Below are 128,530 nucleotides of genomic sequence, written 5' to 3' on the forward strand. Positions count from 1 at the left end.
ACAGGTTAAGGTGTATGTGCACTTATATTGGAATCAAAACCTCTACCAAACTCCAGATTCAACCCCATGCAAATCTCATAAGTCAGATTGATCTGCTAACAAGGATGGAGAGTTGCCTCCATTAACTTTGCCAGCTTTGGAATGGCTGATGGACAGTGTAAAAAGTCAATTATGGCATTTGTAGTGTCGGCAATGTTTTGCAACCCGGTGTCTATTAGTAAAATGGCATCTTCTATTGGATTTCCGGATCTTCTATTGGATTTCCGGAAGGCCACTCTACTACTAAACTCCCTTTCTTCAATGTGTCCAATTCTGGACATTGTAAGGCCCGTTCGATAGATATTGAGTTCGATAGATATTGATATTTGAATATAGTTAAAGTTGGGTATACCCCACCTTCCAAACCATTTGATGAATAGAATGTCGTGGAAAAGAGAAGCCACATTGAACTCTAAAGCTATAAATGCATTGTTTTGTGCGTTGTCTCCCGAGGACTTTAATCGGTCACACTTTGTGAATCCACCAAGGTTATTTAAAATACCCTTGAAGTTACCCTTGAGGTTACCCATGAGGGAACCAATCAAATTGAGGAATCCAAAATAAACTTGTTGGGTAGCAAGTATGAACTCTTTAAAATGGATTGAAATGAGAATATTTCGGAAACGACTACCTGATTTACTAAGATAATTAATGAATTGAAGTCTCTTGGTAAATCTTTTGCTAACAATGAGTTGGTAATCAAGTTGCTTAGGTCACTTCTCTCTAGTTGGGATCCCAAGGTGACCACCATTCATGAAGCTAGGGATCTCACCAAGTTCACATTGGAGGAGCTTGTTAGATCTCTTTCTACTCATAGATGCTCATCAATAGCCGGCAAGGAGGAGAAGAAGCCAAAAAAAAAGAAGGAAAACAAGACACTCACATTCAAGACCACACAATCATCAAGTGAAACAAATAGTGAAGAAGAAGAAGCTATCCAAAAATTCAAGAGTCTATGGAGAAAGAAAGAAGAAAGAAGTAGGAGGAAAAGGTAAGCGAGAAGGATGAAGACATTCGGTATTTCAAGTGAAAGAAGCTGAGTCACATTAGAATGGAATGTCCTCTCAATAAAACCTCCTCTTCAAAATTCGAAGGCAAGAAGAAAGATTGGAAGAAGAAGAAGGGGGTGGTCGCCTCTTGGGATCAAATGGGAAGCACAAGCACCTCAATAAGTCCAAGCTTAAGTGACAAAGAAGACGGGAACATAGCTTTCATGGCGCTTAGTCGCTTACCAAACAAGATGAGGTAAGTAGTTCTAGTAGTAGTAGTGTTAGTATGTCTTATGATGAATTATGTGACACTATACAAAATCAAATTTCGAAAAATAATGTTTTAAAGAAACCCCTTTCAAAAACTTCTAAAGAAATTGAAAATTTAAAGAAAAATCTTGATTTAACTTCTTCCAACAAAGATATTGTTGAGGAGCTTTACTTTTTTTGAGAAAGCGAAATAAAACCTTCAAGGAAGAAATTGAAGAAATAAACCTTGATTTCTCTCTCAAAACTAACGATTTGAAAGATGAAAGTTAAAGACTTAGAGAATATCAAGAAGAAATTAAGATCTTGAAAAAGGAAAAGGAAAAGTTTAGATTATGTCAAAACAAAGTTATTGACATAATTCTTGAAAGCTCAGGATGCACAAATATAAAAGGAGATCATTTTGCATCTTGTAGTCATTATTGCCCGTCCATTCAATGTTTTTACTGTGGCCAATGTGGACACTATAAATTTGAGTCTAAACTTAAAAAGATCAAAGATTGGTCACAAAGAAAAGAAGAAGAATTTGGAACTAGGGTTCCAAAAGCCCCAACTTGACAAATTTTATAAATTTTTTCTTAGATTAGGGGCTCGTGCTTTTTATAGGAAAACTCTTACGAAAATGTTAATTTAAGCCCAAGTTTCACCTTAAATATATCTTCTAGAACCCTTGGCAATTTAGTTTTAAAAATCCCTCTTAAATTGAATTGTTGAATAAAAAAGGGGGAGTTATGTCTTGAAAGATTTTTTGAAAGCTCTCACCTCTTCTTTTTGTTGATGACAAAGGGGGAGAGAAATGGTTGTTAGTAGTTTTAAAGTCTCACATTTAAATTATTATAATTTGCTTTAAAATTTAAATTTAGGGGGAGTTTACTTGCAATTCGCTTGTGTATTATCATCAACAAAAAAGGGGGAGAATGTAATCCCAAAAAGTTCAACAATGGGGCATTCTATCTTGTTTTAATTATTCCAAAGCACAAGTGATCTTTTGGTACTAATGATGTTTGTTGATTCCTAAGTTGTAGATTTATATTGAATCAAAGTCAAGGAATCTTGTAACAAAGCTTGGATCAAAGAAGCTACATTGGAGAATCACAAGGAAGCCAAAGAATCAAGGACATCCAAGAAAAGATGAGGCTTGAAGATATATTGTAAAGAAGATGACCCAAAGTCAAGGCTTAGACTATATTAGAGGCACTAAAGTAGGTTTAACTTGACCCTTTAAAAAAAAGCTTACATAACAAGGGTTTCAAGAGTACCAAGTCACCATTTTTATTAGGAAATTATATCAGCACTACCATGTTTTGATATTTCCACTAAATCATCTTCTATTTTAGTATTTAAAGGGCTGCAAAAGGTTATTAGAGTTTCCAAAAAGCTCTCACGAGCCAGGAAAAAAAAGAAAGAGGGTTGCTAGGAAAACGGGATCCCGTGGTGAGAAAAAGCACGAGATCCTCAATCGTGACACGTGCCCATACTAAAAAAAACAAAGAGAGAGGCGCGCTGCTCATCCTTTTACCGAAGAAGGGATCCCGTCTTAGACGTGTATTCCAAAAAGAAAAGACAAGCTGGGGCTGTACAACTATTAAAACATGGTTGTGCTGATATTATTTTTCTTTTTAACTATTCCATTTGTTTGAAGGGAAAGGATATATTCGCCCCTTTCCTTCCTAGGTCACACCCCTTGTACAATGATTGAAATTTCGGTTTAGACCTCAGCAATTTCGGTCTTGGTTAAAATCTTATAATTTCAGCTGAAAATTTTAGATTTCGGTATTTTGGCCGAAATTTAAAATCATGGTCATAAATACAATATACAGCGGTGGCCTGGGAAGAAAATGGGGGCGAACATATCACTTCCCTGTACGGCATTAGTGGCAAGAAGAGGGGGCCCCATGACGCGCTATTATTAGTCGGTTGCCACGCCGTTTGTTTCGACGTTAGTAACACGTGTAGAGTCAAAGCGTGACGCCGTGACGGGAATCTGACGGCTTGTGGGCATCGCACGTCAGTAAGCAGCTCCCGTTAGTTGACGACGTAACTCGCCGCCACGTTTCTCTTCACAGAAGTGGTCCCCACCATACCCAGCGAAAATAAATATTCTGCTTTCTCGTCCGTATACGGCGCGTCGGACGCCTCGGTTTCTTCCCCATTACGTCACAAAAACAAAATTACTAAAATACCCTTCAAGCATAAACTCACAATTAAGAATATTAAATATGATTATTATCCATTAATTTCGTACCTTATCTTTCTATTTCTACTTCCATCTAAGGAACGAGTCATCCGCGAGTGAGTCATTAACCATATTGACTCAGGTTATTTTAGTATAATAACAACAAAATCAACGCTAAATTCAGTAATTCACATGGGAATAAAGTAGTTTAAATAAAATGGAAACGTTTCATCTAATCATAAATTATCACTGTCTTTAAACTGTACATAAATAGAAAAATAAAAGAGCAAATACATCAACCAAAAAAAGGTAAATAAAAGAGAAAGCAGGGGCAAAATAGGAAACAAAAGCAGCAGGCAGATAGTTCAAAAACCATGCCGGATTTACGCCGGCAGGAAAAAGACGACAAAAGAGTTTAGAAAAAAAGAAAGAAAAAAAGATCTCGTGTAAGTATGCAGAGGTAGAGAAATCCAGACCGTCCGATCAGACAAGAGGAGCCGGGAGATTAAGATCAAAAGCGAAGGGCTTTTTCTCTCTCCTCATCTTCTTCTGCTGCTCGTTCCTCACCACAAACTCCACGTTATCAAACTTGTAACCTGAAAAATCAGACGATCCACCAGAGAATAGATCCCGACCGTCAGATCCATACCAGTGGTTATGAAAGGCATCATCGGACGGAGGGATCGCGAAGTTCGTCTTTGCCTTGGGCCCACGGAGATTACGCGCGGCCTCATCATAGGCTCTCGCTGCTTCCTCGGCCGTGTCAAAAGTCCCCAGCCATTTCCTCGTCTTTGTCCACGGATCACGAATCTCAGCCGCGAATCTTCCCCACGGACGCTTCCTTACGCCTCTAAAATGCGCCTCCTTAACCTGCGCCGGTACGGACACCGTCTCCTTCTCGCCTGAGGCTACTGCCATTATCCGGTGACTCGCCGGTAATATTGTACTGTTTTAGAAACAGTGAGAAGAGGTTTGTATAGAGAGAGAGAGAGAGGGAGAGGGTTTGAGAAGGGGAAGCGAGAGAGGGGAGCGGTATTTATAGTGAAATAGGCGGTCTTCGTTTTTCCCGACAGCAAATTATTTATTATTTCTTTTTTTTTTCCTTAGTTATGATTTTCACCGCTCCATGTCATAAATGCGTGGCTGTCGCATGCATGACTTTGGATGGATGTATGTATGCACATCAGGCTTCTTTTTTCTACATCAGTTTCGATTTCTCGTGGCATTTTTCTCGTCTTTGTACCACAGTTTGTTTTGGTAAACGCTTTTTGATATAGAAATTGATGTTGGCACTACCATGTTTTAATAATAGCACGAATTCATCTTCTCTTTAATTATTTTGACAGCTGTCAAAAGTTATTACAGTTCCCAAAAAAGTTTTGTCAACTCAACTTAACAAAGCCTTTGTCCCAAGCTACTTGCGTAGGTTAAATGAATCATCTAGAAAAATTTCATGAAGAACGTGAAAGGAATTGGGTTCTTATAAGTAGATCATTTTCTTCCGTTCTGTCCTACCTAATGTCATGTTCTTGTTAATAAAATATGGTATTGCCAAAATCAGCAGCCAAGATATATTCGCCCCAATTACTTTTGTGGGCCGTCCAATGTGGTCTAAATGAGTAGTCACAATACATTCAAGTAAGGTGGGTCAAGGAACAAAAAGTAGGTAAATTTGCTGATCTATTGGCGTCACTTTTGTGCCATTAGAGATCAAACACTCTCAAGGCCTATCACATTAACCAAATACTTAGGTGTGTCAATGGATGGATCCAATTTGGATCGGAGGATCCGAGATATGGTTCACAATCCGTTTGGATCCAAAATTGGTCACATCTTTATGTTCTTTGGATCTAGTTTTAGTGTTCGGGTCACAGTTCATATCAAATAGGACCGTCCATCGAGTATCTTACGTTTTTCTACATTGTATAGGATTTTGAAAAATGCTAGATTGTTCTAACAAAAATTACTCTGTCTTTATGCAACTTATACTGACGACTTACCTTTGACTAATCCAAACCAAGGTTTTAAATTTCAGTTTCGGAATGCGTTTCGTCCTTGCCAAAATTGAAATTTTTGCCGAAGTTTTGAAATTTCGTTTGAAATCCAACGAAATAAAAAAAAAAGTCGGTTTTTATCCCGCCTGAAATTTCGGGCGAAATTACCTAAATTTCGACCGAAATTTAACGTTTCGGGTTCACCCAGTCAAAATTTAAAACCTTAATCCAAACTCCTAAATAAGTAAAATAATTCTTGTAAACAAAGAAATTAATTTCAAGTACATACAAGCTTATAACCTGTAGGATTAGGTTAATGCCTAACTTTTTTGGGTTTGTTATTTTAGGCTAAGTGTTGAGAGGCAAGAAAGGAACTTGAGAGAGAGAGAGAGAGAGAGAGAGAGAGAGAGAGAGAGAGAGAGAGAGAGAGAGAGAGAGAGCTTGAGCTTGCTTTGTGAATGTTCGTTCAAGTAGGCTAAAATCTGATGGTCATAGATATCATGGATGAGTGTCTCATCTCAGATATCTCCAAATTGGTACAAAATTTGTTCCAATCCAACCATTAGATCAGTGATCACATAATAAATTTATGTCTTTCAAATCAAATATCTAATTAAATGAGTGTAACAAGTAGCCCCAAATCCATATATATATATATATATACTCCATAACAATCGGATTAAAATTTATGACGACTAGATGCTGCATCTATTTTATTTTCAAGGGTAGTGTCTATCTATCCCAAAATAGCATGTGTTGTTTCATGATAAAATTTCAAGATAGTTGGATGAAAAAGAAAGTTAAAGAGTTTTTTTTAGTTATTTTTCAGCCCGGAATTTAGGGTTCTTATGCAATTACGGTCATTTTATTTATGTGTTCGATTACAGGTCCCCCTTCTTTCGTCTTTGTAGACTTAATCTTTTCAATTAGGAGATGAATATAATTCAGAACCTCCACCGTATGACTCTATGGTAGCACGCATCAAACATTGTTTTGACAGTTCCGTATTCACCATAGATTATTTCTTAAGTCAGGTTCCATAAAAGTGAGCATACTTAGCCTAGCTGTTTTGTCGTCCTCCGAAAATTTCTCATAATATTCTTTTACAACAGAACTAGCATTTAAGGTTGGTTCATTTGGTGGATCAAAATCTAACAAATAGTCAATCCTATCTTGGCTGAGTATGAGTCGAATTCATCTGTATATCTTGAAAGTAATAGCAAGTAATCTTCGACCAACGGATGCCGCTGGGCTCTCTCTCTTTGCCCAACCAATATGGCGTTGGAGTAGAGTTCGGCCGGCAAAAGAGGGTTTTCCAGCTGGTATAAAATAGATCTAAAGTAGCGATGTATGTATTAGATAGGTTTGTAGATGGCCGGCATACCATTTTGTGAGCCGAACTTTTTTCTAACACCAAAGCGTTTATGACAGACATGTTGGATATTTTCAAAATATTTAATTTTTTAAAATAGAAAAATGAGGCCATTCAAAAAAATAAAGAGTGATGCGAAACTCACAGGAGCCCTTGTAGAAAATGGCTACAAGGGCCTTACCTTTGGATTCACGTCATTTGCATCTATCATTACAAGTGCTGTTGTTAATACGCGCAGAATGGCGTGGTTCCAATGGTGAGGCTCTACAAGGGCTCTTGTGAGTTTAGCATCCCTCTAAAAAAATGAGTTTTTTTCAAAGAGATGCTTCGTTCATGTCAGGATCTACCTATTTTTTGTTGGATAATATTCAATAGAAACAAAATAAAGGCTTTGAGGCGTGATTGATCACTATCTTAAAGAAGATATTGCTTGGGCAATTCTCCTCCAGGATACAACAAAGCACTCTCAACTCTCTGTATGAAACTACAAGAATAAGGAGAAGGAAGGAAAAGATATATTCCTACACTTAACAGTTTCCTATTTATATTAAACCAATGGTCATAATCCAACAGACATGACTTTTCAAATTATAAACCGGTTAGAAGAGTCATATCTTCTTGTAGAGACATAACTCTTCAAATTAGAATTAGGTGCATAGAAGAGGATAGCGAAAAAAATCCTAATAATCTTATTCAGAAGCATGACTCAGAAAGCCCATTTCCACTGCTTCTCCTTCTTGTGCAACTAATCAATGAGACTTCACGAAGCGACTCGAAGTTGATTCCACTAATTCCCATTAATATGCTTCTGTCCGATTCTACCGGTGGCATGGGCGGAGCCAGGAATTTACACTTGGGGGGTGGACTAATTTACACTTTGCCTGCAATGGTCATTTAATGGGCCGCGGCCACAAAATTCCTTTTCCTGCATTGGTCATTGGGCTAGGTAGTAGGGATGACAAAGGGATTTTGCAAGTCATTTGGGGGTCCGTGGCCACCCCACGCTATGTGTGCTTCCACCCCTGCCGGTGGGGTTGAGAAGCCTTTTCGAACACTCCCTTCATTTTATTGAAACAATATTTCTAATGAAGACACTTTTGTTGTGCTAAGGCATTTTCAATATGAGGAATGATAGAATGAAGGGCTCCCTTGCAAAAAAACAGCTCCAAGGGCGCCCCTATTGGTGGATTTTTGCAAAGTGAAGCGCTGAAAAAAGTGGAATGCGCCTAACAAAGTGGAAAACGTGTTGACTTTGCAAAAGTCAACAATAGGGGGGCCCTTGGAGCATATTTTTGCAAGGGCACCGTTCATTCTATCATTCCTCTTTGATTATTCAAAAAACTTGTTTAAAGAAAGGGTACGCGTGCTTTCATGTCTTTTATCTTCTATTAAAAGAAGGATTAGGTTCTCATTTTTAAATATACACCAATCTTTAACTCTTCACCTTTTTCTCTAAAAGTGCGGGCATCTGAACTTGGGCGGCAGCCATTGATTAAGGCATAGGCATTGTATCCTTAGGACTTATTTCCTTCCTGGTAGTCACATGCACAGGAGGGGAAATTAAAGTCCAACCTTACTTGCCCTGCCTATCTCCTATTTCTATTCCTCTTTCTTTTTTTTCGTCGGAAAGCTGGGATGAATCTCAGGTTAAGAAGCAAAGCCTCACCCATTGGGCTACAGGCCCAATCCATTCTATACCTCTTTCCATTTTCTCTTTTTTTGTGTTTTTACTTCGATTATTTACGTCTCCACCCTAAAAGTTAGCTTTAGTTGAGAACTGAGAAGGCATTTTATTTGAAAAACTAAACTTATAGGAAGGATATTTTGGTCATTATACACCAGTCTTTGGTTTTTACCATTATGAAAGTTAATATTTGGTGCAGCTATTTTCGTAGCTTTTTTCGTAAATGAAAATAAGGGCGGCTAGCTGTGGGATTTGGTTAATTAGACCTTAATCCTCGGTTAGCCAAAATTTTCACTAAAAAGATACCTCCAGCTGGACTGTCATTGGCATGTGTAACCCATTCATGCATGCATTCATCCATGGTCATACCACTGCATTATTAACCGCCCCTTATATCCATTTTCTCGCGATTCTCTCCGCCAGCCAATTTTTCGCCCCCTTTATTTAAGAGAAGATGCGCAATCTTCCGCGATAAATGATAAATTCCGGAAATTTTCAGAGCTTTGAGCTTCCCTACATCCATATAGACCTGGCAAAATGGGACCCGTACCCGCGGGTACACCCGGCCCGCAAGGGTACGGGTACCAGTTTCATTACCTGTGAAAAAAAAATACCCGCACGCAATCCGTACTCGTGACCTGCGAGTGGGGTCTGGGTCGGGCATTGGTGCCCGCGGGTTACTCGCCATTCAGTTTTTAACTTTTTATTCTAAGGCCTAAACACTAAACAGTAAAAAATAGACTATGTGAGTGGGCCAACAAAACAAGTCAAAGCAATCAGAGTATGTGACTGTTATCTTTGGTTGTACCAAAACAAACACTTATTAAAGTAAATAAAAAATTGTATGATGAATGGGCGTATAAACATGTATTCATCATCCCATCCTTGATATTTGATCCAACACCAGCTGACTTGTTAAGAAGCTGCTATTGGATTAAATATCAAAGCTTGTACATCCATCGTACCACCTTTATGCGTTCATACACCCATTCATCATATAATATCTTCTTTAAATTTGCAAGGTTACCCGTGGGTATACCCGTTCCCCCCCCCCGGGTGGATTCCGATGTTCATGTGTTTCAATCTCATGAAACAAAGTCATAAATTCGGCGCAATGACTGATATTCCCTTTTTTAATATAAGAATTACTGATTTAATTGCACGTTAAATTTCTGCCTTAATATAAGAATTACTCATTTAATTGCGCGTTTAATTTCTGGACAGTAGTGACAAATACACTTTGACCCGAGGGATATTTTCCTACTTGTCTCTTTATTGTTTTAAACGTGATTAATTTAGCTGTTCTTAGATTTCCGAAAACTGTCTTTGAATAATAAAAAAATATAAAAATTGAGGGGTGGAAATATCAAAACAAGGGCATGTCGTTGTGATCTGCCCCTCAAGATAATATAAATGGGTAAAAGATACGAAAGCTACGATATCCTCTATTTTGCTGTTACTGCAGTATCTATTTATAAACTTATGATGATTCAAGAAATATGAGGAATGATAGATACAAGGAGCCGTTGCATAAAGAACCACAAAAGGGCTCTTGATTGGATACACGTCATAAAATGTAACTGATTTTACATTTTCAACCATTTTAAAATATAACTGAAAGTGACGTGGATCCAATGAAGACCCTTCTGCGGCTCTTTATGCAAGGGCTCCCTTGTATCTATCATTGCTCAATATTATATATATATAAATATGGTCGTTTCAACTTTTTTTACACGTTCTATCGTTGTTGGGGGTAGTTAGGTCATTTGGCCACGAGGATGGCCGTGTTGTGGAGGTTACGTTAACGGCGAGGGTTCCGTCACTGAAAGAGACGTTAGTTGATAGCACGTGACAGGGAGAGGAAGCGTGTTTGGGTAATTGGGAAACGAGTCGAAGATTTCGGAGTGAGGTTGGACCCACACGCTCCGTCCGATTCGGACGCCCACGTAGTACAGATATAATGCATTCCCACGCTTTCTGTTACAAGTTAGAACTTAGAACAGAACTTGGCTCCATAACTGGGAAATGATATTTCCACCCCTCTTTTGCGTATGAGAGATCTGCAGAAATGCATTCGCTCGTGTTTAAAAAATGCATGCGAAATGATATTTCCACCCCTCTTTTGCGTATGACGAGATTTCACATGGGGTGTGCGTGTGGCGTGAAGTCCAGTATTTTCAAAAGTAGTGGGGCCCACTTCACAAGATGATCCAAACTGTTCATTTGATGGCCCACAACGTAAATAGGTTGTATCTCGCTGATTATATCTATAGGTTGATGCTAACCCTCCGATCTATAGAGGATTCTATAATGTTCATTCCCTAGGTCAATCGGATGGTTAGGATCATCCTACGGAGATGATTTACATGGTACATCCCATTTACATTGTGGCACAACAAATGAACTTCTTAGATCATCCTATGAAGTGGGCACCATTGAACATTTCATGAAAATACTGGAGTTCATGGGCAGACCATATAAAACCTTGTGTTTCACATGTATGACCGGCTAGGGCCATAGAGCTCCGGAAACTCCTTTTTAGGGCATGTATGGCAACCATTCCATGGAATATTTGTGGGGCCTGTTGTGATAGAGAGTGTACAAGGATGGGCTTGAGAGGGGTAGGAGTGGAGAGAGCATGTGAAATCCCAAAAAAGGGTAAAGAAAAATGAGCTACTTAAATTTGTGTTTTATCCTCTTTTTAGGGCCTTATCACGCTCTCCTTGCACCTACCCTATCAAATTATCAATGCTCTCCTCATCAGCACATCCATCACAAATGAACCCACAAATATTCCATGGAATATTGTTTTCATGGTTTCCAAACATGCCCTAAATGACCCAAAACGCACAATCCCATGGAATATTGTTTTCATGGTTTCCAAACATGCCCTAAATGACCCAAAACGCACAATCTCAATTCCCTAAAAATTCTCTGCTTACATTATCTAATGTCATGGGCTTGACTAAGGCTTGAAGTTGGCCCTAACTTTGGCTCAGCATTGGGAAGATCAAGGGTTAGTTAATCATGCCCATGTTTTAACTACTAACCTTAGGCGTTGACTCTTGGTCAATCCATGGTTAGGTGAAGGGTGTGAAGACACTTTTTACTCCCACTTGCAGCCATGCAATTCGATGACACCTCATCCATGACAACATGACTAGTGAGCAGTGACTGCCAAAAAGAATCCTACCTTCAACAATAAATAGACTCCTCCTTAATAGAGATTGAAAATTCCCTTGAAAGAAAAGACCTAACTCAGCTTAAGCCTAATCCCTAACTTAAGAAATACAGATATGATGTACGAGGAGATCTAGAGATATGTTCATAGGTAAGAAAATTTTAATGGGTAAAAAAGGGTATTTTCACCGCGATTTATTTGTCATTTTAGGTAATAAATTTTTGGAAATCATATTGCCATCCTCTCTTTATCTAGTTGCTCCATCCCCTATGTTTTGTAATTCATGATTTACTATATTAAAGCAATTTTTTACCCAACGGGTAAATTTTGGTAGAGATTTGGCTTTGGGTATGTTCCAGCAAGGGTAAATACAAGGGGCTAATCAAGGATAAATCATTTCAGATGTGAGAGGGACAACAAAGTCTCCTAAAGTCGTTTGATCACAGCACGTAGAGCCCCCTACTAAACGAGGGATGGGCATAAGGTGTTGCACACCTCATGGGTACGCCCTAAACTCAGTTGTCATGCCCCTTCTTGAGCCTGCGGGAGAGGTTCTGGCTCCCATAAGCCAACCACTAAGGAGGATGGCTGCCTGGCTGGCCCCCATAAGCCAACACTACGTATCCTGTGTTGGTTTACCCTTATTTCCAATGGGTAAACTAAGAGGGCATTTGATTTCGTTTTCCGGTGACAGCATATCACAGGGGTAAATGTATTACTTCTTTTAACCGTCTATTTTACACCCAAACAGATGAGTGTTGGCTAGAATCAGCACCTAAAGAAGTTTTGAGTACCATAACTTATCTACGATGGAGACCACTAGTGGTTTGATTGTCAAAATAAGTGAGCCCCACTACAGTATCCATTTTATAATAATATTTTAAGTCCACCTAAGATACAAAAATGAAGCTAATATTCTTCTGGGGATGAAAATCTCACTACAGTATCCATTTTATAATAACATGTAGAGGATTCCACAGCTTAGTCTTTACCAAAAATCAAGATTCTTTTGGCGATGAAAATCTCACACGACAGTTGAAGAGTACATTTTTGCTTAACTCCAAGCTTTCTCACCATATTGTAAACAATTTTGTAACCTTCATTTACTAATGCATTATTATGGCTGCAAGAAAATAAAATCACAAGAAAAAATACATCATCATTATGGATGCCTCTTCAACATTTCAAAAGGAAAAAAACAGAGCAGCTTCTCCACATCCATGTCTGCCAAGAGCAAATAAGCAGAATTCAGTTTTCACATTTGCAGATAATCTGCTCGAAAAGTCTCTGTTTCATCTAAATCCTCACATTTAGGATACAAATCCATTACAGCATTTACAAGAACTAAATTTGAAGACAAAACCCACCCCAACTATATTTGCATGAACTGATTTACCAAGTTTGATCACACCCAGTTGAGCATAAAAAGGCCGAACAATGTTTGTACTCACTTTATCTAATCTAATACATTCATACCTCAATAAACTACATATCTCCAATGAAGTATCCGGAAAACAGTCTCAACCCAACCCAAAACTGGAAATCATCTAATTCCAAGAAAACAAATTCCTTCGGTCATTTCATCAAAAAAACAAAAAAAAAGATAAGACGGCAATGACCCCAGCTATGAATGTATGTCTACAGGTGAATTTGCAATGAAAGTGAAGTTATCCAGTTTAGTGTCAAAACCAGAATGTAAGGAGAATATAATAGTGACTTTCAAGAGGCTCAATGAGATTAGACAATTCTCATGGAAAAATGGGGTCTTTCCTCATCAGATCTCAGATCCACTATCTAGAAATGAGCAATCAAAAGATCTAGAGCAAAATTCTCCCTTGAGAGGAATGAACCTTGACGAATGGGTGGCACCAATACCAGGCCTCCCATGCCTAACAAGCTTGTAGGAAATAGAGAACTCCGCCAGATAATGGCCGATTATCTCGGGCTTGATCTCAACCTGAATGAAGGTCTTGCTGTTGTCACGAAAGAAACGGAGGCGAAAAATTCCAAGTATTTTAGGAGTTAGGGAAACTCGCCTACTTTTGGCGAGCTATTTTGAGACCTACCTCTAATTTAACGACCACAACTCAATTCAACTCGGAATTCAGTGAAATTTGCGCCCAATCGAAGCGGTTGAAGTCTAGTTTGTAACGAAAAAAACGGATGTGAAAAAAATTCCAAGTATTTTAGGAGTTACGAGGGAAAAAATGAGACTTACCATCTTTTGGCGAGCTATTTTCAGACCTATCTCTGAATAAACGACCATAACTCACTCAATTCAACTCGGAATTCAGTAAAATTTGTGCCCAATTGAAGTTGTCGAAGTTTAGTTTGTAACGAAAGAAACAGTGGTAATAATTCCAAATATTTTGGGAGTTATGAGGGAAACAGTGAGACTCACCATATGTGGGCAAGCTGTTTTCAGACCTACCAATGATTAAACGACTATAACTCACTCAATTTAACTCGGAATTCACTCAAATTTGCGCCTAATCGAACTTGTCGACGTCTAATTTGCAACGAAAGAAACGGAGGTGACAAATTCTAAGTATTTTGGGATTTATGAGGGAAACAGTGAGACTTGTCTATTTCTGGCGAGTTGTTTCCAGACCTACCTCTGATTGAACGGCCATAACTCACTCAATTCAACTCAGAATTTAGTTAAGTTTACGCCCATTCTAAGCTGTTGAAGTGTAGTTTGCAACGAAAGAAACGATGGTGAAAAATTCTAAGTATTTTGAGAGTTATGGTGGAAACAGTGAGACTCGTCTGCTTAAGGCGAACTGTTTTAAGACCTACCTCAAATTGAACGGCAATAACTCACTTAATTCAACTCGAAATTCATTGAAATTTGCACCGAATCGAAGCTGTCGAAGTCTAATTTGCGACGAAAGAAATGGAGGTAAAAGAATTCCAAGTAATTTGCGAGTTATGAGGGAAGCAGTGGGACTCGACTGCTTGCGGCGAGCTGTTATCAGACCTATGATTGAACGACCATAACTTACTCAATTCAATTTAGAATTCAGTGAAAATTGTGTCCAATCGAAGCTGTCGAAGTCTAGCTTGCAAGGAAACAAACGGAGGTGAAAAATTCAAAGTATTCTAGAAGTTATGAGCGAAATAATGAGACTCATCTGCTAGAGGTGAGCTATTTTTAGACCTACCTCAGATTTAACGGCCATAACACACCCAATTTAACTCAAAATTCAGTGAAATTTAAGCTCAATCGAAGCTGTAGAAGTCTAGTTTGCAACGAAAGAAACGGAGGTGAAAAATTCCACGTATTCTGGGAGTTATGAGGGAAACAATGAGACACGGCTGCTTGCGGCGAGCTGTTTTCAGACCTACGTCTGATAGAACGGTTATAACTCACTCAATTCAACTCGGAATTCAATGAAATTTGCGTCCAATCGAAGCTGTCGAAGTCTAGTTTGCAACGAACGAAACGGAGCTGAAAAAGTCAAAGTATTCTAGGAGTTATGAGGCAAACAGTGAGACTCGACAATTTGCGGTGAGCTATTTTCAAACCTACCTCTGATTGAACGACCATAACTCGCTCAATTCAACTCGGAATTCAGTAAAATTTGCGCGCAATCGAAGCTGTAGAAGTCTAGTGTGAAACGAAAGAAACAGAGGTGAAAAGTTTTATGTATTTTAGGAGTTACAAGGGAAACAGTGAGCCTTGGCAGTTTGCGGCGAGCTGTTTTCAGACCTACCTCTGATTGAACGGCCTTAATTCACTCAATTCAACTCGGAATTCAGTGAAATTTGGGCCAAATCGAAGCTGACGAAGTCTAGTTTGCATCGAAAGAAACTGAGGTGAAAAACTTAAAGTATTCTAGGAGTTATGAGTGAAACAATGAGACTCGTTTGCTAGAGTCGAGCTGTTTTCAGACCTACCTCAGATTAAATGGCCATAACGCACTCAATTTAACTAAGAATTCAGTAAAATTTGCGTTCAATCGAAGCTGTAGAAGTCTAGTTTGCAACGAAAGAAACGGAGGTTAAAAATTCCATGTATTTTGGGAGTTATGAGGGAAACAGTGAGACGTGGCTACTTGCAGTAAGTTGTTTTCAGACCTACCTCTGATTGAACGGCTATAACTCACTCAATTCAACTCAGAATTCAGTGAAATTTCTGCCCAGTCGAAGCTACAAAATCTAGTTTGCAACGAACTAAACGGAGGTGAAAATTTCATAGTATTCAAGGAGTTATGAGGGAAATATAGAGACTCAGCAGTTTGTGGCGAGCTGTTTTCAGACCTAACTCTGATTGAACGGCCATAACTCACTCAATTCAACTCGAAATTCAGTGAAATTTGGACGCAATCGAAGCTGTCGAAGTCTAGTTTGCAACGAAAGAAACAGAGGTGAAAAATTCTAAGTATTTTAGGAGTTAAGAGGGAAACATCGAGACTCGTCTGCTTTCGGCAAGCTGTTTTCAGACCTACCTCTGATTGAACAGCCATAATTCACTCAATTCAACTCGGAATTCAATGAAATTTGCACCCAATCTAAAGCTGGCGAAGTCTAGTTTTCAACGAAAGAAACGGAGGTGAAAAATTCAAAGTATTTTGGGAGTTATGATGGAAACAGTGAGACCCGTCTGCTTGAGGAGAGATTTTTTCAGACCTACCTCAGATTGAACGGCTATAACTCACTCAATTCAAGTCAGAATTCAGTGAAATTTGAAACCTATCGAAGCCGTCGAGGTCTAGCTTGCAACGAACAAAACAGAGGTAAAAAATTCAAAGTATTTTAGGAGTTATGAGATAAATAATGAGACTCGTCTGCTTTCGACAAGCTGTTTTCAGACCTACCTCTGATTGAACGGCCATAACTCACTAAATTCAACTCGGAATTCAATGAAATTTGCACCGAATCAAAGCTGTCGAAGTGTAGTCTGCAACCAAAGAAAAGGAGGTGAAAAATTCTTAGTATTTTAGGAGTTAAACAGTGAGACTCGCCTGCTTGAGGCAAGTTGTTTTAAGACCTACCTCAGATTGAACAACCATAACTCACTCAATTCAAGTCTTAATTCAGTGAAATTTGTGCCCAATCGAAGTTGTCGAAGTTTAGTTTGCAACGATAGAAACAGAGGTGAAAAATTTAAAGTATTTGAGAGTTATGAGGGAAGCAGTGAGACTTAGTTGCTTGTGGCGAGCTATTTTTAGCATACATTTGATTGAACAGGTATAACTCACTCAATTCAACTCGGAATTCAATGAAATTTGTGCTCAAGCGAAGCTGTCGAAGTCTAGTTTGCAACGAAATAAACGGCTGAAAAAATTTAAAGTATTTTAGAAGTTATGAGCGAAACGGTGAGACTCGCAGTTGTCGGTGAGCTGTTTTCAGACCAACCTCTGATTGAACGGTCATAACTCACTCAATTCAACTCGGAATTCAGATAAATTTGCACCCAATCGAAGCTGTCAAAGTCTAGTTTGCAATGAACAAAACAGAAGTGAAAGATTCAAAGTATTTTGGGAGTTATGAGGGAAACAGTGAGATGCGACAGCTTGCGGCGAGCTGTTTTTAGACCAACCTCTAATTGAATGGCCACAACTCACTCAATTTAATTCGAAATTCTATAAAACATTTCGCCCAATTGAAGCTGTCGAAATCTACTTTGCAACGAAAGAAATGGAGCTGAAAAATTCCAAGTATTCTAAGAGTTATGTGGGAAACAGTGAGTTTCGGCTGCTTTCGGCGAGCTGTTTTCAGACCTACCTCTGATTGAACGGCCAAAACTCACTCAATTCAACTCGGAATTCAGTGAAATTTGCGCCCAATCGAAGCTGTCGAAGTCAATTTGCAACGAAAGAAACAGATGTGAAAAATTCTAAGTATTTTAGGAGTTATGAGGGAAACAGTGAGACCCGTGTTCTTTAGCCGAGCTGTTTTCAGACCTATCTCTGATTGAAAAGCTATAATTCACTCAATTCGACTTGGAATTCAGTGAAATTTGCTCCTAATTGAAGCTGTCGAAGTCTAGTTTGCAACGAAAGAAACAGAGGTAAAAAATGCAAAGTATTTTAGGAGTTATGATGAAAACAGTGAGACTCGTCTACTTGAGGCGAGCTGTTTTCAGTCCTACCTCAGATCGAACGGCCATAACTCACTCAATTCAACTCGGAATTCAGTGAAATTTGCGTCGAATCGAAGCTATCGAAGTCTAGTTTGTAACAATAGAAAAAAAGGTGAAAATTTGAAGTATTTTGGGAGTTATGAGGGAAGCAGTGAGACTCGTCTGCTTTCGACGAGCTGTTTTCAGACCTACCTCTGATTGAATGGTCATAACTCACTCAATCCAACTCGGAATTCAGTGAAATTTAGGCCCAATCGAAGCTGTCGAAGTCTAGTTTGTAACAAAAGAAACAGAGGTGAAAATTCAAAATATTCTAGGAGTTACGAGGGAAATAGTAAGACTCGTCAGCTATCAGTGAGCTGTTTTCAGACCTACCTCTAATTGGACGGTCATAACTCACTCAATTCAACTTAGAATTCAGTTAAATTTGCCCCCAATCGAAGCTGTCGAAGTCTAGTTTGTAACGAATGAAACGGAGGTGAAAATTTCAAGTATTTTAGGAGTTATGAGGGAAACAGTGAGACTTATCTGTTTTTGTCGAGTTGTTTTCAGACCTACCACTGATTGAACGGCCATGACTCACTCAATTCAACTCGGAATTCAATGAAATTTGTGTCCAATTGAAGCTGTCGAAGTCTACTTTGCAACGAAAGAAACACAGGTGAAGAATTCAAAGTATTCTAGGAGTTATGAGGGAAACAGTGAGACTCACCAGCTGTGTGCGAGCTGTTTTCAAACCTACCTCTAATTGAGCTGCTACAACTCACTCAATTCAACTCGGAATTCGGTGAAATTTAGACCCAATCGAAGCTGTCGAATTATAGTTTGCAGCGAAAGAAACGGAGGTGAAAAATTCAAAGTATTTTGGCAGTTATGATGGAAACAGTGAGACTCGTCTACTTGAGGTGAGCTGTTTTAAGACTTACCTCAGATTGAACGGCCATAACTCACACAATTCAACTCGAAATTCAGTGAAATTTGCACCGAATTGAAGCTGTCGAAGTCTAGTTTGCAACGATAGAAACGGAGGTGAAAAATTCTAAGTATTTTTGGAGTTATGAGGGAAGTAGTGAGACTCGTCTGCTTTCAGCAAGGTATTTTTAGACCTACCTCTGATTGAACGGTCATAACTCACTCAATTCAACTCGGAATTCAGTGAAATTTGGGTCCAATCGAAGCTGTCGAAGTCTAATTTGCAACGAAAGAAACGGAGGTGAAAAATTCACAGTATTCTAGGAGTTACAAGGGAAACAATGAAACTCGCCAGCTGTCGGCGAGTTGTTTTCAGACCTACCTCTGATTGAATGGCCATAACTCACTCAATTCAACTCGGAATTCAGGAAAATTTGTACCCAATTGAAGCTGTCAAAGTCTAGTTTGCAACAAATGAAACGGAGGTAAAAAATTCAAAGTATTTTGGGAGTTATGAGGGAAACAGTGAGACTCAACAGCTTGCGGCGAGCTGTTTTCAGCCCTACCTCTGATTGAATGGCCATAACTCACTCAATTCAACTCGGAATTTTATGAATTTTTTGCCGAATCGAAGTTGTCGAAGTCTAGTTTTCAACGAAAGAAACGGAGGTGAAAAATTCCAAGTATTCTAGGAGTTATGAGGGAACAGTGAGACTCGGTAGCTTGCGGTGAGCTGTTGTCAGACCTACCTCTGATTGAAATGCCACAACTCACTCAATTAAACTCGAAATTCAGTGAAATTTACGCCGAATTGAAGCTGTCGAAGTCTAGTTTGCAACGAAAGAAATAGAGGTGAAGAATTCCAAGTATTTTAGGAGTTACGAGGGAAACAATGAGACTCTTTTACTTTCGGCGAGCTGTTTTCAGGCTTACCTCTTATTGAACTGCCATAACTCACTCAATTCAACTTAGAATTCATTGAAATTTGTGCCCAATCGAAGCTGTCGAAGTCTAGTTTGCAACAAACAAAATGGAGGTGAAAATTTCAATGTATTTTGGGAGTTATGAGGGAAACAGTGTGACTCGGCAGCTTGCGGCGAGTTATTGTCAGACCTACCTCTGATTGAACAACCATAACTCACTCAATTCAACTCGAAAATTCAGTGAAATTTGCACCCAATCGAAGCTGTCGAAGTCTAGTTTGCAACAAAAAAAACGGAGGTGAAAAATTCAAACTATTCAGGGAGTTATGAGGGAAACAGGGAGATTCGGCTGCTTGCGGCGAGCTGTTTTCAGACCTACCTCAGATTGAACGACCATGACTCCCTCAATTCAACTCGGAATTCTGTGAAATTTGCACCCAACCGAAGCTATCGAAGTCTAGTTTGCAACAAAAGAAACGAAGGTGAAAAGGATAGAATCAAGCGAGAGAGAGCCCAAAAGGCAAAGTACCGTTCTAGGAAGAAAGCTGCATGCCTCGTCATCCAAAAGACATGGCGAATGTACCGAGCTAGAAGAGAATATAAAAGTTACTTTGGTTTCGTCTTTCTGATTCAGAGTTTGCTTAGTTCGAAGATTGCCCTAGATAGTTACATACGCGTCAAGTGTGCCACTAACATCATCCAACGCACCTGGAGAGCCCGAATCATTCAACGTAGCTCCTGTTCGCCTAAAGAAGAATTTTCCCAAGAAGAAAGTGGAAGATGACATATGGCGATCATGAGCTCGATCTTCAGTGAGATGATCAAGATCTATTTTCCTTCGAGTTCTTGTACATGTCGACACGAAAGGAAGATCCTCAACAACCATATGAAGCTTTCAAGTCCGTGAACAATAAGAATCTTTCGCTACGAAACCATATTACTTTTAAAAATTATTATCAAGACGAATGTTTATACGATGTTGTGGACATGGATACTGGTCATACAATGTGCACTAAGTTACGGGTATACGACATCAACTTGCTTCAGGAAGGAGTGATCAGAGCTAAACTCGAGGACGAGTTTCTTTCAAGGGGGGAGGATATGATGTAGGACAATGTTTGTGTTCTCTCTAGATTTTTCTTTTTCTATTAGTTTTATGAGCAATGATAGATACAAGGGAGCCCTTGCATAAAGAGCGGCAAAAGGGCTATTCATTGGATCCACGTCATTTTCAGTTACATTTTAAAATTGCTTGAAAAAGAAAAATCAGTTACATTTGATGATGTGGATCCAATCACGAGCCCTTTTGCGGCTCTTTATGCAAGGGCTCCCTTGGATCTATCATTCCTCTAGTTTTATTGTATTTATCTCTTTAGTTAGTTTGTTGAGGTATCTTTAATAGTTAGCATCAGATAAAGATTGACTAGGGATAGGATTTAGACGGTGTTCTTCTTCTATAGGCTCGAAGACGGTGTTCTTCGCCTATTCCGCATGCCTACGCCTACGCCACACAGCCATCCCCCACCCCCAACTTGGGGCCAACAATAACATTCTTTTCAGCAATAAACAACGCACCTCCAGAAGAGTCCGCAGATGGAAAGAAGGGAGGTATAATTTCCTCTTATTAAACTCAGAACCAGTGAAAAGAAATCAACACCATCTTTCAGTTACATGGAGCTCCACAAAATAAAAGTAGATCAAACAAAAAAAAACCCAAATTATAAATAATTTCAGCTTTAATAATTAAACCATTCAACAACTGACTTCTCTTTTTTTTTCTGAAACGTGCAGCTTATAGACCCATCACACCGAAACATGCAATAGATGCAGATTAGGAAAGCAAGTAGCAAGAAAGAAATTCGGTAACTATTGAAGTATAAATGATTAAATAACGCCAACTCTAACAGCTTAAGCCTCCGGAGTAATTGCTTGTTTCACATGGTATCAGAGCAATTGGCTCACGGCAGGTCTTGAGTTCAAAACCCAACAACTCATTGCCATGAGCACGGGCAACCCAAAAAAGATGGGTCACACTTGAGGGGAGTGTGAAAGTGTAAATGATTAAATAACACCAACTCTAACAGCTTAAGCTTTTGGAGTAATTGGTTGTTTCTTGGTAACCAAGCTAACTGGCAGTAATAAAAAATTGAGTAAAAATTAGAAGACAATGATGATGAAAAAATACTATCTCTTACCTTGTTGAAACCTACCACGTGAAATGAAAAAAAAAAAAAAGGCTACTAATATTGGCACTACTATGTTTTAATGATTGCACAAAAGTCAGCTTGTCTTTTCTTTTTTAATTGGCTTCAGAGAATTTTTGGGAATTGCATGATGAGTTAGTGCAATTATCACAACATGGTAGTGCCAATATCAATAGGAAAAAAACCAGACAAAATCTAAAAGATAAAGAGAGAGGGGGAGAATAAAAAGAGAGATTTGGGACTATTTGTTACCTTCTGCGAGCTAAACCGGGAAAGAGTTTGACGAGCTCATCTGAAGACATGTCGAGTAGGGCATCCAAATCAATGTTTCATTAGGGGTAGTATGAGCATTTTCCATTGTCATGGACTAGTCTATATAAAGCTCCTTCATGTCATATTCTTTAGTTTTTGATGTTTGAATTTGAAGGTTATAGAGATCCCTTAGGGGGTGTAGACATCCCATTTTGACCGGACCCGAGTTCGCGTTGCTTGGGCGAAGCTCCGTCAAATCGGTGAGTTGGGGTCCCAAATTGAACCCTAAAGTAGCTTATGGTCCCACCGAGGTCCCCGTAAAGTTTCGACAAAATCCAACTTGATTTGGCAAATATGACGAGCCGAGAAGGAGGCGTAGTAGAAGTGCATAAAGGGGGGTGAATTATCTGTGGAAGGGAATGTCCGAGTGAGAAGGGGGGTGAGTTAACCTGTGATGAGCGCGCCCAAGCCGAATAGGACAAAAATGGCGGGCGCACCTCATCAATTTCCGCGCGCCTCATCAAGTGGGAGTGCGAATATCAGCATTTTTTTTTTATATAAACAAAAAATCAAAAAGAGGGATCACTGTTCATTTTCATTTAAAAAACAAAGAAAAGAGAGCGAGAGCAGAGAGAGATAGAGAGAGAGATCTGAGAAAAGGGAAATCCCAAATCTCAATCTCAGGTTCCTCTTCTCCGATTGGAATCTCACCGGATTCCGGCCAAGTCCTAGTCGGAATTTTCGTTTTGATTCCCCTATTTTCTTTCCTTATAAGCTTCTCCGATCGTATCTCATCACCGATGCCTTCTTCTCCGTCATTACCTCAGTGATTTCTAACCCTAACTCATTACTTCTCTATCGATATCTCTATTTCTTAGATCTATTATAAATTTTTGAAAAATCTCTTAGATCTAAAGTATTAAAGGAATTTCTGAGATTTGTGAAGACGAGCGAGAGAAATCTGGGAAATCTCAAGATCTGAGATCTCATATCTGAGAAGAGATCTCGGTTTTTCTTATCCTCCGATCGATCTCGCCTAGGATCCGACATCCTCTTTCTCCAAGTGCCATTTCAAAGTTTCTTCTCCGGCAAGTCATTGTTCTCCGGCGAGATCTGTCGTCATTTCAGGCCAAGATCCTTTTGATATTTTACCCTAGCTTCCTTTTGTTCTCTCCTTTCTTAATCTGACCAAATTTCTATCAATTTTGGTGGAATTTTCTATTGCAAACCCAAAAAAGCCTTCGAAAATTTCAGATCTGAACTTCTATTGTTTAGATCTGATCTTTTCCTTTTAGTATATTTGCAAAGGAAAGTCGGATTGTTGCATCTTAAAGGATCTGCAATATTTGTGGATCTCCGGTGTGGAATTCATCCGAAGAGGAAGGTAGACATTCATCGATAACAGGTAAAATCTTCATCATTACCCTGTGTATTTTTATTTTTATTTTTTTAGATCTGATGGATTTCTCTTCTTAAAATTACATCTATAATTGTATAATATCTGATTTGAATGATGTGCCTTTGATTTTGGATTATCTGATGAATTTGATTTTTCAAATTAAATTTAGCAACTGTTATGTCTGAATTTTATTGTTGATTTGTAAAAGACACTTCCTTGTTGCTATTTTCTTATGTTGATAATCATTGAATCAAAATAATATGTTCCGGCCATTTATCCTTATCTTGATCAGATTATATGAAGGTAGTGGGTTTTGAGAATTAGAGTTTTGTATCAGAAATATATTTCATGCTAATTTGATTATATGATTCGTGTTTTGAGCAAAGGGAATTACATAAGGTTCTAAGGATTTATTGAATATGTCGATGTTTTACAGCCACATTTCATACCAAGCTTGCATGGCTCATTAATGATGGGGCTAGATAGTGTTCATATCAGTTTCTTCAATTTTTTTAGTTATGACAGTTTCTAAGAGTCTGTCTTCAAGTGCAATAGTGAATTCACCCTACACTGATATTATCTTTTGTGTTGAATCTGTGGTGGACTTAGATCGCTGGTCGATTTTATTCAGCCCAACCATACCTAGATGGTAGTGTGTTCCTCATCTCATTACCCTGGTCATCTAAAATGATATTAGATGGGTTATGATTTAATATGCATGCAGTATAATTAGTTTATTTCTTGGCAATATATGTGAACCCAAGCTATTTGGAATATTCCCATGTGCTGAACATTTGGTCTAGAACAGGGTAAACATTAAAATAATTCCTTGACATCCTTAGGTTCATGCATGTTGTGAAGCATTTAGCTGAATTGGAGACTGTAATTAGAATTACTCACGAGAAATCCAAGAAAAATAATACGCAAGAGGGAAATGGTACTTGGTCATTCCAGATTCAAGATGTTTTTACCCTGGAAAATGATGGTTCTGATGATACGACAACCTTGATGGATAGAAAGGATAATGTATTCATTATGTCCAATCGGAAATCGAATGTATCCGGTGCTTCAAGTAGATTTGAGGTTCATTTCAGATTGAGCGGTTGTAATTGTCTCTGCGGCAATTGGTGGAATTGCATTTTCCTATTTGGGACAACCTGTTATTGTGGACCTGGTGGTTTGAATTTCATCAGTGAATTGGTACGGGTTGAGACTGTCGCGCAGTTTGGTGTTGTCTTCCTCCTTTTTGCTTTGGGATTTGAGTTTTCTTTGACAAAGTTAAAAGCTGTTGGGACAGTTGCTGTTCTTGGAGGGCTTCTTCAGATTGTTATTTTTATGTTTCTGTGTGGCATCACTGCCATGCTGTGTGGTGAAAAGTTGTTAGAGGGCATATTTGTTGACTCTTTCTTATCAATGTCATCAACGGCAGTGGTTTCTAATTTTTTGGTGGAAAGGAGTAATACGAATGCTCTTCATGGACAAGTCATCATTGGGACCCTCATTCTTCATGATTGTGCCGTTGGTTTTTTATTTGCTCTGATTCCAGTATTGGGTGGCAATAGTAGAATTTTTCTAGGAATAATGTCCTTGGCAAAGTTGTTGCTGGTGTTGTCCATGTTCCTTACTGTGGCATCTATATTATCTTGGTCTTTCGTTCCTCGGTTCTTGAAGCTAATGATACAATTATCGTCTCAAACGAATGAACTTTATCAACTAGCTTCAGTGGCTTTCTGCTTATTATTGGCTTGGTGCAGTGATAAGCTAGGCTTAAGTCTTGAGCTAGGATCATTTGCTGCTGGAGTTATGATATCAACCACTAACTTTGCTCAACATACCTTAGAGCAGGTGGAACCAATCCATAACTTATTTGCAGCACTCTACCATCCTTGCAACAGATATGTTTAAGACAAAAGACGTTGCAGAAACTCTAGAAACTGAGAATATTGAACTGTTCTCCCTTGTTGAGAGCACCCAATGAGTGAAAGTGGAAAAATTGTTGGCTACATCTGGGGTTTCTCACGGGTTTTGAACTCATCCAAGAATTTTTCCTGGAGGATATCCAAATCTGTTTTGGTATTTGTTCCCTTGCTACAGAGTAGCCCAGGTCTGTAATCTGATAGTAATGGAGTGTGGTGACCCTTGAAGCCAGGATTGTGCCTACTCATTCACACGACAGAGACAGAATAATTGGTACAGGATGAAGAAACTCCTCTGTGATCTGTGTCTAGATCTATGGGATTCGATACCGTATAGTCAGTTTTAGGATATTCAATAGGGCTGCTGTACTTGAAATTTTTTATTTTCTCCAGGAATCAGATTCATTTTTGCTTTGAAGCATAGCTACTGTCCCTTAAGTTTATGCATTTTATAATTGAGAGTTTGGTTTAATCAAATAACCATAGCAGCCCTCTATTGTTTTTGAACATAATAGCCCATTCCAATGGCCATTTTACTGTCACAGAGCCAACCCTGTTTTATGCACATGATTAAGCATATTTCAGCCCCTGTTTGAGGTGCAAATCTGTCCATCTTTTGTTCCCTGTTTAACACAGTGCACGCACACAGGTCTGTCTCTGTTTGACACAGGTTATGCATTCGTATTTGGGATTTTTACTTGGTTTAAAATTCATATTTGCTATCCTTTGGAATATAACTGCTGTCCTATAGGTTTATGCCTTATAAATGTGATTTGATTGAGGTCAAAATTCATATCTGTTGTCCTTTGGAAGGTAACTGCTGTCCTATAGGTTTATGCCTTATAAATGTGTTTTGATTGAGTTAAAAATCATATTGTTGTATTAGTTATCCTTTGACATTGTTATGTCATTCTCTGGTTTGGCCTCTTTGGGGCGCTGTTACCTCATATTCATAATGGTACTGAAAGAGTATTTTTTACTTTGATTGTGTTAATGTTTGTCTAACATTAAATCTTCATTTGAGTGTGAGCCAGGTCAGTGTTTTCTCATTTGTAGGAAGGTTCCTTAGATGAGAATCTTTCTCCTTTAGTCTAGCTGCTTATTTTTAATTACTCTTAGAGATTAGTAGAGCCTTTCTTGTTTATGAGGGCGATGAAGGCGCTAGCCCAAGCCCATTATTTTAGGGGACTTGCTCAGTCTTAGTAGAGCTTCCCCTCTTTTATTTATTAAACTTCTCTAGTCTTATAGAAACCTTTAAGTGATAGTTTCTCTTCCTCATTTAGGAGACCATTGTGGTCTTATTAACGAGTTTCGTGCTAGGAGACACACTCTGTTTCGTTGAGGTAATTCTCATTTGGAGACAAGCCTCATTTTCGACCTCCCCTTAGGGAGGTCGCTTTAGTTTGGTAGGGAGTATACCCATAGGAGGCATGCCTTGTCTCATTTATAGAGCCCCTATTTGGAGACAAGCCTTGTCTCATTTAGAGGGTTTCCATTTTTAGAAGGCTTACCCAGCCTTATATTGGAGCAGCTTCTTTTAGAGAGTCTTTGCCTCATTCCTCCTTTAAGTTGTAGCATTAGAGAGCCTTTGGCTCATTTGTCTTTTTTAGTGATTTTTGCTAGAGAGTCTTTGACTCACTCATCCTTTAGATAGTGTTATTAGAGAGTCTTTGACTCAATTATCTTTAATGGTCTTGCTAGAGAGTCTTTGACTCATTTGTCTTCTTTAGTGGTTTTTATTAGAGAGTCTTTGACTCATTCGTCCTTTGGATGGTATTATTAGAGAGTCTCTGACTCATTTATTTTTCTTAGGATTGTTATTAGAGAGTCTTTAACTCATTTACTTTCGCTTTTGATAGTGTTATTAGTTAGGGGATTCCCCTATTTAGCCCTAGAGTTTTGCTTTGTATATTCCCTTAGGTCTTTAACCAAAAGGGTGAAAACTCTTTAAACTTCAAAAACATTGAAAACTTTAAAAATGTCAAAAACATTTGAAAACATTAAAAACCTTAAATCTTTTGGATTGTTAAGTAGTAGTTAGGAGAGTTCGTTTTCGAACTACGTTGGCTTGATCCTCTTCCGAGGTACGTAGTGCAGCTTGGGATTTACATCCCAAGTCCAGCCAAACTTTTTTTGTAAATAATATTTTAAACTTTCTTAAAAAGCCTTTAAAACCTTGTTTTTCAAAAGATCTCCCTCTAGAGTTAGGAGTTTCTCCTAGATAGAGAGTTTTAGAGTTATGTGTTTCTTTTGATAGGTTGTTTGTTTGTTTGTTTTGTTGTGTGCTTGTTTTAGAGTTAGGGGTCTGTCCTAGAGTTATAGGAGCGCCTCCGTCCGGTCAGTCGGCGATCCACATCGCCGAGTGATGACTAGAATAGGATACGCTAGTCCACCCTTGGTTTTCCTTAGGAAATGCAGCCTAGTTACACATAGGTTGTAGGAATCACCTGCATTAGCTTAAGGCTAATCTGCATTTAGTTAGGGCATATAGGGTGTCCTAAAATCCACAATCTACTGGAATTTGAATAATCATACAAGAAACTTTAATAATTGGTCCGGTCTTTTAGATCGAGTCTAGGATAGAGGTCTAGGTGTCTTAGACATCCTAGCTTAGAATAGGCGCGAAGAACTACTTTGCCTTGATTCTCGTGGAGGCGGGGATACGTAGGCTTCTTTGGATGAATATCAGATCATCCGAGGACTCGGGCTAATCATTTAGAGTCTTAGGATTTGTTGTGTTGTTATTGTATGTTTTATTGTGTTTTTCTTATTTTCTTGTATTGATCCTATACCTTTAGCTATAGCTTGCATGTGTTTGCACATCAGAACTTAGACACCAGTTAGGTATGTCACTCATAACCTAGCTATGCTTAGGTGACACATCTTTCATTTTATTTTATGTGTGCTTATTATCTTATCCTCAGGAAATGCATGCTTAGGTAGACGATTCCTGAGGATTGTTCCGATTTCACATGATTTTTATCCAAACTTCTTTGGAGTTAATAATAAATGGCATAAGAGACCAAGTGCTTGCACTCGGACGAATCGGGGGTGCTCTCAGACCTTCTCCATTCGTAACCAGGCACGAACCCATATATATTTCTGGTTATCCATTGCACAGAGGATTTGATTTTAGGGTTCCATGGCATACCCATGGATGGCGACTCTGAGTTTATTTTAGGTATGTCTCGGTTTCGAGCCTTGGCTCCGGATCGAGACATATCTCTTTCTTTTTATATCGCCACTCGTGCTATGCTATGAGGGTGGCATCCGTTTCGAGAGTTCCCTGGCAGAGCTCTCCATTCACGTGGATGATCCGGAAGGTGTCGGGGACACATTCCCACGCCTCTATCTCGGATCGGGGTCCACAGGGGGAAAGATAGAGAAACTTGTTCCTCTCATTTATCTTTCTTGATTTTTCTTAGGAATTGGAAATTGAATATTAGTTTCTTAATCTTTTTCTCCTTTTCTTCCATCCAACCTCCTGTTGAATGCAAGATTCATATATGTTGCTATTCTTGGCCTGTTCTCTTTTGTCACCTCCCTAGAAGAAACGCTCGAGGCCCTATCTTTTGCAAAAGTTCAAAAAAAAAGGAAAACACATCAGATTTGTATGTTCCCTTTCAAATCTACATTTTCTTGTCAAAATGCAAATCATTTATGCTGGAAATTCAATTTCAAGAAAGCTGAACCAAGAAAAGATTGGATTTAGAATGGATCTAATCCAATTTCACCAAAACTAGTCCATGGTGTAATCTCTGTGCATTGAAGATCAAATCTCCAAGGACGTCAAACTTCTCATTTCATAGACTTTCTAATACTCCACGATTCCACGTAAATGTAACAAACAAGCATTTTTGTTAGCATTATACACTAGTATGCCTTTGAAATGCACCAGCATGAAGCTTTTAGTGATTGACTCGAGTACTTGATTAGTAAAACACATAAAAATATATGTTGTGTTATGCAAAGCAAATGACAAAATTATCCATTCCCATAGCCCATTGTAGACAACCTGTTAATTGGAAATTAAAACAATGGACAAATTAAACAATATTCACAAAGAAGATAGAAGCAAAATGCACAAAATAAAGACAGATAGAGAGAGTAGCAAGAGTGTACCAAGATTTACAGTGGTTCGGTCCTTAGATCCACGCTAAGGCATACTCCACTCCACCAAGGTATCTTGATGGCTTCATTAACCCAATCCTCTTAACGGTGAGAAGTAAACGAATTACAATTGAGGATGGCTCCGAGCCTCACTACTTGCCGTCAGAGATAGCTCTGCGTCTCATTCGTAACCAGGCATTGACCTTTTCTTCTCTGGTTATCCGTTACAACAGAGTATATTATGGGTTCCAGGGCCTTAATCCCTGGATGACGACTCTTCTTTATATTTAGGTACGTCTTGGTTCCGAGTTCTACTCCGAATCAAGAGGTATCGCACACGCCATGACTCATGCTCTGAGGGCACTACTTTGAGAGAGCCTCAGCGGAGCTCTCCTTCTCATGTGGAGATCGAGGATGAGGGGATTTATCCCCGCATTCGAGATCGGGGTCCATAAGCTCCCAACACTCGCTCTTTAAAGATGGCTCCGTGTTTCCAAAACACCTGCCAATTACAAATATGGATCAAGAAAAGAAAGAGTACAAGATGCCTTTACATGACTACAAGAGATGGAAAATATGTACAAATTTGATCTCATGTCCAATCCCTTTGAATATGGTCTAATAGATGCTCCAAGGGCTTTTCTAACTCAATATGACGTTCAAATTAAGTTTTGGAGTGTTAGAATTAAGTTTAAAGGCTTGGGGAACCCTTATATAGGCTTAGAACACAAAACTAGCCGTTAGAATGGCAAAACTGTAAATTCTGCACATTTCCAACAACTAGTCGTTTGAGCCCCAACGACTATATTTTTTAGCCAGCCCCGGTTGACCGGCCCTACTCAGTCGACCACCTAACTCTGTAGACCGGCCCTATTTCAATTTTGATTTTCAATTTTGTCTATCTTTTTGGGATTTTGTCTATGGCCTTTGCCTTATGTTTTAACATTCTTTGGGACCTTATTTAACTTCCATTTGATCTTATAAGGAAACTATATCTAGGGGATTAGACTTTACATTCTAATTGAACTTGAAACAACTTGATCTTCAACTTGATCTTTTAGGCTTCAAGTCCATGACTCCTTGGATCATACATTCTCATTGAACTTGAAACAACTTGATCTTCAACTTGATCATTTAGGCTTCAAGTCCATGACTCCTTGGATCTTCTAAGGCTTATTTTAGACTTGATAGATACTCCTTTGAAGGTCCAATTTGCCTTGATCCAAGCTCCCATGATTTGCTCAAATGCACATATAAATCTACGAATTATGAGCAAACACATTAGTATCAAAACCACTTGTGTTTGGAATCATTAAAACAAGATTAGAAATGGCAAGGTTTGAACCTCTAGGCTTACAGTTACATACCCATTTATTCTCCATTTTCAGTGATTTTTCATACTCTAATTCTTCTTCCAAAAGCAGTAAAGAAGTCAAACATTTATTCCCCAAATGGATACATAGTTGTATATCCTTTCATACCTTAATTTCATTCAATTTTTAGTTCTAAAATCTCTCCTCTTCATCCAACTTAGACTGAAACTATGCACACATTTCCACATGAAGAAATGAGCAAATATTCAAAATCTTTTGAAATAATAGTGTAATTTTATTTGAAAAATAAATATTTGATGACCTTTAAAAGTGAAACCAATAAACAAATAATGTCTTCCAGTCTCCTTGATTTCCTGTGAGTCCCTGCTTTAAAAAATCAAATTAGTACGCCATTATTTGTAGTGACGAGAGAACTTCTTGAAAAGGAACAATTAGAAAAGGAAAGATGAGATGCGAATAAGAATGAAATAGAAGTCTGCTTGCGGGAAATCAGTTGCCAAATTTTCTTTCCTTCTTATTCTAACTTTTGGTATAAAAATGGTACCCAGGTGAACTGCTCTCATAGCCACAGTGAGAGTAGTGATTGTTGGGTTTCCTGCTAAATGACAATTTTAGTTTCCGTAGTATAACTCTTTTGGAAATAATTTTAAGTTTTCCAAAATTGAAGCATTCAATTTGGAAAATGAGTTATGGTCTAAGAAGTTAGTTAAACCTAATTTGGAAATGATTGGGTGAGTTATATACTTTCATTATAAGAAGCTTATTTTGAGAGAGAGAGAGAGAGAGAGAGAGAGAGAGAGAGAGAGAGGGTTCACATACCATTTCCAATTTGGAAATTTGAAGAGGGCAAATGTCATTTCAATTTTTGAAATCAATGAGTGCTCTAATTCTAATTTTAAAGTTGATGGACGCACTTATGACATTCCATATATGAAATGTATAGTTTATCATCTGTTAAAATGAATGCCATATATAGTAGAGACCAACCTAAGCTTGCAAGTGACCCCATCCCATGAAGTTTCCCCCATTTTTAGTAGAGACCAACCTAAGTTGGGTAGAGTTGCTGCCTAACACCTTCCAACTCCGTAATGGGAACGCAGACCAACCTTTGGAAAAGCATGACGGTGCTAAAATAGAGTCATTATGGGTCCTAGGACCTAACAGATGTGGCAACTCTACGCCATTTTACTAAGGAATTCAGTTCGCCCAAAACCATGGGAAAGTCCATGATGAGGCCTTACTGACTCTTCCTTTGAAGGCCTCAAGCTAGGAAGGGCCAATGGACCCAATGGCACATGAGAATAAAGAATTGTGAACGCCCCCTTCACTACGATGCAACACAGCCAGACCACTACATGTGGAGCACGGGACCGGAAAACCTGGAAAATGGAGGGGAGGGGACACCCTCTTTCATCGCCGCCCGCGAGCCCTGGCCCCACAGAATGATACAAGTTAAAGACTTACATATGCACCTTGCCTATATGAAGTTGCTATTAGCTTAACTTGGGCATCTTACCCTTAATACTCAACTATATCGATATAGGAAATACACTACTTGGCCCTATATCCACTTACTAGTTTTATGTCACTTTTTCCCAAGCCTCACTTGATATATCGACTCTCAAATGAAAGCCACATTTAAAAAACAAAAAAATCAGAAGAAGATTGTATGGCAAATCATGCACAGAAGCTATATAACATATATATAAATAAACACCTACTTACTGAATTGTTAGTGGTACAAACATTTGTTATGCTTAGATATGGGTCGAATACCCTTAAGCTTCTAGTTTAGTGCCATGGGGATAAGGTCCAAAGCCTTCAATGGTGTGTCCCAAGAGCCTATAACACAATTGAGAGCCTAAATTATTTCCTTCACTAGAAAATTTCATGATATCAAGTCAATTGATTCTATTTGCTTGATACTAACATGAATTTACCAAGAAAGATGGTGTTATTTTAGTACACTAGATGCGACAGGGCTCCCATAAAGGTGACCAATTCCTAAATGTTGATTGCAAATATCAGTAAAAAGTTTAGCAATCATTGTTTGCCTAAGAGAAAAAATAGAATGCAACAATGTTGATAGGTTTGAAAACATGAGATAGTCATGCCATTGATAAGCAAACTGATTAATCTAATATAACATTTTCTTGGTACACTCATTCAAATAAAAAGCTTGTCAACTATGTATATACATGTCTAGAACAATCATACAAGCTCCTATACAATGTGTTTACCTTGATAACTAGTTGATAAAGAGGTAACTATAATCAATAATTCTAGTGCATTTTAAAAAATGTTCATAATTTTGATGTCGTTATGTGATTTAAGTGCTTACAAGTAACAGTGACAATGGAACCAGAGTAATTGTCTACTTTTATTATGTCTGTAGGTGTTTGGAAGAGAATTCATGTTCCCCACTATCCAAGATTACACATCTTATTCAAATCTTGCATAGACCATGCAACTCATTTATCTTTTGTTTGCTGTTGTGTCATACTATATATAATATACATGAAGAATAAAGCTCACCAATTTAGTTGTTGAATCTCAACGAATGCTCGATCATTAAGTTTCCAAGCTTGTGATTGAGTACCAAACAAAGGCGATCAATATAGGAATGAAAAATTATGCAAGAAATCGGAAACTAAAATCATCTCAAGCATCCCTCTTAGTTACAGTGTACTTCCTTAGGCTGATTGAAACCCATATCTCAGAAAAGACGGCTCGAATGTTCATACTAGAATCTACGAAACTAAAATTCGTTGATTGATCTAAAACTGCATAACATATTTACTAGAAACCATGGAATGATCCCACAAATTATCCGCAGCAAGAAAGGCGCACAGCGATTTCTAGTGTCACAAACTATCACATCTCTGAGGGACATGTGCAACTTCGATCGCCTTTCGATCATCCGTTACAACCCATTTCTCCTCCGTTTTCAGCGATTTCAAAACCCCTAGATTCATATTGTAATGTAGAATCACACCAAATAAAATGCGCTTATCAAACTCCCAAGCATTTTCGAAGAGAGCCTCAAAACATCATTAAACTCACACTAACCTCTGTGCCTGACCAGTGCACCTTTGAAACAAAAATTCTCCCAAACCACAAAACATCAAGCGACTTGTAAATACCCATTGGAAAGATAAAATCCTAACCTTCCAAACAAAAAAAACCCCACTTGAATCCATTAAGTACATCTCAAGTTATGCATAAAGAAATTGAGGTGAGAAGCACACCCAAACACTAAAAATTGTCCCCTCATTAGTTACCCATCCGAACCTCACTTCACTAAGACCCATTGACCGTTGATAACTTTTGATCCAAAGGCTGACATTTAAAATTACAAAGAAAGTGATCCGAGTGAAAAAGTCCGAAACCAATCAGCGCTTAGCTTCTCTCTTATATCCCTCACCCAGTTCGTATTTAACCCGATCCACCCTCCTCCTCCTTCGTATCTCAATCCATTTCTTTCATTCTGAATTTCTCCTCCTCCAAACCCTAACCCTAATTCTCATTCTCTCTCCAAACCCTAACCCTAATTCTCCTTCTCTCTCCTTCCATGGCACCTACAGACGATACCGCCGTTGCTGTTGAGCCGGTTCCCGATCCGGCGCCGGCCGAGGCCGCCGAGGAGAAGCCGGCGGCGAAAGTCACAAAAGCAAAAAACCCTAAAGAGCCAAAGCCAAAGAAGCCTAAAAAGCCTGCCGCTCCTCGCTCTCATCCCCCATACCTAGAGGTAAACTAAACTGAACAAATTTTTTTCTCTGAAAAGTTTTTCTCTGTGTTCTCCACCTTCAGATCTGATTTTTTTGTTTTTTGTTTTTTAGATGATTACGGAGGCCATTGTCTCGCTCAAGGAGAAGACTGGCTCGAGCCAACAAGCCATTGCCAAGTTCATCGAACTGAAGTATAAGGATAAACTCCCCTCTAATTTCAAGAAGCTTTTGCTCACTCAGCTCAAAAGGTTCGTAGCCGTTGGGAAACTCATAAAGGTCAAGGGCTCCTTCAAGCTCCCACCTACACGATCGGCTCCCAAGCCGAAGCCAGTTCCGAAGAAGCCGAAGCCTGCGGCCTCAAAGCCGAAGCCGAAGCCGAAGCCGAAACCTGCTGCGAAGCCAAAACCGGTGGCGGCAAAGCCTAAGCCAGTAAAGAAGCCGGCTAACAAGCCTAAAGCCGCAGCCAAGCCAAAACCAGCCCTGAAGCTGAAACCTGTAGCTGCCAAGCCGAAGCCGAAGGCGGTTGCTAAGCCGAAAGTTGTAGCTAAGGCAAAGCCTGCTGTGAAGCCAAAGCCGAAGCCGAAGGTGACTAAGGTGGCGAAGACGGCTACGAGAAGTTCTCCCGGCCGGAGAGCTTCGGCTCCAAAGCCGGTGGTGGTGGCTAAGAAGAGTACTCCGGCGAAGAAGCCAAAGAGTGTTAAGTCTCCGGCGAAAAAGGTGCCTGCGAAGAAAGCTCCGGCGAGGAAGACGCCAAGGAGAGGTGGAAAGTGAGGGGTTGATGGGTTGTGGTAGTTTCTGTAAATTTCTTGATGGTTAGGGGTATTTGCTTTCCCGACAAAAAAAATTTGTAAAACAGGAATCCATGATTTCCTTTTTCTTTTCTTTTTTACCACTTTTATTAGTGATTTTTAGGTTTTTTTTTTTAAATTTTCTACTTCTTTTTTTTAGTAAGGTGGTGGAGGGGATGTTGAGATTTTTCCCTCGGCGTTTGTATTCACGCAGATGATGATTTAGAAAATGTTTTTTTTCTTCCCATTATTCATGTGTGTATGTTAGCTTACGGAATGTGATTTGATCTAACGTGCGCTCTGTATAATTGGGTCCTTTAAGATAATCTGAATTTACGTCGTTTGAAATCATGTGCCACAAAAAATCATGTTCGTTTTGTATCATTTGGCGCCCACGCATCTGATTTGATAATGACAGCCCTTTTGTTTTATTAATATTAATATTTACAAGTTAGAACTCTGATTCCAAAAATGCTGTGCACGGTGCGCACGTTAAACTTTTACGGGACCGTTATACCGGTTTTGTTATGGTTCTTGTTTTCATAACGGCGTTCTATATCAGCGTGTACCAAAACATAGGGATTTCTTTATGTTTTCAAGAAACCAAAAACGGATTTATGTACGCAAAGTAAATCACTATAAATGCGATGTTGCTGCACGTGGCGCAATTTGGAGATGCAGTTATGGGCCAACTTTGAACAGCGCGTCTTCCTAGCGCGTCTCCAAAAATATATCTGCTGAACTGCCGAAGAGGGAAAGTGATATATCCGCCCCTTTGTGTTAGTTTACTTAGGACAGCCCCACCCCCCCTAGGCCTCCAGTGTATTTATTACTACTGCTACAGTGTTACAACTTACAATAAAGGGGGCTGTCCCGAGAGGAAAAGAATGTGCTAGTATATCTCCTATATAGGGTGTGTTTGGCGTACCGTTTGAAATAGCGTTTAAAACGCCGTTTTGCAAAACGGTGTTTTGGTTCAAAACGGTGTTTTGCCAAACGGCGTTTTCATGTTTGGTTGGCCAGATCAAAACGGCATATTAAACGGCAAACGGAGGTATTGTGTGTTTGGTTGCAAATGCCACAAAACATAGTTTTAGTGGTAAAATGACCAAAAAGGGCATTGTTTGGTTGGCCTCAATGTAACTCAACTACTCTCTCATTAGGCCAAATATTAAAAGGTCATTAGGATCTCATTCAAACACTACTAAAATTAAACATCATTGCCAAAAAAATACAAAACAAAAGGTATAGGGTATGCTAAAGAGGAGGTGGGAAATCATTTTCAATTCAGGAAAAAACAGACAAGTTTCTCACATGGTGATGGGTAGGGTAGTGGACTAGTGGGTCCCACTATCATATCTTAAAAATGTGGGACCCACCTTTTGACTCATAAATACATGATATCCTCATAATTTTGCAGGTGGCCCCACTATCTTTCACATCCAGATTATTTGTCAGTGGGTCGGCCGATAAACTTTGGTTCCGCCCACTGCCTATCTTCCACGGAGCCATTACGAGACGTGTAATCCAGTAAAAGAGAGGTCTTTTTTCAAAGAATTGTGCATGTATAGAAGGCCCCTATGGTCATGTTTGTATGGCAAGAATTTTGTGGAAAAGTTAGGGAAGGAAAAATATTTCTAAAATTTCTTACTTTTTTTAGGCTTGAAAAAAAGATAATCGGAACAAACCCAATTCAAATTTTGTTTAGAGAGACTTACAATTTATGATAATATCCTTCCAAATTAATCATAATAAGAGATTTTATACGGTGTAATGTAAGCTCTTCCAAAAAAACAAAAGTTTAAAAATGGGTTTGGTGAGGGTAAACATGTAAAAACCCAAAACCCAAAAACTCCGTTCAAAACGGCGTTTTGTAAACGGACCTCCCCCCCTCCGTTTGCAAAACACCGTTTTGAGGGTTCAAAACGGTGTTTCAAACGGCGTTTCAAACGGAGGCTGCGCACCCAAACACTCCCAAACGGCCGTTTGGCCCCAAAACGGTGTTTCAAACGCCAAACGGCGTTTTAAACGGTACGCCAAACACGCACATAGTGAAAACTAAAAGTAAACCAAGCCTGTGCGGGGGATCCTAAAAGCGGCGGGAATGAGGGCCCCTTAAAAGAGGGAAAAGGTGATTTTTTAGGGCGTTGATAAATTCGCGCTCCCTGTGGGTAATTCGCACCCCTCTAACATTAAAAAAAGCGCTAAAGTCAGCGCGCAACGTTGCAAACAAGGGGTGTAGAAATATCAGACCATGGAATTGATATTGCCACACCCCCTGTGTTTCCCTTGATTTTAGTGCGCCGCTGCGGAGCCAAGTTTTTTTTCCCTTGAGAGTGGTGCGAATTATCCTAGCGTAGGTGCGAATTTATCATTGTTCTTTTTAGGGCTTATCATTTTCCTAATATTTATGTTGATTAACTTTAAGAAAAAATAAAAAAGTGAACAAAATAATCCAATTTGATTTTATCTTCGTGGGAGGTGGTAGATAAGCTGTTAGCGTGGAGCAGCAGCGTACGTTAGAAAGCACTGTTGCTATTTTAGTAAAGAGGGGCGCATTTTATGGACACAGGATCAAAATAGAACCCTAGAGAGGAAAGGCGGTAAGTCGCTTCTTTTTACCTCATTTTTTTCCTGTTTAGGTAGATGACCTTAGCTTCTTTCATTACTCTCCCTCTCTCTCTTTCTTTTGTCTCCTTTAATGAAGAATTTTGTATTTCGTGTATGCCCTTTGGCAATGAAAGAGAAGAGGCTCAATACTGTTTTTTTTTACTGTTATATTTCTGGTGTATTTGGTTCCTTTTTTGCTGTTTTATTGGGTTTTAATTTTGTGGGTTTATGCGTTTTTTTTCTTTCTTCGACACATTGATCACTAGCATAAAAATTCTGCAGGATGCTATTTTATGCAGCACCTGATTTCTCTATATGATTGGTGGAATCTCGAAGTTTGGGGTTGCTTCTTCCCTTTCAAAACAGAGGTACTATGAAATAGAAGACAGTGCCTTCATTTCACTGCTCTGATATTCATATTTCATACATTAAATAGATAGTTTTGAAACATGATGCTCTGAAGATTGTCTCACTGAAATGATTTGCTTCATTATCTTGCCATTTGCCAATCCCTAATTCGTAATGGTAAATGATATGATAATTATGATGATATGTGCTGGGTCTGGAGTAGTTTTTATTTATTTATTTTGGACAGTCATTAATTATGTTGATAGCCTTATGTGTGTCTCGAGAGTATTTTAGTCATTGTATCTTTTAACTCATACACACACACTAGTGAGGGGGAGACACTCTCAAACAGTCCAACTCACATTCTCTTCTCTTCCCTTTTATCTCAACATGGTATTAGAGCAGTAGGGTTTGGTTCCCTAGGGACCACCACTGTTTCCCCTCTTCTCCTTCCTCTTCTCTCTCATCTATACTGTTAGATTTTTTTGATGATTTAAAATTAATGAGTCTATTCCGTTTTTATCTTTTCCTATTTATTATGGAAGTTAAGAGATATTTGGAGAGTGGAAGATATTTTAGGGGCATAACGTATGAAACGTTCCGCTCCTTTTAGTTTCTCCAACCCTCTCAACCTTCTCTGATCGTAAAACGCCGTCTTCTTCCTGAGAACTCTCTTCTCCAGACACCAGTGAACCCAGTGCAAACAGGGGCGTATTGATTCTAAAGAGAGCGTCATTTTTGACGTGCCTCGATCCATTATACATAGGCTATTTCTATCCCTTTCTCTTGATTAATTTAATTTTACTATTTTAATTAGTATAGTTATTGGTAGATTTGCAGACATTAATATTATCAGAAAATTCCTATATAGATATTTTTGACAAATTCTCCAACAATTTTAGAGTCAACAACAAGTATGAATCTTAGAAATAGACATTTACTAATCTAGTCATGCGAAGTTACTAGTTTTAGAAGAAAACTTATAAACCCAGAGTAAAGGGTTAAGTAACCCTTAAGGCCAATTTTGTTACCGGTCGGTACCCAAACAAAATTTAAAACTAGCAGTTGACAAATTTAGCACTCACAGTCACATGTTTGTACTTGATTTAGATGTGCTACATACTATTTTAATCTTGGCACCCATGTTTCAAAGTTATGTGAATATTTATGTATTTTAATATCAACACCCAAATATGATAGTTTCAAAAACAATGATACAAGGCTGGTATTGATAGTGTTGTTCTGGAGTGGTTTGATTACATGCCTCCTTAATTGTGTTTTTTCTTCCTTTTTCTTTTTTCTTTCTCTTTTCCTGTTCTTGTATTCTTTGGGGACCTTCTCGGTTCCTTATTTAATATATAGCCATTTCAAAAAAAAAAAAAAAACAATGATACAAGGCATGCCCTCTCACACATTACAAATGTTGTTTGCTATGGATTTTATGGAAGTAGATATCTGTATGGGAAGGAGGATCCCAGGAAATCCATCTCTTTTGTTAAGTTGCCCACTTCAACTGGCCTAAACTTTTGTTAGTTTTGATGTCTCTATTTGATAATGACACCCACACTAATAGATAAAAGGAATGTTGTTCTGGTAATAGCACTAATATAGTTCAAAGTAAATATACATGCTGTCTGATTGATACTGGCACCTAGATTGTATTATCCTAGGTCTCTAATCATGTTCTTGTCTTACCAATAAGATGTTTGATTGCGTGAGACCAATATCATGTGAGTCACCTAGTGATTCAACACACTCAATTTCACATGTATATTCTTATGTAGGGCTCAATAACTGTATGTTTTTTGTATACATGTGATCAATTTATTTTTTGATTAATTAGTGAAACGTTAGATTTTAATATCCAATCTCATATATTGAGTTCAAACCTAAGATGCCCACCTTTGATATGAGAGGGTGATAATTAATCCCTCATTTACTATGTGATTCATTTCGTGAAATAAACACATATTATTTTGTCGAAATGATGAATTGTATATGCTTCTTCTTTTATGATTACAGCATGTGATCTTAAATAGATTCATCTGATTAGTGGGCAAACAAATCATGATCTGGAGATTATATTGTGTTCTATGAAATGTATACTGTTTCATACGTAGTGTGGGGGTTGCGTTTGCACAAATATAATTAATTATAATGTCCAATAACTGCTCAAATGTGGGGGTAACCACTTATACATTTGGGGGTATTTGAAATTATTTCATAGATGAAACTGATGAACATATAATTGACACAATCAGAATGTGAAAGGGTGTTTTAGACACAATTCAATTAAAACTCTCTTAGAGAGTGATGGCTTTAGACTTTATAAAGTCTGAATTTAATATAACTAAAAAAGACTAGCTTAAAGGCTAGTGTTATATCATTGAGGGGATTGATACGGAAGCCCATAATTAAGTCACCGCAGTAGACACCCACCCTCTGTGATTGGAGATCCCATGAAGGAGGTTCAACGGGTAAAAACGAAGATGTAGGGTAGCTTGGAGGAGCACTGAATATTTTGTGGGGTATTCTCTAATCTCATTCCTATGGTGATAGTGCTCGTTACTGTGACGGTATTTAGGGTGAGCATTATCTCTTAATCAGTCCAACGCAGAATTCTGCAGGGTGTAGGTCATGGAGCACCCTTAGAGGACTTATCTATGTGAGTGTGGTAGTGAGGTCGCTACTGTGGGAAGCTGGGCTACTCCTTAAAGACACTCATGAAAACAAGATAGGGCTCATGACTATAAAGGGCCAAATCGATTAGAACCCAAGTAATTGCCCGTACTGTGTGTGTGGTTAGGGCTGCAAATGAGCCGAGCCGAGCTGAACATTGGGTTGTTTGTTTTCGGCTCGTGACGAGCTTTTTTTTTTGGGCTCGTGTTCGGCTCGTCAAAATTCCACAAAGCTCGACCTCAGCTCGTTTAGTAAACGAAACGAGCCAGAGCCGAGCTTTTAATGAGCCGAGCCAGGCTCGTTTAGTAATAAATCAATCAAAAGCCCTAAAAACCTAAATCAAAACCCTAAATCAGAAACTCTATAATCAAAAGCCCTAAAAACAAAACAGAAAAAAACTTTTTTGAAAGCTCTAAATCGATTCCATTGAAAAACCTCCAAAGAAAAAATACTAATCGATGTGTAAAATGCAAAATTAGAACATACCTCGAGAGCAATGAAGAAACCCTAAAACGAGTTGAAATCGATTTCAGAGAGAGAGAGAGAGAGAGAGAGAGAGAGAGAGTTAGAGTTGATCTTTGGAGAAAAGTAGATGGCGCAAATCTTAGAATCGCTCAAGAGACTCCGTTTGATTTGGTCTTTTCAGAGAAGTTGGAGAAGATGACTGCGATTTAGGGGTTTTAGCAAAAGAGGAGGCGCTCAAACGAGAGAGAGAGAGAGAGAGAGAGAGAGAGAGAGAGAGAGAGAGAGAGAGAGACGGGGCTTTTGCGTTAACTTTTAGGGCCCACGTGCAACAGCCAATAGGAGAACGACTATGCAGCTCGAGAGTATATAGGGCACGATCATTTTCCTCATATATAATATTATAATAATAATAATAATAATAATAATATAACGAACATAATCCGAGCTTTAAAGCTCGGCTCGTTTATGAACCAAGCCTAAAAAGCTCGCGAGCTTTTCCGAGCCGAACTATACAAAGCTCAAGTTCGGCTAGTTTATTTGGCGAGCCTAATTTTTAGGCTCGGGTTCGGCTCGTTTAGTAAATGAATGAGCCCGAGCCAAGCTTTTAACGAGTCGAACCCAAACATGTTCGCGAGCCGGCTCGGTTCATTTGCAGCCCTATGTGTGGTAAGATGAAGTCTGAACTCAAGGACCTAGTTTAAGACTTAGTTCACTACGACTCTTTAGATAGAAACTTGCTAACACTAAGTGCAGGTTCAAGTCCGGAAGACACCTACACTCATTGCACAGTAAAGTTGCGCTTGCCTGTGTTTATTTTAAATTTTAAATCATGTGAGGGATTGTTAAATTTTTTGATGATTTAAGATTAATAAATCTATTTCGTTTTATCTTTTCCTATTTATTAGGGAAGTTAAGAGATATTTGGGGAGTGGGAGATATTTTAGGGGCATAACATATGAAATGTCCCGCTCCTTTTAGTTTCTGTAACTCTCTTAACCTTCTCTGATCTCAAAATGCCATCTTCTTCCTGAGAACTCTCTTCTCCAAAATCTAATCAAATTTCATAGAAAAACCCCCTATAGAAAACCCCCCTATAAGTTGTTCTTGATTTTCATATTTTATCTTCTATCTTCTATTGAGTTTGCGATACGAGCGATTGATGAGTTCGTGGGATCAATTCTCTGCACGGAAGAGACCTTGAAGGATGGTTGAATCTTGGGAGCCAAACGTCGGTGAACCCAGTGCAAATGTGGGTGTATTGACTCTAAAGGGAGCGTCATTTTTGACGTGCCTCGATCCATTATACACTGGCTATTTCTAACCCTTTCTCTTTATTAATTTATTTTTACTAATTTGATTAGTATAATTATTGGTAGATTTGCAGACATTAATATTATCAGAAAATTCCTAAATAGATTTCTTGACAATTTCTCCAACATCTACCACCTCCTATAGCCCTAACCCTATTCTCGCCTCCACCTTGCCTTCCTCTCCACCTCACCTCCACCACTCTCCACCATAACCGACCCCTCCCCCACATTTCCTTCCACCCTGATCTAACCTCGCCTCCCTCGCCACCCCTCTCGGCACGCATTTCCTCCATATCCGATGCCCCCCCTCCCCCCATCTTCCCTTTCACCCTAACCCCCATCAACCCTTACCTCTTCATCCAAAATCCTAATCCCCCGTCATTCCTACTCTACAAACACTCTATTCCCTAGTCCAAATCTAACCTACACAAAGAAACAACCCAACCCTACTCTCACATCCTATTATTCCTATCTTTTCCCAAACTCCTAAATCATCTCTTTGATCCCTTGTTGTTTCGCGGTTCCGATTCCTTATGGAGGGTTCTATCCTCATTATTTCTTGCCCTTCTATGTATGCTTGTGACATGTCTCCCTGTCGGAGCCGCATCATGGAGTGTGGGCTCATGTGTTGAGTGCCCCTTATCCCGCACCTCCTGTCCCTTTCTTGTGGTTATTAGTTCCACTTCTTTTCTGTCATCATGGATCCTCCAACTTCTATTCCCTCTTCTAGTTCGCCTTCTTCCGTGGAGGCCCCTTTCCCAGCTGACCTCCATCAAACTTGATGGGTCAAACTATCTTCCTTGGCGTATGGCTGTTGAGACCTACCTGCTTGCTCGTGGTAAGGCTACTTTCATTGAGAGTGATCCTCCCTCAGCCATGGATCTCTTCTATGCTACGTGGCAACAGGATGGTGCACCGATCCAGTCTCAACTCTGGAACAGATGGAACCCCAAGTAGCTGCCACAATGATGTCCCTCAAGACCTCCAAAGCCATCGGGAACATACATCGACCCTTTATTCTGGGGTTGGTAACCTCACTCACATTTATGATGTCTTCTCTAAGCAGATGAGCTTCCAGCGCGGGGATAGGCCCCTCGTTTCCTTGCACAGTCAGTATGTGGCCCTCTGTCAGCAACTTGATTTGTATATGCCCTTCACAGTTGATCCAGTTGTCCTTGCCAAGCATTAGGAAGACCTCTATGTTGTTCGCTTCCTTGATGCATTGGGTTATGATTTCCTCTCGCTTTGCCAACAGATTGTTGGCTCCGGCTCTATCCCCTTCCTCACTGAGGTCTTCTCTCACGCCCAACGTTGTCTATGGACTGTAGGGCCTAGCGCCCAGCATGTTGATAGTTCCGCTCTTGCCACCTACTTTGATGGTGATTATTCCATCCGTGGTGGTTGTCGGTTTGGCCGCCGTCGTGGCCATGGCGGTGGCCGTGATTCAGGGAAGGCCGTGGCATAGGTGGGTGTGGGCGTCCTTATTGTACTCATTGCTATTTTGATGGCCATACTGTGGATGCTTGCTATGCCTTACACGCGGAGCTCCGTCCACCCTGTTCTGCTCACATTACCTCTGCCCGTGTTCTCGAGGTCTCTACATCATGCTCCTCCGGCCCTGTTGCACAGGATGATTCTTTGGTCATTTCTGGGCCGAGTATGATGAGCTTTTGCACCTGCATGAGCATAGCCAGCCGCTTACTGTCACTTTTGCTCAGCCAGGTAGTTCTCCTTCCAGTCTCCTTACTGCATCTAACTCTTGGCATATTGATTCTGGGGCCTCTAACCATATGGCGGCTAATTCTGCCTCTTAGCTCTTTTAAGGCCCTTCATCTTGTCTCTCATACTATCACTCTGGCCGATGGGACCACTGCACCTATCTCTGGTATTGGTATTATTTCTCCTCATTCTGGTCTTACATTGTCCTCCGTGCTTTGTTTTTCCTAAGTCGTCAATTAATGTACTTTTGTTAGCCAAGTTACCAAAAGTCTTAACTACTTTGTCTTCCTTTTTCCTTTTCTTATTGAGTTTTTCAGGACCTCTCAATTGGGAAGACGATTGGTTTGGGTCGTGAGGTGGATGGTCTCTATCGCCTTGATTGTGGTCCCCCTCTTCCCGTTGTGCATAGTTTAGTCAACTCCTATCAGTGGCAATGTTGTCTCGGCCATGCCTTTATCCAGAAGCTTCAGCAGTCCTCCTTTATTTCTAGCCCCGTTCGTCCATTTCAATGCGAGTCTTGTGAGCTTGGAAAGCACCATCGGGTGTCCTTTCCATCTAGAGTTGTTATTCCCATCTCTAGTTCTTTACTCTGATGTATCGGGGTCCCTCCAGGACTATCTCTATGTGTGGTTTTAGATACTTTATCATTTTTGTTGATGATTTTTTCACATATGACATGGTTGTTTATTCTTAAAGAGCGATCTGAGGTTTTTCCCGCTTTTCGTGCATTTCATGCTAAGATTACTACCCAATGTAACTGCACTCTTAAATGTTTACGAACTTATAATGCTAGGGAATACTTCTCTGTCTCAAATGGTTTGTACATTAGTCCTCTTGTGCCTACACCTCTCAACAAAATGGTGTAGCTGAGCGGAAATTGAGGTATTTGCTTCATATGGCCCTCACTTTTCTGTTTCAAATGCGGTTTGCTACAGCCTATTGGAGTGATCCCATCCTCACATCCTATTTCCTAGCTAATCGGCTTCCTTCTTCCATGTTAGGTGGTAAATCGCCATTTTTCCGTCTTGCATCCTCAACGTGATCCCTTTCCTCTCCTACCACGGGTTTTTGGCTATTTTTGCTTTATCCACAACCTCTCTCCTAGCCTGGATAAATTAGATCCTAGGGCGGAGCAGTGTGTCTTTTTTAGGGTACTCTCGCACCCATAAAGGTTATCGATGTTATAGTCCCCGGTTGAGCCGGTTTCTTTGTCTCTACCGATGTCATCTTCTTGAGTCCGTGTCTTTCTTTACCCCTCCCACTCAGGCTGTTGTACCATACTCTCGGATTCCTCTTCCTCTTCTCGTTCTACCCGAGCCTCTTGCGTCCACTTCCTCTCCTCTGCAGGTGACTTCGGCCCCTCCTCCAGCTTCTACGAAGGTACATCAGCGTTGCCTGAGGCCAGAGGTCCATCACTACATCCGAGGCGTCGTCTTCCCAACCGAACATAGCTCATTCTACGTCTCAGGTACCTCTTCTTCCTTCTCCTAGTGTCCTGTAGATTCCCCTATTGCTTCCCGTACTCGTTTCTGTATCCCATTTCTAATTTCGTGCCCTATGATCATCTCGCCCCTATGTTTTGTAGTTTTGTGTCTTCTTTGTCTTCTGTTTCTTTACCGTAGTCTGTGGCAGAGGCCCTTGCCCATCCCGGTTGGCTTGTCGTTATGGATCAACTTACCACGATTAACACTACCGACCCTTGGTGGGGTCGGCCATTACACATTACATTCTACCCCCCTTAAAGGGAATTTCGTCCCCGTAAATCAACTCCCAAAATTTCCAAAGTTAAAACAATTTCATGGATAACAAAGCTACAAGATTAACATAACATGCAAAACAAAAATAACAATCTAATGAATAAAAGAGAATGTACCTCCAAATAATTCTAGAAAATTCTTTTGAACCTCTGATTCCCTCCCAAGTAGCCTCTTCAACGCCGTGATGACGCCAAAGTACCTTGACCAAGGGAATCTTCTTGTCCCTCAATACCCTTTCCTTGCGCTCTAGGATGCGCACCAGCCCCCTCTGAAAAGGGCCATTCTCCTTGAAGCTCCACCTCATCCTCCTCAAGTAAGTGGGAAGGATTAGGGTGGTACAGGCGAAGCATGGATACATGAAAGACATTATGCATCTGCTCAAAGTCTGGAGGCAACTCCAACTTATAAGCTCGAGCCCCGATCCGCCGAGTAATACAGTAAGGCCTGATTTAGCGAGTGCTCAACTTTCCCTTTCGACCAAACCGCATGACTACTTTGAAGGGCGGGATCTATGCTGTTGATCGGCATAACTCTTTTGTCTACTCTGAGCCGTTTTCAACTTCTCCCGAATAATAGCCGCTTTCTCAGAAGTCTCTTGCACCAAATTGGGCCCAAGCAACGGCTTGTCCCCAACTTCAACCCAAAAAAAAAGGGGGATCTGCAAGCACGACCTGAAAGGGCTTCGAATGGGGCCATCTGGATGCTCTATTGATAACTATTGTTATAAGCGAACTAAGTTAGAGGTAAGTGCTGCTCCTTATCTCCCCCAAAATCGAGAATACAAGCCCTGAAAAGGTCTTCCACAATCTGATTCACCCTTTCCGTCTGACCGTCTATCTGAGGATGATAAGCAGTGCTGTAATTCAAATTCGATCCCAAAGCCTCCTGGTATCTCTTTCTGAGACGATAGACGCAAGCACACCATGCAATCTAATAATCCGAGCCACATAAATCTCTGCTAACTTCTCCAATTTCCAAGTCTTCTTCATGGTAATAAAATGAGCTGACTTTGTGAGACGATCCCAATCACCCATATACTATCCATCACACTCGTCTTAGGCAAACCCATAATGAAGTCCATGGATAGACTGTCCCACTTCCACATTGGAATCTTTAAAGGCTTGAGTACCTCCAAGTTTCTGATGTTCAATCTTTACCTTTTGGCACGTCAAGCACTTTGAGACATAATCAGCCACTTCTCTCTTCATTCCATTCCACCAGAAATTCCTCTTCAGGTCCTAATACATCTTGGTGCTATCTGGGTGGATGGTGTAGCGAGACTTATGAGCCTCATCCAAGATGCTCTTCCTAAGATTCTCCTTAGCCGGTACACATATTCTGCCCTTGAAGTATAAGCAGCCACCTGCTCCTATAGGAAAATCTGGCCTTGAATCTACATCAGGCCGCAACTTCCCAATCTCTTCGTCATCGGTTTGTGCTACCTTAATCGACTCCAGGAAGTCCGACTGAACGCTAAGATGGCTATGAAAGACCTTTTACCAACCTTGCATTTTCTCAGAGTCAAATCTTTGAACTGCTCCAGAAGTTTCCACTCTTCCATCATCAAGCAAGCAAGCTTAGCACATCCTTGTCTGCTGAGGGCATCCGCCACAACATTGGCCTTCCCTTGGTGGTAGCTTAAGGTGAAATCATAGTCCTTGAGAAATTCAAGCCACCTCCTCTGGCGTATATTCAGCTCCTTCTGGTCAAACCATAGTTACTAGGGTGAGAAACTAATTCGGGAAATGAAACGTGAAATGGAAACGAGAAACGCATGAAAAAATATAGGGGAAGCGATAAACGAGAAAATGATAGAAAATCGTATGAGAAATGTCTTAGGAAACACATTAAAAGCGTTTCAGAAACGATAGAAAAAAAAGCACATGAAACATAAGGAAAACACAAAATATGAATTTTGTAGATTTAAATTTTGTTAATTTAAATTTCTATTTGAATTTTTCTTATTTTTATTTTTATTACAATATATGCTATTTCTTTCTTTTTTAATATCTATTCCACAATTTTTGATGTGTTTTTTTCAAAATGATTTTCATAAGTTCCACACATGTTTCTTACATGTTTCACATTTGTTTTCTACGAGTGTTGCATATGTTTATCACGCGTTTCACACATGATTTACATAAGTTTCTCATATGTTTCCCATGCGTTTCAGAAACATTTTCTCTAATTATTTTTTTTCATGTTTTGGAAACGTTTCCAAAATGCAGGAAACACATTTTAGGGGAAACGAGTTTCCCACCCGCGAGAAACGTGTTTTACGGGAAACAGGTTTCCCACCTGCCCAAGGAGTTTCTGGCAACTATGGGTCAAACAAATATTTGAGGCTCTTGTGATTAGTGAAGACTTCAAAATTTCAACCATACAAGTAATGACGCCAGATTTTGAGTGCGAAAACTACTGCCGCTAACTCCAGATCGTAGTGGGGTAGTTCACTTCATGTCGCTTCAACTGTCGTGATCCATAAAAGATTACTTTCCCTGACTGCATAAGTACACATCCCAACCCTTTGATGGAGGCACCACTGTACCTGACAAACTCCCCTCCCTTAAAAGGAAGGACCATGACTGGTGCTAAAGTGAGCTTCTTCTTAAGTTCCTGGAAGCTGCGCTTGCACTCCTCGTTCCAGATGAATCAAGCATTCTTCCTAGTCATCTTCGTCAATGGACCTGTCAATGAAGAGAAACCTTCCATAAATTTGTCGACTACAGCTCTGTCGACTCGTACTTGTGGCATTGTCGTCTCGGCCGCCCCTCTGTCCAGAAGCTTCGACAGATGTCTACTGTTTCATCTCCTGTTCAGTCTTTTCATTGCGAGCCCTGTGAACTTGGGAAGCACCATCGTGTGTCTTTCCCCTCTAGGGTTATTAGTCGAGTCTCGCGTCCTTTTGATTTAGTGCACTCTGATGTATGGGGTTCTTAGAGGACTATGTCTCTTTCTGACTATAGATATTTTATCATATTTGTGGATGATTTCTCTCGTTTGACTTTGTTGTTTTTACTTAAAGACCTCTATCAGGTCTTTGATGTTTTTCCCACGTTTTATGCTAAAATACTAGCCAATATCATTGCACTCTTAAATGTTTGCGCATGGACAACGCTCGAGAGTACTTTTCTATTGAGTTTATCACCTTCTTATCTACACATGTCATTGTTCATCAGTCCTCTTGCGCCTACACCTCCTAGCAAAATGGTGTAGCTGAGAGGAAACTACGATATCTTCTTGACATCACTCGCACTCTCCTCTTTCAGATACACGTTCCTAAATCTTATTGGAGTGATGTTGTTCTTACAGCATGCTTCCTCGCGAATCGCCTTCCCTCGTCGGTGTTGGATGGCTCCTCTCCTTACTTGATCCTCCATCCTGAGGGCAATATCCCCTAGTTCGTTGGTTGTGTCTGCTTTGTCCACAACCTCTCACCCAGCCCAGATAAGTTAGATCCTATGGCCGAGATGTGTCTTTCTGGGCTACTCTCGTATTCAGAAGGGCTATAGGTGCTATAGCCCTCGGCTGAGACAATTGCTTGTCTCTCCCGATGTCACCTTATGTTGGTTTATAAAGTCTTGAATAAGACAAAAGTCTTACTAAAAGACAATGTCAAATATAAAAGTGGTTTCTTTTTGTTAGACTTTAAAATTGGAGGTAGATTCAAAATTTTGATTCCCTCTTGTTTTTGAAAAAAAGCTAGAATCTTTTGAGTGCTTTTCTTGAGACTTGAAACCCAAACCTTGGAGTGTGTGTAATAGTAAAGTGTGCCTGTCGTGTTCTGTAAAACAAGGCAAATTTAATAGTCCCACATAGGGGTGGAGATGGTTCGGTTCGGTTTTGGGGTATACCCAAAACCGAACCATATATAATCGGTTCCCTGAAATTGGAACAAGAACCGAACCATATATGTTTGGAACCGAACCGAACCGAACCAGAACCATATATAATCGGTTCGATTCGGTTCGGTTCTGGGTTTACCCAACCTTCACCAAATGTAGATATTTTGCCTAATCGTGTTTATAATCGGTTCGGTTCGGTCCTGTTTATATATGAATTGCAAACACTAACATGCACAAATTTGGGATAATCAGGCACAAATTTGGGGGGTGAATTAAATTTTTAAAGGCATAGCAACACGTTAAAGAGGGGTGACTTAAAAGGGGGTGTGGTGATTTTATCAAATGAGGAGGCATTGGGTTTTAAGGTGAGGGTCGGTTTTCGGTTCCGGGATCCCAAACCCAGAACTGAACCGAATTTCCACCGGTTCCAGGATATCTGAACCGGAACCGAACCATATAGATATGGAACCAAACCGAACCATATGTGCCGGTTTGGTTCGGTTCCTTGGTTCGAACTGGAACCATGTCCACCCCTAGTCCCACATTGTTCATGGAGAAAGTAGTTCACACCTTTATATGGTGTAGAGTTGGGAGAAGGCTTGGGCCTTCAAGGGGCATGGAATTTGTTGGATCCTTGGGTTTTATATGAATACAAGCCCATGTGTGAACACACACACGCACACGCTGGGCGGGCCGTAGCCCGAGGTCCGGGTTTGGATTTACATGAAAAGGTTATTTTTAATGCAAAAAACGGTTTGATTTTTATTCTCCTCATTTTTGCTATGGACACCCCTTTAAGTACAAACCGTTTTTAATCTCCAACAGTCACAAATGTGACTGTTGGGAGAGAAACGTTAATGGTAGCTTTTTCTCAACAGTTACAACCCTACGCTTAATGGTGGCTCTCCCCAACAGACACCTTCAGGTATCTTACAAAATTGTGTGTTTTTTAAGAGACAAAAAGAAAACACACAGTTTCCATAGATCTTGAGAGTTTGCAAAGGAAGAAAGCATCTGTTTCTTCTGATCTTTCTGTTCGTCTTCTTCCGTCCATTCCTACATCTGAGCACAGTTATACGGTAGACCTGGCAAAATGAAACCCGTACCCGTGGGTACACCTGGCCCGTAGTGAAATCCACGGGTACGGGTACAAAACTGTATACCCGTCAAAAATCAACCCGTGCCCGGCCCATACTCGTGATCAGCGGGCAGGGCCGGGTCTGGCCCGGGTGCCCGCGGGTTTACCCGTAAGTGTTAAAAAATATCTAGCTAGAGTTACAACTTACAGAAGTAACAAAACTACTAGCAGATTTCTTTCTTTTTTAAAAGACCTGGCTTTGCTACGGGAGAGACTTCCTCTCTTCTTCTTCGTCGTCGCCGACGTCTCTGAGCTTCTCCCCTATGCTTCTCGCCGGCAGCCCCCTACGAGAGTGACTTGGACGGTGAAACTTCTCCCCTACGCTTCTCGCCGGCAGCCCCCTACCTTGGAAGGTGAAACTAAATCCAAAATCAGTTTTTGGGATTTGCTTGTTTTTCTTTTACTAAAGTACTAAACCCTAAATCATTTTGAATGTTTCATTTCTATTAGGGTCTCTTTGGATTTCTTGGGTTTGATTCTTCAGTAAGCCGTAAATTTTGTACGAAGGGTTGATTTCTTCTTGGGTTTCTTGATTTCTTGGAGAATTTGTTTAGGAGAGAAAAGATAAGCACTGTATATACAAAAGGGCTGATTTCTTCTTGGGTTTCTTGATTTCTTGGAGAATTTGTTTAGGAGAGAAAAGATAAGCACTGTATTGAGTAGCTACCATTAGCCCAATTTTATTGTTTTCTTGTTTTCTTTCTCTGTCACTTTGTTGAACCCGCCGGGTGGGTTCCGGGTTCATGAAAGGCTACCCATACCCGCGTTGGTATTTCTTACCCGTACCCGCCGGTACCCGTACCCGCACGGGTTGTACCTGTACCCGCGCGGGTTACCCGTTTGCCAGGTCTATTCTACGGTGATTCTGCGTGGACCAGTCAGCGAGTGCATGTGGACTGGAGCCATATTTGGTTGTTTTATCTTGAAGCGTTGATTCGCGGATCCCGGTTGCACCAATGGGGGCGGATACAGTTCTTAAGGAGAGTGACCAAGTGGCACGACTTAGCTTTCTCCTTTTCAATCTCGTTTACAAAAGGTTTTCTTCAAAAGAGATAAATACCATCTGTTTTGATATCTTTTGGATTTTCCAAAAGAAAGTAATTTTCGCTAAAAGCAACAGTTTTTTGGCTTCGAGTTGCATATTTGAATTCGACTAAGTCATAAATCAGACCCTACCTGTTGATTGATCATTTGATCTCTTGTTTGATCAATATTAAATCCAACACCTTCTTTGAGTAGGTCTCCTTCTTTACGACTCCTTCTGAGTGTGCCCCTCTTCTTTCTGACTCTCCAGTGCCTCTTCCCCTTCCTTTTCCTCTTCATGTTGTTCCTGATCCTGTTGAATCTCCTTTGAGTCCTCCTGTTCCTCCTCTTCCTCCCGCTACACGGGTATATTAGCGACGACTGAGATTCGATGTTTCTCACCAGAAGCTCGAGGCAACACCCTCGCAGCCGGAGATCCCGGCCTCTTCATCTCAGGTACCTCTTTTACCCCCTTCTGGTGCGTCTATTGATTCTCCGATTGCATCACACACCAGGTCCCGTACGACTGCTCATCCTATTTCTTCTGTTGTTTCCTATGATCATCTCAGCCCTATGTTTCGTAGTTTTGTCTTGTCTTTGTCCTCTATTTCTTTACCCAGGTCGGTACCCGAGGCCCTTTCTCACCCTGGTTGGCATGCTGCTATGGAGACCGAGATGGCTGCTCTTCAGGCCAATCACACTTGGGATTTAGTTCCTCTTCCTCATGGGGCTCAGGTCGTTCGTTGTAGATGGGTTTTTGCCATCAAACATTTACTAGATGGCACTGTTGACCGCCTTAAGGTGCGGCTAGTTGCCAAGAGCTACACGCAGACCTTCAGGGTTGATTACACAGAGACTTTCTCACTAGTTGCCAAAATCCCTTCTGTCAAGGTCTTTATATAACTGGCCGTCAATCGAGGCTGGCCCGGCCCCTCTATCAGCTTGATGTTAAGAATGCCTTCCTTCATAGTGACTTGACTGAGGAGGTTTATATGGAGCAACCTCTTGGATATGTTGCTCAGGGGGAGATGTCCTCCTTAGTCTGTAGACTTCGGAAGTCTTTATATGGGCTCAAGCAATCTCCTAAAGCATGGTTTGGGCAATTCAGTGATGCTATCATGTGGTTTGGCATAAGGCAATGTGCAGTTGATTGTTCTATTTTTAGTAGCCACTCTAATGTTGGACATTTCTTCCTCATAGCCTATGTGGATGGCATTATCATTACAGGCAGTGATACAGTTGGCATACAGAGGATGAAGACCTTCCTGCAGAATTTTCCACAAAATATCTTTGGCGCCTAAGGTATTTTCTAGTGATTGAGGTAGCTTACTGTGGTAGTAGTCTCTCCCTTTCTTAGAGGAGTACGTGTTGGATCTGTTGGGAGAGACTGGTTCTGTGGGGATGAAGCCCACTGGTGTTCCCATGGATCCAAATACCAAGTTGCTTTCAGAAGAGGGAGACTTGATGGATGACCATAGCAGGTACCGTCGATTGGTTGGGAAACTTATTTATTTCACTGTCACTCGCTCAGATATTTCATATGCAGTTGGGGCAGTTAGCCAGTATATGAGTGCCCCTCATACCTCCCACTGGGCAGCAGTAATTTAGATTCTTCGCTATTTGAAAGGGGCGCTAGGGAAAGGCCTGCTATTGAAGAAGCACGGGCATACCAGGTTGGAAGGATTTTGTGATGCAGATTGGGCAGGATCTCCAGCAGATGGAGATCCACTACCGTCTATTGTACTTTTTATTGACAACAATTTAGTGTCGTGGAGAAGTAAGAAACAGGACATAGTTTCCAAGTCTAGCATCGAAGCAGAGGATTTAGGTCATCGAAGAGAAAGGAGTAGGGTTAGGGTTAGGGATTGGGTATGGGGATAGGAGAAAGAATTAGGGTCGGGGGTGTGGGGATATGGAAGTTTGGGGATATGGAAGTTTGGGGATCGCGGAAAGTGAGAGAGGATGGAGGGTTGTGCCAAAAAATAGAGGGTGAGAGATTTAGGGTTGCGACAATAGGGATTTAGGGATGGAGATTACGGAAAGGAAGATTTGGGGATTGAGGATTTGAGGGTGGCGGCAATAAGAGTTTCGGGGTTTACGGCATAAAAGAAAAAAAAGGTTTGTAGGGTTTGCTTACAAACCCACAAAATAGGGTTAACGGTAATAGAGAAGGAGTTTGGGTTGCGGTAATGGGAATCTCCAAGGTTGGTACATAGGGCTCTGGCACCATGTCCGTGGAATACGCAAGTTGGAGAGAATGTGAGAGAGAGAGAGAGAATCACTCTCTCTCTCTCTCTATATATATATATATATATATGTGTGTGTGTGTGTGTGTGTGTGTAATGACTAATATACCCTCCATAATCCAACATAAGTGTCCAATTCTTAGTTAGAGCGTATAAACTAGTCCCTCAATAGTATTTGTCAATAATGACAATAAGGCTCATATAAAACAAGGATAATAGATCTAGGGAAGTGTAAGGCCAAGGTTCCCATGGGTTAATCATTCACCTTACCTTCTTATTTTGATGCTGGCAAACCAAATTGATTAGCATTTATGGACTAATGTGTTACTTTGAGACGTTGTGTTATATATAAGAATTTCATGTCATAATAGTCATTACACAACTTTTCTCAACACATGGCTTGTGGATCAAGGAACCAAGAGCTTGTACATACAGTGAAGACATCACCATTTGGAGATGATCAAGTCAAGTAGCTCAACATGAAGATCCCACAAGTTCCCTAAGCAAGTGTCAAGAAGGAGCGTGAAGTTGAACATGCCATGGTGACACCTCATTAACCATTCAACATACATTGAAGATTGGAGGGAGTCACAAGAGCAAAGACAAAGTTGAAGATGGTCACTCAAGCCGAAGAAGTCCAAGAAAGTGCGAAAGAGCCGATACATTCCAAGAAGACTCAACGGTATCATTTGTAGAATGTATTTAGAGTCCTCTTGATATTTTGGTAAAATGCACTTTCATATAGGTTTTCAAATGGTTTTCATACTTAATATTTTACATCTTTGGAAACCACCAACACACCCTAAAATGTGTTTGAAAACCTAGGACTTAAGCCCAAAGACCAAAGCCCAAAGCCCCTGGATTTCTAAGTTAAAAATGGAATTTTACTTAAGGCTGGTCAACCGGGCTATGCCGGACGACCGCGGGGTGATACTTAGAATTCTAGGGCATCTCGAAATTTATCGGGCCGGTCGACCGGGGTAAGCCGGACGACCGTGGAAATGGTTCTGTCGAAACAGAACCATTCCAGGTTGGGCTTGGCGAGCGACCGCGATGAGTCGGTCGACCGCGATAGTGTTTTGAGCCGAAAGTTTATTTCAAACAGGTTGCCCTCACTGGGCGACCGCCTTAGGGTCGGTCGACCGTGGCGGTATGAATTTTGAATTTCAAAATGACAGCCCGATAAAGGCGGGCGACTGCCGTGCCTCAGTCGACCGCCGCGGCTTAGAAATAGATCCGTTGGAGCTTTCGCTGGTTGACTTTTTCAACCCTGTAATTTACAGTTTTACCCCCAAACGGTCATATTTCCTTGTGGGCTATATATACACTATCAAAACCTTTCTAAATAACCTTTTACAAGATTAAATCCCATCTTCTTGAACCTAACTTTTATATGAAAGGTTAAACCTCTTTGAACTTGGATTTTTACATTCTATCAAGAGGTACTCCATAGGCTTTACATTTTATCTTTCTTGGAGTGTTGGTGAGCTATACATGGTTTGTAATTCGCCTATCTAAGAGGCAAAGAGAGTTTTTCATTTTATCTCTTCATTGTATTTAAGGTCTTCTCTTCGGCCCAGTAACAAAGGTGAAGACGTTGTGAGGGTCTACTCTTCGGCCCGTTAAGAAAGGTGAAGACGTTGTAAGAGGGAGTGACCCCTCGCCAAGGCTTTGTGCAGAAAGGGTTTGTACCCTTTGAAGTTGAAGGAGTTGGTGTACGGCTTTGAGATTCGCCCGTTGAAGAATCTTATTGGTTTAGTGGAGAATCTCAAGGAGGAAAACTTGGAAGAGTGGAGTAGGTCAAGTTGTGACCGAACCACTATAAAACTTGTGCCTTGTGGATGCTTTCTTTTCTCCTTCTCTTTGCACTTTGGTGTTTGGTAATCTCTACCCTTTACTTTTGTTTATGTTTCATTGAACAAGGGTTAGAGTATATAAGCATAAAGTAATATCTAATCCCTAGCCTACATTATATTTATTGATTGATCAAGTGTTAGACTTGTTAAGGCTTAATTGGTAAATTGATTTTAATAATCCACTTAATTAAGCCCCAAATTTTTAATTAGCCAATTCACCCCCCGTCTCGGGTTATCACCTTGTATTTCAGGAAGCTTTAAATCATTTTTAAATTATTTTTAACAGAAAGTCTCTAAGGTTTCCGGAATGCACAAGAACATCAAAATCCGATAAGAAACGAGGGCAATATGATTTCCAAAGTTAACTGCGCAAAACTGGAAAATAAATAGAGAGCTGATCGACCCCTAGAGAGCTTGCCGAGACGGCTGACCAGCCAGGGGACAGCCGACCGACTAGTTCGTTGGGCATTTTTTTAGTTCCTGACAGCTCTTTAGAGAGCCAACCGCGGGTCGTCCGAGAGAGTCGTTAGAGCCCTATAATGGCTAGTTTTTGGTTCCAAGCTCTATATAAGGGGCTCTAAAACCCCTAAACACTTAAGGAACACACTTGGGACTATCGTTGACCTTTACACTTTGATAAAAACCCTTTGTGCCATTATTTGCCAATCTTTGAGGGATTATACTTAGAAATTCATTTGTAAATCCTTTTTTGAGAGAATTGTAGTGAGTTCAAATTGTATACTCAACTTGTGAGATGTTGTTTTGTTTTTCCTTATTGGTGGAGGGCACCGTATCAACCCTTGGTCACAAGCTTGAGGATAAAGCTCGGGTTGGTGGAGAGGCACCGGATCAACCTTAGAAGGCAAGCTTAGAGATAAAGCTTGGTGTAATGGTTTGGACATCATCCATAAGAAGTTTGGCATAGTGGAAACATGAGGGGATATCTCGTGAGAGTGGATGTAGGGCGGGTTTGGCCGAACCACTATAAAATCTCCCGGGGATATCTCTCTCCTTATTTCTTTATTTTGCATGGGTGATCTAATTTGTTGAAAAGAACAAAAAGTTTTTTGATACCCAATCTCCCCCCCCCCCCTCCCCTCCCTCCCCCCCCCCGCGCCATGTAGAATATCAAACCTCCATCCTCGCCCGGGAATCGGAAAAGAGGAGAAGTTGGACGAGAAGTAGTAGTACCGGCAGTGGCAGTCAAAGCTAGTTGTAATCGATTGAAACGAAAAACAGGCCATCGGAAAGGTCGCTTCATCCGCTTTAGTGAAAGTGTTTGTCTAGAGGAAGGTTGGGCTCCACCTCGAATAAGAACAGAATAATAGAGTGGGGTCTGAGCTGATTTTTGTAGTAAGGCTAGTAAGGCGCTACTTCTAAAACGATATACTGTCCTGCTCTCATCCACATATCAACGTTAGGTCGACCCGGAATTGCTGGGGCTTGGCTTAAGAATGAAGCGATCCGTCATCGAGCCTTTCCTGCAACTGTTGACAGTTTTTGCACAGTTCACAAAAAGGGAAAACCATTTTGTTGTTTTGCTGGATTTTTTATTTTCAGTTAATAGATTTAAGGTCTGGTCTGAAGCTTATGCCTCAAAGATTTAACATTGCATTTTTTATATGCTGTACTTCTATAAGTTCATATTATATGTATCAAATTCCAGTTTATTCGGCTAATATTAAGGGTACCATCGATCAGCTCTACTGTTAATGTTTTGTGAACTGATTTCACAGCACTGTGATTACTATTTTGCGAACTGATTTCACTGCTCTACGGTTACCTTTTGTGTACTGATTTCAGAGCTTTTCTGGGTATTGTAAAGTTCCTTCAAAAGCTTATGTCTTAAGACCTGACTGCTGGATTTGTTTGAATTTTTTATATGTTTTATTGATCAATACTACTGGTTCTACTTTTTTGCAATTGATCAAGTCTACTGTTTTATCCTTTGGAATTTCAACAGTCAAGAAGAAATATGTAAAATAAAGTGAGAAGTTCTTTTATTAGAGAAAGGGAGCGCAGATCTGGTTTGTCTTTTTTGAAATTTCAGAACCACTTGTTAGCCAACGTTCTTGATGCTGTATGTGAGTCTATTGTCTATCTGTTTTTGAGTTTTTGCTCAGACCCACAATTCAAGTGTAGACTTGCATAACTCATTTATAACTTGTTAATATGTGTTTCAGTCATTCATTCCAGGGATTTGCTAGGCAATTTTGTTGAAAGCCATTTCGCGGCTGGCTTTTGCATCTAAGAACAGCCACACCATATGAATTAAATGCATAAGACAAAATCTGCCAAAAAGTCAACATGTGCGGCTGTTCTCACATGCAAAAGCCAGCCGCGAAATGGCTTTCCGCGGAATTGCCTAGCAAGTCCCTTCAGTCCAAGGGTATTATTGGATGTGAAGAGTTGCGAGGAGCATATAGATCGGATTATGAGCGGCAAAGACACAAAAACAGAAACTGGCGGTTATGACTGCTGGCCAAAGGGCAGTTTCTTGTGGTGTTGCAGAATGCCGAGAGCAGAGCAGAAACAGTAACTAACAAGGAGAAATCGAGCAACTTGGAAGGGAGTTGGTTGTCTCTCAAGGCTTAAACCAAGGCAACGGCGGATAAAAAAGTCGTCTCTCGGAAAGAAAACAAGAAGAAATTGAAGAGAAAAGGGAGGCTTGTAAGACAAAAGTCACCAAGGTTGTGAAGAAAAGGAAGAAGGTGGCTAAATCCAAGCATCAGTAGCATGAAGATATTCATTATTCTACACTTCGACCGAGACCCAAATTACGGGGCGGTTTGGCCTTAAGAGAAAAGATTGGTGTTCAAGCAACTTACTAATGGGGGAGGCCCCTATGCCCTATTAGTAAGTTAGAGCTACACTTCTCTACATGGTTTTAACCCCAGAACGGATGGTCAAACTGAGCGCGTAAATGCCTTTCTGGAGGAATACTTGAGGTTTTGCAAAACCAACTAGAAGGACTTGGTGCAACTTCTGGACATGGCCCAATTCTGCTACAATCTGCCATTTGCTTTTATATAAAAAAGCTGCCATTTGCTTGAAGCTTTGGCATATGTGAATTCTTCTGTTTTGATTAGGGGAATCCGCTAATTCTAACTGGTTCGATGTAATCAACCCATTTTTATATTTTCTTACATATTTTTTGCCAACAATTGTGCTCCTTGTCCAACTCGTGTATTTTCTTTTCTCTTGATTGTTTTGAGTTTGTCTCAAGGGTATCATGACCCTTACCGTTCTACCCTTTCTCTTTGACATTGTTCTAAGGATTGGACAGTGGTCTTGTTCCTGCTATTGTATCATCTTTTTTTATTTAATATTATTCTGGTAGGAGTCGGCCTAAATCCAGCTTACCCATAAAAAAAAAGCAATTGTGCTCCTATATTTGTTAATGGAAGGTATTTTTGTAATAAAAATAGGGAAGTGATGCTCCCTGTTGACGAGTGTTCGAATCCCGCCTCTGACTTACCTGATACACGTGGTGTGTGTGTCGTTGCGTGTATCCGTAGGGACTAGTCCTACTCCCGAAGGGGGTGGGGACATCTACGTCATCAACAAAAAAAATAAAAATAAAAAGGGAAGTGATGTCTTCAGTTTTTTTTTTTAATAAAGACATCTCATTGTATTAAACAGTTTTTGATTGGTGCTTATATTTTCTTGGGAATAGTAACAGCTTTTAACCCCAACTAGTTTGAGACAGAGGCTTTGTTGGGTTGAGGTGAGAATGGTAACAGCTTTTAAGCTGCCTTTGGATTACCAGAATCAGCAATTGGAATCAGAATTGGTATCCTAATCTGATTCCTTTTCCTACCACCTCGTAAACGGATTGGAATGAAATTATAATAAGAAAATTTAATTGGAAAAAAATTCAATAAAAATTCCTTTTGAGCCTGGCGTGAACAGAATACTACCTATTGGGGTGGGAAACAGATTTCATAAATTTTATTTTTTTTTCATCATTTTAATACAGTGGCAGAGGGGTCTACAGAATTTGGTCCTGATCCCTTGTAAATAAAGATTATTGGAATTGATATATTCGCCCACTTTTCTCCCCTGGGCCAGTCCCCTCTCACGTATTTACAACTACGTTTTAAAAAAGAAGAAGATTAAAAAACCTTAAAACACCTTAAAAAAGTAAAAAAGAAGAATGTCTAACCAGTCTCTGTTACCATAAATCATAAATGGTCAACATCTCGTTCATGGTCTCTTCACAACTAAAGTCTTTTGTTCCCTTGATTTTTCCTTCTTGATCTGATTAAAATTTCCCGCCCTATTTGGATTGCAGGAAAATCATTACTTGCAGAAAATCTAAGTGGGGATTTGCTAGCGACCATCACATAAAGGCATTTCGCAGCTCGCTGTTGCATGAGACGGAAGCCACACTGGCTCACTTTTCAGCAGATTTTGTCTTATTCTATTAATTCATGTGAGGGTGGCTGCTCTCTCATATGAAAGCCCATAAATTTTTCAAAAAGTATTGTCCAGGGCACACCATATGGATGACATTCGTTGGGCCACAACATAAATAGGCTGGGCCCCAAAAATCATTTCCATAGGATGATCCTAACCCCCCAACTAGTTTAGCATTTCTAATGACAGCCCTCTAGATAGGCCATAGCTATATCATTTCCCTCTAAATTGTGGAGAAGAGAAATATTTCTCTTGCAATCCAACAGGGGTGGTCGTGTTGTGCAAGAGTTGCTATTGGCAAATTACACTTCTGCTAACAGCTATAATTCTCAATTCTTGTCCATGTCGCTCCTCTTAGCTTTACCTTTTTCAGTTTTCATATTCATTCTATATTCACCAAAAGAAGATAGAGAAGGAAGGATAAAGAGATTCTTTATCTGAATTTTTGTTTTCCCATTCCGTGATACTCCTCAAGATGATTTTGATAATGAGTTACAAAATTATTCTTTAGCTGATGGTTCATGCATGCTATAAATTCCCAAAATTCTATGTACATCAAGAAGTCATCTAGGATGATTTACAATATATCAATTTTACCTCACAGAATCCCTATATTGTAATTTGGACAAACATTAAAACAACTGTAACTTATAAAGGTGAACAGAATAATCAAATCTTTCATATCTAAAATCCGTACTTTGTTTTCTCTTCAAGTTTCATATTCAAATCTTCTTCAGAGGGTAGTTTGCCATCACCTTTCAAGGTTGCACACCACCATGCCATAAGCTCCTCCTGTAAAAGAAATTAGGTATAAAAACTCAGAACAATTATAAAATATTGGAATTATGTAGTCAATTACTGGTTACCTTATCCGGTACTGTATAAGACCGAAAGATCGGTGTAGAATTGTTTATCTAGCAAATTCATTATGAGGCTATATACAAATTATCCAGTGATGATAACTTTTGAGTCAAAAAATAAATAGGGATATGGACAACCAATAGACCTGCAGATATTGATACTATCTCAATAAACTGGTCTAGACAGTAAAAATAATTACGCAAACCAAGCAAAGGTTTCATGTCACTTTCACTCCTATCTTTTGTCCTCCTTATGACTTTTGTAAGTCTACACAGTACAACCATAGTAGATGTGGGAGACAAACAATCATGGGAAAGGGGTTTTAAGAAATGTTAACAATTTAGGACATGCGTAACACCAGGGAAACATGTGGGATGCATTTCAGAGACAACCAGGAAATATCTAAAAAATAGGTGGAAAAGAAGTGGCACAGGAAAGCATTTGAATTTATAAATTTGAGTGACAACCCACTACAGATGATAGAATACCTACAAAAAATGGCTAACTCTGAAACAATAAGTTGGCATGGCATGATGGGTTTCAAATAAGCAACAATGTGCAAATGAAAATGACTAAACAAATAAAGATGGAAAGAGCTGAACTAAATACTATTGACGCCATTATATAACTACATACAAACATAACTTTTACAGGACTAAGAAGAATAAAATAGACATATCTGAACGTAGGAGACTTGACGGATTTATTTTGTGAAGTTACCATACCATCTTGTATTATACAAACTGACTTCAGCATGGGGGCCAGACAAAGACGACTGAAACTGAAAAAATGTACATCACTTTCTGCTTTTAACTAGTGATTGATTTCATGGCTATTTTGTTGGAATATTCGGAATACTTAATAGGGGTTTGGAAAGATTCCTTTTAGGAGGGTTTGTATGGTCAACTCACTCAAGGATAAAGAGTTGATGTTTGTAAGTATTCGGCATATTGTTGAGGATTTTGGGCAGATCTAGATTTCTATTTTCATTGTTAAGGAGCTTATGGATGATTAATCTATAAATAAAAGCTATGAGAAGCCGTATGGACGATTTTGGAGGGTAATTTTCTAATCATACCAATTTTTTGTTTTCAGCAATTAATACATCAATTTCTGCTAATATTTCATATCCCTTTCATGTGTCTTGCATCTTTTTATTCTTCTCCACGTGCTTCTGATATGAAGATACCAGAAATTTCAGCATCTTTCAGACTATTTTCTGATATATGTCCAACTCCAGATTCATTATTTCTTCTTTAGATTTAGCCCTTTCACTACTTAAAGTTTTCTGGACATTTCTCAGCGGTATATGATTCTTTCACTGCTTACAATGTTCTGAACCCACCTCATAGACTCCCTGAATAGAGGGTTGTCACTCCTTTGCAGTCTTTAGTCTCCGGACAAAGTCTTGCTGATTAAAAATTTTGTGCGGATTAAATTATAATTCCAGAAAAAATATATTTTCAAATCTACAACATCAATCATTAGATCAGGTGCCAGAATCGTATATCCTTGGGACTCCCGAGTTCCAAAAAAACTGAAACTCAGATTTTCTAAAATTTTATGAATTTTAACGAAGATTATTGATCTAAATATCTAACAAGATTAAACAAGAAAGTTTCAGGAAATAACCATAATTCAACTTGGGTGTTTACCCAATTTGTGGCTGTAAAATTATTTCTCAACGCTTCTTGGATCACTAGACTAAACTTGTTTTTAACTCAAACCCTTAATAAGGAACAATAATTATTTTCCTGACAGCAATTACTAGTATACACCATAAAATCTGAAATAAGAACTTGATACGATGAAATTCTAATGGAAGTATTCTGACAGGGAGATTTTCCATTCTTAGACTTCTAATGGATTATAGAAGAATTGGGAGCATGAAAACTCAGAGATACTACTTTTCAGGGACAAAATACTTTGAATGGGAAACAGAGTTTGGATGTAATTTGGAATGGAACTCCTTCCTAGAAACCATATAATACTACTAAGTGGAAAACAATGGTCCACAGACTTCAAAATTGAGAGAAAGGAATGCACTCAGTAGTTAATTTAGTAAATCAGGCATGCCCACCAGACCTGACTATGGTGTGAAACCTTTAAAGCTACAAAACCTGCTCAAATATCAAGTTTAAAAACAGATCCATTAAGAGATTATACGTATTTGTATAGTACATGAAGAATATAAACTCACCATCTAGACTACTGTAATGAATGGATTAGCAGATAAATATAAAAATGAACCTAAATGCATATATAAGCCAGTGAATGCAATTTGGAGAAATGAATTGTCTTACCTCGATGAAATCATGGTTGGACACATAACGACAGCCAACTAAGCACTTTAAACCCCCTATGTCCACAGAAATAGAAATTTCAGATGTCCCACAAGATTTGTCTTGGGGAAGCCCTGTAAAATAATATATATATAATAAGGAAAAATTCAAAAAAAAAAAAAAAAAAAGAAGAAGAAGAAGCTCATGCAAACAAATCTGGACATCAAATATTAACAAATTTGGACATCAAATATTTGCAATTTAGAATTCCCCTGAATTTTTACTACGGACTAGTTTGGGTTTGAAATCTATTTGAACTAGATTGCAAATTTATGCACAAATTGCAGCCACTAGCAATTAAGTTGCAGATGGAAACTATCTATAATTCTACAACTTAAATCGAGGCACAAAGATTCGACTCTTAAGTATATTCTCATTGTAAATCTAGTTTAATTGAGAAAAATACTGTTACACAAAGAAGTTTCAGATGTTGCAAATTTACCACTAATGCAAGCCACATGGTAACCTGTACCGCCTAGTCCCTTTTCCCACTTCCCAAGCCGTAGACGTAGAAAAAAACCTTCAAGACGGAAGTTGGAAGTTGGGGATCTCATCCATCTGTGGGATCCATATAAAGAAAACTAAGAATGAGTAAGCTGCAGTGGAAAAATAGCATTATTAATGAAATAAGAACTAATAAAGAAGAGCTTGAAGTGGAAAAATAGCATTATTAATGAAATAAGAACTAATAAAGAAGAGCTTGAGGACCCAAGCTCTAAGGTTATGCTTGTTCAAGTGCATTCCAATTGACGAAAACATCTGCATCTAAGGCATACATGCCGAGTGCTTGGGGACACGGCTAGTCCCGTAATATTTGAGAAGATTAATCTAATAAATAGAGATGCCTTTATTGGCTTAGGTTCCTAAATTAAATTATTCCTTCAATAATATGAAATTTTGGATAATTTGATTCCATCATGGTCAGAGTAGAGGCTATAGTACATGCCCAGAGCATGGTGCACTTATATGAGACTGACGTATCATCTAAATGAGAGAATAAATATTTGTAGAAAGAATGGGCAAGGAATACAAGTACTAAATCATTGTAAGCAGTAGACACAAACTGTGCGACCCATTGAGACCTCATTTAGAAAACTAAGATTTTATATACAAGTGATGAAGGAGATGCGACAGGGTCGCAAACCATTTATTTGGCTAGTTCGTTACTTGGGACAACAAATTTTATCAATAGGTTCCAACATAATACTACTAGAATATGGTTTATAACTGATGTATCCCCACTACCAGACAAAAAGTAACATGCTTACCTTTAGAGGCTGTTTGGATACAGGGTTAAATTTTCTTGAAAAAAATCTTCCCAGGAAAATGAGTTTTCCAGCATTCGGTTCACTCACTTTCCATGGAAAACTTTTTCTAGACTAGAAAGCTTTCCCTGTCTTCTATGCAAATTTCAACCATGCTGGACCTTGGAATTGTTTCTCCATGGAATATATGTTTTTCCATAATATTTTTACACGAGATCCATGAAGCTCATTAGGAATTGTAAGACACTCCATAATACGAACAAAGGTGGAGAAAGAAAATCAATGGTTTAATGTTTCCAAAGGTTTATAGAAGTATGCTCATTTGCAGCCTAGATAAGCATGTGCATAGTTGCCAAAGCGGGAAGTGAGTGTGAGAAGTGATGTGGGAAGCAACAGCGGGAAGTAAGGGCTCTAGCATAGAATGAGTAGGGTTATAGTAGGTTAGGAAGGAAGGGCTAATATTGATAAGATTTACAAGTAGTAAAGAGGAATTCTAGGTATGGGTTGAAAGTAGTAAATAGGACTTCACAGCTGATTAAAGTTACACATAGGGATTTACAGTTTCCCACATTTCATTCATATAGATTTAATATTAAGTTTCAGGAAAAAAGATGCAGATAAGTTTTATTTAAAACATAAAACTTTTAGGGACCGTTTGGATAAGCGGATTTTAGAATCCTGAATTTCCTCAAAATTGTAGTTGGGATACAAGAGAAGAAAGAGAGCAGCCGTCGTTTTCTGATTTCTAGCCCTTCTTTCCGACAGCAAGAGAGCCGGCGATTGTCCCACGTTTCCAGGTTTTAGAAATCTCAGGATGCCGGAGAGATTTCTAAAACCTGGATTTCTTACTTAAAATCCTAGAAAAGCTGCCTGGACAGCATACCAGCAGATTGATCATGACCCTCTTTTACACTAATTAAAACCTGGATTCTAAAATCCGCGTATCCAAACGGCCCCTTAGGGATTTATAGTTTCCCATATTTCAATCATGTAGATTTAATAATATTAAGTTTCGGGAAAAGATGTCACCCCACCCTCTGTAGGATTATGCCCCCCCCCCCTCCCCCCCCCCCTTTTTGACGTGATTTGTGGGCAGATTTTAATGCTTCTTGCCGTCAAATCACATCAAAAGAGGGGCGGATGAGTTTTATGTTTTAAATAGATTTTTTTTAACACTCTCATTCGACATAATCAAAGCGAAGAAAAAAAATTTCAGGAAAAAATAATCTTATAAATAAGTGTACTCTTAATTAAGAGAAAAAGCAGAAGAAGAATAAGGAAGCGTGTTTTCCCTAAAGTTGGGAAGCGAGAAGAACTTAGCTTCTGAAGCGGCTTCCAATCCAACTATGAAGATTCTGGTAACTATAGGCATGTGAGAAGTCATTAGGATGTTTAAGAATTTAGAAGCAAAAGTGGGGACATGACAGGATCAGATGTTAGCAGTCATCTCTATTCTTATGAAAAAAGTTCGGTCATTCTGGAATAAAGGTAAGACCTAAGAATCCTTTTAGCGAAGGACACACAGAGTCCTTCTCCTTTTCAATGCTCCAATTCCATGTTTTCTTTACTAGTGGCACAACATAGAGAATGTGATTCATGTAAATCATTTTGACACATAACAATAAGGCGTTCATATCATACTTTCAAGACTAACAGGAACTGCGAGTCACTCAAGAGACCCAACAAACCCTTTCTCCTGGTTCTCAGATTCAGGTGAGAATGTTCCCCAATGTTCATAGCTGCTGGTCAGATTTGTAACAAATTCCTGGGATCCTTATGAGATGTCAGACATTCTCCTATTATTGGTGAGGTCCACCAATGAAAAAGGGACTACTGTGAACATGTGTTTCTGGGATAAAGCATGCGTAAATTTATTTGTGGGCATGTTAGGTGTTTTACCTGCATTTATAGGATACTTTTGATATTTTATACAAAGAGTAGGTGATGTACCTGTGTATAGGGATACCCTTGAAATTTCATAGAAGGGGTATAGATTGTACAGAAATTATTGCAGTTAGATAGTCTAGATGTTGAACCATTACACGTCATCTAGTACTGGTATGAATAGCCCATGGAATTCCATTATCAATTCAACACAAATATTATTTAAATCTGGCTGCTCAAAAATTGTATACTGAAAACAATCAAGCATTTAGCCCTTGACAACGCAGTATGAATTGAACACATGTATTATTTAATTATGGCTACTCAAACATTGTATGCTAAAAACTTTCAGCTAATTAGCTGCATCAAGGTGTCACATGTCTCCGTGAATAAAATTTATGTTCAGGGGTTTAGTAAGTATCTACATATTATCTAAATGCTCAAAGTCAAACTATCCAAGTAAAAGAAACCACACAGAGTATATTATTTTCCATAATGGTGACGAAAGATGATCTTACTTGAGGATATCTGTGCGAGACAAACGAAGCCTCTTTATTGTTTCAAAGATCCCCCTTGGTGCAGCTGGAATTTGCCTCCTGACATAGTTACAAAAGGGTGCAGATTGATTTCTTTTTGACTTGTCCTCCTCAGAATATGAAGAATCACGGTCCCCATCCAATAGAAACTCTCTACAAGTTCTATTTGCCGCCACTCCTTCACAATAACTATCTCCTTGAAAATCCTTTGAAACCCTCTCATTATTGATCATAGTTCTGCTCAAATTATTGTTGACATTTGTATGGACTGCAAATTCACCACCCACTCTTGAGGTTTCCAATGTAGAATTGAAATCCTGATGTGCTTTCTTTCTTGTAGATGCAAATGGACATGCAATGGCCCAATGATTGAGTTGGAAGCAACGGATACATAAGCAAGATAATTCTTTTGACTCATCATATAAATTTCCGTTTTTGGTGAGACGTTCAAGGTCTGATTCAATTATGTCTGAGCAGTCCCTTAAGGTATGACCCTTCGTGCCACAAAAGAAGCAGATTGTGGTTGCATGGGTCCCATTATCGCCAACTTTTGAAGGGCCGATATGTCCGAGGGCATCCAACCTCCTTGCAAAAACAGAAGCCATTGCCTCTGAATATTTTAATCTTTGAGAAGGCTGGATAGGACTTAATTTAGATTTGAACTTCTGATCACTATCTATCTCAGTTCTTTTTAAACTATATGAGGTGGTTGGAGTGATCGTATTATTATGTATGTTTCTACTCACACCTTTCCTATGTTCTTCTACGGAAGGCCCATGACCATCCTCCAAATTGTCCTGGCCCTTCACAGAAATTTTATCGTTCTGACACTTATGAAGAAACCTACAAGTATCATCAACCCCCTCAAGATCTGCAGTCAAATTCTGGTTGCCTTGCACAGAGTTTAATATGGTTGCATAAGCTTTAGAGGAAAACCGAGTTATCCATCTGCTCTCAAGGCTCAAAGGCCCATTGGGATCAACAGAAACAAGTTTACCAGACATTTTGCTATCAGATGGAGAAGCAGAGTCATTCTCGAAAGAGGAATTGTGAGGACGTACTCCACTTGGATCAAAACCACATGCTATGTTACATGAATTGGAATGCTCCACAATTTTGCTCTCAGGTTTTTCTAGAAGAGGAGCTATACTATCAGAAGAAATGTTCTGCTTGGATATAGGGATAATTAATTTCATACTCTCTTCATTACGAATGCTACCATTGTCACATGGCATCCTATCTGCCCCCTCTAGTTCTTTTGAGCTTTCAGCTTCAGTTTGACTATCAACATTCCCAGTTTTCATGTCACGTTCCTTCAAGCTTTTTGGACAATAAAGGGCCTCAAAAAAATTTTGGAAACCCAAACTTCTGCAACCAGGATTTCCTTGGTGTTTATCTTGTTCTGAAGAGTGAGAATCATATATTTTGTGTCTATGATTAAAGGGTTCCGAAGAAAGTGCAAAAGTAGGCATATCATCTGGATCAAACTTCGAAAATCCCTTAACCATGTTTGATATCCAATTCATAAAAGAGATATCTTGTCTGGGGAAAGAATCTGAACAAGAACTTTTATGGTGCTGTTTTTTTATCTTCTTACTTCCGATGATGACTTGCCGCTCAAAGCTCCATGCTCTTTTCGCTGTTGAAAATAACCTCCCACTGTTACAGCTCTCAACACTCTCGTGGCTGTCGTTCTCCTCCTTTGAAATTCTCTGATTCACATCTGTATCAGACGAAGCCTTTACTTTATCTTTCTTCAATTTGAGGAGACTCTTACCATTATTTGGAGAAGATTGAGATAAACCCTTCTTATCAATTGCAAGACTCCCATGACTTCGCTCAGGGCTATCCTTACATACATCTTTGGGCTCTGATCCCATAATCGTACCCATCTCAGCACAAGCACTTACCCCTTCAGATGCTGACTTATTGGGAGAATATATACTGTGAAATATGCCCTCTGTCGTTAAAGGGTTCATGCCATTTTCAGGATTCAATGCTGGTTTAACCAAATGAGAATGGTTTACAAAGTTAGGAAATGTTATTTTATTTCTGCATTCCTTTTCAATTAATGAACCTGATTTTGCATGCTTGCTATCTGGCGATATTGAAACCGGCATCACTCTTTTGGGAAGATTATATTGTTCACCCTCAATTTGATTGCAGGTCATTCCTTTGGTGAAAACCTCACATTCAGGTTCGAAATCAGGTCCCATTTCCTCTGGTTTAAAAAATGAAGAATTAGCACTTCCCCTATTGACACTAAATGTATGCTAAGAATATGAGCAATGAGAATACAAAAATTGTCAAGAGAAATACATATGACAAGGCAGGCAGAGACTACCCACACAAAATGCAGCCCTATATGTACAGTTGTATATCCTCTCTAGCAAATAGGTCAGCAACCTCATTTACGCTCCCATTTTTGTCGCACAATATATATTACTCCTCCAATCATGCACGTACCTGGAATAGAAGACTTCTCCGGGTTACTTGCAAGTGCGTCTGCATTTATTTGAGTGTCACCGGGAGAACTTAGGATCATATCATTTTTGGCCGAGCAATCATCCTCATAGTGGTTAGTATCGACAAAGGATACTTTCATCCTCTTGGGAAATTGTTCAACATCTCCACATGTTCCTTCCACTGCATGAATTTTGGAAGGTCAGAACTTCATTAATTTTGAACAAGCCTGTTAAAGTATAAAAGATTAAATAAGGCCTTCTCCAATAGCTGAAGCTTTTAGAGCAACTGGTTGCTTCACATGGTACCAGAGCTATTTTCTCACTGCAGGTCTTGGGTTCTAAGCCCAACAACTCCTTGATATTATTAAAAATCCATGTGTACGGCCAACTCAAAAGTGGGGCCACATGTGCTACAGCTAACCCAAAAAAGAGGGGTCACACATCAGGGAGAGTGTTGCAGTATACTTGATTAAGTAACACCAACTCTAATGGCTTAAACTTCTAGAGTAATCATCACATGGTATCAGAGCAAAGGTCCTGAGTTCAAAACTCATTGATATTAAAAAGGGAAAAATACAGATACACACCTTCAACTATGGCCAAATTCCACTTCTAACCCCGTGGTATCAAAGGTACCAAAGACACACCTCGACTTTCTGACATTTTTAAGTAGACCCACTGACTTTTCACCCTATAGTTCAAAATTCATCGAAGACACCCCCTGACAATTTCTTCGTTCCCGTCCACCCCGTTACGTAACAAGCATTATTGAAAACTAAGGGAGTGTCTTTGGTACCTTCGATACCACGGCGTTAGAAGTGGAATTTGGCCATAGTTGACGGGGTGTATCTGTATTTTTCCCTAATAACAATCCACATTTAATGGCCAACCCAAAAGAGGTGCCACATGTGCCACGTGTAGGCCAACCCTAAAAAGAGGTGCCACACGTGAGGGGGAGTGTTAAAGTATAAAAGATTAAATAACGCGTTCTCTAATAGCTTAATCTTTTGGAGTAATTGGTTGTTTCACAAAGCCTTCTCATTAGTAAAAAAATATCGTCAAAAATAGCTGCCAATTATCAGCATCGTGCAGAGTAATGCCTTAAAAAAAGCATGACTTACTCTCTGGATTGGGTTGCAAAACCATTGGGCACAAAGTTCCATCAGCCATTGTGCAGTTATTATCACTGGCCCCGTCTTTAATGTTTTGCCGTGGTGAAATTATTATATTTCTTGAGTCTGTATCCCACAAATGAGAGGATTTCTTCTCAGATAAACTACAATCAGCACATTTAAGACTCAAACCTCTATGTGGGGACCACACTAGTTCAGAAAGGGGATGTGTGGTCATGTATCTATTGTCTTCCCTTGGACTTGCATTTGCACCTGCACCCAAATCTTTATTTAATCCTCTTTGGATGCACTGATTGGTGGAATCCAAAGAATGTCCTAATTCTTTCATTGATTCCCGATTGCTGTTCTGTGTGTTGCTCTTTTGTGTGATAAATTGTTCTATGGGATATCCTGGAATACAAATTGCGTCTAGAGCAGTCCCCTCCATGTCCACATCCATGTCTGTTATGCCTGAGGGAAGCATAATCAACAAATATGGCTTGAATTCCAAGTGAATTTTCAAAAATAAATTTGGGTGCAAATGAGAACTGTAGAATGCATGTGAATATAATAAATAAATGGAATTTTAAAACAAAGCATAGTTAATTCAAAGGAAGCGGTCAAGGATTAACTGTCATTAGGGCCATCCATGATGGGCCTATCCTACTAATGTAAATAACATGATAAATAAATTAATTAATTACACCAAAACACAAGGTAAATCAAACTAAGCTATTTTAACTCTTCACACTCCCCCCTAAAGTTAGCATAGATATCATCAATGCCTAGCTTCGAACAAATAACACCAAACTAACTGTGACCGAGTGCCTTTATCAATTTTCTAGTGAAGGTGATCGACTCACCTTAAATCCCATCTCTTATATAAGTGCCTTAAACCACATCAACTCACATATTGTGTGAGCCATTACATCAAACTTTGCCTCTACACTAGATCTTGCAACCACATTCTACTTCTTGCCAAGCATGGTAACTAGGTTACCTTAAAAAAAAATACAATTGCCCACTATATAATGTTTTCCTGAAGATTAGCTTCTCAATCTACATTTGAAAAACTTTCCACTCTTAAGTGGTAATTTTTCTTGAAAATAATTCCTCGACCTGTTGCACAATTTAAGCTTCTCACAATGCATTAAATTGCATTTCAATGGTCAATAGTAGGATTATGCATGAGCTAATATCATTTTAAAATAACATTTAAGTTTTCCCCAAAATGAATTGCTTATAATGCAAGCAAATGCGTAAAGTTATAAATAGACTGTAAAGTATTGTAAAATTAAACCTTAGAAGAATAAGAAGATGTTGCTCTTGAAAAAAAATAAAGACAAAAATTAACAAAGTAATTGTAATCCTTTAATTTCAAAAATAATATACAAATAATATTTTAAACACTACTACATGACAAGAATTTATTGAAACTTGGTATAATATGAATAGAGTACATGCCCATGTAAGCTTTGCTCTCCCAACCTTTAGCATCTACTTGCACACCCCTACCCTTTCTCTCTTTCCCAAATCAGCTCTACTTCTAGCTTCTAACATCACAAGAGTTTACAATTTCTTTTTTTGTTTAAATTGTACCCAATTACATTCAGGCATTTAAGTCTCGAGAATGATTAAGTAGACATCACTGTCAGGATCAATGCAAATGTGCAAAACCAAGAAAAACCTTCTCAAATAGGATCACGCTCGATGTGAAGCAAAATGTCCAAGATAAGATGAGAGAAACACAATCACACAAAGACAAGAACACAAGAGTTACATGGTTCGGCGGTGTGCCTGAAGGAGAAGAGTTTCACTATTTCGGCTTAGGGTTACAAACTCTCCTTCTCGGCCAAGAAATCACAAAGAAAACGACTTGACCCATGTGTGCATCGTGCACATTAGTCCATTGGTGTACTATAATGCCAGAACACAAGACACAATAGCTAACGAATAATTTTAGGGCCCCTCATGGAGATATATGTGTTCAATCGAGACCGTTGATATTCTAGACTGCGTGGGTACGTGGTCTTGGCCCTATGCCAAACGGACATCCATTGCGAAAGATAAAGAGAGAAAAAAATTAAGGATTTAGATTTTCTTGGTGAAAACCTAAATGAGGCTTAATGGATCAAGAACCTAGGATAATCATAAGAAGGACTTTCCAATGGACTTTGGCCAGGCTTGTGGCTGTCGGCCGGAACAACTAATTAGATCACATACATGTGGAAAGGCGGGGCCCAAACGGCCTGTTGAGGAGCTTAATAGCCACTCCTTTTTAGCAATTTTTTTTTAAGTTTCAAGAAAAAGGATGTGGTTCCATATTCTACAGAAGTTTTCTCGCAAGGGATATAGATATTTAGACCCATCTCCAACATGATCATCATACACATCACACAATATTTGTAGAAGCGAAAAGTTCTTCCTTGAAGTAAGAGAAAAGATCATTGCAGATCATTCAGTAGAATCATGTGATATAAAAGAAAGGGCATGAAAACCCAATGAAATTTAGTATTGGAAGCATAAAAAATTGACTTTGAAGATGCCATAACTTTTGTTCCCTGTTCATTAGTGCATTATTTGACAACGATCACAGGGTCATTGCTTGGTAAAAGGATCCTTATTTAGACCAACAACCTCTCTAATTCTTCGACCAATCCCGAAAGTAGAAATTTCTAATTTTGCAAAGTTATCATTAATGTTTTTAGCTCAAATAGTCCTGATTCATTTACAAAATGCATTTGAACCATTTGATAAGAATATATATGCATTAAAGACCTCTTTGTTTATAGAAGAAAGTTTGGATTCTAAATCAATCACCATTTGATATAACAAAAGTACCCTATCGAGCTATTTCATAGTAGAGCATAATAGTGGCACGATCCCATATATCAGAATTCATGACTAAGAGAGGCCACAGAACACAGGTTATTTATCAGTAAATTCTGCTGTTATTCCAGTTGGAAAATCATACATATCATTTTAATTACAAAACAAGAGTGGCGATATTAACAAAAATCCGAGATGTGATGCATGTTGCAAACATCAATTATTCAAGTTTCCAACTCATGATAGTTAAGTATTTTTATTCCATTTAGTGGTACGAGAACTCCATAGATAAAGCACTTATTTCCTTATCCAATTAAAAGAGCTCTTCAGAACTAGCAATGAATAGAATAATCTCTCTATAAACATACTAGCTGTTGTCTTGGTTGTCGTGCTATGAGACAAACAGTGTGGATTTTGGAAAGAAAATTGAAAAGATCAAAAGACGCAATGAATTGAAGAAAAAGGTTGATACTCCTAGTAATGTTACTCCACCTTTTTAATGAGGGACCTGACCCTGAAACCATGGGACTGTCCATGAGTTGCACAAGTCTCCTTGAATCCCACTGACGGAAAAGCGCAGACTAGTAATATGATGAGCACCGCACCTGAGCTCGAAAGATTCAGGAATTAGATATGAGAAAAGGAAATAGTTGAAAGGAATTACACTGGTAGACATGCTTTCCAGGGGAAGGATGTTATTTTTGGGAAGCTTTAACATGTTGAAACCAAACTATTCAGCAAGAGATGTCATATGTGAAGCACCATACTTGTTTTTATGATTGGGGGAGGAATATGTCATGGTTAAATGGTAGAGTATGAAGGCAAAAATATGACATTCGTGGTTGGGCAGTTTTACCATAAGCATCGGGGGAGCATGCTAAAAAGGTTTTATGAATGCAATGTGAATTGCAATTCCGCGAGCAAGAGAGCGGCTATCTGAAACAAGGATCCGAAGGAAGGTTCTTTCATGCAATAAGGATTCGGAGTCAGAATCAGATACAGATCCAAAAGAATAGAAATAAAGGAAACAAAGTGGCCTTGGGGAAGAAAGCAGCAGAGGAGACTACCATTACTCCCATAATCATACTCTCATATTCAGAATTATAGGCACCTGGCGAAGAAACAGGTTTATGGTCCAAAGGGACTGGCAGCATCGTCCTTGTACAAGTCAAGAGATCAATTCATTGATAATAAAAAAACAAAACGTTAACAAACATTTTGTTCTCTAAAAATATCGTAAACAATGGAAGTGATTGGCCTGGTTATCGATGAAGAAAGAGATTAGTGTAGTTCTCCACCGATCTTAAGAACGGGAGGTGATCCAAGACCACTTCTAGGATCCTGCGATGTGCATCACATCTATAGGGGTTTTTATGTGAGTGTTGCCAGTTTCCTCTCATATCCAATTACATGTAAGATGTAGCTCCTACCTTACAATCTCTAGGGCTTGCAAATCCTCCCCCTCCTACAATTCTCCCATGTCTCGAGCATTTTTCTACTCACCAGTGCCCCAATGTCAGCATGTCATTGCAGAGCTCTAAAGACAAAGAAGTTTTAACACTCTGGACATCCCTAAAAGATCAAGTTTAACAATGAAACTTTGCAACATTTTTTTCTAATCATAAAAACTCTTCAAATGATGAGTGATAGCCTGAACTCAAATTGCAACATACTTTGCTTGTCTACCAGGACTATTCTAGACTGTAATTACTTAAGCTCACTCATTAGAACCAACAATTTGAAAGCAAAGAGACTAAATCCACAATTCTCTTTTCAAGAAAAAGTGTTTTCATTTTCCATTTTCACAAAATAGATGCAACCAAAAAGCAAGATAAATTAGTGCAAGCACAGAACAACCCAGCATTTTTTTTTTGTAATTAAGTCCCTATTTGGATTGCCAGTTTCCTAACTTCATTTTTACAAGAACAAAGATAGCTTGAACCAACACCAATCAATTTTTATCTAGAGGGACCTTCAATTTATGATTATATCATCTAAACTAATCATAATCATACTATTCCCCTCTAATTGCAGAAAGAAAAATTTGTGGAGAAAAGTGTTTTTCTTGCAATCCGAACAAGGCCTAAGAGAAAAACTGAAAACACACAGAAGAAAAATTCAAAAGGAACAACTACACGATACCCATGAGTAAAAATGAAGCAATGAAGAAAAAAGTTGCAAAAGATAGATTACACAAAAGGCAGTCACCAAATGAGCTATGAACAAAAACCCATCAAAAGAATCATGAGAAAATGAATAAAAGAGTAAAGTTGGGGAGTGTTTAAACATACCTATAAGTCTATAACTTCTCAAACCCAAGCAATTGAAATGCAATTTCCTTGCCCACCAACGCCTGAAACTCTCACCAATAAAAATAGAAATATCAAAACAGAAGAAGATTAACAATAAGGTGGAGTTAGTTCAGTTTCTGGCTCCCATAACTTCGTAAAATTCTCTGCCTTTTTTTTTTTCTTTTTTTTTTTTGTGATAGCTTTTGTATTTTTGGTGGCCAAGCTCATGCCACGTGGATACACTGTGCAAATCACCGTTTGTCTATGTTTTACCTTTACGGGAAATGTTATCAGCACTACTGTATTTTGATGAGGGCCCTCCTCACTTTATTAAAAGTACGGTATGGCCCACACCATAGGATGATCCAAACCGTCCATTAGATGGCCCACAGCCTAAATGGGTTGTTCCCCAAAAATCATTACCATAGGTTGATCCTAGCCCTCCGATCTGAATGTTAGAGGATTGATCCTAACCCTTTATAGATCGGACGGTTGGGATCAACCGATGGAATTTTTTTTTGGGGCACAACCAATTTAGGCTGTGGCCCATCTAATGGACGGTTTGGATCATCCTATGATGCGGGCCATACCGTACTTTTAATAAAGTGAGGAGTGCCCCTCATCAAAATACAGTAGTGCTGATAACATTTCCCTTTACGTATTAGTTAAATGAATGAAATGAATCCATCTCGTCTGCTATTAGTTATTGCTGTCTGTTGGGGCCTAGTGTTCGTGGCCAATGGCAGCGTCTTTGGGCCCCACTGACCCCACAGACCTGCTAGTCGCCGACAGATCTGACTGTGGAAGCCCTTACTTTAAAAAAAGCTTTTTTTAAGAAGGTAGCCAGAACCCCCTAGATGATTCTCCTTCTACCTTCTTTTTTTGTTGCAAGTATTTACCTAGGACAGTAATGGCAGTCAGCAAGGAGCTGACAAGCATTGGATCTACATGGGACTTGCCTAGTAGGATAGTGGTAACTAGTGTTTGGTTACAACCTCGCATAGTAGTGTTAAGCTGTTTGGTCTACAGATGCTCCTGCGCGGTCGGTCAGTGTTGGACTAGAATGAGTGTAAGTATGTGAAAATGGGTGTGCTAGCTGACATGCCAGCCTCTCTCAGGGCAAGAAATCAGAAACTCAATTCAAGGGATTCGAAGACCGAAATGTTTCCGTCCCCTGAAATTAGATTTCAGACGATTGAGAAGAGGATGTGAACAACATGTCTACCTTGGGCTCCGCTGCCTTTACACAGATGGAAAGGACTTTTCACAGTATAGACACGACACCGAATTGTGGGGATGTCAACACACACAGAATGTGAACGACACATCGACATGTGCAGCTTGTGAACGACTCGTGATTGGTCAAACGTCGATGCACGTAGAACGCAAATGATGTCATCGATGCACACATAATGCAAACGACTCTGAGACTCGACATAGTCCGATTCAAGCTAAATGACAAGACGACACAAACGAAGCGGTAGTGCGAATGATAGCTGGGAGGTTTCCTCTGTCATTTTGAAGAAAAAAATTTCAAAATCTTTGAGAGAACCATCAGGGCAGTGTTGCCCTAAGATGTAGGAAATCCAACTTGGAATAGTCGAAAGGATTTGCGAGGAACTGATTGATGAATCAATACATTGGAAAGATTTGAGCCACTTCAAGCTCTCGGTAGGATCAGATTTGGATACATCAACAGGAGGATCCAGCCTAGAAGATTTGTGTGTATAGGAGGACGCCATGGATGAGATGAAAGAATACATTGGATGACGGAACACTAGAATTCAAAAAAAAAAAAAAAAAAAAACTAGCTGAATCCAACCGGGTGAGGAAGTTTTGATGAAGGAAGAAAACGGAAAATAGAAATTTCAGAAAATTGTATAATTTTATGGAAATGATGTTTCTGCCGTTTTTCATATTTTCCAAACATATCTTGCAAGTTCTAAAATGAAGTGTTGAATCCCATGGTGACACGTGTTCCGAGTATACCGCTAAAATCTAAAATACGGAACGACATGGTCGGGTAAATATCCCAATTTTGAAATGGGAAATATCCATGATAGATAAAATCCCCCCCCACCCCCTCCTTATGGAAATGATATTATCCTCGAGCAGTGAACCATTTTCACCGCCCGGGGGGGGGGGGGTGGTATCATATCATTTACCTTTTGAATTTCAAAAGAGTTGGAAAGACAGACACGAATACTAGAACAATATTAATTCGGTCTATATGGATAGATACCTAGAAGGCTAAGGAGCAGGTTAGTATTTTTTTTCTATATGGATACTTCCTTTCGTCAATTGAAGGAATGCGGAGGGGTCGGGGGGGGGGGTGTTGGGGCAATGTTTACACCCATTTTTGAATTTACAATTGCTTACGTGAGACCAAACTATGAACTCATGACTTGTCCCTTGAATTCAAAATAGTTACATGCCAACTGTCACTTTTCCTAGAAGATGGAGGCAACAATTATCCTCAAGCAGGGGAGCGTGTAAAATTCAAACCAGAAGTGTGCAGTTATCACAAGTTCTCTCCCGAAGAACGTGGGATAGTGGTAGGCAGTCACAATGATAGCTATAAAAAGGAACAACTTAGAAGAAGAGGGGCGAGAACCAACATCAAACGTATCTTAGCATTTACATTTATCGTCAATTTTCCACGCACTGCCTTCTCTCCCGAATTAAGGACACGGTAGAATGGATTTATCTTCACAGATGAGCATTTCTCTTTAATTCTATACATTGCACTGGCATTTGATTGTGTTGTTTTATTAGTTGTTTTATTAGAGAGTTAATCGAACACCTGTCGATCTCTAATCGTTTGTATTCAGGGTGCATCGACGCCGTCGTTTGCATTCTATGCACATCGACGTCAAACACATTCTGCATGCGACATGTCATTCACATTATGTGTACGTTGACATGTCATTCACATTCTGCATGTGACATCCAAAGCTACCACTTTTGTATTAAGTCGCTCTAAAAAGTTCTTTTTGTCTAAGAAAGACATTAGAGCCCTAGGAATAAGTGACGTTCCCTTCATCTTCTCAATAGCCTAAAATTCAATCCCAAGGGGTGGAAAATTGTTCATCTACCTCTAAAATTGAAGTTTAGATTGATTTATGAAATTGGCACACCCGCACATTCATCACAGATCACACATACACCACTCGCACTGACCGCTAGGGTGAACCGAGAGGCTGAGAAACAGAACCATAATAAGAGATTCATCGACTAGGTGGTGGATGGTGCCTCTAAGATTTTGTGACTTTGAGGCAGCTCTTACACTACGAGCATCTCTTTCAACTAGGGTTAGGGTTTGGCCCATTGTTCCTTACATTTCCCATAGTCATAGACCAACCAACTCGTCAGCACATTTATTGACATGATGCATCAACATCAGCTAGATGGAAGCCACCTCTAAGCTTTTGTGGCCTTGAGGGTGATGTGAAGATCTCTTTCAATTAGGGATAGGGCTAGGGTTTCGCTCATTTTGGCTTGCTCTCCTGATCAACTTGTGAGACCACTTCTTGATGTTATGTTTCTGCATTGGATCCCCAAAATAAATCATCTTAAGAGCTTACTTGGAGCTCCGAGAGGCAGTAAATCAGCAGTTTGAGTCTCCTTTTCTCCAGCTCGTGAATTTAGCTGATACAAATATATGATTGCACCCAATTTTTTCGATTCGGAAGTTTGATCTATGAATCAGCTTCCAAGCCCAGCTCTGTTTGGTTGCCGGGTTTTTTTTGGTTCTTGGGATTTATGTGGGAGAAAAAAAATCCAAGGAGATTGTAGGGAGAAAAAATCTTAGAAATATCCCGGTAAAATAAAAATCCCATATTTGGTTGACCAGACTATGGTGGGAAAAAAAAAAAAAAAAAAACTTTGTTTGGTTGCTTGAACTGTTGGGAAGAAAAAAAATTCTTCTCAACCTTATTTTTGGTTCCTTTTGGGATGGGATGAAAAGGCAATCATTACAAGAGTGGGAATAAAAAAATTCACCACACAAGCAATCACTACAAGAGTGGGGTTAAAAAAATTCTAGTGCTAAAAGGCAACCAAACGTGGGATGGGACCAAAATTTTACTAAAACTTCCTGCAACAAAAATTTTACTGGCAACCAAATGGAGCACGGGATGCAACTTGGGTCGGGTTGGGTTGAGCTTTTCACTAAAAAATGAATTGGAACTGACCCAAACGCTAACCGATTTTATGGTAAAAGCTTAACCCAAATTCCCAAAAATCGACCCAAGTTGCATCACTACTTGATATCAATCTCTATCAAAAGTAAAATTGGGTCATCTTTTAGGGGACACGTCCCATCGTGCCGAGGCAATAGTTGTTGGTCTGCCAATGAATGCCTTAAACACGATGACAAATGCCCCCATCTACATTCATCAAGAGGCTATTTGGGTTTCAACTAAGAACAAGTGAAGTCTTCTCAAAGTGGTGGGTTTGAGGAGATTCTTAGCCACAAGTTCCTTGAACTTAGAGATGAATCCAAAAGAAGTCTCTTTCACCATAAAGGTATTGATAAGGTGAGGGGAAGTGGGGGGGTTCTCTTTTTGAGAGAGGATTCCAAGATCTCAATGAGGGTATTTTCAAGCAACAATATCAATCATCACCTACTTTTTGTCTCTAAGAGTTTGTATTTGCATTAAATTATTGTATTAGGCAGCTGATATCCGCACTACCAAATTTTGATAATAGCACTACTCGCTTTAGTTTACACTAATCTGATTTGATGTTGGTGGCATCTTGAATATTAATAGCCTTCAGAAGTTAATTAAAAAAGTGCAAAGTGAGGAATGTCATTATCAAAATATCGTAGTGCAGATACCACACTATCAAATGGCACTACCATAATTTGATAAAGCAAAGTGATGCTCTAGTCGTTTTATTTCACACTAATCTGATTGGATGTTAGTAGCATCTTGAGTATTAATAGCCATCAGAAACTAATTACAAGAGTGTATAAGCGAATTGAGTAGTGCCATTATCAAAATATGTTGTGCGAATACCATACTGTCAAAATGGCAGGATAATATTTTGATAATGGCACTACTCAGGTTATTTCACACTAATCTAACAGATGTTGGTATCATGTTGAGTATTAAGCAGTCAGTTGCTAATTAATTAACAAAACTGTAAGCCCTTGTTTGTTCTGGACTTTGAGAATAAATTGTGAGTCCAAACTTGACTATTGGACTCAAATTATGTTTCACTCTGACTCCAATAATCAGTTTTTGGGGCTCACGATCGGTTCTCAAAATCTAAAACAAACAGGGCCCAAAGCAAAGTGAGTAGTGCCATCATAAAAAAAAATGGTAGTGTGGACATTAGTCCCCTTATGTTATTTTCTAGCTTCATAAGAGACATTCATATCAAAATTGGTTACCACTTTTGTGCTTTCATGGAGATTAGAAGTGGAATGCAACCCAAAGATCTGTGTCCTTCTCTTTGACCCAATTTTTTTTAATAAAGTAAGGTAAGAGTGTGAGTAGAACACTTTTTCAGTGATCTAAAATCCAAACCATTCATACAAAGTAACTCATTTATTTTCTGAGCAATCCTAAGTTCCTAAATATTCTTATTATAGGGTCTAAGATCAATGGCTCAGCAAGTAAAGAAACAACATTAAAAGATCTCAAAAACTGCTTAGTATACTACTACTATAAGGGATATGAATTTTTCTTTGTATTTTTCTCATATAATTCCATTTACAACTACTTGGTTTGGATCCCCGGTGAGTAAAGCTATTTCGGCTGCGACAGAGGATAGAAATAAGGGAAAATATATCCCCCCCTCCCCACACCCCCCCCCCCCCCCCCCGCCCCCCCCCCCCCCCCCCCCCCGCCCACAAAAAAAAATAAAAATAAAAATTCTGTGAGAATGGTTCACTGCTTGATTATAAATTCACCCCTATAACGTTTTCCTTTCCTTTTAAAACTTAACGAGTAATGTTAACGGGGGAGGATATCATTCCCCTAGAAATAATTGCATATTTTTCAAATAGTCCTGCTTTTGGAAAATAATTACCACAGCATCCTAAACACAAGAGACACTAATTTGCTCTATGAAAATATGTTCAAATTAATTACTGTGAATCATGGGAACCATAATTCCATCAAAACCTTCATATGATAAGGAACTTCATGACAAAAAAAAGTTGGCATGAATACTGCCAATTCAGCATATAGAAACAATCAGTAACGGAAATAACACATTCCTTCATCTAATGTGCAAAATAAATACAACTTCTTCACAAAATTATATAAAACCTAACAAACCCTTTAATGTCATCATGTACTAACTTTCCCAATGTGCCAACTTTTCCTTCATCAAGGAAACGAAGTAACCATGTCGCCACACTCATTTCAGCTTCAAGAAGACTGCATCTTCATATAATCCCAATGACACAAAAATAGAAACTTACGAATTTGATAATCCAAAACCCTCTTGAAACAGATATAGGAATGTCTTGATTAAGCAAATTCCCATGGAATTCAACAAAAAATAACAGCTAAAACCCCAACTCGATCAAGTCAAATCCACTCCTACTCAACACTGTGCTAGCTTAACCGATCCTAGATACAAGACAGAATAACACAAACAGCAAGAACATCAAGATTCTTACGCTACTAAACCTCTCGAGCTATATTAAGGTGAATGGGCGACTCAAGGAACGAAGGTACAAAGGTCCAGTACAATCTGATAACCCATATCCTCCTCTAGGCAGATAGAGTATCATCAATATCTGGCTTTGCAAAACGGTTGGAATGAAACCAATTAGATGGAGGGAGAAGATGAGATTCAAGAGAAGAAAATTGTCCTCTTGATCCAAAACACACAAAGAATGAATCCCAAGTTGTTGCACTAGTCAAGAGACTTCAAATTTCACTAAAATGGCTTGCCAAAGAAGAAGATACAATGCTCAAAATATAGGCTACATGTTAATTCCGATATTAACATTTCTTAACAATACTTAGTTTCCCTAAGCTACCAATAACACAACAACAAATGTAAGGTTCCAAAACAAGAGACTAAGTCCCAAGAACATAGATTCCAAAACAAGGATATTTCCAATGTAGCAAACTCCCAATGTAGTGGGTTCCAATGTAGTCAAGTCAATGTAGCAAACTCCAATGTAGTAGTCAATGTAGCAAAGTTCCAATGTAGGAATATTCAATGGGTGCATGGCAAGCCCCATGCATGTAGCAAGTTCCAAGATAGTCAAGTGGTCAAGCTTAGATTTCCAACAGAAACGAGAATCTCCCGCACCCATTACCAATAAAGTTCAGTTATTTGGCGAGTCAAAACTTCAAAAAGGCAGAAAACTCAAAGCAACAAAAATCACGTACCATAATTCAAACAACTCCCACTAAAATTTAAAGTTCAACTCTCTGTCTTTTGCGAGTCAGAACTTCAAAAAGGCTGAAAACTCCAAAGCAACAAAGATCACATACCATAATTCAAACAACTCCCAAAAAATTTAAACATTTAAAATTGAGTTCTCTATCTTGGTTTTCTTTTGCCTTTTCATTCCTGACCTAGAAATTAGGTGTTGAATGAAATTCATGGGTTTATTCAGAAGTTACATGCTAATGACCTGCCCTCTTCTTTTTCATGTCGGTCAAAAATATAGGGAGAACGTATTATTTTCGAACACATGGCCATAGACCTGCAAAAGGTAGCTTTGTTGACCTAATTAGCTTCAGGTATTTTTTGCAGAAAGTGCAAAATTTGTTTTACAGCCATTTTACATTTTACGAAAAGGAGCCTAAATCGAAAATTGGCTGAAAAGGAGTTAAAGTTGAGGGTAAATTTGTTATTTTAAGAATTTTAACCGACGTCTACTTGTTTTAGGGACTGATGCGACTCAAATCGGCCCGAGTGTACGAACGGCTAGGGACTGGTATCTGCTAACCATGCTTATGGAATAGCAAAATATCTGGCCTAGTACATAGCATAGGGTAGCAGACTTCCCACAACTGACACATAGGGAGTATTATTCATTCTCTGTTTCTCCTCAAACGTCTTGGGAGACATCTTCTTGGAGAGTCTGACTCCATGTGAAAAAGAGATTAACCCTTTCTTGAAATCTGCCATGCTGTAACAAGGAAATATCTTATCGATTTAGCTCTCTTGTGAAAGTCCAAGAAACCTATCCTTTGGTTCCTAAACACTTTGAGTCCCAAAATATAAGTCCTTCATTGCAAAGTGACTAGATAGTCACACTTTTGTAGCCAACAACATCCCTACATCATTCCTAATGAGTAGGATGTCATCAAATTATAGTACCAGAAATCTAACGGTGCTCTCACTGACCTTCTTGTAAACACAAGCATCGTCCATATTTTGTGAGAAGCCAAACTCTTTGACTGCCTTGTCAAAAATGAAGGTTCCAACTACGAGACACTTGTTTTAGTCCATAAATGGAACTCAAAAACTTGCACACCTTTTGACTACCTTCTCAGGCAACCTCAAAACCCTCTGGATGGACCATATAGATATCTTTTTGAATGTTTTCATTCAAAGGTGTTTTTGACATCCATTTGACAGATCTCGTAATCATAGTGTGCGGCTATCGCTAATAAAATCCTAAAAGACTCTAGCATAGCTACTGGTGAGAAGTTTCCTCATAGTCAATATCAACCTTTTTTTTTGAAAAATGACGTATTTTATTGATATTAAGATAACAGATGGGACCAGGAGTCCCATCCTATTACATGATATGATAAGAAGCCAGGCCAGGCATACCCAAAATCCGAGATAACACACCAAAGTAAACAATTACAGTTACATGTCTTTTCCTTCCCTACTTCCTACCAGTGATAACCTACACAACACTCTATGGGGACATTGATTCTCAACTCTCTTTTTTGAATAGTAATGATTTCATTAAAAAGGACCGAGATGGTCGATTACAGACACATAGGCTCTGTTCACTTGTTTTCTAGCAGCAGGAAAAGAAAAGAAAGGAAAAGAATCTGACGTGGAAAACTGGAAAAGAAAGGAAAAGAAACTGTGAGAAAATTCCGTTGTTCACTTGGCCGAGAAAGGAAAAGAAAGTATGCAGGCAAAGTGGTTTTCTCAGGAAAGTAATTTTCTCACCCTTTTGGTGAGAAAATTTAGAGGGAAAGTGCAAGAAAGTTCGTTTTCCACGTCATTATTTATATTTTCCACCTGTGTAATTATGCTTTCCCGAGAAAACAAGTGAACGGCGGAAAATGTCAAATCATGTCCAATCACGGGAAAATTTGGCTTACTTTCTTCTCCTTTCCTTTCTCAAGAAGGCAAGTGAACAGAGCCATAGAGAATGGGTCAAAACAGAAAAATTACAATGGAGAGAAACAGAAGACATTGGGATCAAGGAGGGATGAAGTCAAACCGCTAGATATTCTCCAAATACACCCCCTCCCTCGCGAGCTTATTTGCATCCCCATTAGCCGATCTTTTGATATGATTGAAAGAAATTGAAGATGAGCCCAAGATATCCTTTATCTCCTCAAAATACTCTGCAAACCTCCAAGGAAAGATATGAGATCCGCCCAACCACCGAATAACATTTATGGAGTCACCTTCGACCATGACCTTATCCAAGTCAGCAACCCCCATAAACTTAAAAGCCTTGATGCATAGCACATACATCCGCCTCATTAGAGTCAGCCACACCGATAGGACCTGTGAACGCCCACTTCAGTAATCCGTCCTCGTCTCTAAGAACACCCCCAATGCCGGCGGGACCTGGGATTCCAACACTTGACCCATCGAAGTTGAACTTTAAACAGCCAGAAGGAGGTGGCTTCCGGGCTTGCACTATCTTAGGTTTCACTTCGAAACTAGAACAAACCTCACTCCATCCATACCACAAATCGAAAACCGAGACGAATCTAAAGTATGGAAGAGATCTTGCCATTGAGATGGTGAGAGCAATAACCTTGTTGAGAAGAAAAATACCCCTCATAGATCGACCTTTGAAAATCCTAGTGTTCCGCTCCTTCCAAATAACCCATGACATTGATTCTCAACTTATCCCATCAACTAGTACACAGTAAGTTTTCTTTCTCTTTTTCAAATTTTTTTGTGTGAAAATGGTAGCCAATTTTATTAAAAGAAACGACCGAGATGGTCAAGATATTCCACAGTAAGTTTTCTACTAATAGACTGAGTAGAGCAGGTGAAAGATTTATAGTGAGAAGGTCTCAATTATTAGTAATATGAGGCTACCAAGAAATTTTGCTTAAAAAAAGAAAAGATACATATTTGTTTTTGTGATTCTGCAAAACTGTACTTCATAATGTCATTTGGACAGAGATTTTCAACATATCGAATCAAATAGCGCACATTAGTTTTCTACTAACAAACTAAGAGGAGCATTGAAGGATTTATAGTGAGAAGGTCTCAGTTACTAGTAACATGAAGCTACAAAGAAATTCTATTAAAAAGGAAAAGATTCAGATAAATCCTTTCTTTTTTTGTTTTATCATTTTGCGATTCTGGAAAATTATACTTTATAATGCATGCACCCGTTACAAATTAAAAATAAACATTTTCTGCTCCAACAACATAAGATCAAGAAAATTAAACAGTGTTTATATCATTGACATTGAATTATGAGATGGAAGTATGGCATGAATGTACCAGAATTCAGTCTGAGATAAGATTACACCGTTAAAAGGGAAGACCTGGTCGCAGGATCAGCATCCATCCTGAAGTGCCAAGATAAAATGGAATTATAAGTATAACTGGTTTTGTATATCAAACTTCAAGGTAAATATTAATACACTCTCCAAAAGATTGCGTGCAAGTGGTTTAGGAAAGAGTTGAGAAACATGTCCTTCCTGTAAAATAATCAAAGTCAATCAGATTACCTTGAAATGAATACAAGCAATGCCGCGATCCACATAATAATGCCAAATATAAGGAGCTAACTTACACAGTTGCCAGTAATCATATATATGCTTGCTCCAAAGAAAACAAGTGGATTCAAGACGATCCTAAAGTATTCCATGAGTGGCTGCATCACGATAACAGATTAAATTGGGTTAATTTTGGCTCTGCAGTCAAACAGCACCTTTCCCTTTGGCCTCTGGCAAGAACTTTTGAAACATTTCTAGAAATTCATGATCTTTCCCATCTGACTTGATCAAGTTCAATAATATAGATGCAGTGGATTCATGTACTGCAAAGCCTCTCTCCACCATTTCACCACGGAACTGTTTTGCTTTAAGGGCTTCATGTTTACGAAGAAACCCACGCACTATGATATTAAACGTGAATTCATCGGGCGAGCAACCCTTTTTATTCCATTTGCAAAAATAATTCATTAGCTTCCTGCAACTTCCCCTTTCTACAAAGACCATTGATTATACTATTGTATGCACTAACGTCAGGGAACAAACCTTTGGCAGAAATGCCATAAAAAAGATCCCTTGCACTTTAAGTTTACCATATCTACACATCCCATTAATGAGGATGCTGAAAATTCTAGTATTAGGCTCAACTCCTCTGTTTTTCATCGCACGAAAAAGGTCCATCGCCTCAGTAAGACACTTGATTTTGCACAGGCCATCCAACAATACGGCATATGTGACAATATCTCGGCTTTGACCATGACCTTGCATCTCATTGAAGAGTTTTTGAGCAGCTACGACTCTCCCAACCTGGCACAAACCACCTATAAGAGTGCTGTAAGTAATGTTTGTTGGTTTCAATCCCTTGAGAGTCATTTCTCCACAGAAGTGCATAGCCTCATCAATCCTAAAACTCTTGCAATAGCCATTGATCGACATTGAATAAGTAACATCACTGCGCGCATGGCCTCTACTCACCATGGAACCAAAGACTTCCATTGCCTCATCCATTTGGCCTGTTGAACAGTACCCATTCATTAATGAATTATATGTGATTATATCAGGATTCTCTCCTCTTTGAATCATGACTTTCAATAATCCATGTGCTTCTGTTGCCATCCCTTCTTTGCAAAGAGCATCCACTAGTATGTTGAAGGTTATCACATCTGGACTGATATCCAAATCCAACATTTCATTGAACAATCTCACAGCTTCTTGCCAATTGTTTAAATTGCATAGGCCATGTATTAAACAGTTGTAAATGAAAACATCTGGTGAAATTATTTTACCAAGCATTTCTGAAAAGAGTTTAAGGCTGCATCTGTTGATCCATCTTTGCAGAGTCTGTCAATGATTGTCCTATAACTGATAATGTCAGGGTTCGTTCCCCTTTGAATCATCATTTCTAATAGTTCAAGTGCTTTTACAGTCATCCCTTCTTTGCAAAGATCATTTATTAGTATGGTGAAGGTAATTACATCTGGAGAGATTTCCCAAGCAACCATTTCTTTGAACAGTCTCATGGCTTCTTGCCAATTGCTTGAATTGCATAGACCATGTATTAAGGAGTTGTAAGTGGCAACGTCCGGTGAAATACTTTTACTTATCATTTCTGAAAAAAGTTTTAAGGCTGCATCTATTGATCTATCTTTGCAGAGTCTGTCAATGATTATGTTATATATTGTTGTATTAGGCATACTTGCCGGAAACTCCTTGGGCGGGAAACCCGTTTCCCCTAAAATGCATTTCTCGCGGTTGGGAAACTTTCCCCTAAAATGAGGGAAACACGTTTCCGAAACGTTTCCAAAATATGATACAAAATTGGAGAAATATTTCTGAAACACATGGGAAACATATGGAAAACTTATGTAAATAATGTGTAAACGCATGATAAAGGTATGCAACACTCGTAGAAAACGCATATGAAACGTGTAGGAAACATGTGTGGAACTTACGAAAATCATTTTGGAAAAAACACATCATTTCCTAAGATGTTTTTCGTACCATTTTTTATTGTTTCACGTTTCTCGTTTCCCCTATATTTTTTTTCATGTGTTTCCTGTTTCCGTTTCCCGTTTCCGCTTCCCACACTGGTAACTATGGTATTAGGCATATATTGCATTTGGCACATGACCCTTATTCACCATGGAGTCAGAGAGTTTCATTGCCTCATCCATTTGGCCCATCGAGCAATATCCATCCATCAATATGGTGTATGTGAAAATATTAGGTTTCTTGGGGGACATTTCCCTAAAGAGCAACATGGCCTTGTTTATATCCCCCATCTTGCAATAGCCATTGATTAAGCTATTGGAGGTGTGAACATCTGGCTCATGGCCTTTATTCATCATATAATCAAGGAGTCCTGTTGCCTCATCCATTTTGCGTGTCAAACAATATCCATCCATCAATGTTTTGTATGTGATTATATCAGGTTTTTCACCTCTTTGAATCATCACTTCCAATAGCCCATGTGCTTTTGTAGCCATCCCTTCTTTGCAAAGAGCACTAATTAGTATATTGAAGGCTATGACATTCGGAGAAATTTTCTGATCCACCATTTCATCAAACAACCCTATGGCTTCTTTCCGTTTGCCGGAATTGCAGAGCCCATGCATCAAGGAATTGTAAGAGATAGCATCTCGGGAAATGCCCTTACTAATCATTTCTGAAAAGAGGTCCAGGGCCTCTTTAATCTGTCTCTCTTAGCAGAGACCGTCGATGATCGTGTTATACATCAGTGTATTAGGCCTACATTTTCCCTTCTCAATTTCTCTTAGCAACCCAATTGCCAAGCCAGTGTTTCCTACTTTACAATACCCCTTAACCAGAGTGGAAAAACTGACTACACTGGGTTCATGACCGCGTTTCAAAATGCCACCGAAACTGGAGAAACCCAAGTCTACTCTATTCTAACAGCAATAAGAATTGACCAACATGTTGAGGGTGTACAAATCAGGAACAATTCCTTGTAAATTCATTCTTCTATACATAGAAAGCACAGTGGAATAATGTCCCATTTTTGAAACAGTCCCCAACAGGTGATTAAAAGTAGAAATCGATGGGAAGGGTTTCATGGCAACTAAACGATCAAAGAAACCCATTGTATCCTCCAAAGTAATAGTAGCCCTTGACTTACATTGATTTTTCACGAAATTTTCAAACTGGGTTTGGCTCCAGATATCTGATTTTGATTTCGTATTGTGTATAATTTCAGAAACAGATGCTGTGGGAGAAATTGAAAGCTTACCCTTTTGATGAATCTGAGAAGAAAGACTTCTTTTTGTAGCTTTTGCAGAGGACGAAAAAGCAGCAGCACTTCCCAGCCCCCTTACTTGAACAGTGAATACTCTATTATGTTCTTTCTTTGGGTAGCTAATTTTACAGTGTAAGAGGAAACAAAAGCTTGTAATCAAACAGGGGAAATGATTTTCTCACTCCCTTGTTTTAATAACGACACTGTGACCGAGAATAGATAGTGATTATCAATTCTCTAGTTGTGGTGCTTTCATGTTGGTCATTTCACATTTGGGTTGCAATGTTGCATCATGTTAAAATGTAGTTAGGCAAACAATGAGATCAGAAGAACAGGCTAATCGGGTGGCTAGGATTGTCTTAACTGATTGCCATGAGTAATAAGGAAATGATGAATTCACACTTAAAACTTACTTGGGCCACCACCTATAGTGCTTTCATTGGAAACGAAAATCTAAAGAAGGGTGGCATGGTTAAAATGGGGCGTGTTTGTAATCTGCGTAAAAAACATAAACACAGCATTGTCCTCCATTTTCGTTATTGTATATAAACATAGTGATCGATTTACTGTTTGGCTGCCATATCTCTAGCATCCTAAGGATGTCCCAAGCGAAAAACAAGCTTTTTTGGTAAATTTATTGTGTTTGGTTGCCAATTTAGCATCACAGAGTCTTTGGAGACTACTAGACAAAATTCAAAGGAAACTATTTTCCTTGCTTATCTATTAGCTTAGTGGGGAAGGTAACTATTCCGATTTATCCATTTACCTTGTTGGGGGACCCACGACCTATGTGGGCGTTTCTTTTGGTTACGGGTAACCCAATCCATATCCCAACACGCTCCAACTATTGACTATCTGAACAAATATGTAGATTAAAGATCTTTTCGGATTATAATTGGGTTGCATCATAATCTTGAGTTGCTAGGAGTTGAAATGCAAGGAAGGATCCTCTTTCTCATGAGTCAATGCACTTACCTTCATATGGAGAGACCAGAGAGCCACAACTACTGTTTAGTGTTCTGGTCTGTTATTCTAGAACCCTCAGCATTGGGTAGTAATTTGAGGGTTGATGGTAGTCATAATCAAAGTAGTGGTACTGTTGGGGGAGTTTCAAGGAGGACAAAGACAAATTGAGGCACAATCATTGTGAAAATAGAGAACACTAATAACCTAAAATGGGAAAAAGAGGATTTTCATTTTAAAAAATAGAGAACAATAAGGTCCTGTTTGGATTGCAAGAAAAACATTTGTAACAGGTTTGTTTTTCTTTCAAAATTTCTTTCTTTCCATGATTTAGAGGAAACTGATATGATTATGGTTAATTTAGAGTGATAGTATCATAAATTGGAGGTCCCTGTAAGTAGAATTTGAATAGGATTGGTTCAAGTTATCTCTTTTTCATATGTAAAAAAGCAGGAAATTTTAGAAATATTTTCCTTTCCTAACTTTTCCAGAAATTTCCTGCAATCCAAAACAAAATGTTCTGATACCAAGGACTTCCAATGTTCATGCAGTTACTTCGTAGAAAGATGTTCTGATATTTTTGGAAGCTACGTAGAGGTTCGCGTCCGCCATGGAACAAGCAGGCATCTCTTCGTAACTCACCATGCAAATTTGTCATCTTCTTCATCCTAGATGATTGAATGAGGATCCTACGATCGTAGAACTAGTTAGAAAGATGGTTTATCCTCTTTTATTTAATTTTTTTTAAAAAAATAAGATAGCTTGAAAATAGAGAGTGGGTGTTTAGTTTCTTTCACTATATCTTTATTATGCAAGCTCCATCATCTTCTTTAAGTAAAAAAAAAAAAAGGGTGACCTAGCGCACGAGACTCCCGCCATTGCGGGGTCTGGGGAGGGCAAGATACGGGCAGCCTTGCTCCTGCTTTGCAGAGAAGCTGTTTCCGTGACTCGAACCCGTGGCCAACAGGTCACAATGGAACAACCTTACCGTTGCGCCAAGGCTTGCCCTCTAAAAGCATAATCTTCTATAAGTAATCTTAGTAAATATTTGAATCACAGTGTACTTTGCAAGTTCCATCATGTCAAATTTTTTGGTGGTGGTGGTGTGGGGGAGAGGAAAGGATGAGCCGAGGACGGTTTATGGGGTCATCATCTTGCAAAACAGTCAAATGGATTATTGAAGGAGATTCTTCCAATGTAATATCTTAAGCAGATAGGAAACTAGCAGTGCCGAGGAAATTACTAGCTGAAGTGGTTGGCGAAAGCCTTGATTTGGGCTTCAAGTTTAACTCAACAATGCGTCACAATTTAAGATCGGCTAACGGCATGGTGGAAAAATTGGCTAAAGAAGGGGTTGAGAGGGGGTAAAAATGGCTATTGGCAGCTCACAACCATTATAATTGATGCTCTTTTTCATTCCTGTTTTACATTCATTTTTATATCGAAAGAAACAAAATTTACATCAATTTTACGTTGAAAAAAAGGAGCCAAAAAAGAGTAGTAGCATAAATACAATTTAGGGGGTGACCTGAGAAAGAAGAGGGGGTGAATATAGCACTTTCCCGACGTAAAATTGTACTTTAAAAAAAGCATTAACGGGGGATTAACATGTAATCCCAACCCACATACCGATTAAAAAGCGTCTGAAAATACAGATTGAGTTCTGTAAAAAGTTACAAGAAATGATAAAAACAAAAAAGTGATAAATAAGGCTAAACAACAAAAATACATGACACCTCTTATGGATTGGTTCATCCTCATGCTCAAATGCACAATTTCACACATACGCAGATGCAAGTGTCTTCAACCCACAATCTGTGTTGTGAGAATTTGTTGCCAAAAGGGAATTCTCTTTCATGTGTGCCTGTCAGTTAGGAAAACAATCTCCTATTAGAAGCCTTTAGAGATCAGTCTTGTCAAGCAATATGCCAATAAACTTTTGAGCAGCCAAAAGGAGTTCCATAAGGCAACAAAATGAAAATACTCCCTCCAAAATCTTTTGAAACAAAACATATAAGCTTTTACTAAAATGCTTATAAACCAACAATCCTCAACTTAATTCAAAATATAAAACAGACTCGTGCGCAAAAGTGCAAGCATAATGCAACCAAAGGTGCCTTTTGTAAGAGCGTGCGCACACACATAAATACATCAGATTATAATGGCTTATGCATACATCGAGAAGGCAATGATAGGGCTGATTTCTAATGCAATGTTGGTATTTCTTGTTCAAAATTTGATGGTCTGGCATGAGATTCCTATTTTATAAACCTTTTAGTTTGTTTTATTCCTTTGGTGGGCTTTCTCTAGAGTCTAGATGCATCTAGCCTTTGTATTTTTTGTTTTTTCTTTTAATGTACTTGTTCAAAAGGTAAGGGTTATTAATAGACTTTGTGATGCCTTCTTTGTTTCTGACTCTTAAGATCAGTTAGTTTGGATTTATTAGACTGCCTCGAGACACTTGAATGATCCATGATCAGTGACAATATACTTGGAGAGGAAAAAGAAGCTTCTCTTTACCTCATCGAATAATACATCTCACCACCACGGACACCAATCAATGGCGCTGTTTTCACAGGAGCCCTCAATACCACAAGCACCATCACACAAATGTTGTATATCATCACATGGATACAAGCATAATTGTAAGAGTGGGAAATGAATGTGAAAAGCGACGTCGAAAGCGGAAGCGGGAAACATGGGGTTTGAAAAATAGGACATGCAGGAAGCGGAAATCTCTATAGAAAGTAAAGAAGAAATGTGTGGGAAGCGTCATTGGAAGTCAACATGAAGCATATAATAAGCCTCATTGGAGGAGCATAAGTACATAGAAAAAGCAGTGTTATCATAGGTTAGGGAGGAAGGGTTAATGTAGATAATTCTTACAAGCAGTAAAGAATACTTCGTGCCTGATTAGAATTACAAGTTTTACAAGTTTTAGCCAACCCCAAATAGTTTGGGACAAAGGCTTAGTTGAGTTGAGTAGTTGAGTTGAGAGATGCATAGTATTATATGTTTTATTCATGTAGATTTATTATAAAGTTATTGAAAAAAAGATCTGCATAAGTTTCATTTGATGCTTAAGATAAGTTTTTTAAGTTATGAGCGTACCAGTTTTTAATTAATCTCCTTAAGCATTTTCAAAAGCAGAAATTATGATAAAATAACCACCTAAACAGGGGCGTGATATTAATTAATAGGAGGCGTGTCGGAAGCACTCTTCGCATAAATTAGGAAGCGAGAAGAACTTAGATTCCAAAGCAAGCTTCTCATCTAACTAGTAAGTTTCCAGTAACTACAGATAAAACACACAATAAATATGATCCCCACTTCAGAATTCAAATGAGAAGCGGATGAAGAGCGACTCCAAATGGGTTTTGGGATGCCAGGTAGAGGGAAAAAAGGATTTAAGAGTTGTGCATGAGAGATGGTCGGGATTTTAGGATTTCGAAGAAGCGGAAAAGATTATTTAGGCGGATTTAGGATTTGCACAAGGTTGAAAGGAGAAAGAAGATATAGGATCATTTAGTGGTTTCAAGTTTTAAGGCCTTGGAACAAGGAAAAAAAGGTATGGGTTTGAGAATGCGGCAAAATAGGATTTAGGATTTTTTTTTGAAAGCGTAATGATGGTGGGTTTTAGTGTTAATATGATTGTGTGAATGGAAGACGGACTCAATCGTGATCGAGGGGCACTACAAGGAGGAGAACGAGAATGGGGAAATGGAGAATCTATGATGTTCAGACTACAAAACGAAAAATCAAAAACTATATTATGTCATTATTCTCTAATATTAAAAGCATGCCACTCATAAGTGACAATAAAAGGAATTAAAGATCGGGTCCATCAATACATAATAAATCTAAGAGAGGAGTGTAAGCCCTACGATGGGCCTGCTACACACATCCACTTCAACAAATTATACAACTCACAAGCATGGTTTTAAATTTCGACCGAAATCTGAAATTTCGGTGGAGACTGAAACCGAAATTTCCCGAAATTCCATTTTTCTCCATTTACCAAATTTCGGTAATTTCGGTCCGAAATTTCGATTAAATGCCATTATTTATTTTTTTAAAAAGTGTTCCAAAATTTCGAATTTTGAAAATTTGGTCCGGAATTTCGAACCAAATTACAAAATTTCGGATTTCAACCGAAATTTCGGTTTTCGGTGGGGTCCGAAACGATTACCGAAACCGAAATTTTAAACCATGCTCACAAGTTCCTCTGATTCATCAGAGATAGTTGACACAGAAGGCACAATTCACATATCAATGTAGTTAATAATTTTCCTATTTGGTTCCCTGCGGAAGTACTTCCAATATTCTACCGGGCAAGGTGACGCAAATAAATTGTGTCCACAAATCCTATAACCCTCGCACCCATTCCTGCAAAAGCATGTCTGGGGAGGAAGGAACAAGGGTGGATACTATTGACATTGTCATGACGTAATCATAACATCATGTCAATGTCAGCACAGTGCCCACGCATGGTCCAAGGGAATACCTGAGAGATAGTAAGCTTTGTTTCAAAAGTGAAGAGAGAGAGAGAGAGAGAGAGAGAGAGAGAGAGAGAGAGAGAGAGAGAGAGAGGTATGAGATTGAATGAGTGCAAAAGAAAGAGGAACGGGAAACACAAGAAAGCCTTAGAACGAAAAAAAAACCTTTACTTCTAAGTTCTAACATAAACTCTGCTTAGAGTGGTAGAATGTAAGATCTATGGTAAATACTAAATATGAAGTTATGTTGGCTGCAATTCTGAAATGGGTAATTTTCCCATTTAAAAGAGCTCAAGCAACATTGGGTAATTTTCCCATTTAAAAGAGCTCATGCAATGTAGCTTTGAAGGCTAATATTGTGGAGCAGTCTAAACAAGAGTGCAAGATCGACAGAAAGTTATGACAGACTATGAGAGATTTTACAGAAGTTCTTTAAATGCAACTAAGGGTTGGATTAATCATCTTGAATAATCAAGTAGGGTATGTAAAGTACCTCATCATTTCATGTAACAACTGCCCTACTAAGTTAAACAAATAGAAAGTTCATTTTATGAAGGCATGTTCCTCTTACTATGCAACACTGTAAATAGCAATATAATTCGTCAACAGAAATTAGAGACAACAGGTGTAGTCATTCGTTCACAATTATAATTGATTGTACTTCACCAATGATGAAAAAAGCAAAATGATCAAATTCATGGAACTGGTACATTTGAAATTCAAATACAACAAACTAGCAGGTTGTTGGTCTTCCCACTATCCTGAGACATTATTAAAAGAAGCTTGATTCTTCAAATTCAAAAAACCCATAAAGCTCAACAGAACAAAATGTATAAGTTGAAATAAAGTAAATAAAAAAAGCAGACATAGCAGAAGAATAGATAATAACATTTCATTACTTAACATTTGAATTCAGATTTACCTTGATATCCTCTCAAATTACTCTACATTGTTCAAAGTTCAGGAGTCACCACCAAAGCAAACTTCAAGGCCTTTGCCACCAATTGCAGCTATCAAACATTGAAATCCACATGACTCGAGCTCAGCAATGACTTCGTCAACAACTGTGCCCGACAACACTGATCATATGTCAAGGAACCCCAAGAATGGGAGACATTTAGAGAGAGCATAAATCAACAGAAATTGTCAAGATAGATAATACCAATATGAAATTTATGGTATCTCTCTTCTACGTGAAAATGATGAGAAAAATAGAATGCCCCCACATATATATGATGGATGTAAAGATATCGAGAACAACTTAATGCAACAACCTATAGTTCAAAAACCAAAACGTACTCTTCCCACAAGACTTCTAGTGAACAAGAATCAGATGTGGTAACATTACCACTAGAACATGATGTCAGATTTCCATATCATGTTTCCCTTTCCGTCCCTTCTTCTCCCATCAAAAGCAGGCATTCACTGGTAGCAAGCTCCCCTCCTCCCCTTTGCTCCCCTTCCCTTCCCCTCTCCACCCTCTTTGCGCGACCTAGAAATTGTTTGCCATCGGGATGAAATAAAACCATCGCGGAATAAAGAAAAGCCTATTCGAATACACCCAAAAGTGTTTTAGAAGCCTTAGTTCATCCAAAATGGAAAGAAGCAATGGTTGAAGAAATACAAGCACGATATAAAAACCACACATGGGACTTGGTTGAGTTACCAAAAGGAAAACATATGGTTAGATGCAAGTGGGTGTACACAGGCAAGCACAAACCAGATAGGTTCATTGACAGGTACAAAGCCAACTTAGTGGCAAAGGGGTTCACTAGGCTCTATGGGATAGACTACCAAGATACTGTTTCTCCCGTCGCCAAACTAAATTCAGTCAAAGTATTTCTCTCTTTGGATTCCAATAAAGATGGGCCACTCCATCAGCTTGATGTAAAAAATGCCTTCATGGTGACATTCAAGAAGAGGTTTACATGGTCCTACAACATGGATTTCAGCCTAAGCGGGAGACCAACAGGGTTTGTACATTGAAGAAGGCTCTTTATGGACCGAAGCAGTCAACTCGGGCATGGCTCAATAGGTTCACCCGACTATGGTTCACATGGGCTTCAAAAGAAGTTGTGCAGATCACAATGTTTTCATTAACAGGGATCGTAAGGACACCACAGTTTTAGTGGCGTAAATAGATGACATTTTTATAGCAGGTGGTGCTAAGACTCTCTAAGATCTAAAAGATTATCTTCAACATGTCTTTGACATAAAAGGCGTGGCTCCTCTCAAACAATTTCCTAGGAATTGAGGTAGCTAGATCAAAACATGAAATCTTCATAACTCAAAGGATGTATTTTCTTGATTTGTTGAAAGAAACAGATAAGCTTTGAGCAAATCCTGCAAAATGTCCTATGGAATATTGTATGTTCCATAGGGGGAGTTACCGATCTAGGAACCCATCAGAATTATGTTACCATTATCTGTCAAGATATCTCCTACGCGGTATGGTGAGTAGATTCATGCACTCACTGAGGCCTACACATTTCAAAACAATTCAGAGGAGCTCAGAGGATACTGCAATATCTTAAGAGATGACCTGGAAAAGGTATTGCCTATGCCAAGAGAGGACACATGAAAATAGAGGGGTATACAGATGCAGCTTGGGTTGGTTCATCTACTGATTGCAGATCTACTGCTGATTATTGCACATCCTTTAGACGTAACTTAGTCACTTGGAAGAGCAAGAAACATGCAATGGCGGCAAGATCCAAGGATGAGGCTGAGAACAGGGCTGTAGCTCATACTACATGTGATGGGGGACTATTCCTGACTCCTACAAATTTTGGGTGCCATTATTGTTATTGGCCATATTAATAAAGGGGCTTTAATATCACTAGTGGGTGTCCTTATCAAAATTCATGTCATAATGCCTTTGGGTGCCGCTGTTAATATCAGTCTTGTTATTTTAGGCCCTACAACATAACCATGACACTCTTGTGACATCATGTCAAAAGAACGAAGAGCCCAATCTTATTTTATTGGGATTTAAATGGGAGTACTAGTTGGATTTCTACAAGTCTTACTAGTAGTCATGTTAGGATTAGTTTCAATTTTAATTATAAATGCTTTCAATTTATCGAAGAGCCCTTGGATAGTTTCCATCTTGGGGTTGTTTTTTTAGTAACTTAATTAGGACTGCTAGTTGATTTATTTAGAAACTAAGTTAGAATCAGATTCTAGTCTTTTTAATCGGTTTAGAAGTCTCTTTTTACCATGTCATGTAGTGGATATATATAATGTCCGGCCCATGGCCATGAAGAATTGAGGGATGAATGGATGATTAATATTCCATGGAGCCCTTTGCTCCAAAGCTACGGTGATTATCCAGCCTCGGAGAATGCCTCCGTGGGTAAGGTGTTGTCTCACTCATATTCTTTTCTCTACATACTAGCAACCCGTGAACAACAGATCTGCTCCAAAGAATCCAAGGTCGGATTTCCAATTTAATTTTTCTTCTCCCCTTCTCATCGGCTCCAAGCCTCCAACTTCCTTTCTTATTTTCTTTAAAACCTGCAACACCTTGCATTAATTGTACATTTAACCTCCTCCAACGAACGGAACCCCATATCTTTAGACTACTGACAGCCATAGATGGCCCTGCACAGCTGCATCGTCAAGACCTTATATCAGTTTCAAAAACTGGTCTAGATCACCTTTCCCAACTTACCACTTGTCAAAAAAAAAATCTCTAAAATGTGTGATGCAGTGAAAACTTGGAAGTCAAGTCATCCCTAGGTGACTTGGGGGGGATTACCCAAGGTTGTTTTGGAAATAAATGCTTGGAAGATTTCTTCTACAACTACCTTATTCATTAGTCCTAGTAAGTTGTGTCTCATTAACTAGTGTCTTATAAATTGTATTTCCTTAAGTACGCCTGGTAAGTTGTGTTTCATTGACTAGTGTCTATTAAGTTGTATTTCATTAAGTCTAAAAAAGTTATGTTGTTGAAAATTGTAGTAGTTAATGTTGTGAGGAGAGTTATGAAAGATTTCTATAAAATATGTTGTATGAGATGGGGTTTGGGGATTTTTTGACAAACTTATATTACTGATAGTATATCAATTTGGTTGAGCAAAGATCAATAAAAAAAAAATCAATTTGGTTGAGCAAAGCTCCTTTTCTTTCTTCTTCTCTTGGTTGCATTGTTGTGTTCTACTTTCTTCGTCTTCCCTCTTTTTTTCAAATGGTAACTGCTTGTTGGTTTTCATCTTCCCTAATTACCCACATCATCTGGTATCAGAGCCAACATTATCCTCTTGGAATAGCTTAACTTTGATTTCTTTTTTGTGGTGGTAGGAAGAGGTAGAGGAAGACGTGGTAACCACATGATAGAAGATTTTTTATTTTATTTATTTTTTAATGATGGAATTTATTAATGATAAAGGAAATAGATCCACAGACCGAGGTGGTCAAGTACAAAAGATGAGCAAAGAAAAGGAAAGTAAAGAATAGAAATACAGAAGAAAAAGCCACCATAAGGGAGGACAAAAAGAACAAGGAGAAGGTCCTGCCCCCGTTTCTAACAACTAAAACAATAAAGAAAAATAGATAGAAACATATAATGTGACAAATAAATGTATCAGCAGGTAGAATTGATAACAAACAACAGAACAAGCTAGCATTTCCATAAAAAACAATAACTTAAAATCAGAACTATTTAGAATATTCTCTCTAGTACTGTCTTCAGGCCACCAACAACCTCAATGACTTAAAATAGTTAAAAAAAGGCAAAATAAATAGCACGTTTCAATGCAGTAACACTTACAAAAATTTCGTGTATAAGCAGTGAATTTCTCTATTAAAATCAAATTCTATGTTAAGACATCAAAGGATATAGAAACTGAAGATTAGCATGAGATGAAAAAAAAATCAAAATACTTTAAAAAAACACAGCAAGCATAAATAGAAAATGATTTGGATACATTTAGGTAACAAAGTCAAAACACATCCTCCACCACCAGCCCCTGTCAGCTTGGATGCTAACTTATATTTCAAAGTTGTTCGGAGTACAGTTTCTATGGATGAATGGCTGACACCCATGCATTGGAGTAAACCTTGATTCATTTCCATCAGCTCTTCTAACTTATCTTCTTGATTGGTAATGGAAATCTCATCAGACGCCGGTGACTGAATAATAGTCGCTAATTCCTTGCTGATGGAATCTACAGCCGTAAATACAGCATCCATGGCATCAGGATGCCTGCAGGCTCTCTCGGAAACACCGGCAACTAATGCCTTTGTGTTCCTCCCAACCTTTGTGTTAGTGATAAGCATTCTGAGTGGCATATTGGATTTGATACGAGTCAATTTACCCGACCTGAACATGATCATGTTGCCTGTTACATAAAGTTCGATTATAATGTATCATCAAATATGGTATCCTCTTACAAGTTATTGTAACTGCATTCCTAATATCATGAAATTGCAAAGCTAACTAACTTATTGTGCATCAGTGTAAATTCCAATAATTGAACACCATAAAACCAAAATCTATAATATTAATTCAGTGTCAACTAAATTAATATTATAGATCACTTCATCTGATAACATTGAAAAAGAGCACATACCGAATGTGCTTACAGTGTTGTCGATTCCAGATGGCTTCCCATGAATTATTTTTTCACCTCCAAAAGCCCATTTGTTCACCAATTCAAGCTCACTCTCCCCAAGTGCTAACCAACCATGGTGGTTGAAATCTAAGCCTAGTGCACCCGATGATGCGAGCATAGCTGCTGCAAGCGAGACGCAAAATGCAGCAGATGAACCCAAACCCGAACCCAATGGAAGATCAGAAGTGATAGACACTGCCGCAGGCTTAAAACTAAGAGAGGGGGAGAGAGAATATGAAATCAAATGAGTGTAAAAAACAAAACATGAAAGAGATAAAAATAGAGTAATGCTAGGGAGACCAAGAGTACAGCCGAGAAGGGGGCTGAACAAATGGGTTTTCGCCAAAACATCAAGGTGGCGTAAGCCCAACCCTTGGGAATAGGAAAATCTGCAAAAAGTAGATTTTTTTTAACACATGGCACATTCTCATTGTTGGGCTCTCCCATCGGTCGTACTCTCGATCTTGATATCATTTTCCATACAAATATAAATCAAGAAGAGGTTCAATCAACAGAGTCAAAATCGTATACCCATGGATTGAGGTGTATAGCCATAGGAAGGCAGAAACTCCTGACGCGAGTCCGCTTTTCGCCTCTGGAATGTTCTGCTCCTCAACGAGAATGGAAATCAATTTCATTAATTCTGGTGAGGAAGACGGGGATGATGAAGAAAGGGGAACTCCCAATTCAGAGAACATTTCTTTGATTCTCTGGATTGGCCAGGAAAACACTAAACCCGTGTCTTTAAGCTGAAGTTCTAATAACCCATCATCGCCCTCTGCAGTAAAAGGTCAGAATCAGAAAAGGAAACAAAAACATAAGGCAGTAAACAAAGAACAAAAAATCAAATGAAAAGGCCTAGAAAAGTTCTAGGACTAATTATAGCTTGACAACCAACACAACTAAGTAGATGAAAATTTTAAAGAGAAAAGAACTAAGAATCACAAGTGACATGACAGAGAATGGGTTATTTCCATAGAAGCTTTTAATACAAAAGAACCAAAAAAAGGGATAAGAAAAAAAAAAAAAACAGAATCAAAAGGAAGAGAAAAAAAAGAGGTTTAAATCAGATAACAAGGTAAAGACAGCCTGATAGAAAGGAGAAAAAAAAAACACAGTACAGAACAGAGGACCCTCAAAGCTTTTGTAATTAAAAACCATCATCAGCTTTTCATTCATTAGAACCCATTTTTCCCTTTTTCAAATAAACAGCTTCATCCTTTTTTCCACACTTCTCTTTTCCAATTAAAAAACAGGAAAATTAAATAGATGAAAATTTTGAAGAGACACATGAATGAGAATGGGTTGCTTCGATATCAGCTTTTAAGACCCAAAAAAAAAAAAAATTTAGCAAGAAAAAAAAAACCCACAATCAAAAGGAATAAAAATGGTTTAAATCCAAAAAAAAAAAAAACCAAAGTGCAAATGACCTTCACAACTTTTGCAATTAAAAACCATCATCAGCCTTTCTATCATTACAACCCATAAAAAATAGTATTAATGAGAAAGTAGGGGGTAGCTTTTGGTAAAACCACACCTGAAATTCGGATAGAAGCGGTTGTGTAGAGATCAATAGCGGCGGCAACAGCTGTGGATCCGTGAACGACCGCATGTTCGCCGGAGATAATTATTTTGCCGGGAGCACGAGCTGAAACCTCCATTATTTCCTCTCTCTCTAAAGCTCAAACAAATCCAAAAATCTGAGTAGATAAAAAAGAACACAAAACAGAGAGAGAGAGAGAGAGAGAGAGAGAGAGAGAGAGAGTTTGAAGAGGAGAATCTATGAGACGACAAGACAAGGGATTTTTTTAAATGTAATTATGAGCAAATGCTGAACTCTGTTTCGCCCACTTCCTTTGACCCGGAATTCAAAATGATGGCGTTTTGGAAATAACTAGTGATTAGCGTGAGATCTCGAATCCGTGAGACCACCCTCAGAGGAATTAGTGACGTCAGCATTTCGTGCTTCTGATTGCCTGGTGGGCCCGGTGTAGATAGGCCATGCCCCCGGAAATAAGATGATCCTAAACTCTTGATTTGAGGAGTTTTTCATTAAAATTGTGGCCATAGATTGATGGGTAATCAAAGGGTTTGGATCATCCAACGGTCCTCTTCTTCTTTTTTCTTTTTTATCATTCGTTCGTGTGGGCCCTGCGTATTTTTTTAGGCTGGGGAGCCATATAACTATATTAGAACTCAACATTTTTTATGTTGTGTGCATGAGAGCATTTTTCAAATCATCAGCATAGGATGATCATAACCCTCAGATCTATAGCCTATTTACGTTGTGGGCCAACAAATGAACAGTTTAGATCATGATCATTGCTTTGATTGAGTGGTGGGCCCTCTTTTTTAAGATCTTATAATCTTAAATTTAGGGAAATGATAAATGCACCCCTTTTCATCACTGGGACCCAGCCGCATTGTACGTGGCAATCAGGTCATTTCATTCCTTCAAGGAAAAATTGCCAATGGGGGATTTCAAATAGGAGAATTTTCTTCGGGGGACACTAAAAAGGTTGATAACCCCATTTTGACAGTTTGATAACCCCCATTCGTCCCTCTCTAACGATTTTTCAAAAGTGTGTCCCCTGATGGCAATTATTGTATTTTGATGTCCCCCATTAGCAATTTTTCCTTCCTTCAAATGTGAAGTACATCAGCCCCTCTGCAGTCATAGATACACTGTAGCTGGGTGTCCCAAGTAATGAAAAGGGGCGCATTTATCATTTCCCTAAATTTATATTGATCTGGTGATTTAAGCCGTTGGATTTAAGGTTAATAGATAAAAAATAACGGTCAATAATTAAGGATATTGATCCAAAGGTTCAGATAGTATTATAAATGTAATTTAAATAGGGAGATGATAACCCCCTCCTTAACGGAATTGTGGCAGACTTTAAGGCTGATCAGGTTACAAGTAGGGCGAATAATCCTACTGGGGGTGAAAAATAATCTCCCCTTGAATATCATGGATCATCTCTTGGGATTATGAAACCAGATGAAAGGTGGGGCCCATCCGCGCTTTATGGTCTCACCAGATTGGGGTCTCAAATTAAGCGCCCCTTTAGAGGGCGTATCTCTTCCGCTTTCTTTTTTTTTTCTTTCTTCTTTTGTCTTCTTCTTAAATTTTATTAGCACCTCGAGGAAAGCAAGTATGTGGCGGTATTTAATATGGGAAATGATATATTCGACTTCATTTTCTTCCTTGGGCCACCCGCTGGTTGTGTAAAAGGTAATCATAAACACACTAAACGGGGCTGTCCCAGGGAATAAAAAGGGGCGAATACGTCACTACCCTTTCAGTACATGTGAAATATGTTGTATTAATGTACGTGTGATATCTGAATTAGTCCTCGTGAGAAACATGTAATATAGGTACGATAGTTCACACTAGGGCTGCAACTCGGGTCGGGTTTTGGAGAACCCAACCCTACCCGAGAAATATCTCGGGTCGGGTCGGGTTTTTTTTCGGAAAACCCACGATTTTCAAACCCGGCCCTACCCATGATAAATCTCGGGTCAGATCGGATCGGGTCGGGTTTTTTCACGTTGACGCAAATGTTTAAGGAAAATTCTTGTTTGGCAAGGCAACTCAACTCATAGAAGCAGAAATTACACTCACATTACACTTGAATCAAACAATGATGTAATTACACTCACATCACACTTGAATCAAACAATGCTGTAATCAAACAATGTTGTAATTACAATCAAATAATGCTGAATCAAACACTTGAATCAACTCAACTTATAGAAGCAGAAATTACACTCACATACAGTAACAGTGGGTGCGTGGGTTTTCACTTTTAACTTTGGGATAATTACATTTACACCCCCTCTAGTTTCTGACACATCCACTTCCATCCCGATAGTTTAAAACGTGACAAATACACCCCTGTAGTTTCAATTTGTTTAAGGTTTGCCCCCTCAGCTGAAGGTTCGTCCATAGATTGAAGGGTTAGGATGATCCGATGGAGCTGATTTTTTGGGCACACCATATCTATGTCAGGACCCATCAAATGAACGCTTTGGATCATCCAAATAATGTGGGCCCCTACCCGAATCCAAACACTACCAAAAAATCATTCAAATAATGTGGGCCCACATTGTTTGGATGATCCAAAACGTTCATTTGATGGGTCCTGACATAGATAGGGTGTGCCCAAAAAATCAGCTCCATTGGATCATCCTAACCCTTCAATCTATGGACGAACCTTCAGCTGAGGGGGCCTACCTTAAACAAATTGAAACTACAAGGGTGTATTTGTCACGTTTTAAACTATAGGGGTGGAAGTGGATGTGTCAGAAACTAGAGGGGGTGTAAATGTAATTATCCCTTTAACTTTTAACTAACAATAGAAAAAAATGTACATACTATAACTTATGTAACTCGGGTCGGGTCGGGCCCCTTCAAACCCGGCTCGACCCGAGATTCATGCGGGCTTTTAAATGCTGAACCCGGCTCGACCCGAAACCCATGAAACCTGAACCCGACCCAGGCTATTTTCGGGTCGGGTCGATGCGGGTCGGGTAAAACCCGGCTCGAGTTGCAGCCCTAGTTCACACCCCTTTAAAGGAGGGTACGTGGGAGACTTGAACGCTTTTTAACATCAAAGGGTGCGAATTTATCATTGCCATAGTATATTCACCCTTTCTTTTACTTGGGAGTCGACATCCTCCTCTAGCGTAAAAAAGTAGTCATAAATAGACTAGAGGGGGCTGTCCCAGGTTAAAAAAGGAGGTGAATATTTCACTTCCCTTACTAAAATGTTAAAATTTCTTGAAAAATACTTCTAGGAAAAAATGCTTAGGAAAGTTACTTAGTGACCCTCATTTTTTGGCCTTGTTTATGCAATAAGATCCATTGATCCGATCTCCAACTGTAAGTCCACTCAAATGATGCTGAGAACACCTTGATCATTGGCCCCGGATCTATCAAGTCTCCGTTCCGTTCATCATGGAATAAACGGCCTTGCCTTCACATTCATGACCCCTGATAGCTAGGGTTGCAACTCGGATCGGGTTTTCCATCACCCTCCCCTACCTGAGAAAATATACGTGGTCAGGTCCCGATTAGGCTTCAAAAACTTGTGTTCCTTTCAAAGATAATTCAACAATTTAAAGCATGAAAAAGCTAAAATTAAGAATAAAAAAGATTGATCATGCAGGAGAAATAAAGGAGATAAAGAGGGTTCAAGAATGCACACCAGTTATTATAGTGGTTCGGTTAAACTCGGCCGACAACCACTCCCACAAGATATCCCTTCTCGTGTTTTCACTAACCTGGTCTTCTTGCGGGTGAAGACCAAGCCGTCACACCCAAGCTTGTCTTCCGAGGTTGATCCGGTGCCTCTCCATCAACCCAAGCTTTATCCCCAAGCTTGTAACCGAGGGTTGATATGGTGCCCTCCACCAATTTACAATAATAAAAACCAAAAAACAACTTCTCTCAAATTTGGTATACAAGTCAAGCTCACTACAAGTTCTCTGAAAAGGATATACAAAGAAGTTCTAAGTCCAATCCCTTAATTGATCTCACATACGAAGGCACAAAGGTGTGAACAGTTTGTATATTGGTTAAGGATAGCCCATGAGTGTTCTCTTTCAGTTTAAGAACCAGAGAACCCTACTTATAAGGGTTTGGAACCAAAAAGAGATGGTTCTAACGGCTACGAAGGACGACCCATGGTTGGCTCTCCGACTAGTCGTTGGGATCCAAGAACTCTAGAAAATCCCTGGATGATCGGCTCTCTTCCGAGACAGTCAGCTCCCCCAGCCGAGCGTGTCTGCTCTCTAGTGATTTTCTAGTCTTGCTTTAAATCTATTCTTCCGCCACCTGAGGTCACTTCCAATCATCCATACAGAGTGCCAAATGGTTCGGACACCATCATGGCCATTCGGAAATGGGTCCATTTTTCTTTTTAAGTTCTTCTAATTCATTTTAATCCCTTCTTCGAATGCCTTCATACAGACATCAATGGGAACCTAGAATTTACATTCTAAGACTCTAACATGAATTTTCAATTCTTCCTCTTCAAGTCTTCAGTCCTCATCTTCTTCTCCATGGATCTTCTTCTATATCCTTTGGCTTCACTGATCTTCAATCTTAGTGCTTTGATCCATCTTCTACATGATCCAATTTGACCTTTAAGAAGAACTCTCAAACAACAATTGAGCATTAGTATTATAACTAATTACACATTGTGTTTGGAATCATCAAAACACGATTTGAGAAAGCAACCAAGGCTTAACCCTTGGGCTAACAACCATAAAAGTGACTTTCTACCTAGTCATTTTCATATTTTAATAAGCCTCAAACTTTTGACAAAGGTCACTTTGAGTAGTGTCTTTTACACACAAGATTTATTTTTATATTCTTATCAAACTTTAATAATTTTTAATAAGAGAAATAGCGAGACAAACATTTTTAAGGCAAAACATCATGATTTTAGAATTGGCAAACGCCATGTTTGGCAAACATGCAGATTTTTGCCATGGAATGTTACTTTATCAAGTGCCAAGAGAGAGGTAAGGAGGGTGGGAGCATCAGAAGCTTGAGAGTGCATGAATGTGGAGAGAGTGAGAAGTGGCTGCAAAATAGGAAAAAATAAATCTTATTTTGAGTATAGGTTTTTTTTTACCTAACATTTTCTTGTCCTCTCCTCACTTATTCCCTCACAGGTCTCTTCCTCAACCACATTTCCTCACCACCTCTATCAGCTTCGCCTCACCATTGGTAAGTTAATATTTCATGGAAAAAAAATATGGTTGCCAAATCTTGGCAGGTGGCATTAAGCCCCTTTAAGGAATAGGACTTGCCTTAATGAAACAATAGCAAGTGAAACATCTCGCCCACTCTCCCATAATAGTAACTTCAGATGGTTACTCCTTAAGGAGGAAATCTTCCCTACGAGGGCAACCTTCCTAAAATCCAAAAATTCAAATAGGCAGCCGAGTCCAATGAGGAAACTCAGAAGATCTCCAAGATAAACAACTCCTTTAGGGAGGTCATCCAATGAGAAAGTCTCTAATAATGAAAAGCTTCCAAAACTGCTAAGGACTCCAAACTCTACAAATAGACCTTCACGCTCAAAGTTATGCATCTAAATTCCATAATCTCCTTTGCTGCTTCGTTTCTCTATTTGCTGCCGATTTTTTATTTAAGCATCGGAGTGGGCTCCCGGAGTCACAACTCCGGGACTCCTAAGGACATCTTCAGAAACGCATATCACGTATGTTGTAGACCATTACCTACAAGTACAAGATTTATTCTTATTCTTCTTACTATAGTTTTATCTGTGATCTGCCGTCAGCCATCCATAAACTTGTTTAAGAATTTGAAGTTTGGTGATCACTACTTTGGCATGTTTACATATGGCTGTGAACTTGTTATTGAGCTGGGACATTACTAAGAAAACAATTAGGCTAACACGGAATGGCACATGTGCTCAGAAAAACTTCTGTGGTATTATATTATAACCTTTGAAACTTCTTATCTATTAGTTTCTGGTATGGGACTGCCTAACCACATCTTGCATACCAAAATACCAAAAAAAAAAAAAAAGGTAGAATTTGAAATTCTGCAAGGTTCACAAGAATCACATCATGTTATTAAGTTGTATGTAACTAACAGTAATGAAGATTTAAATTACACACACCACTGATCTTGTAATAAAGTGCCAAAAAATCAAAGCGCAATTCCAAAGTCACAGTTATGTTAAAAACAAAATTTCTATACAAATTCCATTTCACAAATATTAAAACGTTAGTGTGTCATGGTCCCAATGATTGCCCAGAGCTCATGACTGTTTACATTGTCACAAAATTCTAGTTCTGCACAATAATAATGGTAAGAAAAGAATAGCAAATCATAGAAGGAATAAAAACTAACTTCAAAAATTTAGTTCTTTTTATTTTATTTTTATTGGCGGAAAAAAAAATTAGTTCTTTGCCCTGATCTGATAACAAAAGTTTGTACTTTTGTCAATTGTTAAAACAATCCACTTTCAGCTAGCAAGAAAGTTAACTTCGAAAAAAAAGAAAGTTAACTTCGAAAAAAAGTTAGTTTAGGAAATGGTAAACTAACTATTCACAATGATGGAACAATGTCTCATGAAGAAAATATTCTATTTAGAATAAACATAAAAGAAAAGGTCAAGAATGAAGGGAAGTGGCAGTGTATGAAAACTGCTAGCTTGCTATAGAACCACCTGATAAAACTATAAAATGATCAAAAGAAAAAAATTTAAGGAAGTTTTGTTCTTTCAGAAGGAAATAATTTTGAGCCATTTCTTTTCTGAAGTGAGCTTTAAAAAGTAATTCATACACTCAAATTAAAGATTGAGAACCAGAACTTACTGGCATCCATATAATGAATACAGGGATTCATACATTCAAACATTTATGCTTGCATATTTCTCTGGCATGGTCTGAGCAGAAACCCCTCCATTTTACTCAACTGATTTTCTAGGAAAATCAGAATTTTGCGACTATGAAACAACAATATGGCCATAAGGCTTCATCCTTTCCTGTCCATGCATGCAACATCAAAAGGTAAGAAAGACAATGAGAAATTGCAAACCACAATTACATAATTTTAGGATTCAATCTACACAGGACTCCAAGAGAGAACTTGTTTCTTCCCCAGCATGCAAATGGAATCACAGAAGAGCACAAATCACAAGTTATTCTGAGTCAGGCCAATACTCACTTATTCCGAATGCGGAATTGGTCTGCACCTTATCAAAAATCATGTGTAAGTTTTACATGTTTGAGTGTCAGTTACTTGTTCTTTAGACCCCAAGCCAGGGAACTGCCCAATATCACATCCATCAACTGGTTGAAACTCATTGTGTAGACCAACAGCAAACTCGTCTGGACGAGACCCACCACTCTGCATATAATCTGCAATCTGCATTGCAAAAACCAGTAAAACCATTGAGGAGCACAAGCTTGACAAATATGCAGGACCATAACAAAGCTCTTCTTCTTGCCGCTCAAAAAAAAAGCTCTTATTCTGTCACATGGAAAAAAAACTCCGCCTACGTTTTTCACAGCCTGTCCCAATCCAAGATAAAGGAGGAGGGTAGGCGTCAGGTTGGCCGCCGGCCATAAACTTTGCCACTTTTCTATGATGAATCCTAAATTTCATGAAAATTTTCTAAAGGATTCATTAGCCGCCCCCAACTAGTTTGGGACAAAGGCTTAGTTGAGTTGAGTTGAGTTGAGTTGAGTTGAGTTGAGATTCTTTCACATGGAAACATAGACACGAATGGAGGAATCAAAGTTGACCCCTCAACACAATTCTTCCTATTCTATGTTAATGAATACAAAGCTTTACGGTAATAGGAGTATAAGACTGTTTATATGAAGTTATGAACCATTCAAAAAAAAAAGACTGTTTATATGAGTCATGATTTCCATTTTAAAGATAACCAAAGAAAGATCAATAGGAATTACACTAGTCTCTCTGCTATTGCTGAATTCACTTAATTAAAAAAATATTTGCTTACCAACAAGGGTTTTCAATTATAAGGCCAAGAGATCCAACTTTTATCTAATTTCAATGGGATATTTTGAAATCACTAGAAGGGAAACTCTTGCTAATTTATATGGCATGGGAAATTGCATTAGTTTGCTACGAGTCTTAAATAAAAAATGATACCCACACTTCCTTCTTTTTCTGATAAACCCACTCCTCACTATATCAATTTGTTGATCGTTTTTTGGGAATTGTAAAAGCCTTTTAACTACTACAAATGTGTAAATAAAGAGAGGGTGACTCTTTAAAATATGGGAGTGTGGATATCATTTTCCTTGTTTAAGTACAGTAGTACATATTAAGAAGGTATGAAGCCAAAATATCAGTCATAGGGAAACTAACATGATTGGCAAGAGCCATGCCACTTATGGCTGCTGCTTCTACACTTGACCCCAGTAGCCAATCACCACATATTCCAGCTCGTCCATGAGGATCGAAAATGCAAGGGATGCCCGGAGTATTTGTTGGAAGAGCTGCGCCCCTGTATGTGCCAGGACATGTGAAACCACAAACCTCAAACCCTCTGTATCTAAGAATCAATCAATAGTATCAATTAAGAGGAATGCTCCTGCACCATAATTGGACCCGTGTATAAAAGGGATTCTGAAGTGATCCTTTCGGTAATCCTAGAGCCATCTCCACACCCTCAATCATGCCTGCCTTAACTTTCTGGGCAGTGATACTTGGAATATTTTCCTGTTGAAATAAAATGAATTAATCATAAACTCCCAACGACCCGGACCCACCCACACAACCAGAAATTATGATGCCCAGATATGCCTATAAAGTATAAAGCAAGTGTATACATCAGGATAAATGCGACACAAATACATGGACGGAACAGACCCTGTAAACAGGGTTTTTGGGTAATTTTGAGTAACATCTATATATGTATCAGGGAGTCATAGGCCAGAACGGCCACCATTCAGAACACTATAATTACAGTACAGTTTTTTTTATTAAAAGAATATTAAAACAAGGCAATTGATATCAGCACAACCATGATTTAATAATTGCAGTCAGCTTGTCTGTTCTTTTTAATTGGCTTGTGAGAGCTCTTTGGGAACTGTAATAATCTTTGACAGCTCTTTAAATAGTAAAAGACAAGATAGGTCAGTGCAATTATTAAAACATGGTTGTGCTGATATCATTTCCCAAAAAATAATCATTTACATATAATATTGCTAAAATATGAGATGATGAAATCAGAGTACAGTTACTTGATTAGCTAACCTGAGGGACTTTGTTCTGTTTCCCATAACTAGCAGTGCTGAAGAAGGTCCAACAGTGAGGCCTATTACTCTGGAAAGGGAATAGTTTCTTTGTGTTATTTGCCATCCATGAAATGGTGTCGACCCCTTTTACAAAAGCTCCTTCAAAAGGAGTTTTAGCCACACTGTCTGGAAGAGGAAGAGGATCATCAAATGCTGCAAGAAGTGCCCAGATAGAACTCAGTTCCAGCCTCTACAAACACCGACAAACAAGTTGAAGAGAGAATATGTTCAAACAAGAATTGATCAACTGCTGAAGCTAAGTTTGAGCATAGATTAGGTTTCACTAAATTTATCTCAAGAATGAAGGATTTGGTATACACCTTCATCTGTTTTGCAATCAGGGGTAAGCCAGACGTACCAAGCAAGCGGTTTGCACATTTTCCTGTTGGAGACAAAAGGCAGGAATCCCATGATTAATGTCCTCCAATTAGACAATAGCACAAGCCTGACAAGACCTCTATTGTTCTAATACACGTTATAAAGGAAGGAGATCATTAATTTGGGCCATGCTTGTCAAACCAAAGTTGAACACAACATATATAAGACACCTATGATTTTAGGTTCTTATATTCCAATACCATAAATGCCAAACCAAGCTCAGAATACCATTAAAGTGAATGAATTTTTGGTCAAAATCTGTGTTTTTTTAACATTAATAAAAAAATCTGTGTTTTGGACTTTGGATGTCTCACACAAGGCAAAAAGAAATATCAAACTCTGAGAAGTAAAATGAAATAGATTTCTTAATTTTACAGTATGAAGTATAGAAAAGCCTAAAGAGTGACACCAAGCTATTAGACTTGCCCATGAGTACCAATCAGCACAAAACAGCACACGTGCATAAATCTCTATTACAGAAGTTATCTACACATAACATCAGCAAAAACCCTGCAACCAAATAACATGCTAGATTTCACAAAACTAATCGAACTCCAGCAAAAGAACAGCTTTGCAGATGTTCATAACTTGTATGTAGATCCAGGGAGTCAGTAAAAAAAGAAGAAACAATCCGAAGACTAGCACTCGTTACACAATCTGTAGCAAAATACCGCTTCCTCTTTAAACAACCTAAATGCCTCCATCACACAAGAAAAGCCAATGCTCCATTACAAGACCTTCAACAATGACAGAAACCAAGGAATCCATTTAGAATTTTGATCAAATCTTAGAAGGAAAAAGGCAACTCTTAGAACAAATTTTGATCAACTTCAACCCGAAATAGATTTTGATCCAATCTTAGAAGGAAAAAGGCAACTCGATCTGTCGCATGCCTTCTATAAATTCAGATTGAGCAACATAACATTTGTTCAAAATACTTTTTGAACAAAGCAATCACCTAGACCTAGCACTCCTCACTACTCTTTCTAATATATGGTCACATAAAAAAATTAAATAAATAGATGAAAAAAAATACTTAACCAATCATTTTTCCAGTTGTAGTCACTGGGAAACAAACTCCAACTAGATCCTCTTAGCTTCCACAGCAACTTATACTATGGGCTTCGCCCAAAGTATTTGGTCTTCTAACTAGCATCTTAAGTAGTGGTCCTAAAACCATTTTTATTCGTGATGGTTAATCTCTAGAATCTAGAATGCTTGGAAATCCATGGAGGCGGGTGAGCATTTGTTACTTTTCTATCAACAATTGCTGTTTCATTTGTTTTGTAAGGAATATGGGCTTGAAAAAACAACACTATTCTATAAATGCCACAATGTATTCTTATTGGTATAATTGATGGAACCACACTCGACATGACTAAAAAGGGCTAGTCGATGCTGTGGATGGCATACCAGGCAGTGTTACCTGGCCACAACTACTTTTTGTTTTCTATGCCGTGTGGACCGTGGCAAGCACTTGGATACTCCTTGCCATGACACAACACTCGAATACATGTACTAGTGAAGAGAAGAGTCAACCTGATGTAATAGTGAAATGTTGTATACCCGTCCCAGATGCATTGGCACTTGGCACCCATGCTGTGCCCAAATAACGCTGATGCTAGTACCCATACTCTTAGTGGGTGTTTGGAGTCCTAGTAAGAATGCATTTGTAAGCTTAAAATCCATAGCATCAATCATGGAATCCTATGGGTCAGGCTTGGTTCATGATGAGAATATCATGATTCTCATTTGGTATGGGGCCTAAGAAATCAAATTAAACAATGGTAGAAGTTGAGGAGCTTATGAAACATCATCAATCAACAACTCATATAAGTTAATCTACCTTTCTTATTCAGTGAGATCCCTCACTCATTATCTAATGGACCTTAAGAGAGTCTGACCTTCTTTGCTTCATTTCTTCATCTTCCAAAAAAAATTTGACCATCGCATGTCTTGATATTTTTTAGGATTCCCTCGCACATGGAGTTTAACTACGTGGTTGATTATTTCATTAAAGCCTCAAGAATCAAGAGGATTACCAATATACAGAGAAATTTTCCTTTGGTTGCTTGTATTTCGTTTATCTTTCGGTATAAATTCATCACCAAAAGACGTCTAGTTGGCTTGAAGCAAACACATATAAATCGAGATTTCATTTGTTTTGACAAACAATGCAAAGCCTAATGCAGGAATTACATTAGAAAAAGCTAAATATCAAAGGGAAAGTACATGATGTCTTTAGCACCATTCCACCCAATGCAATTTAAGTCTCACTAGAAATTGAAGCAAAAGGTCTACAATATATAGGTATATCATGCCAGAATATTATATACAAATATCTCCATCTATACTGATGATCAGTTATGTGTCATAGCAACTACATGTAAGATTTTGCCAAAATAACATGTAAATTAATATATTACTCTATGTGAGCACACAGTTATGTCATAGCATATAACTTAAAATTTTGGAAGGAAAAGGAAAGTATCCATTAGAAACCACCAAGATGAAAAACAAGAGGGATAAAGTTGTAATAAATCCAAGTTCATTCGGATTTCATTAAGATCAGCACTAACTCCTTGTGCTTTAGAATAGTAACAACTAATAATGCAAAATACTGTAGTTGTGTATGTTCAGTGACAAAAAGATTTCAACTACATTTTACCTGGCCTGCAATTAGAAAAAGTGCCCTATTCTATGTAACAAACAATAAAAAATAACTTGTTTATGAGTTTTCTGATGAGTGAAGAATTCCCCCAAAAGGTATTATTTATATGAATAAAGATGAACAATTTGACTTAATTTTAAGGTAATTGAGGAATATGTCGCGTAAAGTCATCATCACTAAAAGATAACCATAGAGGGATATAGTTACCATTGTGTGCAATAACAATGGCGTCAAACTGGCCACAAGGCTTTCCATTCTCACTCAAGTGCCACGTCCCATTGAACGGCTCAAGTTTACTTATCCAGCAAGGTCTAACCACATTAACCATGGAAGTCTGCACCAATTGTCAGATTTTTATTTACTAAAGAAGCAAAGAACATAGCCATACACCACCCAAAAAACAGAAAAGATAAGACAGTGATGAGATGGAGGAGAAATCAAAGAGGAACTGAATAGAGTTACAACAAATAAAGTCTAGCTCATTAATTCTTAAGTGATATAGCCTATAGAGAAGACACGACAGGGAGAAGTCCGTCTAATGAAACTATATAAAAAAGGCTCTCAGGTTGTCTTGAAAGTAATAGAAATATAATGTTTAAACATATTTTGCACTCCAAATCTGAAATTTGTCATGCTACTTGGTTTACATTTTCAAAAGCATTTAATTCAAAAGCCTTTTTTGGAGAAGTGTATGCCTATATTGCCAAAGAAACACTTTACTTGAAGAACCCATAATCCATCAAGATCAGAGATTGCTATAGAAATTATTTAAAAATCATTTTTTTGAGTGAAAGGAAAATACAACTTGTCCTTCCAACAAGAAAAATAACAAAAAGAACCACAAAATGAATCAATGAGTTGTTTAAGATCTTAGGTATGCTTGTAATGGTCAATGTGCACATGTCAAAATCTGAAATAGCAACGAGTGTCTCACAGGAAGAAGAACCAAAAAAATAGGATTGATGAATTTTTTTTTTTCTGATGAATTTGTTATTATAATTTTAAAAAAATGTTTTTTTAATATTTTCATGTGTAATCGGGTTATATGGGTTATACATTGGGATACACATTGAGCTATAACACTGTAATATTGTACTTTCCTTTTAAAAATTCAAAATCTATGGAAATTGTGTCAGTAATGTCAACTCCTATATATGTCTACATAGGTACTTTGCATGTGTAGAGGAAATCGTACAAGATAGGCGGCCAGTATAAGAAGGCTATTACAATGTGAAATTCAAAAAGAAAAAGAAAAACCCAAGTACTGTGCAAGATATGACTTGTTTCTCAAAGTTCATATAATTTTTTTTTAAAATCAACAAAAGAAAATGCATCAACATGGAGAGTAATAATGAATTCGGTGGTTCATTGGATTTTTACACAGTTTTTTTTTTTTTTTTTGGGTAGATAAGCAGGTAAGCATATGATACTAAGTTTTTAATCCTTCATTCAGATGGAATTCAAAGGTTGCTTCAGTGATTGGGACCACCACATTCATGCACATCAATAAATCACTTGCTTTAATTCATTATCCATTGACATGTCTGGAAACTTGTTCGCATTGTCTCTCACGGGAAAATTTCTCTCTAGTAGTCAAATCCATAATTAAACATTCCAGAGTGCAAGCTGCCATCATTCCAATAATTTTTTTTGGTAGGTAAGCTGGGATTGAACCGTCAACCTCTAGGTGGAACAACAAAGCCTTGACCATTTGGGCTGCAGGCTCAATCCCCACATCATAATATTTACTAAGCACAAAAATCCTGAAATAAACACGCTGACATAGATTGCTCAAAAAGGCATGTGGAATATAAAATCTGTCTATACAAGTATGTCTTTCCCAATATGTATTCACATCATAATTTTTTTTGGTAGGTAAGCTGGGATTGAACCGTCAAACTCTAGGTGGCACAACAAAGCCTTGACCATTTGGGTTAGAGGCTCAATCCCCACATCATAATATTTACTAAACACAAAAATCCTGAAATAAACACGCTGACATAGATTGCTCAAAAAGGCATGTGGAATATAAAATCTGTCTATACAAGTATGTCTTCCCATGCAGGTATATATTCTTGTATAGAGGTCATCGACTTGTCTGATTGTTTACATAATCAAAGATTGGACTCATTAATGAACCCATACAAATTGGAAGTTGACTCAACCGTGTACCTAGTCAAACATCTAGTCTTTGAACACTGGATATAGTGTGACACTACCGTTGAAGAATAAACTCAGGTAGGAGTATTTAACAGTACAGTGGTCATAGTAACTACCAGAACTGAAATATTTGGTTAACACATCACAGGAACCTCTAAATACAACCATGTGTACATCAAAAATATATGTATTACAGTATTAGCATGAAGATGCATGGCAAAATGCATTCTTCTATTTCCCAATTTTTCTCTTAGCAAAACTGACATTTTATCACCATTTCAAAGAAGAAGAAAACATTAAAGACACGGACCCAAAAAATGTCATCCGATCACTAGAATTGCTAGTAATAACAAATAATCTAAAACCAGCACCCTTCAGCTCTGTTGAGAAGTAGCACAATTACAGAGAAAAAAATATTGGAGAGTTTATGTCCAAGGTAAAGCTAAAAAGCAAAGAAGCAAAATCCTCTCATTGCTTGTTCAATACACATACTTTCATATCCATAAATAAAAACCAAAAGTCAAAATAAACAATCACCTGAGATAGAATTGAATCTGCCACAGGGCGCATTCCATTAACCCCTATATATCTCTTGGATGATGAAGGGATTGGAACAAAATATCCACCTGCTTCAAGCTCTCCGATCAGACCACGCCACTCTCGAACCAGGCCCTTCTCTACCCAACCATCAACCAGCTCAAGAACATGAGAATCACTCACTGTGAAAAACTGAGCCGCATGGTCAAAGATTAGCCGCTCAGAATCCACAAATCTTGTTCCCATTCTCCCTCCCAACCCATGCACCCCCTAAAAAGCATAGGATAAAAAACACATGAAGAGTGTTTTTCTTGCTGTGTGACCTTAATCTGTTTAGGCCTTCAGATTAAAATTCTAAAATTTTAAATACATAACCAATATCATAATTTAAATAACAACGCAATGACAAACAGAAATTCTTAAATTCATAAACCCGTACCACGGCAAAATTGAATGGAAAGAACTAACCATCATGAGATAAAAAATGAAAGAACCAACAATAGCAAAGTCATACCAATTACCCTCAAAATACGACTGAAACAAAAATTGGGTCTTGAATAAAATTCTGAAACACCCCACGAAATTTACACAAGAAAACCAAATGATTGAATTGTTATTGAAAACCCAAAAGAAATACCATAAAAGTTCCAAACCTTCACAGTAGAATTAAAAAAAAGCAACTGATATTGGCACTAACATGTTTTAATAATTGCACAAACTCAGGTTGTCTTTTCTTTTTTAACGGGCCTCTGACAGTTTTTGTGGGAATTGTAATAACTTTTTAAAGCTGTTTAAATAATAAAAGACAAGATGGGTTAGTGCAATGATCAAAACATGGTAGGGCCGATATCAATAGCCCTTCAAAAAATGTAAACACACATTCTGGCAAAATCAAGTTAAAACAAACAACCATACTGAATCATAAAAAGCCTAAAATGGAAAAAAAAAGTGAATACCTTACATCGAACCAAACCAATACATCATTTTTCTTCAAGATGAAACAAATTATGTTACCTGCCTAATTGGCTGTAACACAAATAAATAAATAAAAAGAGAGAAAAGAGTGGAGAGAAAGGTTGATTTGAGGCAACCGAACCGGTAGGAGTTCAATTCGAGAGGAACCATGACTCTTCTAAACAAGGTTTCTTCCTTGGTCGTAAACTTCTCCCTTTTCACAAGCTCATTTACCCACTTACAAGACACATCATCAATAACTAACACCCACAATCCTAATATAAATAACCATAACCACATCATAACTACATTGCAACTACCCATATACAACACAGATTTTATATGACGTGTGGTCGTATAAACTCGTATTTTTCAAAAGGTACAATAAGTCCCACTCCATATGATGATCTGAACCGTCCATTTGTTGTGCCACAACCTAAATAAGTTGTGCCTAAAAAATCATTTCCATAGGATGGTTCTAACCATGGAAGCAGGATTCTTCCCTGGGAGCCTTCGATTCCCGCTTCGATTCCCGTTTCGATTCCCGCTTTCGATTCCCGCTCTGGCAACTTTGAGTAGGATTTTTTCCTGGGCGCCTTCGATTCCCGTTTTGATTCCCACTTTCGATTCCCGCTCTGGCAACCTTGGTTCTAACCCTCCAATCTATAGAAGGACTGCACATTATGGAAACTTCCATAGATCAAAGTGTTAGGATAATCCTATGGAAATGAATTTTGGGGCACACCCTATTTCCGTCGCGGCCCAACAAATAGACGGTTTGGATACAATTCCTTGAATACAAACACAAAGGCTTGTCACATCACTATCTTATTACCCACAACCCTAAAACATATTCCCAAAACTACATAATAACTAGATTATAACTACCCATAAGCACCATAATTATATGCACATATCACGATACAGTAAAAAAAAGACTAAAACTGACCGTATCAAAAACCGTCGATCGAACACCCCTTTTTTCCAAATAGAGTGCACAAATTAGCCCTGAAATCCCTCCACCGATAATACCCACAACGGGATCACTTGAAATGGGAGTGGTGAAGAAGAGCTGCTCTTGAGAGAAGGTTTTCTTTAGGGCAGACCTTCTAGAAGACCCGTACGAGTTTTTTCTGGGTTTTCTTGTGGTGGGTTTGTTAGCTTCCATTGCATTTCTCTTGTTGGGTTTGTTGGGTTTGGATTCTGCTCTAACGATTAGGGTTCGAATTAGGGTTTTGGGCATTGTGGTGGAGATGGGATTTGAGGGTTTGATGGGTTGATTGACGAGAGAAGACCCAAAACTAAGGATTGACATGGTTTTGAATTGGAGTTTTGGAATTTGGGGTTTTGGTGGGAAGAAGAACGGCCTCTTATCCTAAATTTCATGATTTTATATGATGTGTGCCCCATAGGATGATCCAAACCGTCCATTTGTTCTGCCACAATGTAAATAGGTTGTATTGTAATCCTAACCCTCTGATCGATAGAAGTTTCCATAATTGGCAATCCCTCTATAGATCGGACGGTTAGGATCATCCTATGGAAATGATTTTGAGGGCACAACCTATTTATGTTGACGGTTTGGATCATCCTATGGTGTGAGTCCCACTGTACTTTTTGAAAGATAGTGCCACACATCATATAAAATCTCCCGCCATGTATTGAACTCCGATCAACCCAACCCGATGATCTAAGCCGTCAATCTGCTGGCCTGCAATGTGGATGGACGGTGGTCCAAAGACTCCAAACACCACATTAGTGACACAATGTTGTCTTGATCATCTGATCCATGATGATCCTTGTTTCTCGTGATCGAGATCGATGATTAAACGTTAAGGGGTGGATCTATGATTGTTGCTGTGACACCCAATCGTTCAAATTGATTCTTTGCTCAATCTCTACTGCCCATAAGACCTTGGCACCAATTTTGTTCTCATCAAACAATCTTAATTGTCTAATCAAGAGCTGTTAATCGTCCAATGAATCATTTCTTAGTAGTTGTTCCAACTTCTAAGTATTAATCTTTTTCACATGCACAGGACAACCCCATATTCTCATGTGATTGATTTGCAGGTTTTCTACCTGTCCGTATCAAGCTTACATCCACAGCAGAACCGGTCTTCCTGATAAAATAAAACATGATTATAAGATATTAACCCAACAAGTGAAGAAGAATTCTTTATCTATGGAGTTTAAGAAGTGAGTTTCACAAAATATTGTGTATGTTTCCTTGTAACCTTTGAATAAAAGATCACTATATTCAATGAATAAATAAGATATTAACTTTTTTGATTCCTTGTAACTAAAACAACATAATTTTATTCAAATCCTAACTTACCCATAAACACCACCTTGTAGTAATCATAATGTCATGTAAAGTATTCCTTAATAACAGATTAGATAAAATATTTTTTTAATCCATCATATAATTTTATTATTTTAATTTTAATTTTATTTTCTATAAGGGCAGTGATAAATCGACTCCCCAAATGGATAAATTGACTCCCCATGTGTCTAAGGAGAGAGATAGACACATGGGGAGTCAATTTATCCATTTGGGGAGTCGATTTATCACTCCACTTTCTATAAAGATAAGAGGTTCATGTGTTTTGGTGAGGCTGTTTTTAAATCTAACAAAACCTTACAATATCTCTCTTTTGAATAACTTTTCCAGTCCAGATCTCCTATTGAATGCTTTTAATGGCAAAGTCAAAAGTTAGTAACAAAAATCCAGTAATATCATTTGGGTGTACAAGACTTGAGAGTTTTCTTCTCTCTTTTTGACTGATCTCTACAGCTCTACAATATGCCTTTCTCACTATTTCAGTACCATGCAGACAAGAAAGTTGTGAATTTTCAATTTAATGGTGCATTTTGGGAGTAAATGTTAGAGATGGGATTGCAAGTTTTCAATTGAATAATTGATAGAAATTTGGAATTGAATGATATAGAGATTTAGGAAGAATGGCCCAAAATGATGATCAAATGATCTTAACTGTCCAAAATATATAATGTCCTTTCTGCTGTTGAGCATAGGTGGTTGCTTCTTCTTCTTCCTCTTGTGGGAAGAGTTAAGCTGAAGCTAGCTTTTCCATAAGGCCTTAGGAGAACAATATGAAGAAGAAGAGTAAAATAAAAGAGATATGGTATCCTCACTCCACTTTATTTTGATAAGGGCGCACCACATCTCTGGTTGGCTGTTAATATCTTTTTGGGAACTATATAAAACAGCCTTGAAAAAGTACAAAACAAAGTAGAGTTTCATTATAATGCCACCCCAAGAAAAAATAAATAAAGAGAAAACCGTTTCTAGAGTTGATATTTCTATTCCAAGTTTTGGTATCTCTTTTTGGGGTTAGGTAAGCTAGGGTTGAACCTGTGACCTCCTTATCGAAGAACAAAGCATTGACCATGCATTGAGCTAGAGGCTCAATTCCTATTTTTAAAATAAATGAAGATGGGAATCAAACCCACTACCTTGACTACAATTCCCAACGCGGTAAAGAACAAGTTTGAATGTGAAGTTGTGAAGTTGGAACAAAAGAAGGGGTAGGAATATCAAAACATTCATGGAAGTGTAACATGACTCGACTAGTAAGAACAAATTTGTAAGACGTAAGAATAAAAAGATCCTATGTCCCACCCACACCTTTTCTTATGTTTTTCTCTTGTTTTTTTCTCCATTTTCCAAAGTGTAACATGATTCAACTAGTACTTGGGTCTCTTTCTAGAACCAAAGTAACATTCAACATCATCTGGTCGGGCCCATATCTGGTTGTTGAGATCCTCAGAACATTGCCATAAAAACCATGCATTGTGATGTGACAAACCTATCACAAATATTGATCTTATTAGGGTAGAAACTTAGTGGAGGTTTGGATTTAGGGAAAAGAAAATTATGGAAAATAATATTTTTCATTGAAAAAATATTTGATGGAATATAAAATTTCAAGGTTTAGTAGGTTATAATTTGCAGTTTTCCTTGAAAAAATATAAGTTCCCAGGGGAAATGACTTTGCAAATGCTGGAAAATTCATTCCCCTGGAAAAAATTTAAAATTTGGGTGTGGTCCACCTCGATCCCCCCCTTATTTTATAATATATCTTTGCCATTTAAAAATATATATATCATGTAAGTGTTGTTACCCTTGAGCCCTGTATGGAATGGAAGAAAAATATTTCTTGAGGGTTCCTAGGCCTTTTTCCTGAAAAAAAATTTAAGATTTAGAAGGAAATGATATGGTTATGGCTTAATTAGAGGGAAATCATTATAAATTGAAGGTACATGTAAATAACACTTCAATTGCGGTGGTTCAAAGTTCTTTTTTTTTTCATGTGTAATAATAAAAAAAAAAACATTAGGAAATTTGCAAAAAAAAATTCCTTTCCAAACTTTACCATCTAATTGATTTTGGGGCCATTGGAGATTCAGTGTGCCAACCAGATGGACAATGTAGATCCATCCAAAGATAGGGCAAATTATGTATTACAATAAATTCATGACAACTTATTGGAGCATTTCTTGTAAAATAGATGTTGTTTGGAATCAAGGTGTTGCTCCTCAAATCTGGCAGACGGATTGAGATGAGTTGGATCTCGCCCTCTATCTAGATCTGACGGCAGGAAGGTTGTTGCGGTCTTTGACCTGCGCTCAAAGACAAACGGTTAGGGACACCCGAAGTTTGGAACTCTAGGGAAGCCTTCCGCACTCAAGGCAGATAAAAGGCAAATAGAATGAGACGTTAGCACCGAAGTTTGTGCATTACCTTGAGCTGAGTTGGTTCCCTTGGCCGTAGTGGGGCTGGATGGCTACACCGATGCGAATTCAGGCATAAGAGGTATCTTGCCACGTGTCACCATCTGGCCGGTTGCTCGATTTTACCCCAGCACAAGGATTTCATAGTCCAGGATTTTGAAATCCTAGATTTTTACAAGCTAAAACCTTTACTTCATATGCTAAAACCTGGATTGTAGATTTTCATGATTATAAAATCCAGGTATTAGCTTATAAAATATAGGTTTTAGTTTGAAAAATCCAGAATTTTACAATTATAGATTATAAAATCCATGTATCAGAATACCGCCTCTTGGAGTGGGAAACAGATTCCGGCAGTTCCCCCCTTAATTCTGCCCCGTGTCAATTCCACCTCAATGATCCCATTCATTTTTCGAATGAAATACTAAAATCGGGAAAAAACGGAATAGGATGCCGATTCCTTCCCCTGATTCTAGCAATGCAAATATGCAATGGCAGTATGGCACCCCATGTGTTAAACTAATCTGATTTACACAAAAAATTCGGTGTGTTTAAAATAACAAATGAAATAATTAAGTGGTAAAAAATACCTAAACCATACTTGTGTGTGGATGAATTTGTTGTCGGATGTGGCCCATATGGTAGTAAAATCATACTGCAAGGACTAAGAAGCAAGTTTCTAGAGTAGACAGTATGTTATGATGGCACTACAAGGGAAAGAAACAGGTCTCCATTAAAGGGTACTCTTCAAATAAAGTGAAAGTCCCTAGCATCCCTAATATTCTTTGTAAGTAGTAACAAGCAAACCCTTGGGCTCAAACCCAAGTCCAAGTCCAAGTCCAAACATTTATAAACAAATCAAAAGTTAAAAAAGATAGCCCTTCTTTATAGTCATATGTTCACACTAAACCTTTTTTGTCAACCCATCTGGTAACTAACAATAAAAGAAACTGCACATTGGAACACAAAGTCTGGGGTCAGCTCGCCGGAATCAAATGCCGGCTCACCGGAATCAAATACCTGCTTGGTGGAATCTAATGCACCACTTTGGGTCAGTTCTCAATGTTTCATAATCCCTTGGGGGGGGGGGGAGGGTACACTGACCTGTTAAGCGAATTGAGTTTCATTCGAGTTGTCGACGATATGTTATCGATTAGTGAATGAAGGTTGTATTCTGATCAAGGAGACACCAAGTTGTATGTTGAGGGGAATGAAGCCTGGTCCGAAATCGTTCACATGATGGCGTGATTCCGATGAATGGTTTCGAACCAGACAACATTCCCCTCAACTTTGAGAGAGAGAGAGAGAGAGAGCTATGTATGAGTTTTCTCTTTATTTTTGGGATGGTCTTTATATATGTATGGAAGGGAGATTCTTTGGTTGGTCAGATAACAAAAGAGTCCACTTTCTACACGCCTCCTAACATGCAGTTCACACCCATTACTGACGTTTATATGGGTGGGTTTAGTTTTGAAAGAGACTGTAGAAAAAACAATGTCAAAAGGGAAATATAAATATCAAGTGAACTGTGCTATGAATAAGAAATGCAATTTTGAGGGTAATGAATGAGCTTCTAGACTCTTAACAGCTAATCTCGTAGTTGTCTTAGCTTATCAAATTCTCACTAATCTTAGTTAGAACAATGTTTAGAACAAATTATTGGTAATGGAGCAATCTCACTGAAAATTCTCATCATAAAACTGTTTAAAAAATCTCGATATCAGAGATATAATTCTGGGGTTATCTGTAGTATATTGCTAGAGGATTAAGGGATTAACTATGGTTTAAAGCTCACTAAACAAAGCTTGACATTGAGTTTATTCTCAAGTAAAGGACTTCTCTCTTTTGCTTTCCACTTGGGAAAAGAGGTGTGGGGTGGAGAGCTTTCATCAATGGAGCACAAGAAGTGATTCCAAGCTTAAATGGCAAGCGAAAGAGCTTGCCATTTTAAAGCTTGTAAAGATAAGAAAAATATGGCTCAACATGGATAAAGAAGAACTAGTAATGGACAGAGAGGAAAGGAGATATGTCAAGTGATGCCCTTTAAACAATTGGACCTTTTATTTTCAATTAACAGTTACTACATATAACTAACCCACTTTTGCTTGAAGATGGTTCTTCTAGAGAAATAGCAAGTCCCACCCCTCATTAATGTCGCACTACTTTAGAATATCAAGCCAATTTACCTATGACATTTTGGGAGGATGCAATTCTAACAACTATATACTTGATAAATAGCACACCTACACCAGTTCTATCTGATAAAGCACCATACAAAATGTTGTTCAATAAAAATAAAAACCTTCATATACCCATCTTAGAGTTTTCGGATGTTTGTGTTTTGCTTCGACACATGCAAAGAATCCCTCCAAACTTGATGCATGTGCTATACGTTGTATAATCCTTCTCTACCTATATGGTCAAAAGGGGTATAGGCTATATGGTCTATCAGTCTATGAGCTTGACACCCACAAGGTTTTCACTTCACGGGATGTCATTTTATTTGAGGACCAATTTCCTTTTGCTCAATACGAAACAACTCAGCCCCACCCAGTCTTGCCTTGTCCTACTCCAAATGCTATACCTTTGCTGTTGCTTCACTTCCCGTTTCAACTTGCCTTCAATAGATTAAAACAAGTATCCAGGCAATGGTTTATAGAGTTTTCTTAAGGACTTGTTGATGCAGGATATAAGCAATCAAAGAACGACCCTTCTTTATTCGTTCGATCCGACGGAGAGAGCATTACCATGGTACTTATGTATGTTGATGATATAATCTTAGCTTTGAGCACAACATCCAACAGCTTAAAGGGTTCTTAAATTATAATTTTCAACTCAAAGATCTTGGCATTTTGAAATATTTTCTAAGGATTGAAGCTGCTTGTTCAAAGAAAAGAATATGCTTGTAACAAAGAAAATATGGATTGGAAATCCTTGAAAACTAGGGTTTGTTAGGCGCACGGTCAGCAGAGTTCTCTATGGAATAAAACTTGAAGCTTAATGTATCTGATGGGGATCTTTTGAAAAATCCCTCTTCATAGCGAAGACTTGAAGGCATTTTGCGATGCACGTTGGGCATGTTGCAAAGATACACGTAGGTCAGTCACTGGATATTGCATCATGGAAAAGCCACATATGCCACATTTGGATGTTGCACACCGAGTGCCAAGGTACATCAAGGCAACGCCTGTGCAAGGAATCCTTTTTATCAGCCTCTAGTACTATTCAATTGAAGGCATTTTGTGATGCACATTAGGCATGTTGCAAAGATACATGTCGGTCAGTCACTGGATATTGCATCTGTATCGGTGATTCACCAATTTCTTAAAAGACCATGAAACACACGACTATGTCACGATCATTAGCTGAGGCTGGATATAGATCCATGGAAACGTCATCTTGCGAGATCACATTGGCTAGAATATGTGCTATGTTAAGGTGGAGCATCTGCATCCAGCTTTGATTCTTTGTGATAACTAGCGACCCTGAACATTAATGCAAATCTAGTTTTTCATGAACAAACAAAATATATAGAGCTTGATTGTCTATCTCACGCGTGAAAAATTACAGGAGGGGCTTATTAGAATTTAGAACAACATATGTCTCGACAACTCAACAACCTACAAAACTTCTCACAGGCACTCAGAGCTTCACAGTTTCGTCATTAACTTGGGCAAGTTAGGCAAACTAAACACGCATCTTCCAACTTGCGCGGGAGCGCTAAGAATGACTGAATAATCAGCCCAAAATGAATGAATAATGAACCCAAATCTTGGCAGGTAGTTCTAATAAACTCTGCAGTATTGGTTGTAATATTACTTTGATGTTACCTGTAGTATTTAAAATTCAAAATTCAAATTGTTTCTATCTTTATCCTCAAGAATTGGGGATACAAATGTAAAGTGTATATAATATACAAGCAGATAAATGGAACAAAGATGATTTTCTCCCACAGTAAACCTTCCAAATTTGACCACCACATGATATTTAGAAATTCCTTCTAAATCTGAGGGCATGTTTGGCAACCATGAAAAAGAAAATCATGAAATATTTCTTTTCCAAATATGTGAAATATTTCTTTTCCAAAGATGAGAGAAAGGCAGAGAGAGTTTGTGAGGTAGAGATTGGAGAGGGGGGTAAGGGAGGGGTTGGAAAACAAAGAAAAAAAAAATTCCTGTTTAAAATAGAATTTTGTTTTTCCTGGTTTCTAACCTTATCCCATTCTCCATTCACCCTCCATCTCCTCATTTTGCATGAACTTTTCTTCATGATTGCGAAACATTATCTAAGGGTTTTACAAGTATAGTAGTTTTCTATTTTCCTACTTATTTTATAAATAAACAACCCCTGTATATTAGCTACTTCTATTTCAAGTTGCTCTCAAATAGCAACTCATTATTTTCGTTGTGATGGGTTTAATAGCAACCTTGGCTTTCCATTTAACCAAGCTTCTTATCAGCAACTTTCTAAATTCAACCCTCCATATTAGCAACCTTTTCTGTATTGTCAAATAGCAATCATCTACTTTCGTTAACATGATGCTAGTAACTACTACATTTCGAGAAATCAACTTGCTGTTTTCATGCTGGTAAAGCAGCAACTTCCAATCTTTAAGTTGCTAAAATTCACTACTTATCACTTTCTCCTAAATATCTTTTGGACAGGGTGTTACAAAGACAAGATGGTCGCTATCTTTTTACCTTTCGGTTGCTTTT

General features: G+C 38.6%; 5 protein-coding genes, 2 long non-coding RNA genes and 2 pseudogenes across 15 annotated transcripts; 3 read left to right on the forward strand and 6 right to left on the reverse strand.

Annotated features, from left to right (window-relative positions):
- Positions 1 to 3,954: 3,954 nt before the first annotated feature.
- On the reverse strand, positions 3,955 to 4,389 carry LOC143845492 (ethylene-responsive transcription factor 3-like). Its single transcript, XM_077353865.1, has one exon. The coding sequence runs from the start codon at positions 4,387 to 4,389 to the stop codon at positions 3,955 to 3,957; it is 435 nt and encodes a 144-aa protein (XP_077209980.1).
- A 19,937-nt stretch (positions 4,390 to 24,326) lies between these two features.
- LOC143845498 (K(+) efflux antiporter 5 pseudogene) lies at positions 24,327 to 25,385 on the forward strand (annotated as a pseudogene).
- An 8,906-nt stretch (positions 25,386 to 34,291) lies between these two features.
- Positions 34,292 to 35,606, forward strand: LOC143880180 (uncharacterized). Its single transcript, XM_077382973.1, has 2 exons — positions 34,292 to 34,588; positions 34,680 to 35,606. Exons 1-2 carry the CDS (start codon positions 34,412 to 34,414, stop codon positions 35,337 to 35,339), a joined length of 837 nt encoding a protein of 278 aa, XP_077239088.1. The 5' UTR covers positions 34,292 to 34,411; the 3' UTR covers positions 35,340 to 35,606.
- Positions 35,607 to 37,404: 1,798 nt separating this feature from the next.
- On the forward strand, positions 37,405 to 59,705 carry LOC143887377 (uncharacterized). Of its 3 annotated transcripts, none has more exons than XR_013254149.1 (4): positions 37,405 to 37,487; positions 37,845 to 37,959; positions 38,249 to 38,334; positions 58,316 to 59,705. It is a non-coding gene; the product is annotated as an uncharacterized LOC143887377 (long non-coding RNA). The 3 variants fall into 3 exon arrangements; XR_013254146.1 differs by lacking the exon at positions 37,405 to 37,487 and having other exon boundaries at positions 37,529 to 37,959; positions 58,316 to 58,436; positions 58,536 to 59,705; XR_013254147.1 differs by lacking the exon at positions 37,405 to 37,487 and having other exon boundaries at positions 37,528 to 37,959.
- A 1,545-nt stretch (positions 59,706 to 61,250) lies between these two features.
- TZP (zinc knuckle (CCHC-type) family protein) lies at positions 61,251 to 76,525 on the reverse strand. Of its 6 annotated transcripts, XM_077382997.1 has the most exons (8): positions 76,357 to 76,525; positions 74,558 to 74,670; positions 71,246 to 71,707; positions 70,126 to 70,305; positions 67,642 to 69,880; positions 64,417 to 64,532; positions 63,936 to 64,048; positions 61,251 to 61,563 (listed from the first exon to the last, which is right to left on the reverse strand). In XM_077382997.1, exons 3-8 carry the CDS (start codon positions 71,694 to 71,696, stop codon positions 61,456 to 61,458), a joined length of 3,207 nt encoding a protein of 1,068 aa, XP_077239112.1. In that variant the 5' UTR covers positions 71,697 to 71,707; positions 74,558 to 74,670; positions 76,357 to 76,525; the 3' UTR covers positions 61,251 to 61,455. The 6 variants fall into 6 exon arrangements, with proteins under 6 accessions (XP_077239112.1, XP_077239117.1, XP_077239120.1 ...); XM_077383002.1 differs by lacking the exon at positions 74,558 to 74,670 and having other exon boundaries at positions 71,246 to 71,698; XM_077383005.1 differs by lacking the exon at positions 74,558 to 74,670 and having other exon boundaries at positions 71,429 to 71,707.
- A 6,741-nt stretch (positions 76,526 to 83,266) lies between these two features.
- On the reverse strand, positions 83,267 to 90,720 carry LOC143880205 (uncharacterized). The gene is made up of 2 exons (XR_013251590.1): positions 90,463 to 90,720; positions 83,267 to 87,068 (listed from the first exon to the last, which is right to left on the reverse strand). It is a non-coding gene; the product is annotated as an uncharacterized LOC143880205 (long non-coding RNA).
- LOC143881933 (uncharacterized) lies at positions 87,325 to 90,450 on the reverse strand (annotated as a pseudogene).
- A 2,290-nt stretch (positions 90,721 to 93,010) lies between the features above and the next one.
- Positions 93,011 to 103,349, reverse strand: MK (mevalonate kinase). The gene is made up of 6 exons (XM_077383026.1): positions 103,080 to 103,349; positions 102,074 to 102,320; positions 101,501 to 101,754; positions 100,856 to 101,269; positions 96,850 to 97,006; positions 93,011 to 93,295 (listed from the first exon to the last, which is right to left on the reverse strand). The coding sequence occupies exons 1-5, from the start codon at positions 103,201 to 103,203 to the stop codon at positions 96,888 to 96,890; spliced, it is 1,158 nt and encodes a 385-aa protein (XP_077239141.1). The 5' UTR covers positions 103,204 to 103,349; the 3' UTR covers positions 93,011 to 93,295; positions 96,850 to 96,887.
- Positions 103,350 to 109,658: 6,309 nt separating this feature from the next.
- LOC143880218 (FAD/NAD(P)-binding oxidoreductase family protein) lies at positions 109,659 to 120,430 on the reverse strand. Of its 2 annotated transcripts, XM_077383038.1 has the most exons (8): positions 120,010 to 120,430; positions 118,107 to 118,376; positions 115,617 to 115,743; positions 112,681 to 112,742; positions 112,320 to 112,550; positions 111,661 to 111,782; positions 111,429 to 111,567; positions 109,659 to 110,456 (listed from the first exon to the last, which is right to left on the reverse strand). In XM_077383038.1, exons 1-8 carry the CDS (start codon positions 120,373 to 120,375, stop codon positions 110,295 to 110,297), a joined length of 1,479 nt encoding a protein of 492 aa, XP_077239153.1. In that variant the 5' UTR covers positions 120,376 to 120,430; the 3' UTR covers positions 109,659 to 110,294. The 2 variants fall into 2 exon arrangements, with proteins under 2 accessions (XP_077239153.1, XP_077239160.1); XM_077383045.1 differs by lacking the exon at positions 112,681 to 112,742 and having other exon boundaries at positions 112,320 to 112,513.
- Positions 120,431 to 128,530: the final 8,100 nt, after the last annotated feature.

Source organism: Tasmannia lanceolata, unplaced genomic scaffold (assembly GCF_043159265.1).
Source record: "Tasmannia lanceolata isolate RefF3 unplaced genomic scaffold, GAP_Taslan_0.1 ptg000002l, whole genome shotgun sequence".
Lineage (NCBI taxonomy): Eukaryota > Viridiplantae > Streptophyta > Magnoliopsida > Canellales > Winteraceae > Tasmannia > Tasmannia lanceolata.

Excerpts from the sequence above, each read along its gene's own strand:
- LOC143845492 (XM_077353865.1), bottom strand. The coding sequence starts at position 4,389 with ATGGCAGTAGCCTCAGGCGAGAAGGAGACGGTGTCCGTACCGGCGCAG.
- LOC143880180 (XM_077382973.1), top strand. The coding sequence starts at position 34,412 with ATGGCACCTACAGACGATACCGCCGTTGCTGTTGAGCCGGTTCCCGAT. Across the intron at positions 34,589-34,679 it reads CTCATCCCCCATACCTAGAG|ATGATTACGGAGGCCATTGT; the intron begins GTAAACTAAACT and ends TTTGTTTTTTAG.
- TZP (XM_077383002.1), bottom strand. The coding sequence starts at position 71,696 with ATGGATGTGGACATGGAGGGGACTGCTCTAGACGCAATTTGTATTCCA. Across the intron at positions 70,306-71,245 it reads TTTGCAACCCAATCCAGAGA|TGGAAGGAACATGTGGAGAT; the intron begins GTAAGTCATGCT and ends AAATTCATGCAG. Across the intron at positions 64,049-64,416 it reads CCATGTGGCTTGCATTAGTG|GGCTTCCCCAAGACAAATCT; the intron begins GTAAATTTGCAA and ends ATTATTTTACAG.
- MK (XM_077383026.1), bottom strand. The coding sequence starts at position 103,203 with ATGGAGGTTTCAGCTCGTGCTCCCGGCAAAATAATTATCTCCGGCGAA. Across the intron at positions 101,270-101,500 it reads CAACACTGTAAGCACATTCG|GCAACATGATCATGTTCAGG; the intron begins GTATGTGCTCTT and ends TTTATGTAACAG. Across the intron at positions 97,007-100,855 it reads TTTGACTTTGTTACCTAAAT|TGTTGTCGGGCACAGTTGTT; the intron begins GTATCCAAATCA and ends ACATATGATCAG.
- LOC143880218 (XM_077383038.1), bottom strand. The coding sequence starts at position 120,375 with ATGTCAATCCTTAGTTTTGGGTCTTCTCTCGTCAATCAACCCATCAAA. Across the intron at positions 115,744-118,106 it reads CAGATTCAATTCTATCTCAG|ACTTCCATGGTTAATGTGGT; the intron begins GTGATTGTTTAT and ends CAATTGGTGCAG. Across the intron at positions 112,743-115,616 it reads CATTGTTATTGCACACAATG|GAAAATGTGCAAACCGCTTG; the intron begins GTAACTATATCC and ends TGTCTCCAACAG.